This window comes from Psammomys obesus, unplaced genomic scaffold, assembly GCF_907164565.1.
Source record: "Psammomys obesus unplaced genomic scaffold, mPsaObe1.curated_primary_1811, whole genome shotgun sequence".
In the NCBI taxonomy this organism is placed as follows: Eukaryota; Metazoa; Chordata; class Mammalia; order Rodentia; family Muridae; genus Psammomys; species Psammomys obesus.
In genome coordinates, this window is record NW_026585580.1 from 11491522 (window position 1) to 11635700 (window position 144179).

At 41.4% G+C, this 144179-nt stretch overlaps 3 protein-coding genes across 7 annotated transcripts; 1 reads left to right on the plus strand and 2 right to left on the minus strand.

Moving 5' to 3' along the window:
- The first annotated feature begins 16114 nt into the window (after positions 1 to 16114).
- Rab23 (RAB23, member RAS oncogene family) lies at positions 16115 to 40056 on the plus strand. 3 transcript variants are annotated; one of them, XM_055606343.1, is made up of 8 exons: positions 16115 to 16985; positions 18467 to 18557; positions 20253 to 20471; positions 23046 to 23131; positions 31509 to 31665; positions 34230 to 34312; positions 35929 to 36021; positions 36926 to 40056. In XM_055606343.1, the coding sequence occupies exons 3-8, from the start codon at positions 20317 to 20319 to the stop codon at positions 37063 to 37065; spliced, it is 714 nt and encodes a 237-aa protein (XP_055462318.1). In that variant the 5' UTR covers positions 16115 to 16985; positions 18467 to 18557; positions 20253 to 20316; the 3' UTR covers positions 37066 to 40056. The 3 variants fall into 3 exon arrangements, with proteins under 3 accessions (XP_055462318.1, XP_055462324.1, XP_055462334.1); XM_055606349.1 differs by lacking the exon at positions 16115 to 16985 and adding an exon at positions 17048 to 17150; XM_055606359.1 differs by lacking the exon at positions 16115 to 16985 and adding an exon at positions 17048 to 17146.
- A 2753-nt stretch (positions 40057 to 42809) lies between these two features.
- On the minus strand, positions 42810 to 53344 carry Bag2 (BAG cochaperone 2). Its single transcript, XM_055606367.1, has 3 exons — positions 52990 to 53344; positions 44973 to 45082; positions 42810 to 44018 (listed from the first exon to the last, which is right to left on the minus strand). The coding sequence occupies exons 1-3, from the start codon at positions 53100 to 53102 to the stop codon at positions 43609 to 43611; spliced, it is 633 nt and encodes a 210-aa protein (XP_055462342.1). The 5' UTR covers positions 53103 to 53344; the 3' UTR covers positions 42810 to 43608.
- A 3440-nt stretch (positions 53345 to 56784) lies between these two features.
- Znf451 (zinc finger protein 451) lies at positions 56785 to 117623 on the minus strand. 3 transcript variants are annotated; one of them, XM_055606315.1, is made up of 15 exons: positions 117406 to 117623; positions 116797 to 116880; positions 108113 to 108193; positions 88747 to 88872; positions 86446 to 86557; positions 85221 to 85371; positions 84381 to 84507; positions 81492 to 81645; positions 80625 to 80772; positions 77783 to 79368; positions 74633 to 74773; positions 72653 to 72783; positions 71717 to 71903; positions 64902 to 64967; positions 56785 to 57518 (listed from the first exon to the last, which is right to left on the minus strand). In XM_055606315.1, the coding sequence occupies exons 1-15, from the start codon at positions 117424 to 117426 to the stop codon at positions 57472 to 57474; spliced, it is 3162 nt and encodes a 1053-aa protein (XP_055462290.1). In that variant the 5' UTR covers positions 117427 to 117623; the 3' UTR covers positions 56785 to 57471. The 3 variants fall into 3 exon arrangements, with proteins under 3 accessions (XP_055462290.1, XP_055462299.1, XP_055462308.1); XM_055606324.1 differs by lacking the exons at positions 88747 to 88872; positions 108113 to 108193; positions 116797 to 116880; positions 117406 to 117623 and adding an exon at positions 87727 to 87780; XM_055606333.1 differs by lacking the exons at positions 56785 to 57518; positions 64902 to 64967; positions 71717 to 71903; ... (7 more) ...; positions 86446 to 86557; positions 88747 to 88872 and adding an exon at positions 104288 to 106382.
- Between the last annotated feature and the right edge of the window lie 26556 nt (positions 117624 to 144179).

Below are 144179 nucleotides of genomic sequence, written 5' to 3' on the forward strand. Positions count from 1 at the left end.
GTCAGAATACATAGAAAAAGGCCTTCCCGGGCCAAAGAGATGGATCATCAGTTACGAACACACTCTGCTCTTTCACAGGGCCTGTGTTTAGTTCTTGGCACCCACATAGGACCGCTAACAGCCACCTGTCGCCACCCTTGCGCTAGGGCACTGGTTCTCAACTTGTGGGTTACCCTTTCTCGGTGGTCGCCGTATCATTAAAAAAAACACAGACATTTACATTACAATTCATAACAGTAGCAAAATCACAATTATGAAGTAGTAACGAAAATAATTTTATGCCCGGGGTGGGGTGGAGGGTTCACCACAACATGAGGAACTGTGTTAAAGGGTTGCAGCATTATAAAAGTTAAGAACCATTGCTTTAGGGGGTCCCCACTGCCTCTTCTGGCCTCTGAGGGGACATGTATGCATGTAGATGTACACACACGCACACACACACAATTTAAAATAAAATAAAAAATGTTAAGGGGCACATACTGAGTAGGGGAATAATCTATCAGGATGAAGTCACCGTGCGAACACACACATTAAACCCAGGAGCACAATTTCATAAAGCAAGTAAATGTAAATGTAAAATCATCAATTAACCCAACCCAACAACAACAGGTAAACCCAGCGTTTCCATCCCGTCACAAGATAAACCACCCTTATGAATTAGACAGAAAAACTCTTGAAATCAAATGGACCTAAGGCATATATACAGAATAGTCCATCCAAATACTACAGAATACACATTTTCTCAGAAACCTTGAAACTTTCTCTAGAGGAGATGGTAAAATAGAATATAAAATAAGTCTTAACAAACATAGAAGAATTGCAATAACCTATTCTATCTGACATAAACACACGAAGACTAAAGAACACACTATGAGTGGTGAATGAGTCATTGAAGAAATAAAAATGTAAAAAAGTTGTAATCTTGGCATTGAATAAAAATGAAAACACAATATACCAAGCTCTTAGATAAGTGAAAGATGTCATTAGAGGAAAGTTTATAACTATAGAGCCGACATTTAGAAATCAGAGAGTGACTATCGAGCTGGCTCAGAAGAAAAAGGTACTTGTCATCATATCTGAGAATCTGACTTTCATCCATGAAATTCACAGGGAGGGGAAAAAAAAGAATTGACTCCCATAAATCATCCTCCGACTTCTACATACACACTTTGGATCCAACACACACACACACACACACACACACACACACACACACACGGGGGGGGTTCTTTTGTGGTAAATCCACTGGTAGGCTGCCCATGCTCTTATAAATAAATTCCCACCTATGGTTTTGTAGGCAACTCTAATTAAACTTACTGGGACACAAGAGGAGGTGAGAAGAGAGAGGGAAAGGGAGAGAGAATAGTATGGAAACTATCTGGAAAGATGAAAACACCAGCAAGGGTGGAGGGAGAACAAAAGAGGTTACAGAAAAGGGAGTGTCAGCAAAATACACTAAACACACATATGACAGTCCTAGCATGAAACCTAGTACTATGTCTGATTAGCATGTGCTAATAAAACAACAAATACAGGCAAGAATGCAGACAAAAGGACTCCTTATACACTGCTGACAAGGAAACCACTCCAGTACTATGGAAGCCAGTATGGAGGTCTTGCAAAAGGCTGGAAAGAAATCTTCCATATGACCCAGATATACAACTGATGAGTATTTACTTAAAGAACAAGTTAGCGTACCCCAGAGAAATCTGCACGTCAGTATTTATTGTAGCACTATTCACAAGAGCTAAGACACAAAACAAACCCAGCTGTTCAACAGAGAAATAGTTGACAAAAATGTGATGTGTTTGTAGTAGAATTTCTTTCATTCTTAAAAACAATAAATCAATGTCATCTTCAGGAGAACAGGTGCAACTGGAGATAATCATGTTAAGCAAACCAGTCTTAGAAAGACTGGTATGTTCTCATTTGTGGTTCCTAGTTTTTGTAGAGATACATACAGTTGTGTATGTATACATGACATGAAACCAGAAGCAAAACTGTCTAGGATGATAAAGGGACCAATGGGAGAGGGAAGAAGAGAAAAAGAAGAATGGGTTGTAGTGGGAAATAAGTATGGCATATACTTGAATGAAAATGTAAATGTAAAGCAAATGAACAAATTTATTCTTGGGCAATAAACAAGACTATGAATCCATCCAGAGTGACAAAATTTTATTGATTGATTGACTGACTGATTGATTGATTGATGTGTGTGTGTGTTTGTATGCACAAGTGTGGAAGTAAGAGGACAACTTTAAGGTATTGGGTCTCTCCTTCCATCACATGAGGATTGCAGATTGCTCAAAAAAAAAAATACAGGGAGGCCTATCTGCCTGACCCACCTGTACACAGCTAGGGAACTAGGCCAAGTAACTTACAAAGGCAGACCTATCTGAATTACACCTGACTTCTCAAACAGCCAGGAGGGCATGGACACATGTCTTTTAGCCTCTAAGAGGCAACAGATGCCAAACTTGACTACTATACCCAGCAAAACTTTTTAAAAATATTTTATTTATTATTGATACAGTATTCTGCCTGCACTCATGCCTGAATGCCAGAAAAGAGCACTAGGTCACATTTTAGATGGTTATGAGCCACCATGTGGTTGCTGGAAATTGAACTCAGGACCTTTAGGATATATACCCAGTGCTCTTAACCTCTGAGCCATCTCTCCAGCCACCAGCAAAACTCTTAACTACCGTAGATGAAGAAAACAAAATATTCCAATTCAAAACCAAATGCAAATAATATCTATCCACAAATCCAGCCCTACAGAAAATACTAGAAGGAAAACTTCAACCCAAGGAAGTTAACTACATCCACGGAAATAAATAATTCCACACCAGCAAAAAACAAAGAGAAGGGAAGTACACACAAACACACACATACATGCACCCTAACACCAACATCAAAATAACAGGAATTAAGAATCATTGCTCATTAATATATCTCACCATCAATGGACTCAATTCCCCAATAAAAAGACACAAATCCAACCCTACAGAAGAGTGCCAATAGATCCGCATTTATCACCCTACACAAAGCTCAAATTCAAGTAGATCAAAGACCTCAACATAAATCTGGATAAAGTAAACCAATTAGAAAAGAATGTGGGGGAAACCCTGGAACTCATTGGCATGGGAGACAACTTCCTGAACAGAATACCAACAGCTCAGGATCTACTATCAACAATTAATAAATGGGACCACATGAAACTTCTATAAGGCAAAGAACACTGTCAATAAAACAAAATGGCAGCCTAAAGAGTGGGAAAAGATCTTCAACAACTCTACATTCCACATAGGGTTAATATCTCAAATATACAAAAAACTTAAGAAATTAAATGTCAACAAGCAATCCAATTAAAAAAAAATGGGTGTTGGTATAATGTTCTTTTAAAATATATACATCTTACCCTTGTTCATTCAAATGCTGATTTCTCCCCCCCCCACACACCCACTCTTTGGTTTCAATCCGGATATTGCATTGTGATGCTCATTCTAAGCATCCTGTCTCAACTCTTGTGTAAACAGGCCAAAATAAAGTAACTAGACACAATGTTGAGCTGGGAGGAGCCAGAGGACAGGAAAGAGGGGAGGAGCTAGAGGGCAGGAAATCAGTGGGAGGAGAAGAGGTGAGAGGAGAAGGGGTGAGAGAGCTGGAGGAGAGATCTTGGAACAGCATGGAGAGATGGACTGGACCTAATATATCACTAAAAGCAAGTATAATGTGGGGAAATCTAAATGTTAGGAAACTATGAGGGCTTGGAGGTTTAGGAGAGAGTAACTATTGCCCAGCATTGTGTTCTAGGTTAACTAAATAAACCCAGTCTCTGTGTGGTGATTTGGTTATACAGCTGTTTAGGACTAACAGCAAGTGTTACCAGAAGATATATCAATAGTAAATATTAATCACTGCATATAACAAATGGGGTACAGAGATAAACAGAGAATTCTCAACAGAGGAAACTCTAATGACTGAGAAGCCCTGAAAGAAATGTTCAACGACCTTAGTCATCCAGGAGACGCAAATCAAAATGACTCTGAGATTCCATCTTACACCAGTCAGAACGGCTAAAATCAAAAAATCAAGTGACAGCACATGCTTGCAAGGATGTAGAGCAAGGGGATTACTCCATTGCTGGTGGGAGTGCAAACTCGTACAATCACTTTGGAAATCAATCTGGCACTTTCTCAGAAAATAGGGAATAGTTCTACCTCAAGGCCCAGCTATACCATTCCGGAGCATATGCTCAAAAGATGTTCCACCATACCACAAGGAAACTTGCTCAACTATGTTCATAGCAGCTTTACGTGCAATAGCCAGATGTCCCTCAACCAAAAAATGGATAGAAAATTGTGGCACATTTACACAATGGAATACTACTCAGCTATTAGAAATAAGGAAATCATTCAATCTTCAGGCAAATGAATCATTCAGATCTTCAGGAAAAGATCATCCTGAGTGAGGTAACCCAGACCCAGCAAGACTCACATGGTATATAACCATTTATAAGTGGATATTAGCCATATAATACAGGATAACTATACTACAATCCACAGACCCAAAGAAGCCAAGTAACAAGGAGGGCTCAAGGGAGAATACTTGAATCCCACCCAGAAGGGGAAATAGAATGGATGTCAAAAGTGGATGAAGAAAGAGAACTGGGTGGGAGAGGGATCAGATGTGGGGAGACCAGGGCTAGGAGACAAGTGGGCAGAGAGAAAGAAGGAAAATTGAGGAGGGAGGATATCTCTGAGACAAGCTGGAGACCTATGACAGAATAGAATCCTGGAAGGATATGGGGGTGACTCTAACTGAGACTTCTGGTTGCAGGGGACATGGAGACTGAAGGGGCCACCTCCTAGCCAGGTAGGACCTCCAGTGAAGGGAAGGGTACACTAACCTACTGACAAAACCTTCAACCCAAAATCTACCCTGCCTATAGGATATGCAAGGATAAAGATGGAGCAGAGAACAGGGGAAGGGCCAACCAATGACTGGCCCAACCTGAGAACCACCCCAAAGGAGAAAGCCAACCCTGACACTATTAATGATACTCTGCTATGCTTGTTGGCAGGAGCCTAGCATGACTGTCCTCTGAGAGGCTCTGTCAAGCAGCAGAACTAAACAGATGTTGAGACCCACAGGTAAACAGGTGAAGCTAGGAAAGTCTTGTGGAGGAGTGTGAGGAAGGATAGAAGGTCCCAGAGGAAACAAGAACTCCTCAAGAAGACCAACAGTGTCAACTAACCTAGGCCCATAGGGGCTTACAGAGACTGAAGCACCAACCAAAGAGAATGCATGGACTGGACCTCCCCCAACCCCCACCACCACACACACACATACATAGCCCCTGAGTTTACAGATGAAGCATCTTCTAACACCCTTTTCCTAGCCAATGCTCCACAGCTACACAAACCTTGCCCCAGGAACCATGGCCACCTCCCCAGGAGCACAAATATCCCCTACCCCACCCCACAAATGGAACCAGTTTTCCAAAGCTGTTCCCAGGTGTGTTTTTAACTGGACGCTGACTGACAGAGACTCTGTACTGCACTCATTCACACCCAACTAAGCTTCACTCTCTCCACCCCAGCCTGGTGTGCAACAGGCCTGCTACCCCAAGGGAGAAGTGGACACAGAGCAGCATTATTACACAGACCAAGATCAATTCTATCTCATCTACCCCAGCTCAGCTCTAAGAGAGAATTTATGCTGTTTCATCTTTTTTTTTTCTATTTCTTACTGAGGACATTGCCATTTATCTAGTGCTCAAAATATACCAAAAATAATTTGATTCTGAATAAGCATCAATTATAACTCTGTAATTTACTTCACAATACCTTTTACCTCCCTTCAAAGCTTACTAGTTGATGGATAATTCTTAAGCACTTTTTTAAATTCAAAACAATACCCTTGCTATCAAGCAGAGCTTTGAAATCTGACAAGCCCTACAATTCATTCAACACATCTGAACTACGGAAGCAGTGAACGTTTTTATATGATTCGATAAAGTCTCCTTGGATGGGATAGCAGTGAAGGAGGGCTAGCCTGAAAGAGCAAGTTTCCCTGGCTATTTTCATGTGGAACCACCCCCCTGTGGGCAGCACTGTCCCTAGGCTGTTGGGCCTTGGCTGTGTCAGAAAGCTAGCTGAGCATGAACCTGTGAACGAGCCAGAGAGTGAGACAGTGAGCAGTGTCCCTGCATGCTTTACTCTAGCTTCTGTTTCTGCTTGACTTGCTTCCCTGGCTTTCCTCGATGAAGACTGGGACCTGGAAGTGGGAACCAAAGGATTCCTAGTCTCCCCAAGTTGCCATTGGTCAGTGTTTTGTCACAGCAACACAACACAAGCTATTCATCAAAAGAAGAGAACTAGTGAATACCCAGGGGATGCCTAATCAGGAAGTCATACGCAGGGAGGCCACCTGTGACAGCAGGGATCACATGAGGATTGTAAAGGCATACTCCAAACATGACAGGTAAGGGTACCAGCAGGAATCACTCACTAGGTCCCTGTGGCCAGTCGTGAGATGTCTCTCCCTGCTCCTGTTATCTCTGCTCTAGCGATGCCCCGGACATAGGTGTAGACTTATGAAACTAGCTGAGTAAATTATAGCACCCTATTGATCAGTACATGAAGCTCTGTGTTCCTAATGCTATTCCCTCTTCTCTCCACTAGACCAAAAAAAAAAAAAAAAAAAAAAAAAAAAAAAAAAAAAAAAGGATCAGCTGTATTTTACTGGCAACTTCTATCTGCATTCTATCTGCAGTCTCTAGGAACGGGGTATGTTGCTGATAAGAACTGGGCCATACTGGGCCAGGACAGAAGTGTGACTAGACTGTGGTGGGCCACTGATGTTCTCTCTGGTCAGCCTTTCTCTGCTGTGTTGCTAATGTCTTAGGAAATCTAGAGACCAGTCTACATACAGGATCATTATCACTGTTTTCCTCGCCATTTTCTATTAACCTCTGGGAGAAAACAAACTAAATGATCAGCTGCTTTTAACCACAAGATTAAGAAAGTCTACTGGAATAAAGAGTTGATTCCTTGGAAACATAGACCATGGAAACTTTTAATAACCTTTCATTCACCCGTAAATGAGTTACAAAACACATTGGCAATATGTTTCTATGGCACATTTTGTCAACAGCTAAATGGGTCACCTCTGTTGATGACCCATTGTACATGCAGGTGTGAAAAGTATAACCAGCCAAGCTCTTAAGCCCAGGTGATGTTACTATGCTATAATGACCCAATATTCACTCATAAATGGAAGAAAATAACCTAACTGCTAGATCACTTCTTACACAGCTCAGGGAACATAAAGAAAGGGACAGAAAAAAAAAAAAAACTTAAGAGCTGGAGAAAGAGGGGAAGCATAATGGAATTCTGTCCTTTGAATGTAACAACCATTGCCATCTTCATTGCTCCATCTGAATGCTTAGCCATCAGGGAATGCAACTGCTTAGGAAGGATTAAGAGGTGTGGCCTTGTTGATGAGTGCGAGCATGCACAGGTATGGCCTCAGTGGAGAAGATGTACCTTTGAGTTTTAAAAAGCACACACCAGGCCCAGTGTCTCCCTCTGCCTGCTTGCCTGTCTGAATCAGGATTTAAGCTTTCAGTCCCATGCCTGCCTGCTGCCATGCTTCCTGCCATGATGAACATGGGCTGGTCCTCTGAAACTATTAGCAGCCCCCAAGTAAATGCTTTCTTTTATAAGAGTTGTCTTGGTCACAGTGTCTCTTTAGAGCAACAGAACAGTGACTAAGAAACATCCTCATCTGTGGTTTTAGCTATTCTATCCTGCACCTCGCTGCCAGCATGTATTCTTGGGAAATTCTACAGTGTACAAGGTGTGGAATGTTAACTTTAAGGAGACTCTGCCTCTACAGAGGTGGAGACATCTTCATTTATGCTGGGATGAGATGATTCAATGATGTGGTTGTTTGACAATCATAAACTCTCCTGAAAGACCAATACTTTTTTTTTTTTTTTTTTTTTTTTTTTGGTTTACTAAGCTAGACTGTGGTGGGATAACTATTTTTCTCCTCTTTGGTGCTCTGTATGGGATTAGTAGACATTTTTTGTCACATTTCCCCCAGAAAAGTTCACACACAGTTGGCAACCAAGCAGGAACATAATGGACATAATGGACCATGGATGAATCTGGAAGGAATGGCTGCCTTGTCCTGCTACGGGTGAGAACAGGCAAGTGAAGGTAAGCTCTTAGAGCGTAGATCATCTCAAGGGTGATGGCAGTGTGGCCACCCTTCTCCATGTAGCACATGAGGTAGGCTTTCTCGAACCTCATTGTGCATGTCCTTTGTCATGATGCATCTATTTAAACATGTGAAGCTCAAGCATGTACAGGCATAAGATGGAACAAGGGAACAAGAGGACCATATGGGCCAGTTTTTGCTTTGACAACTATAATGGCTATTTGTGGTTGTCAGCTTGACTACATATAGAATTAACTAGCCCCCCTCCAAAAAAAATTCAAAGGGCACAGCACACCTGTGAGAGATTTTTTGCTTAATTTGAAGTAGAAAGATCCATTTCTAATCTGGATCTTTCACGTGGAAAGGAACACTTCTAACCTGGGCCACACATTCTGCTGGGAAGTCTATATCAGGAACTGGAACAAGGTAGCCTGTGCTTTTTGCTTGCTTGACAGGAAAGTTCCTTCCTTCACTATCACTATACCCTACTTCATCGGGATTCCAGTGTGTGCTGACGACCACCTGAGACATCCAGCCTCTCAGACTGAACAATTGCTGAATTCTTGGACCTTTCATTCATAGGCAGCCGTTGTTGGGATACCTGAACCACAGCCTGTAAGTCATTCTAATAAATTCCATCTATATCTATATCTATATCTATATCTATATCTATATCTATATCTATATCTATATCTATATCTATATCTATATCTATATCTATATCTATGTATACATTTACGAGTACATATATATACATATCTATCTCTGTATACATATGCATCATACACACATGTATATGTGTAAGTATATATTATATACACATATGTATACATACAGAGAGAATGAGAAAGTAAGAGATTTATTCTATAAGTTCTGTTTCTCTACAGAACCTGACCAATACAACAACATTGCTCTTTTGTGGATATCCACAATGACTTAGTTAAGGTGACAGCTACTGGCTATTCAGGAAAGATGAGGAAACAATTAACATGACTGTTATATAACATTATATAACCGGTTCTAACAAGATGCCACTTCTGTGTGATTCCCAATAAACACTCTTGAACCCAAGCATGTGCACCTTCTCCTTGAGTGAGTAGAGCCTGTGCTCTGCACATCTTCTTTAAGTTTCCAGCACCTCATGACACTCCATCCCCAACCCCAGAGGCATCAGATGTAAGAAGTTCCCCCACTAAAGTTCACTCAAAGGGCACAGGCTGTCTTACTGACCATACATCCAAAACCAGTCCAAGATGGGTTGGCCTCCTGTCTCTAGTTCCTGGATGTATTTGAAAACATGCTTGAATGGAAACTAACCACAAGAGGAGGTGTTAGTAAAGAGCTGACAGGGAGGAGTGACTTGTTCCATTGGGGTGTGTATGTGACTCACTGTAGGTGGATGACCCAAGTTGCTAAGTGCATTGTTAGGAAAGCAGTACGCATGTAGCTCAAGCCAGGCAGAGTCCTGTGTTGCTAAGCTTTCCTTAGAAGTGGGCAGTTTTCTCCCCTGAGTATGTTGTGTACAGTTCCCCCCTGGGGATGGAGATTGTTTGGGTAATCAAGGACCCTTTCAGGACCAGGTGTAGGAAATGGAAAATCACCAGTGGCTCAGAGACGGTGAGGTCCAGGAAAGCCGGCAGTAGAGCTGGTGAGAACATGACTCTGCTAACTACTGGGGCTGCACAGATCAGAGCAGCAGAAGCCAGTCCTACTGAGCTCCTCAGAAGTGGAGAGATGCTCAAGACACCAGTGACAGCACCCCAAGATGAGGGAGTCAGACTGCTCATGGAGACTGTGCATTGTGGAGGGTTTAAGGTAGTGCCTCCTACCCATCCTGCTATGTCCCCAATGAGTCTTTTCAAGAAAGAGCTGGCATGTGCAATGAAACCCCTTCATGCTACACTGGACCTTGCTAACATTTCTCTTTGGCTGCTGACTCCTATGACCATTGATATGTGATTGGAAGGATATTGTGGATCCCCAGATCTACTTACCCCTCCCAAGAAAGGTTTCACTATGTGAATGATGTAATAACTTCTGAGTGGCTCATGTTTAAGGAAAGCATTTGGAAGAACTATAAAAACAGCAGATAAAGAGTTTAAACATAAAAGACACCCTGAGTCAGCAGGAATGGGTATTCAGAAACCACAAGAATATCTAATGAAAATCCAATGCCAAGGATAGGTACCTCCCTCTGATTTGGGGGTCAGGGAAGCCTCTGAGGCCCCTCAAATAATACATAGGGGTAATGCTGGTGATGATAGGGCAGTAATACCCAGCCTGCACTTCATCCACAGTGAGGAAGGATAATGCCAGTGCTCAGCTCACACTCTCCCTTTAATCCTGAATGCGGGGGGCGAGTAGGTCTTTAAACACAATTGACCTATACTAGAAAAATCTCTCAGCAAAACCCCAAAGATTTGTCTCCAAAGTGATTTTATACCCCGTGTAGCTGACAATCAACCTACACTATCACACACGCCCGGAGACTTGTTTCCATGTTGTTTCTAAATCCCGCCAACTTGAATTTAACCACCACACTTTCTTAAAAGTCAAGAACGTTCTTTCTGAAATGGCAGTATACAGTTACGGTATCTTGCATGAGGCAATTATCAGTTTAAATCTGGTACATTCCTGCCAAGGATTAGAGTAGTGAACATGAGTACACCCCTTTAGACTATTGGTTTCTGTTAAAGTTATTATTTAAAAGGTATTGTATAATATGATTCAAGAACTTGCTACTTGTTATTATTTGGTTTGCCAATATTCTTTAAAGCACAGATTCTGTCATACAAGAGGAAGACAAACAAAAATTTACAAAACCCCAAATTAGAGTGATGTGCATACACACCTGAAAACTCAGGCAATATGTCCTTTGTCCTCTAAGATTTGATATTCCAATTAAGCCACTGACAGATTCTGCCTTAAGATTTTTTAATGGGTTTTCAAGTTTACTTATTAAAATCTCTGCAATCCAAAAATTAAAATCGTTTGAATAAAAGTGACAAGCTGCATTTACCACTAAAATTGCGTTCTACTGCTGCTAAGACATCTTTGACCATTTTAGAATTTACTCTAGATTTCACTCCTTCCGGCCAGGCTCTTCCTCTATGGACTCGGAAGTTCTCCTGTTGCACAGAATATAGATGGTAGAGGCAAGACTAACCTTCACGCTCTGTGGTTCTTGAAGCTAGGAGAGGGCAGCACATTCACTTAACTAGATCATCACTTCTTCCAAAGTTAGCCAGAGGCTCAGGATACAAAAAGAAGGCACTCTTGCATGTTGGAGCCCCTCCTGCTCACAACTCCCCAACTTGTCTCTCCTGTTCCATTGCTCATGGTGAAGGCAGAAGAGCTTTCTCTTGTGATTCTGTCTTCTTCACTTTTGACTGCTCCAGTTTCTCCACCTCAGCCATACTGTGTGTCATACCTGGCAACAGAAAGAGCAGAGACGCTTGTGGACAAGAAGAGCTGGATCAGGGCACAGCTGTGCCAAGCTTGAGGATTCATTAGCATCATGGTTTTCAGCAAGTTCATGGTGGCAAAAGTCCTCTCAGTGGTGTTACTCTGAGGGTCTGACAGAACAGCCTTCGTATGCTTATTGATCATGTGGTTGGATGTCCTCAGTAATGCCCTTTTCTTTCGGATTCCATTCAAATCATAATCCTCTAATTTCCAAGCTAACACCTTCCCAAGTCTCCCTTAAATTAGATCAAAAGTTTCAGTTTTGAACCCTCCATAGGGTATTGTCTCAGCTGCTTTTATAATTTAATTTTTTTTAATTTGTCAAATTTAGGAAAAAAAAAAAAAACACCACAACCAAGACAGCATATAAAAGAAACTATTTAAGAAGGATTATGGTTTCAGACTGTTAAGAGTACATGATAGCAAAGCAAAAGCATGGTGGCAGGAAGAGCTGAGAGTTCACATCTTCCTCTGCAAACAGGAGGCAGAGAAAAGAACTCTGGTAATGGCACTTAGTGTTTTAAAAATTTAAAGCCCACCCCTATGATACACCCACTCCAAAAAGGCCACACCCACTCAACTGGACCACACCTCCTAATTGTTTCCCCCCCCCCCCCCCGAACAGTTTTACCAACTGGGGACCAAGCATTAAACAGATGAACCTATGGGAACCATTCTCATTCAAATCATCCCAGGTCTCCATTCTTATTCTGCCTGAAAATGGGATGCTGTCCCTCACCAATCCTTGATATCAAAACATCAAAATCTTATAAGAAGAAATTGAAGCAAGATAAAAAAAAAAAAAAGAAGAGGGTGAATTAAGGTGACATGGGACAGGAAAACGCTCCCTCACCCTGACTGGCTGAGAATCAACAATATTCCACAAACAAAATTATAAACCTTCTTTACAGTAAAAACATGTCTTAATTTCTTGTGTAAAATAAAATCTGAGGGCTTGTTTTCCAAGTTGCGTTGAACCAGCTTACCTCAGCCCCAAATGAACATAGGACATTAGACCCAGAATGATTCCTAGTCTAGCTATGCTCCACCCCAAACACTGCTAAGCTACCCGACCCCCTCCAGCTTAAACTAGGAGTAAACTAGAAACTTACTAATAGCCAAGCTTGCCTGTAATGGCATGTGCCTCAGAGGTTAGATCTTGTTGAGGAGAGGAGAGATGTGGGAGGAAATGGCAAGTCCTTCATGACCTGTAAGGCTGTACCTTCCTGATTGCTCAGTAAGAGGATGGGAGGGTTATCTGTTTGCATTCAAAACCCTTCTTGGCACTCCATGGTGTACCTGCCATTCTAGGCTCATGCCCAGCCTTGCACATTTGTAATATAAACTCCCACAGTTTTGCTACTATGAGTCTTCAGCGCTCTTACTATGTGAAGTGGAAATTTATGGTTTCCTTGAAGACTGAGTTTTGTCATGTGATGTTTTGCTTCGAGCTGGGCACGTAATGTTTTGCCAGAATGACTTGTGAGAGGGTACATGTTTTGCTGTGAGCTCTCACATGCGAGGGGCATGACTTTAGCCAGCTGAGAACATCCATGGGTGGACTCTGAAGAAAGGACATATATAGACGCCCACACACAATGAAACATTGCTTTTTGGATTGGCATTGTTGCCCTGATCTTCGTGCTTTGACACTTGACTTTGCAGAGAGAAACGTTCAAGAGAGCTTCTCTGGGCAATCCAACTGAGTCTTGCGGCTTTCACTGACTTTGTGTTGCTGTATGGTGTTGGCCTTTGGACTGGACTGCTGGTATCCTGAGGATTGAGTCTGGTAATCTCCTAAGGACCCATGACCCTAATCAGCAGGAAGTAGATAAAAGAGGACTACAGTCCCTTTTCCTACTAATCTCCTACCTAAGGTTTCGGGGGTGGGGAGGGTGTTGGAAGGGAGGTGAAAAATATAAGCCTATAATTATGAAGTAAGGATCATTATTTTTCATACTTATAATCCTGCTGTAGTAGGAATTTCTTGGACCCCGTTGACCTGTGACTGTCTCATCAACCTGTAATGTTGTCCAGCGTACCCGAGCCCACCCTGTGAATTCATTCACAAGAATCAACGAAACCCAAAAGAACCCCCCAAACATGTAAATCAATCCTTTAAATTAAAGGACTACAACTTTAACTTCACTAAGGAATATCAAAACCACATAGTTCTATTCTTATGACACTTAAACAAAAACTTCAAGACTCCTTTTTGGAAAGTCTTTGACTATTCTAGGACATGTAATGACACCATTTTCTTTCATTATTTAATTACTTTTTTACTGTTTTACATAGTCCTGTTTGGCCTGGAACTTGTTATGTAGACCAGCTTGGCCTCAAATTTGAGGCAATCTTTCTGCCTCCACCTCTGCCTCCTTGGAGTGAGAATTACAGGAGTGTGTCACCATGGCTGATAATACTGTTTTAGTCTCTTTTCCTGGTGCTGTGATAAAATACGCTGATAAAAGCAAATAATGGGAGATAAGGTTTATTTCTGGATCACAGTTAAAGGCTACAGTCCAGGTGGCTAAATCAAAGGCAGGAGCTTGAAGCAGCTGGCACATTGTTTCACTACTCGATTCTCTTTCTCTATTTATATAGTTTAGAATTCCAATTGGTTACAGTTTGGGGTATGAGTTGGGGTTTCCTCAGCTCATTAAGGTCATCAAGGTAATCCCTCACAGACGTGCCCAGAGGTGCATTTCCCAGGCAATTCGTTTCTGTCAAGTTGACAATTAACACTGACCGCCACACTACCCTTTCCTTCATCCTCTCTCCAATAATGTCCATCTATATTAAACTTTTTTCTTTGTAAATTCCAATTTACTTCATTAAAAAAAAAAAAAAAGCTAACAACTGCCAACCAAATCCGGGAGCTAAACTTACTGGCGACTTGACATTTATGTCTCAAAAATGATCTTTACTCATAGATAAGTAATCTAATTTTTAAATCTGAAATATTTCATTTAAAAATTACTATATAAACTTTTTTTCTCAGACAGAAAACTAATATGGATGAGAGCAGAGCTTGAGCTGCTGCATAAAGGAAGAATGCTTGGGCGGCTGAAGAAGGCCCTGGGTTTATACAAAGTACAGTTTGAACATTCACAAATACACAATGTTACTAGCAGCAAGACTAATGGAGATTACCTTCCCAGAACCCGGGAAGACCCTTCTTGCAGTCACAGTTCCTTGCACATCATATAACTATTACCTTGACTTACAGCATCTCAATCTTTCCATTTTGTTCTTTATAGTGAAAAATTCCAGGATGTACTATAGTTAATTATGAGGACCAGAGTATGGAGGGGGCCTAGATCTGGGCAGCAGTGAGGGAAGTTAACAGCTAACTACTATGGGCCCAAGCCAAGGTTCCTCTATATTCCTGAATGAAAGTTGAAACTATGACCAATGCCCACAGTATTCTGTTTAAGACAGGCCCGAAGCAAACCAGGTGGTGGTGGCACCTTTGATGACAAATGCCTTTGATCAAAGCCCTCAGAAGAAAGAGGCAGGCAGATAGATCTCTAAGTTCAAGTCCAGCCTAGTCTATAGAGTGAGTTTCAGACAGGCCAGTGTTTCTTAATACAAAGCGAGTTCCAGTACAGCCAAGGCTACACAAAGAAACCCTGTCTCAGAAAACCAGAGGGAAAATAGGCTTGAAGCAACAAGTGGTTCGTATAGATGCTCTTAGCTATGACCAATGTAGATTTTCTTTGTTAAAATTTCATTTTAAAATGCTCTTAACTTGTATGTCCTTGATCTTATCTAATTCTGGTGCTAATTGTGGGGCTCATTCCAGGACCAGGTCTTTTTTTCCATTTGTAACGACATTAGGTCAGAGAACTTTTAGTGTCACGAGTTTTGAGTTAACAGCAGAAATGAACTGAACACTTGGCATGATGGCACAGCCTTTTAATTCCAGCACTAAAGAGGTTGGTCCAGGAGGATGGTGAGTTGAAATTCAGCCTTAGCTGCATGGCATGTATTTGGCCAGCCTCAGATACATAGCCAGACCCTGACTCAAAAACAAACAAACAAACAAACAAACAAACAACAACAGAAACCACCAAAACCAGAAAGGAAGGAGAAATAATGGATTTAACACGCAACTTGCACTTTTGTATCTAGAACTTTATGCTCATCTGTGAGTCCCTGTTATTTTCAGTGTTGTTGCCTGGATTCTTGCATCGCCGTGAGGTGGTCCCACTACACAATTATTGTCATACATCCTTTGGGTTATTTCCTTCTGGCGACCATTAGTACAGACGCAGCTGTGGGTGTTCTGACCCTGGTTTGCCTCCTCATCGTAAGTACAGTTCCTACCAGCTGTGACCAGGGAACTGGTGGGTCACAGGGTACAAACTGTAGCCAGTTGACCTTGTTTTTCAAAGGAGTTGCCTCCAGCACCACAGTCAAATTCCGTTATTTCTCTTGGTATTTTATATCACCTTTTTGTGTGTGTTTCACTTTATTTTGAAGTATGCAGAAGCAGCTGAACAAGTTTATTTCTTTTGAGACAGGATCTGTTGTAGTTTAGGCTGGCCGTAAATTCCTGATCTTCTTGCCGCCATTTTTGCGGGTATTGGGATCACAGACACGTGCAATCTCACTGAGTTTGAACAAGTCTGGACTGCTTTTTTGCAGGACCTTTTCGTTTGCAGATTGATTCTCTGAAACGTTAACCCACCTCAGGCTTTCCTATTTTTGTCCAGTCATACCCTGCAAGCTGTCATGAGTTTTGTTCTTCAGTCAACACATTTTTTGGTCATTCGATGCTACCAGATGCGTCCGTTTGTGGCAGACTTCTGAGGTCCCTGGAAGCCTGACTCCTGTGTTGGGAAACGAGGAGCTCCTTCAGTAGGTTTGCGCAACCTGCTCACCTGGGTCTCCTTGGGTACCAAACCCCAAGTCTCTACAAACCTAAACCGCGCCTTCTCTTGCCAGCGCAGGGCGGGGTCGGGTCAGAGCATGCGCAGACGAGGTGGCGCATGCTCCTCAGTGCGGCGGGCGGGATTCTGGCGCGCCGTCCATCCCCGCTGGAGTGAGGAATAGGTGGCGAGCGGTTCCCTGAACCCGGATACTAATAAAGTTCACTAGAAACCATAATCGTTCTTAAAGAGCGGCGCGGGCGCGAGGCGTCCGCGGGGAGGAGCGGGGCTCGGTGTAGCGGGCTGAGCGGTCCGGGCTCGGTGCGGCAGGCTGTGCGTTCCGGGCTCGGTGCTACGGGTTCCAGGTTCCGGGCTGCGGGCTGCGCGCCGAGGGTTCCGGGCTGCGGGCAGGAGGTGAGTGCGGCGGCTGCGGCCTGCGCGGCCTCGCCCGGCTCGGGGCTGCGGGCTCCCGGGTCCCCGTGGGGACTGCCCGCGCGTGGGCGGCTGGGCAGCTCCGTGCCGTCGACTCCGGCCACGGCTCGCAGAGCTGCCGCCCTGGTTTCCCAGGAGCCCGAGTGTGTGAGAACTTCGCGCGGGCGCGGTCCGCACAGGGCTGCGGGACTGGACTAGAACAATCCCCGTGCTTTTTCTAACGTGCAGGCTTACCCGGCGTCGAAGACGAACCCACTCCCCTTACATTAGCAAGTGACCCATCCTTGGCGTTGCTAACGCGAGGGAATGCATTGGTTGCCAAGTGATTTAAAACTGAGAGGGAAGGCTATTTGTAATTACTGTCAGTTTTAAATTGCTCTCAGAATTGTGCTTTTCTAAGAATATAATTATTTTGATGCATTTTTTTGATTTAATTATTTTGATGCATTTATTTTGATGTGATTTTGAACAGGGTCTCACGATGATGCCTTGGCTGGCCTGGAACTTGCTTTGTCGACAAGCTGGCCTCAAACTCATAGATTCTCTTGCCTCTCCCTCATGAATTCCGGGATGTAGTGGTTTTTACTTTAGTTTCTGAGAATCTGAACAGTAATTCCCAGAGCTACAATCTATTTTTATGTTTTTGTTTAAATTTTATTATTATTATTATTATTATTATTATTATTATTATTATTATTATTATTTTAACTTTCATGTGGTTAAAAACCGTTTGGAGAGTTTTAGATCCATGTAACTACTAGTACAGGCAGGATATAAAACCAGTCCTACTATGTGTTGAAACCTCGTGCTGTCTTTTTATATCAGACCTCTTCTTTTTGATTCCTGGAAATTAATGAGGGTTCCAGAATGTCGTTGAGGTGTAACAGTTTGAGGTGTTAATAACTGTTTTCTTTGATGACTATATATAAAGCGCCTTTGAGATTCAAGATACAATAATGTTGGATCTATCTATCTATCTATCTATCTATCTATCTATCTATCTCCATTATTTTTGAGACAAGGCCCCACACTAGTCTCAAACTTACTCTAGTAGCCAAGGGTAATCTTGAGGTTATGATTCTTCTGCCTCCACCTCCCCGGGATTGGGATTACAGCTATACCACCATGCTAGGTGTGTGTACAGCTAGGCATGGCATCCAGGGCTTTTTGGAGCTACGTAAGCCATGCAAACACTGTACCAATTGAGATACATTATCTGTTCCCAGTTGTTTCCGATATGGATAATTTTTCATATGTATATATATTCCTTAGTGTTGTGTTTATATACGTATTAAATAATTAGGTGGATGTGCCAAATATATATTATCCACCCACTGAAGGACATTTTGGTAGTTTTCAGTTTTAGGTGATTATGAGTTGTTATAGGACTGGAGAGATGGCTCATTTTGTTGTTGACATTATTGTGTTTTGTTTTGTTTTTTTTTTAACTTCACAATTCCTAGGGTGAAGAATTGTTTAGATAGAGAAAAGGAAGTTGACTTGCCAAAACTGAGCCAATGTGAAATCCAGCTGGACGAGCAAGGTCAGATCTTGGTAAGATTGTAGATTATATTGTTATTTTTGCTTTCTGAGATGACAGCTCACTGTGTAGCCAGGAAGTGCAGCTGCCCGCTAGCCTCAGTTGGCTGTGTGAGTGCTGGGATAACGGCATTTGCCACAACACCTGCTAGACTGAGATTTCCTCCTAAGCTTCAGGATAGGGAGATGCTGGCAGTTGAAGACTTGGTTCTCATCCTAGAACATGGAAGTCATACTCTCAGAGCACAGGATTCAAACATTGCCGCCCTGGAAAGTTTTCCTCTGGTTCCAGCACCAGCCGCAGTCCAGAATCACTAGCATAGGCTCATGGATCTAACATTTACTTGATTATAAAATCACACGGGAGAGTGTGTCCATTTGGGCCCTTCAGGGAGCAAATGCCAAGATGGAGTTAGCAGTGCAAGAGGCTTATGGGGGAAGTTCCTGTGACAGCTGAAGAGAAGAGCCTCAAGATTGCAATGCTGTTATCCGAAACCTTCAAAAAGAGGATTTTGAGGAAGGAGCTCCAGCCTGCAGCCACTCTGATGGAGAGTGCAAAGAGGAACGCCACACAGAGCCCAGCTACCCTCCCTCCTTCGTCCTGCCTGCTAGTGTTCCTCTTAGGAAAGTATGAGTCCATTGGTGGATGCCAAAGTGACAGCAGCGCAAGCATCTTTCTGGGGGAGGAGGCTACATTGCAGCCTTTTATGCTTCTTGGTTTATTCTCTCTCTCTTTTTTTTTTTTTTTGTCATGTCAAGCCGACTTTAACCTTGTGGTCATCCTCCTTCCTTTACCTCCCAAGGGCTGCTGGGATTGCAGGTTTGCTCCACCATGGTCAGCTTGTGCTTCTCTTCAGAACTAGATACAAAGGCATCTTCCCTGAAGTTTCTGGTTATGTCTTGTTAGATCTTCACGGGAGACCCACTTTTACAAGTACTTCTAGAAGAGTCTTAGGACTATGCAAGTTTATGAAGCACCCGGGGCAGCTTTGTAGGCTTAGGAATATTCTTGCATTTCAGGTTCAGTCTGTACAGTGATGGACTTCCAAAAAAAGGGAGTTGAAATAGAATAGCCAAATGGACAGGTCATTTTAAGAACTATAGGAAATTGGCTTTCTATACTTTTTAGTGTAAAACATGCATATTTTGTTACTTTGTATGATACACTACAACTGGTCTCAAAGAATTTGTTGGTGTTAGATAATTTGTGCAGCACTCACTGTAATGTGAGCACTGAATCCGTTAACCAAGAGCTCAGTCTGATACATGACTTTACGTTTTTTACACAAAACCTTTCTTTGGGGTACTTTTTCTTAAAAAAAAAAAAAAAAAATCTTTAAGATCGAAAAGCAGTTTTCTCAGGTTTTGTATCTATTAATGCATTTGTGTGGGATTTGTGTTACATAAAATGAATGTTTGTATGTATAGTTGACACATTGCTAGGGTTTTTTGTGTGTATCCTTGTACAACAAACAACCCTGAGAAATGGATATTATTGTCAGGAAACTGAATCTTGGAGAGGCTAAATAATACACTCAGTTCTTCAACTCCAGTGACAAATTTTTGTGTCTGTGATGGGATTGTGTAGATAAGTCTTTAACTTTAAAAGGCGAACAAAGGAGAAGGTGGAATGGGGAGCCTTCGTCTTACAGATTATTGTGATATTACCTGATTGTTTCTTGATAAAAATGATGTTATTTTAAATTATAGGTTTGAGAGAGACGATCTGATCACCTGGAATTAGAGCTGGTCGGAAACTGTTTCTGTTTCAAAAATGTTGGAGGAAGATATGGAAGTGGCCATCAAGATGGTGGTCGTAGGGAATGGAGCAGTTGGAAAGTCAAGTATGATTCAGCGATACTGCAAAGGCATTTTTACAAAAGACTACAAGAAAACCATTGGTGTTGACTTCTTGGAGCGACAGATTCAGTATGTGCTTGGCATTTTATCCTTTGATTCCGATTTGTAAAGTGTGTAAGACTTTACTGGAAAGAGAAATGGCCATGCTGGCCAGGCTGGGCAGCCAGCGGCAGCAGTTAATGCTGTTGGGTTTTTGTTTTGTTCAGTTTTTTAAATGAGGCCTTATGTTGCCCACACTGGCCTTGGCCTTGCTTTGTAACCAAGGATGACCCTCAACAACCCATCCTCTTGCTTCTACCTCCTAGGCACTTGTATTACAGAGCTTCAGCTATTACTCCTGACCCATATGTTTGTATTTTTGAGACAGGTTCTTTAGGTTCTTTTGTAGCCCAAGTTAGCCTCAAACTGCTCTCTTCCTTCTTTAGCCTCCCTAGTACAAAGAAGATAGGTATGTGGCAGCAGGCCACGCCTGAGGTAGTCTTCAGATTTTTGTTTGATTTATTATATGCTTTAATCTTTGGCTCTTGTTTTTTTTTTTTTTTTTTTTTTTTTTTTTCTTTCCTCTAATGTATTTCATTTTCCTCTTTTACTCCTTCCCTTCTCCCTTCTGTATGCTTTATAATTATTAGCAACATCTTTCGGACTTGAAACACAAACTGACCTGACTGGTTTCTACCTGCTGGGTTATTTAGAAGGAAAATTATAGTTGTCTTATAGTTTTCTTCTTAGAGGCTACTTTTGCTTAGGATGCCTCTTTGTTTTTATTTTTATTTTTTTTTGAGGCAGGATCTCACGTATGTAAGTGTGGCCTTGAACTTGCTGTGTAGCAGAGGCTAGCCTTGAATCCTGAGTCTCCTGCCTCCACCTTCTCATTTCTCAGAGTTACATTTAGCTCTGGTGTTTCCCTTAAAAACTGAACAACACTACATAGAACTTAGAGATACTATTATATATCTTTATCCTAAGGAAGACAGGCTTAGGGGTATTAAATTTGCCACAAAAAGGAGCTCCTATTTCAGTAAATCCAGGTGGACTCTAAAACACTTGGGAGTGATGCTTTTTGTCATTAAGCTTTCAAGACTGTTTCAGGCTGTGCCTGACTCACCTGCCCACTTGCAGCAGAGATCTAATGGTGATCACTGGTTCTTCTAATGGTGGTCATTGGTTCTGCTTTGCCTTGGTATGCCTCATGGTACGTCCATGCTTGCCTCCTTAAAACATACTCTAAGTAGACTCTTTTTTTATCTTGATATTTGTATTTTCTACTTGCACCTGAAACAGAATTTAATATTTTAGATATTAATTGATTTTCATTGTTTATAGGTGTTACTTCATTTTTAGTTGTGTGTGTGTTGCGGGGAGGGCACATGAGTCCAAGTGCCTGCAGAGGCCAAACACCAGATCCCCTGCAGCGTGAGTTGCAGGCTCATGAGCCTGGGAGGTGCACATGGGTCCTCGGTAAGAGCAGTCTGTGTCTGCTCTTAACCACTGAGCCATCTCTCCCACCCTTACTCATAGGCTCTTTATTTGCAGGTTCACCTGCTTGCTCAAAGTTATCTGTAACAACAGAGTCACTGCTTCTGTGGCCACTTACTAGACAGGCAGAGGAGAGACACAACATTGTCCAACATGCACTTTCCCAGCTATGGTCATAAGGTGTTTCCCTTCCTGTTTTAGCCCTTCCACAGTAAACACAGCCTTCCTGTTGTGTTCTGTGTAGCCCCACGCTCGTACTGGTGCTGCTGAGTTGGCTGTCTCCCTTGGCCTCAGCTGTAGCGCTGAGGCCCTGTCTGGTGCTTCGAGCGCAGGAAGGCTCTGGGTGCCTTGTGGAGAACACTGTTAGAGAAGAGTTGCTCATGGAGTGTCTGTTGCGGCTGGGCATGAATGCGATGGATTACTATCCGGTAGAAATGCGTAAACAAGGTTAGCTGTTGGTCAGTGAATGGGAAAACACTAGTTCTTTTTTGCTGTGTGGAGACAATGTCTTATAATAGCACAAGTGAAAGATTGGCCTGCCTCAGGCTCCAGTGCTGAAATTGCAGCTGTGTATCATGCTGGCGCTCAGGAGCCTTACCTATCCCCGGGAATAGGGTGGCTCTGCCTTTGCTAATTTAATAGTCACAATAACATTTGAAAGCAGAGGGTGTGGCTCAGTGGCAAAGCACAGGAGGAGCATGCAGAAGTGCTGGGTTTGATCTCTAGCACCACACAGCGAAAATCAATTATATGATGGTGGAGTTCTCTTCCTCTCCCCCTTCTCTTCCTCCTCTTCCTCCTCTTCTTCCTGCAGGTATAGGTTTATGAAGCAAGCTGCTTCCTTCCCTATTCTCATTCCATTGCTATAACACCAAACCCCATTTTAGAATGATGTAGTAAGAGGAGAGAATGATCTGAGCCAAGGGAGTCCTCTTTCCCAGGTCTGCTGACCCTGGAGCCACTGTCTCAGACTGTCACTGTAGAGAAACTGGCAGCAGTGCAGTGTTTCGGCACACTTTTACTACGGGAACATCCCCATCATTTAAAAGGGTTTTGCTTTAACTTTCAGTAAAGTCAGCAGTAGAACTTTCAGACTTTTGGCTTGAAAGTAAAACTGTACATAAATCTTTTTCATTTTGTATGGAATAAATTCATCTCTTGTTTCAGAGTTAATGATGAAGATGTCAGGCTGATGCTATGGGACACTGCAGGTCAAGAGGAATTTGATGCAATTACGAAGGCCTACTATCGAGGTAAAATATGACATTGATTCATTTGGCTAGATAAAGAAACACTGCTGTTTTGGTGTCTTTCTTAGGGTTTCTGTTGCCCCAAGAAAACACCATGACCAAAAGTAACTTTAGGAGAAAGGGGTTTATTTCATCTTTCACTGCATCAGAGGGAAGTCAGGGCAGGAACTCAGAGCAAGAACTGAAGCACCGACGGTGGAGGAATGCTGCTGTGTTTAAGAATAAAGTAGGGCAAGGGCGCAGCCCTTCGTTACAGCGCTAACATGCCCAGAGCCCGGAGTTCAACCCAGAACCAGAAAATAACAGCAATTGCAAATAGAGTGTTGGCCAGCTGTGGTAGCACTAGGGAGGCAGAGCAGGACGATTATGGCAAATTTGAGGCCAGCCTCGTCTATGTAGCGAGTTCCAGGCCAGCCAGGGTTAAATAGGGGGACCTGTCTCAAAAAACAAAACAAAAAAAAACAAAAAAAAACAAAAAAAAAAAGGAAAAGTTTAATTTTTAGAGGATTTTTAAACAGTTCTGGTTCAGTATCCTTCTAAAACTCTTGTAAAGAATCAAAGCTTTGTACTGTAGACAATCAAGTGACACCTATAGGCTGTGGAGACAGAATCAGCCAGACTTACCCATCACTTTCTTTCATGACTTCTTCCAGATAATGCTGGCTTCAGGCTTATTTTCTTCTCTATGAATGTGTAAGATTTGGGTTTTGTTATTTTATTTTTATGCTTTGGTGTTGCTGTGGATTGAAGCCTGGGCTAGGCACATTCTCTTAAGAGTCTCCTGCCTCAGATTCGGAGGTTGAGATTACAGTCTAAGCCACTGGCCCTGGCTACTCTAGTACTTATTAGATAAGCACAGGCCATGCCATTTCTCTGTAAAGTCTGTTCCTCACCAGAACTAAAAACAACTGTAATGTTACTTGCCTTTCAAATGCACTGTTTAAATTACTTTCTAATGTTTCCCTTGGATTGAAAGGCTCTAAATAGCTTTGGATTCTGTAAATTTATCATTTTAGCTTAATATGGTCTGAAGGTTATAAATAGATGCCTGTTAAAAGCTCATCCTAGTAATGTAACTATTTATCCAATTCCGTTAAAATGGCAAGAAGAGTGGGAAATTGCTGGTTATTCAGTTGTTTCAGCTTCTTTTTGTAAATTACAAAGGCCAGCATTTTTTCACAGCACAGGCTGAATTGAGGAAGAAACAGTAGCACCTTTACCTACATTTGACAGGTGCTTTATTTGGCATCTCTCTATGGTTTCTTTGGGGTTCCATTAGGATCACTGAAAACAAAAAAGCAATTTTAAATTGGCTTAAGCCACAAACAAGCTGTATTAATTTGATAAATAGAGAAGTCTGGAAGTAGCATAGCCTTTAGCTGTTAATTTGTCAGATTGTAGCTGGGTGTGGTTTACGCCTTTAATCGAGCACCTAGGAGACAGAGGCAGGCAGATATTTATGAGTTTGAGGCCAGTCTGGTCTACATAATGAGTTCAAGGGCAGCCAGGGCTACAGAGACATAGAGAGATCCTATTTCCAAGAAAAATGGTGTCTACCCTGGATTAAGATTGATACACCCAGTATGTGTTTTTTGGGGTTTTTTTTTTTCCCTCTAGTGTACACATGGCAAGTGTCAGATGTCTTACTTATTTAGTGTGTCCTGTCACTAGGATGCTCATTCCCAGCATCTGACCAAGATGAGACTGAGCTGGCAAAAGAGCACTCTGTAAGAGAAGGGAATGGCCAGGTAGGGTGGCACAGCCGTTAGTCCAAGCACTCAGGAGGCAGAAGCAGGTGGGTCCCTGTGAGTTCTAGGCCAGTGTGGTCTACATGGTGAGTTTCAGGACAGCCAGGGCTGTGTAGAGAGATGCTTTCTCAAAACAAACAAACAAACAAACAAACAAACAAACGAGAGAAAGAGAAAAGAATGCCAGGCAGAGTCATTAAGGAAGAAATCCTGGATCATATCAAATCTATTAGCCTATATGATCTGAGCTACACAGACACACAGACACACACACACACACACACACACACATATTGGTCCTCTGTATCTGATATACTTTTGCATGTGCTATATAATAGGAAATCTATAATCGTAAAGTGAAGGTATCAGGTGGGGAAAGTAGGGGTCCTAACAAACCAAGAAACTCTAATTATGTGTCCCTTTGTCTACATTCACTGATACTTCATAGAACACTTCATTTGAGGTTTGGAGCACTTGAAATAGTCCACTATCCTTTAATTCCAGGCTTTTTTCTGTCCACTTTGACTCCGCACCTTGCTTCATGTAGAGTGGCTAGCTCTTACTTTAAAAGACATTGGTCTGCAGTATCTAAGCTACTGTAACTCTTATTTGCGAATAATAGCCTGATTTGTCCTATTATCTTGATACTGAACTAGTTTCCAGTTTGGGGAAGTAAAGAGAAAGTTACATTACAGAAGAAACTAGGTAACACAAAAATTCATGTCTTTCTAATTTCTTCTCAGCAGAATTGTCTGTTCCCCATGTACCAAATATTTCTGATGAGGGTAGGAATAAGAGATCACACCCGTGAAAAACAGGCATAGCAGAATTTTTCATTTCACACAGAGGGATGTAGAACTCCAGTAGGAGTGATTTTGTGGTAATGTTCATCCACTTCCTGTTGGCAGAATGAGTTTTATTTAGTGTTTTCTAATCGTAGCTAACTGTACCATGAGTTACCTTAAAGATTGACTTAATCAGGGAACATGGGCTCTTACAAACTCCATTTTTTTTTTTAACAGACCCTATTTTTTTTTAAATAAAATTTCCATAGATCATTAGTTCAAACCCTGCATTAAGAAGTTTGGCCATTTCCCCGTAGCTACCTCATAGATTCCAGCTGTATTAGCACAGTTAATATCTGTGCTGGGCTAAAGTGCACACTCCTTCCTACCTAGGCTTTGAGTCCTGGAAAGTTGTCTAGTATTTTTAAACCATTCTTATAATACGTCATTTTCCTTTACAAGCATTTCCCATCTTTTCCCCTTTTCTGCCTTTAAATTCCTTTTTATTTTACGTGTACAAGTGTTTGCCTGCACATCTGTACGTGCGATGCTCATGAAAGCCAGAAGAGGGCACCTGGAACTGGAGTGACAGGTGATTTTTGAGGCCACCAAGTTAGTTCCTATAGATCAGAGATCGTGTGATTTGTAGGCACAGTACTGTAAGATATCCAGGCCACATTTTCTGGGCAAGAGGTCATTGAACAGGTTACACTGCAACAGGAAACACAGGCAGCTTTAGCACAGCAACCATTATGTCTAGGAATTTGATGGGTCTTATTATTTGATGTATCTTATTATTCTCTTATCTATGGCAGCGTGGTAATTGGGTGGACCCAGGTAAAATAGTTTCCTCTGGGGGGAAAAAAATGGAGAGAATTTATTTCAGTGTCTTGAAACTCTAAAATAGAGATACCTAAAAGGGAATTCCCTCAGGCATAAGATTTACAATACAAGTTATACAATCTAAGTCTTTCCCTGGAGTACTGAGAAATTTGAATCTTTTCAAGCGTAAAGACTTGGTTCAAGTGACATGGGAGATTTGGGAAGAAGCAAACACAACACTAGCGTGGCTAAAGAGGGCACAGCATCACCCAAGTCTTCATTATCAACATTATTTTTTATCACTTAAGGAAACATGCTACAGTTTATCTTAAAAGTCTCAGGAAATCTCTAAAAGGGCCCGAGTTAGCATTTTGAGGCCTCTCACTGGCCTTTATTTGATGGTGCAGTAAAGGTGGGGACCATCCAGCCCTTCTGGGGTCCGGATGTGACATCAGGAGGAGTGCTGCGTGTCTGAGGTGGAAATAGGAACCCCGGCTCACCCTGGGGTGCTGCAGCATGAGAAGCAGGTGCAGTGCCTCTTCTTTGGACCCAGAAGCGAGTCTTTGATGTTCTTTTTCTAAGGGTCAAAATTTTAATTCATTCAGTTTTCTATTTCCCAAGAGCTCATAGTGGAAACATTTTGTAACCAATGATGAATTTGTAATTACTTTTTCCATAAGTCCACTGTAATAGCTTCTAATGTCTCCCTTTAACAGATGACTCACTTAGTCCTTCATGCACTTTTGTAGGATACCTAGTGATCGTTTCAGGAGAACTAATGAGAGAGCTTTTGCCAGGGGCAAAGAGAAAGCTTTAACTTTGTCAGTTGGCTCTTACAGTGCCGTTTGTCCACTCAGCCAGTCCAGAGGATTGAATATGCTAAACATCTGTACAATAGGCCATTTTACAGATAGAGTTAAATACTTGTAACAGTAGCGTAAGCACCATAATCTCTGAGCAATTCAGGAACTCCCTAAGGAACACCTATTTATTTATTTATTTATCTTTGGTTTTTTGAGACAGGGTTTCTCTGTGTAGCCTTGGCTGTCCTGGACTTGTTTTTGTAGACCAGGTACTCCCAGAGTACTGGGATCACAGGTGTGTACCACCATTCCTGGCAGAATAATTCTGTATATCAGATTTTTTTTTCCCTACTGGTAGGCAGTGGTTTTCCAGCAAAGGAAAGCTTCAACTAAATGGAAAAGCATACAGATTAGTTCTAAGATACATTTATATCCTTGTATATAGTATACAAGGTATAGTCTAATTGCCAGGCTTCAGATGGTCATTTGGTAAAGAGATGTGTCTTGTATTTGGGACTGATAGACTATCTTAAGTATATTGTGAGCTCCTGTTGGGACAGGCTAACAGAAATACTGTGTGCGCTAGGAGATTGTTTTAGCTGGTGTCCAGTGAACTAATGGATATGTATTCCAGAATTAAATGCCAGTTGGGTGTTTCATGGTGTCATGGGCTTGCCTAAGACGTAATCATAGATGACCATAGGTGCTGAGATCATGGCCCTTCTTTTGATGAGCGCCCTTTTCCTGTCATGGCACCATCTGTTGAGCCTGAAGGAGGAGTTCAGAAATAGAGTGGTCATCATGAACTGGATGGATTCTTTCCCGAGTATGGTTTCATATAGTAAAATCAGATTTAAGAATTTGAGAAAAATATGTGTGACTTTTAAGTATCTCCCCAAGACATTACAATCCACATCTATTGCTCATTCTTGCTCTCGAAGGCAAATGGATACTGGCTGTTGATTCAGCAGGGCGAAAAGGGGCTCTGTAGAGGCCTGACACTGAAAAGCAGGCTGCTTAGAGAAGGTTAGATGACAGGTGTGGGCATTAGGCACTACTGGCTGCTGAGCGTGGCTTCGCGGTGCTCGGAGCTCCTGCGGCTGCACAGACTCTCCTCTCTTCCCTTGACTTCCTTGCTGTACTGGGGTTCTGCAGGGCCTGTGCAAGGGTTAGAAGCCCTTTCCTCAGGATTCCTCTGTGATGGGCTTGGCTCCCATTAGGGCTTCTTTTCTCTAGGGTATCATTTATATTAGGTCAGGGTCTGCTGTTGTCAGCTCAGGCAGGGCCGCTGATTTTATTTGTCTTATGTCTGTTGAGGATTTGCCCATGATTCCAATGGTACTTGTGAAAGAAGGCTGTCCATTTCCTCTTACAGAGATTTTCTGACTCCTTCGTAAGTGGTATGGCGTAGTGGGGTCACTGTCCACCAAGTGTAATATCATCTTTCCCTTTTGGGAAAAGGAGCTATGAGCATTTTGTGTTTCTAGAAAGTCACATCCTGACAGTGGACAGGGACACAAATCACCAGTAGAAGAGTTGATTCCCTGCAGTTTCTCCAACTGAAACTCAACAGGGTTTGTCTTGGAGGCGGCTGTGGGGAGGCTGGAAACTCCATTTAACTCTTACTTTTACCCTGAGGGACAGGTTTTAACATGGAGGGACTCAAAGAGGACGGTAGCTCCAGTGCCAGCAGGGCCTCTCTTCCTCTTGGTTAATAAGTATCTCTATTTCAAGGTATTACTAAGAGAAAAGGAAAAAAAAAAAAAACTCTGGATTCCCCCAGAGCAGCCCTACTCCAGCCTGGTATTCTCTCTCAAGCTCTCTCAGAGGTCTGCTGTCCCCTGCACCAGCTTCAGTTTCATATGGTTTTGAAATGTCCAGGCTATTTTCAGTAGTTATAAGTAGCCTTGTCTCAAGATGGCAGGAGCTAGTAGGTCTGTTTGTCAGGAAGCTTAATGATTTTAATTACAAGCTCATCATCTAGGCAGTGATATCTTTTTCTGCTTATAATATTTCTTGAAAGTTGATCTAAAGTAACAAGCAAGGCCCATGCTGTTATTCCATTTGACGAAAGCAGTTAGATCTTTCAGCTTTTCCATAGGCACAGATTTAACAAGGTATCGTTTTGTCCTCTAAGTCCTGGGGTGGGGGAAGGAAATGGGAGCTTTATTAATGAAAATCTCAAGATACCTCCTGTGAGGTATTGGAAGCCCAGAGGTACTGAAAATAGCACAGGTTGTTGCCGTTTTTCATGGTTTCCCACCATCTCCAAATGGTAAGAGCTTATTACTGAAGACTCCAACTGAGTGTGGATAGAAGGTAGGAAACTCTTCCAGGTAGCTAGCTTTTCTAGGGCTGTGAGGCACTGTGCAGTCTCCTGGAGGAGAAGAGACATCAGTGGTCTCATTTAGCACTGGACCCTGGATGGCACAGTACACAGTCATGCCTGGCAGCATGCACCCACTGGTACAGTAGTGGCCTGACAGTTAAGGGGTGGCCAACTTCTTTCTGATTGACAAGAGGGATGGCATGTCTGGCTCTACAAGCCTGTCAGAAGCCCCTGACTGAGGAGATCCTAAGTCTTTGGTGGGGAAACCTACTGCTGATTTGTTAAACGCTGTGCTCTTAAGTTGCCTTCTGATTGTTTGCACTTCCGTGCATAGGTTTGTGTTGCTCTCAGCCATAGTCGGAAGCTGCTCATGTTCTCAGCAAGTGGCAGTTAATATAGATGTTCACACATGGATAAAGTGCTGAGTAACAGTGTTCAGGTGTGAGTGAGTTGTCTGTGTCAACCCCCTCCCCCATCGGAGGGCAAGGGATGGCAGATGGGAAGAGGGCTGTGTGATACCAACTTCTAGGTGTGGCATGGTTGTGTTACTCAGCTCATGGCAGCTGTACTTGCGTGCTCAAGACCTGTGCTGTAAAGCCACTCAAAATTCCAGCATGGATGAGACAGGAGCTCTGATGCCCCACTCCTGGCAGAGGAGCTATTGCCAATTGGTGGCCTCTGAGGGTGGGAGTCAGTCACTGCCCTTCAGGGTAGGTCACCCTGTCCCAGTGAGATTAAACTAGATTGGTGTCTCTCGCTGTCAGGTGAACTCTGCAGTGGAGACCTGCTTCATGTTGTCTTTCCAGAGATGGGAGCTGATTTTAGGATTTACTTTTGTTACCTCAGGGTTAGTGGTGGTGGTCCTGCTTTTATTGATGTGTTTGTAGGGAGTTTCATGTTCTAACTTACTTTGTTTTCTTACACTGGATGACTCCAGGCTTTTCCTGTGGCTGTGTAGACAGTTTTTGTTGTTAGTTGCCTTTGAAAAGTTCAAGTCTTCTCCTTGAGCCCCAGCCCCAGTAATTTATTTGGGGTATGCTCCTAGAAAGAAGTAGAAGTGGAAGGTTGTTAAGGAAGGGAGAGCTTCATAGCCTGAGGCTACTGTATTGAATTTACATTGAAGGAAACTTGGGTCCAGGCCCTTTAAAGAACATTGGAGAGCCGCCTCAGGAGACTGAAGTATTTACCAGGTCCTCTTGAGAATGCCCTAAGAAACCCAAGGCCCTGCAGAAACAAGAAAACACAAATAAATACAAAAATCCTTTGAGGCACAGAAAGAGGAACCCGCTGTAGGTGGTGGTAAACCGGGCTCTGGAGCTGTCCCACAGGAGGGGCACACGGGAGGGGCTGTGTCCAGCCCAGTGTCTGCCTGGGCCAGTGTCCGCCAGTTGCTTAGTTACTCCCAGGTCACTTCGGCTGTTGCGTCAACATTACATCTTCCTCTGCTCTGACAGTCTTTTGGTCTCTGCCTATTCTATCACCTACCTAATAGCTGGAGGGAGGCTGTTTTCTTTGGTCCTTCCTTTCTCAAACAACAGTGAGCTTTTCTGAGATCTGTGCTGTGAGCAGGTTACAAATCTTGCCATGAGGCTCGTAGCAGAAGCTTGTCATTCCCACTCCCCTGACCTTCCTGCCTCTTAGTTGGAGTTAAGCCGTACTTTGTAATGGTTAGCTAAATGTGTCCAGTTTGAGTTTACTTTGACACTTGAACTGTTCGTTCTTCATACCACCCTGTGCTTCTTAACGTGAGAGTCCATTGAAACAGAAGCAGATTGTTCAGATGTGTGAGCGGTGCTGGTCCAGAGGAGACTCTCCTGAGTACGTGGAAGCTGGCCGTGCCCGCACCCGGTTGCTCTGCTGCCGTGCTAACCGTTTCCTTTTGTGATGTTGCAGGAGCCCAGGCTTGTGTGCTTGTATTTTCTACCACAGACAGGGAATCTTTTGAAGCAATTTCCAGCTGGAGAGAAAAAGTAGTAGCGGAAGTTGGAGATATACCAACTGTGCTGGTACAAAACAAGATTGATCTGCTGGATGATTCCTGTATCAAAAAGTAAGATGACTTAAAATTCTTGCCTCCCTCCCATCTCTCTTTTCTGTCCTCTGTGACTCTCCCCCACTCCCCTTGCTTAAATCTGTATTAAAACGATTTCGTACTGACTTGTTCTGAAATTCTTTCTGTGGTGGAAATAAAGAACTGTGGCCTCATCTGAAAAGAACTTGCAGGGTTGCCACAGGTGACAGTAGGTAGGCTGGTGTGCTTCTCCTGTGCCACGGCACATACATAGACTCCAGCACTCAGAGGCTGAGGTGGGGACTGCCCAGCTTCCAAAAGCAGAGGGGGAGAGCAAAGTGTCTCTAGGTGCTTTAATGTTTGTAGTATGTAGGTTTGTATGGATGGGTTTAGGGAAGTTTGGGTCTATGTTGTTTTGTATATTCAGAACTATTAGCTCAATTAAAAAAAAATTAAGATTTATTTATTTATTTTATGTATATGAGGGCTCTGTCTGCATGAATGCCTGCAGGCCAGAAGACAGTATCAGATCCCATTTTACATAGTTTTAAGATGCCATGTGGTTGCTGGGAATTGAACTCAGGACCTCTGCAAGAGCAGCCAGTAGTCTTAACTGCTGTGCCATCTCTCCAACCCAGTGCAAAAGTACTTGAATGTGTGTACATGAGAGATGAGAAGAGCAAGAAAGAAAGAAAGTACCCTTACATATGAGGTAGGGTCTTTCCATCAATGTGGAGGCTACTCCCAGCCTTTAGTTAGCCTCAGTGATTCTCTTGTCTCCACACCCCAACAGCTCTGGAGTTTCACACCTAGCTTCTTATTATACTTGGTTCTGAGCTCTAGTCCTCACGGTGTTGGGGTCCAGAAGATGCTGAAAGAACGACCCCAGACGCATGCAAGAAACGAAGGTGCTTATTCTGCGGAGATCCAGCATGCTGGGACCACCGCTTCCAAAACATGGCAGCAGCCCCGAGGGGAGTTGACAGTCCTTTTTAAAGCCAGGGAGGGGGATTCCTGCTATGGCTCCTAACCTCAGTTGGGATTGGCTGGTACCCATAGAGGCTACGTGAGTCTGGTCAGGCCTTGGCTCCTGGCTGCAGGACTCTGGTCAGGGCTTAGGGGCTTCTCGGACCAGCAGCTAAGCAACATTGTCCCCTCGACCGGTTGTCCTGGCCAGCCCAGTTCTGTGTTTTTTCCTGCAACTGAAGTTTCTTTTTCTGAGGAACAGAAAACTCAGGCCTGTTCTGTCTAGCAAGAAAATGGAGCCCATCATGAAATTTGGTCAGACGTATTTAGCTAGGCTCTCTCTCTGGTTGTGCAGCGAGCCATCTCTTTTTAACCATGGAGCCATCTCTCCATTTCTTCATATTTTTTAACAGTTAATTACCCAGATTTTTACCTATACGTATTTATTCTTCCTCATTAATAATTTTTTGCTAGCTTTTAACCTCTTGCTTTACTTTTGCCTTTCCTTTCTCTTGCTCTTTCTTGCTTTACCTTTCGAGAGTGTGTCTGGCTGTGGGGCCCAGGCTGGCCGAAAGCTCATTCCTGTCCAGGTGAACGGGGACTCATCCAGCCTCAGCCTTGTTCACACTGGGGCTGTGTTCGTGTCCTGTATGCCTGGTGGAGAGTCCGCTCTAAGATGGCTCACTCAGTTGGAGGTGGCCTTCTTTAGGGCTGTTCGAGTGTTCTCGCTATTCTTACGAAGTGGCAGCCATTTCCTCAAGAGGAACTGCACTGACCTCTATGACCTCTCAGGAATGTTTTAGTGGACCCTGGCTACTGTGGTTACAGGATGGGAAAAGCTACACAGAGAGAGCAAATCAGGAGTCTGGGGGCCACAGGGGGCCATTCTGGAGCAGGGCTACTACAATCCCAGTAAATCTACAGAGTCCTCATGAAACTACAATCTCCTCTTGCCAATGGACACTAATGTATTCATTCACTTTGGCTTTTGGCAATAAGAGTGAAATAAGTCACTCGGGTTAATGAATTTAAGTGGTGTTTAAGATCAGTGTTTTTTTTTTTAAACATGGTCTCATGTATCCCAGACTGGCCCCCAGTTCTTGTAACTGAGGTTGACTCCGAGATGCTGGAATTCACAGGCCAGTATGTTAAGTGAGCACTCTGCCAACTGAGCTATGGTCCCATGCCCACATTAAGATACTCCAAAGTAACGTGTCATTGCTTTGTGACATTATAGAAATTCATTTTGGTCACAATTTGGCAAATGACTGATATTCATCCCATAAGAATAATTAAGCATATTAATTCGTGCTTAGCTAGGTGGGGTGCCTCTCAGAGGCAGAGGCAGGTGAATTGATGTGAGCTCAAGGCCAGCCTGGTCCAGGACAGCCAAGGCTACACAGAGAAACCCTGTCTCAGAAGGAAAAAAAAAAAAGTCATTCTCAAGCATTGAGCACTCAGCTTTCTGTTTCAGCTGATAGGGGAGGGCCAAGCTTCTTCAGGACAGACAGAGCTTCCCTCCCCCGCTGCCCTCCCCCCTCCAGGGTCCTGCATCAGAGACAATTGGAGAGTAACTTGGGAAGATCCTCTCGGCAGGAACCTTACTGCTTTGTTTGTTTGTTTGAATTGATGTGCAGTGAGGAGGCCGAGGCGCTGGCCAAAAGGCTGAAGCTAAGATTCTACAGGACATCTGTGAAGGAAGATCTAAATGTGAATGAAGGTAAATTGCATCTTTACAAACATACTGCAACAAGAAATTTGTGGGTTTTTAAAAAGGCTATTTCTGTTGTGCTTAGAAATTGGATTTCAAAACAATTTGAGAACATTCCATAACATTAATTTTGAAAGTATTCTGCTCCAAGGGTCCTTAATTATTCATTAATATTTTTGATTACTTGTTACTTACTGTCCCAGAAACTCCTGAGATTTTAGTGGGATTTTTTTGGCATTTTTTCCCTTATCTCTTAAAATCTAAGTTATAAGACCAGCAAGATACCCAGCAGTGAAAGTGCTCATCGACAATTTTGACAGTGTGTTCAATCCCTAGAACTCACAGAGTGGGAGGAGAGAGAAAACCAGCTCCCACAGATTTTTCTCTAACCTCCACTTGCTTGTGCCATATACTGAGTAAATAACTGAAAGAAACATTAAAAAGTGGAAGGTGTAAGCATGAATGTCCACATCTGTGTATTTCTCATGCATAACTTTTAGAAGGTGCTAATTGCTTCATTATTCCTCCACTGTAGAGACTCCCATCAGGCAGCAACATTTCTTCAGGATGCTCTAGTTTAAGAAAGTAGGATTGCTGGATGAGGTAGCGCACACCTTTAGTCCCAGCACTCAGACACAAAGGCAGGTGGATCTTTGTGAACTCGAGGCTAGCCTGGTTGTTATAGCAAATTAATAAATGGCTGTTAGACTCTATAATGTTTATTATTAGCGCTGTGATTATCACAGCATTATTATCTAAGCCGAGATCACAAATAATAAGATACAGACACCTGTTAGATTTTATAATCGCCTTATTTATTTAATATCTGCCTTGGTCCAGGCAGACACTCCTACCTACACTGTCTGACTCACCTCACCATCCATCTCCCAGGCCCTGTCCAATGCTGTCCTTAACCATCCTAGCTTCCATCCATAATCTTATAAATACTTGCTTTTATTCTTCATCTGGGCCTTTTCACGCCATTATTGGAGTCCTTCCTCCCGCCCCTACTTGGTTTCTTCTCCAGGCTAAACATCGTGGTGTCCTTCTTCCTTTCCCCTATGATTCTCCCATGTCTCCCATGATTCTCATGATTATTCCATCCTCAAGAGCGCGGGAACCTTAGCCATGCCTACCCCACTCTGCCCTGCCCTGGTATAGGCCATTTAATGAGCTACTCAGGTATAGTATCTTAGGTAGGTTTGCACAGGAACGGGTGTACCCAGGGGCCAGCAACCAGATTGTGAAGGTCAGTAGTTAGCATTACACCACCTTCCAACACCCGGCCTGCAGAGTGGAGGGTGGGCAGGGCCTTGTCTCAGAACAAACAAGGGAAGGTTCAGGTTAGCGATGCCGGGTAATCACCGTGCTTCAAGCTTCTCAGAGGGCAGAGCGCTGCGTGCAGGTCCATGTGGTCTCTTCATGGGTGTGCTTTACCTCGAGGGCTCATTAAGTGCATCACTGCATTTCCAAAGATGCTGCTCAACTTCTCAAAGTTGAATTTTAACATAATCTGATGTAATTTTAATCTGATGTAGTTTTGAATGTATGCAGTAAGTATAAATATTGTAGTGTGGAAATGCGTTTACTTGCATAGTCATTCTGACTATGTGTGTTTACTCTAGTTTTTAAATATTTGGCTGAGAAACACCTACAGAAACTCAAACAGCAAATAACGGAAGATCCAGAACAGACGCATTCAAGTAGTAACAAAATTGGTGAGTGCTTGGGGATCCTCAGCCCATATGTTTGCTTGGCTCTTGCTCTGTTCAGGGTTGTTGTGTTTACTCTCTAATATGTAATGTGCTCATTTAAGACGTCTGAGTTAAAACTGTTAGAAGGATGGCTCCTGGGCTCTGTGACTATCAGTTCTCTTGTTAAAAGGGGCTTGCTCTACTGAGTTTCCACTTCACACAGCAGTGGCCTTCCCCAGCGCCGGGGTTAGCTTCAGTGGCTGCTAGGTAGAGCGCTGTAGGGTACGCACCACCTCCTTCTGCACAGGTCTTCCCTTCTTAGGAACTGTGCAACTAGACCCTCCTTTGAACCATCCAATGGTCTGTGCTCACTCACTTGCGTTGAGTGTGCTGTGTCTTGCTTGGTCATGGTGATAGCAGGACCAGACTGTAAGCTACATAAAATGACCTTGTCTCCAGAATCCATGTCATGTAGTATTACTTACCTGGATATTGTATACCACCGTTTGACTGCAGCTTCTCGTGGGCAGCAACTGGTCTTGGCCTCTGGTTCCTTAGTGTGCCTATGCCCAGAAGTCTGTATGTCTCGATGCTCAGCAGTTCCTAAGTTAGAGGTTCTATTTTGTGCATGGCACATTTCAAAATGGGGGATATAATCGCTTCCTTTCTCACTTGTCATCTACCTGTAGGCCAATCTCATTATGATGTTTAAGCTTCAGGCTACAAAGAGTTCACTGAGATGGGTAGTAGAGGTGCAGAACTGAGTTTAATAGCTGAATTGCTTGCGTAGACTGTTTCTGTTGCACTACAATAAAAAGAGAAAGCAACTGGAGGTACCTGATTATATATCTAATTTTACTAATAAATGTGTATGTGACAGGTGGCTTTGAGGTATATCAGTCATTCTGTTTTTCCCCAATTTGTACAGGTGTCTTTAATACGTCTGTTGGAAGTCACTTGGGTCAGAATTCAAGTTCCCTTAACGGTGGAGATGTCATCAATCTTAGACCTAACAAACAAAGGACCAAGAAAACCAGAAATCCGTTCAGCAGTTGTAGTATTCCCTAAATTGTCCCAGGGAGGAGAAAAGCTGAGTTGCATCGTGCAGTTCGTTGAGAAGGGCACCGCGTCACAGCGTGTCCGAGTGTGCTGGCAGGTCTTGCACCTCGCTCTGAAAGCTGACATTGTATGTTGCTCTGCTGCGCTTCTCAGATGTAGACGGAGCCCTCTGCTGGACTCACGATAGTTTTTTACATTAGACGAAGCTTCTCCTGTTTTTGAAGGGACACCATAGGAAATGTCAAAAACAGGGTTTGCTGAATTTTAAATGCTGAAAACAAAGATGAAATGAGTAAGTAATGTTGGCACCAGTTTTCCTCTTATGGACCAAGGAGAGAGAGCAAGAATCCTTTTTCTGAAACTGGTCGTCTAGCTTTTCTGGGATGTTCAACCTGAATGCTTAAAGAAATACTGGAGGCAAAGCTGGGACTTCTGTGAGCCTGCAGCCGTGTGTGTGTTGTCCGTGGTATTTGTGCAATATCTTCAGTGGGGGTTGCGGGGGTGTGCATGCAGACAGCTGGCTGGAGAGGTGAAGGTCTGTGCCCTAGGAACGGGGGTATAGATTTAAATAGTTCACTCATACAACCATTTCTACATAGTATATGTTTCTGGTCTCACAGGAGAACTTTGAGACATATTTTAGAAAACAAACTTGGACTCATATGTGCCAAAACACTAGCCCTAATTTTTACAGTGCTTTACTATCAGAATTTGTATTTATGGCATCGTTGAAAGGCAGTTTCCTGTCCGACAGTGTAGGTGAAGGGACTGTAACCTCTGAGTGCTCGGCCTCTCCCTCCTGGGAGTTCTTGCAGTCTTCTCTGTGGCCCCTGTAGCGTGGCAAGCTTGTGCTCTTCGTGGTTAGCCACACACCGGGAACACAGAGCCACACGGAAGACTGCAGTGTGTGCACACAGCAGCCACGGGAAGACTGTGCAGTGTGTGCCCACAGAGCCACACGGAAGGCCCTGTGCAGTGTGTGCCCACTCGCGTAGCTCCTGCCTGAGACCAAAGCCTGACCTTCAAAGGTGAACGGAACTGTTTTCAGAGTGTACAAAAGATGCTCCCTGACAAAAGATGCTCTCTGGGCCTGATCCAGGTTACAGATTTTCTGAAGCCTTGCAAGTTTAAAGCATCCTTTTGTTTACACACTTCCTGTAGCATTTTACAATTATTGCTTAAATTTTTCTGTGGCCTTCGGCTTACATGGCACCTTAGCAAGAGCTGTCAGTAAGAATCCTCTGTAAAGAAATGACCCAGAATGTAAATGAAGGTCGAAAGCTTGTGAGTCGGACACTAGCCTGCCAGAAAGAGATAAGTTCATGAATTCTAGTAGAGGCTCTCCATCCTTTATCAGTAATTTCATTTTTAAAATATCACTAGCCTCTTTCCACATTCCTGGTTTTCATGTAACTTCAAAATATAAAAAATAATTTTTCTCGGAAACTGTGCTGTAAAGTAATTTTTTAACTAAAATATATAAATATTTCTTTTGTGCCTTTTTTTTTTTTTAAGTTTTCCCTCATTGTGCCACCTTCATCCTGCCCATGTAGAGAGCATCAAAGTCACGGAGTTACCAGTTGTTAGCACTCCCGTTGCTGGCAGTGTGATAAGAGGGGACCTGGTCCCTAACAGGGTGCCTGCTGTGAGCCATGAATTTTCTTTCTTCAAATACAATCTCTTTAGTTTTTGCACAAAGTATATTTGGTGGCAAATTATCATGATTGTCATTTTTTAATCGGCAAAAATTCATTCCTTATAAAACATTGTAGCTTTCTTCATAGTCCATGGTGACCTGGTACAAAGGTATGGTACTCTGTAAAGCAGCATCTGATGATGACTGTGCTCTCCTTAATATTGGTTACAAGTTTACATGCTTTATCTGTTTTTTATGGAAGTCTTTCTTACACATTTGGATTTTTACTTTGCATTTGCTCTATTTCATACCTAACTGTAAGGTCTAAAATCAGCCACAATATTAACTTATCAAAATATTCACTCCTGAAACCTTCAGCGAGCACATTATTGTTTTCTTCTGGGACTAACTCTTAAGAACTTCAGTATGAAATTCTAGTGATACTCCCATGTGATGCTTACAAGAACCCTGACCAGAACCTGGGCCGTTGTACATTTGGACTCTAGTTAACTTTTTTGCATTGTCACCAGTTTCTAGTGTCAGGCACATTGCTGTGGAATAATTGCCATATCTTAAGAGTTCCTCAGGTTTCTTCTTCTGGCCTCTGCCTATGAAAGACAACCCCTATAAGGCAGTTCAAATAAAAGCAGGTTGAACTGTTTCTTTTTATCCACTCAAAGTACACACTCAAAGTAGTTTTCAAATTAAAGCTAACACTACCACAGAGAGGATGTGGCCCTTTCCCTGCGGGGGGGGGGGGGGCGCTTCACACTTGTGTGGACAGTACTGAGAAGAGCTCAAGAGTGCGGTCCCACTGTGCCTGCCGCTCAGAACTGGGGTCTCTTCAGACTGAGGATAGGGAGTTGGCCACAGAACCTAAAGATGCACCCTGAAGTGCCGTGCCCCCGTCGTCTGAGGTGTTGCTAGCCTTTGCAGCCATTCTGGTGGCTGCCTAAGGGTTTCACAAACGAAACTCACCTGTCATGCGAATGAAGTTATCTGCATACAGGTAAATAAACCCACAGTGGGTCAGAAATGCCCAGGCACCAAGCGCCCAGAGAGCAGAACGAATTTAGCCACAAGACCGTTTGTTACTCCTTTTCTCTTGTCTCTTGAAATATCTATAGTAGGATGTTGATAAATGGTATTTTAAAAATAAAATCTTTGGATCAAAGGAAAATCTTAACCCCTTCTATATTTTTATTACTAATAAATAATGCTTTTGTAAATCTGAATGGGAAACTACTTGTATGTATTCCTACTGGGTGGTACTTAACGCGTTTGGGGTTAATTTAAAAATGTACTACTTGATTAAAATTTCAACAAAGATGAATTCCAATAACGCCCCAAAATAAAACATTTCAAAACTAGAATGGTGTGTGGTGTTTGTGATGGAGGCACCAGGATGGGGAGGAATGCTAAAAGGACCCAGGTGTGGTGGCTGAGCAGAGCCTTCCTTGGCTACACGGTGGGTTCACCAGCATGAGCTTTATTTTTCACAAATAAGTAAATAAATAAGAATAAGCACGCAAACAAGCAGATTCGGCTTCCCTAAAAATATTTCACATTTATCTACTTTGTACACTAATGTGCTCGAAGTCTGGGTGCCTGTTAATTAGTGTAACCTAGTAGCAGCATGCTTTAAATGGCTTTGCTCCAGAAGCGAACTTTTTTTTTTTTTCTGTAATTACTACTAGTCTTTTAAAGAAAGTTATTTTCTTGTTTTGAGGCTTTGGGCCCCAAACGCCATTAATCTATCTTCTGGTGTAAAAGAACCATATAGTTTAATTCACTGTATCAGACACCCCGCTCAGCCAAATCATCACCTTGTGTCTCTAAACAAGAGGGCAGGAGTGCAACCATAAGTGACGCCACCATCCCGAGGCGCCCTCTGCTGGCCAGAAGGTGGTTGGCCACTCACACCATTGCTTCTGCAGGACTGTCTTGTTTCCATTTCATCTCACTTCCTTGTATGAATAAACGAGAACCCACAAGAGTGGAGAACAGCTGACTTTAAACTCATTCATGTCCCAGCTGCTTCTCCAGATTTGCAGCTGTTTTTATTTTGTGTCCTTAGGTACTATGTTGTTCAACTTTTGAAATATCATCATAGAGATGGACTTGAGATGTACAGCATTTGCCAGGCTCAGTCATTTAGAATGACAATGTATGGCATTCAGAGCCTTCTGTGCTTTTCAGTTCACCAAATACTCTGTTGCTTCCAGTGGCTGGTAAATTTTCTCCTACTTTCCAGTTTTAAAGTGGAACTTGAGCTGGAGCTCATTGGTTAAGCACATTGCCTGCTCTCGCTGGTTCGATTCCCAGACCCCACATGGTGGCACACAACTGTTAGTCCTAGGGGATCTAGTGCTCCCCAAAGACACAGGCCTACATTCCAGCAAAATGCTACCATAAAATAATTTTTAAAATGAAATAAAATGGAGCTCTGCAAGAGTTGATCACTTCTCTCTTTTTTTAAGACAGGCCTCACTATGTAGCCCTGACTAGCTTGGAACTCGTTCTGTACACCAGAGCGAGTTTGAACTTGAACTCAGAGGTCTGCATTTTTGCCTCCCAAGGGTTGAGATCCCAAATGCTGAGATTAAAGGCCTGTACCACCACTCATGGGTTGATCACTTATTTAGGGTGAGGTCTAAGCACTCTGATGAGGTACTAGACTGAATTCCATTCTGTACTTTGTGTCCCTGTGCACAATACTCACTTAAAATCTTCTGGGGTCGGGGAGGGTGTTTGTTAATATTTCCTTAGCAACTCTAGTGTAAAACCTGTAGCTGGCTCATGCCATCCCATCTTCCCTCCCCCCTCCATGGAGTCAGGCCTTCGGGGAGCCCCAGCCTTTGCTTCCTGAGTCCTCTAGGACTCCTGCTGTGGCTGAGCAAGGGTTCCCCTCTGTTGCTCTGACACTCAGGCTGGGATTTGTGGCACTCATTTCTGCTGTGAAACAGTCTAGCGTCCTCCCCACTGTGGCCTGAGCCTTCCCTGCTCCTGCTTGACAATCATGGACTCAGAAGCCTAAAGACCAGTCTGCCTTAGTCAGTGAATCTGAGTAGGCTGCTTGCAGCTCCTCTGTAGGTCCTGCTGGCTACCACACTACAGACCCTGCCCTTAAAGGTAAAGGCAGAAAGCAGCTTCACAGAGCTAGTGCAGAGGTGAGTCCTGGGAAGCAGAACTAACAGGAATGGCGGAAGGGCTGTCTCTGTATGTGTGTCACATGAGGTTGAGACAGAAAATCTACTCAGAAGGCCCCCATACCCTGGGTGTGCAGAAGCCGGAGGCACTACAGATCTGTAACCTAAGAGGACTGAAGGTGGTGGTCAGGGTCTCGTCTGTAAGAGGAAATCAGTGACCATCCAAAAACATTCCGTTGTGAAAACTGAGAATGGGGGCTGAGGGGGGCTGGCTCGGAGGCTGCTCTTGGAGAGGAGCAGAGTCCAACTCTCAGCTGTCATCCCAGGCAGCCCTCAGCTGCCTCTTCTGGTCTCTATGGGTATGAGTGCACACACAAATACGCTCACGAGCATGCGTGTGTGCGCACGCGCACGCACACTATAACACATGAGAAAGAAAGAATGCAAAGAATATGAAGGCCATGGAGATAGCCAGAATTCATGATAGACATTCTGAATGGATAAAGAGTGAGCGAATGCGGATAAGGTGGCCATGTCTTCCAAGGGTAGAAAGGAACCAGTGGGGCTGACATTTGAGAACCACTGGTGAAGAACCAGAAAATACCATAACAGTGAGCCTGGGACAGGCATCAAGTCTGCTGGCAGAGAGCTTTGCCTCAGGGGGTGACTGCATTCTACAGAGACTAGCCCAGCATTTCACTACAGGAAGCTCTGCTCAGTAATGTCAGAACCGAGATAATGGTCCAAATGGACCATTGTTTGAAAAAGTCTGCACCCTGATAAAAACTGAGTTTTCGGTGGTTCCTTTCAGAGCAGCTGAGGAGTTAGTGCACCAGCAGCAGCATTTCCTCTTACTCAGAACGTGTTCCCTCGTCAGGGGACGATGACCATGCGGACAGGCTTCTTAGGAAATGAGATAACAGGCTTTGCTTCTAACGGTAGAAAAATAACGTCCGACACTAGCGAGCTGGGTGAAATGGATTCTTTTAATTACTGAAGACAGTACAAACTGATATAACTTACAAAAACTTAGAAACATGTTTCGGGGCCATGAACCCATCGATGGAATTTTACACAGAGGACCAAGAACAGAATAAAGCTCTGTGGACAGAGATCTTGTAGTCATAGCGAGTCGAAACCACCAACTGTCCACGGGAGACGTGACTGGCTAAGCACACCGTGCTCCTGCTGCACACGTGATTTCAAGGCAGGACGTAAAGAAGGCAATCGGCCCGTCCCTGGAGGGAGGCTCCTGCAGCCAGGTGCGTGTGGAGCCTCACAGTACATGAGGGCGGTTTCTTCACATTCTGTCATGCTTCCACACACCTAAAAATATGTCATGAGATGCGTAAAGAAACAGATCCCCCAAAACGGAGAACATGCAGGATGGAGTTCTGATGTGTTTCCTTTTATCCTTCTAGGCACACTGTGTGGTGTGAGCTCACTGCTCCAGGGGCTGGTGCGTCTGTGCTGAGGTCAGGGAAAAAGCAGTGGTACTTTTGCCCCTTTTTAAAATGTCCCCCACACACTCTGTATGCATCTTCAGAAGGTAAATACACAGTGCTGGAGCCCAGTTCAAGACAGGACTACTGTCCGAAACTTCAAAGCAGGTGACTGAAATACTTCTAGTTTTATTGTGTATCTGTAGACACTGGAATACTTCCTCATCTGAAATAATTATCAGTATCAGGTAAGTGGTCATGCCTAACATACAGACCTAGGGATTTAAAATTGTTTTCCTTTCATAAGGGCTCCTGGATTCGAAGACTAGTTGAATTTGCCGTCGGCGGTTTGCAGAGTTTTGGAGCCAGCTCCTTTAGAGTGCTCTAACAGTTTGATGGCCTTGTCAGAGTTGTCAATGTTCCTCAGGAGAGTCTCTAACCGCCTCTTGATTTTCTTCTGGTCTTCCAGAGCGCAGCCGATTACTATGGATTGGAACTTTTGGTCAACCGGCCCAGCCGGCACCTCAGATGAGCACGCGCTGTAGAGTGACATTAAGTGACTCTTGGCATTTCCTAGGTCATCCAGGAACTTACTGACCACCTCGTCTATAATCTTTGTGGCATGCTTTAAGGATTCCTCCTGCTGGGGGTTTCGAATTGTTTCCACGGAGACCTCAACAGTGAGGGTTCGCCCCATCAGACGGTTTGCAGTCAGGTTTAATTCCTCTCTTTCTCCTAAGCACAAAACATCGGTCAGTATGAGACAGAAGCTTACCACATCAACAATGCCAAGGCATGCACTTGAGGCTACCTTCATTTTCTACAGTTACTTCTGTGAGGTTTTTGCTTGTTTGTTTGTTTTTTAAGGTAAAAGACAAACATACTAGAGCATATAAGAATAACTGAGAAAGTGTTGGGTTACAGAGAATGCCTTTCCCTGGAGGCATCGGCTGTCTCACCAGCTATCAACCCCAGTCTGTTTGCCCACACACGGCACAGGCATCTACAGCTAGGAAGGAAATCGGCTGAGAGCAAGCCGAGTTTAGCTAGGCGGATGGCTAGGGATCTGGACAGTGGAGGCTCCATGCTGCACCTGCACGGGTCTGTCAGACCACACCACCAACGTTCAACCAGGAAGTAGCGGTGACAGAGGAGGCCAGTGGGCTCCTCAGAAAGCCTGCCCCCATCCCCTCGCCGGCAGATACGCTCAAGCTGGCCCTGACTGGGACCTCTGCCAGCGACTGGAAGCTGTGGTGGGCCATGAGCTGCGCCAACATTTCAAGATTTACACAAAACCGGCAACAGCTCCTCGCTCTTCCAGCTCCGGAACTCCCCAATTCACTGATCTTTTGCTGCGTGAAGGCTAGGCAGGACCTACTGTGGATGGACAGTTTTGGGGGAGGGGAGTTCAGCTGCTCATCTCCGCGGCTCTCTAGTCCTCGGGCCTCAGGGACCCATTCCTCCAGGGCTAGCCTACTCCTCAGATGACACGGCAGCGCTTTCGCCAGCGTGGGGGTGGAGCGCACACGCCAACAATGACCACCGGCCGCAGACGGACAGGGGCAGCTGTGCCCCAGCTGCCACTGGTGCTGAAATGGGGTGGGCACACCCAAAGCCAGGCAGGCGCTGCCCCGCACTTCTCACGGGCTCCCTAGCCGTGCACGGCGCCCCTCTGCGAACAGCTCTCACCATCACTGATCTGCCTCATGTCCTGGCTGTTCTGGATACTGTGGATCATCTCCAGAAGGATTTCTTTCTCTTGTTCAACAGCAGTAGCAGCATCTCTCAAAGCTTCCACCCTGTGTGAATCGGCAAACAAAATAGTCGGTAGAGGGACAGTGTCCAGCCAATTAATTTTCCTCAGCTGCCTTCTAAGTCAGCTCCAGTCTAAAGGACAGTAAGAAAGCTTTTCAAAAATGCATTCCTTAGTTGCCGGGTGAGGAGACTTTAATCTCTCTGATTTTTTCGGCCAGCCCGATTGACAGAGTGAATTCCAGGCCAGACAGGGCTACACAGAGAAACCCTATCTCTGAAAAATAAATAATAATGATGATGATGATGATGATGATGATGATGATAAATATAAATAAAGTAAAAATAATAAAAGCCATTACTTAAAAAAAAAAATCTTCCAGGGTTGTTGTTGTTTTGTGAAAGGCAGGCTTAGAACTCGCAGCAATCGTCCTGACTAAGTGGTTGGACAGCAAGCATGAGCCTCTCCCTCCCGCTCCTGTTTGCGGAGCTGTTTCCCTTCCTGCGCAGGGCAAGGTTGGAGCCCATGTTCATCTATGTGCACTTGTTCATGAAAAATCCGTATCTGTACATTTGCATTTTGAATTTGTATCTGCTTCTCTCTCTCTCTCCAACGCACTCTTCAAGCCCGTTCTGGGGCATCCGTGCTGCGCTGGGAGTCCTGTGTAGCTCGTCTGACTCTCTTCATCTCACCACTGGCCACTCATGCTCACTTCAGTGACTCGAGCAGGAGTCTGCATTCTCATCACAGTAACTCCTTACTGGCCGGACAGGACAATCGTGTCCCGGAGCTTTCTTCAGGATGGCCCTCATACAGAGCCCCTGACCCCGAGATAAACTCATACTAACTCTATTACCCAGGGTGCCCTTGCTCTGCTGCAGCCCAGCCCCTGGGGTCACCTGCACCTATTAGCCTACCCAGGAAGGAGCCTCGATACACTTTATTGAAGACTGAAAATAGCTACTGTATGTGCCTGAGTGCTGTGGCTGCTGGCAGGTAAGTGCATTACATATGTGACCGCAGGGGACAGAAGAGGGCTTTGAGTCCCCTGGTTATTAGTGCTGGGAGCCAAACCAGATCCTCTACAACAGCTGCCAGTGCTCTTCACCACTGAGCCATCTCTCAGTTCCCTTTTTTATTTTATTTTATTTTATTTTATTTTAGGGACAGGGTTTCACAACATAACATAGGCCGACCTTTCTGCCTCTGATTTCCAAACAATAAGAAGAGGCCCAAATTGATCGTGGCTTTGCCTTGTAGCTTATCCTTTTGAGGTTTTTAACTGCTTTTCTCACATTCTGGTCATAATATTGTCTCATATTTTATTTATAACTTTACCTTTCTGGTAGTTGTTTCTTTAGTCCACTAGAATACACTCTGGCATTAGGCAATAACCGAACAGCCATTTTCCTTAAAATTCTTTGCACCAAATCCTGTGTTAACTATATGAAGTGCATCTTTGAAATCTCTCCAGTTACTGAGTACACATGCTGCCCTCACCCACACATTTTACAGCAGGATGGCCTTTTTACCATGCAATAATTGGTAGAACAGCCTCCACCAAAATCTTCTGTAAAGAAAGTGTAGATATTTATATTCATATAAAATGTATGCATTTCATTTCTCTTTAAAAAATGGGTGAAATTTGACATCTTTTTTTACAATGTAATTTAATTTAAATCTCTTCATTTACTTCAGTTTTATGTATTCTTTATCAGCTTTGAAATACTCTTCATACTAGCCTTATGGGTTGCTGACTGTTCTAGAAACCTTGTGGATATTTTTGCAGATAATTTTAATTACATTTCTACTCAATTATTAGTAGCTTGAGACATGCTGGTTTTTTAGGTTCAGCTTAGAACTGACAACACTGATTGCATTAAATTTTAGCGGTTGACCTATCACTTCTATCATTTCTTCTAAGGTGATGATCATACCATCTGGGAAAAACAATCCTGTTTCTTTTTAATCCAATTGCTTTTTCTTTGTTATATTAACTGATGTCTTTTGTTTCTATTCTAGACAGTGGCAGAGATAGGTTTTTTGCTTTTTCCCAAATTTAAAGGAAAAGCCTCTTTGAGATTTTGGTATAAAATCCTGATTATGGGGCTGATGAAATGGTTCAGTGGTTAAGAACACTGATTGCTCTTCCAGAGGTTCTGAGTTTAGTTCCCAGCAACCACAGAGTGGCTCACAACCATCTGTAATAGAATCTGATTCCCTCTTCTGGTGTGTGTAAAAACAGAGCATTCATACACATTAAACAAATAAATAAATATTAAAAAAAAACTGATTATATCATAGAACACGTCATTCACTACCTCAAAAATACGTGTGTGCGCGCACAGACACACATACACACACATTTGCATGTACAAAACTAGGGTGTTGAATCATGAAAAGCAAAACATCTCACATAGATAAAAGATTTCTGTTTTCAGGTCACGTTTCTTACACATTACAGTGACCACATTTCCAGCTTTTGTAGAGAAACAGTGACAGATAACCCCAGAACCTGAGGCCATGGGCAGGCATTCTAACCCAGATCACCAGTGGAATCGGCCAGGGAAAGAACAATTTCACCAACCTTTTATTAGCACTCCTCAATCCCATGACCTCCCACTCTCCTTCTATCCACATGTCACCCACCTGTCAAATCCCAAAATAGCGGAAAGTAGCTCTTAGGTGTGACCCCTACTGCGTGTCTCTAACAGTCAGCAGAAGCAGGCAAGGATTGCGTGTGCAAATCTGGCTGAAAACAAACAAAGCACCGTAGGCCAGCAGGCCTCTCCCAGAACCATTGTTCTGCAGGAGTGTTCTCATGTTCTCCTGCAGATAGAGGAGCCCAGGAGGTAAGAAAGAGGCCCAGCTGGCACCGATACGAAATGTTTATAATTAGAAACTCTAATTATGACTCCAGTGTTTAGAGAAATGATGCACAGATGCTCAAAGACCAGATTATGTTCTAACACTTGAATGTTGTTCTAAAAAGGGTTCGTTTACAGTAATCAGTTAATGGCGGCGAGTCTGTGGAGTGAATAAAACAGATTAAGAAGGAAACATCCTAAGGGGAAAACACCTCTTATCTGCACAGAAAAGCTACTTTGAGATAGGGATGTAGCCTTTGCCACACAGAATGTGCTGACATTTGTAAAGCCTTGAGTTTGATCTTCAACAGAGAAAGAGACTGATTGATTTGGGGAGGCGAGTTCTGAAAGAGTTCTTTATACATAATAGAAGATGCCAGAATGATATATCTACATATATTTATACATATCTATATATCTATATCTACATAGATATAAATATATTTACATATTTATATATTTATGTATATATCTATACATATCTATATATATTTATACATTTATCATGGGCCTTTCATTTGCTGTGCTTTCTTCCTACAACATTCTTCCTGATACTTAGGATCTTTTAGAAAATTGTTTCCCTCAGGCAGGGACTGTTCACAGCTTCCCCCCTTGTTTCCCTGAAGGAGATTAATACCTCCTGTGGCCCTCAGTCTTAGTCAGGGTTTCTACTGCTGTGATAAATCGCTGTCATCTAAAGTGACCTGGGGAGAAAAGGCTGTATTTCGCTGACTCTTCCCTATCATAGTTCATCACTGCAGGCAGTCTGGGTGCTCAGGCAGGGCAGGAACCTGGAAGCAGGAGCTGATGCAGAGGCACAAGGAATGTCCCTCATGGCTTGCTCCCTCATGGCTTGCTCAGCCTGCCATCCTACAGAACCCAGGAGTGGCAGTGGGGTGGTTTCTTTTACAGGAATCACTAAAAGCCCTAGAGCAGCCATTCTAAACCTGTGGGTCATGACCCCTTTGGGGATCAGACAACCCTTTCCCAGGGGTCATTCATAACATTAGCAAAGTTAGTTATATGGCTGGAGGGTCACCACAACATGAGGAACCGTGTTAAAAGGCGCAGCATCAGGAATGCTGAGAACCACTGCTCTAAGGGCGTTCTTGCTTACAGCTTGATCTTATAAGGCATTCTTGAGAGTCCCTCTTCCCAAATGGCTCTAGCTTGTGTCAAGCATTTACAACTAGCCAGGACAGCACTGTTCATTTGTTTTACTCCCCTCCACCCCACCCCCTTCTTTTTGAGATAGGCTAGCTTGGAACACACTTGAACTTCTGATCCTCCGGCTCCTACCTCCTGAGTGCTGACATAGACACCATGCCTGCTTTATCAGTGCTGGGGCTAGAACCTAGGGTTCATGTGTCCTAAGCCAGGATTTCTCCTTATTTAGCTTGTTTAAATTATATTTGCACTGTTCATCAGCTACTGCTGTAGTTAAGCTTAGTTTGCAGAATTCCGTCTATGTAGCTTTTCCATTAACTCGAGATCAGTGACTGCACCTTCAATAAATACTGCCTGCCTCCCTTTCTATTCATCTCTTAAGAAGCTGGGATAGACATATATAAACACACAGTCTATGTGACAGCTTTTCTCTTGTTGGCAAGGGGCAGTTCTGTGAGGACTGGGGTCCCAGGAACAATTCCATGTGTTACATGTCCATAGTGGGGAAGAACACGTCCTCAGAACACAGCTGACTGGGCAGAGCTTCTAGAAAACTTCACATCACCCTTAGCTGGTTTTGACAAAGACATTGCAGTAAGAATTTTCCTAAGCATAAAACTGGAGTCCCCTCACCCAGGCCTCAAGCATCTCATTAGGGTTAGGGTTAGGGTTAGGGTTAGGGTTAGGGTTAGGGTTAGGGTTAGGGTTAGGGTTAGGGTTAGGGTTAGGGTTAGGGTTAGGGTTAGGGTTAGGGTTAGGGTTAGGGTTAGGGTTAGGGGCAAAGCGCAAGGAGGAGGAGGAGGGCAGGTGCAGACAGTTGTCCCTAAACAGCAGCTCACAAAACTGAAAACTCTGGGGCCTGCACCCATGTGCTGAGTGAGGAGCTAGGGCTGCACACTGAGCCACCAATGATAAAGAGACCTTGGCCATGACCAAACAAAGCAAAGCAGGGGCAGAGTTTAACCTGCTGACTGACAGCACAGGCTAAGAAATTCAGCATGAGTCATGTCTGAAGTCAGTGCGCACTGGTTTCACAGTGGTTATTCTGCACTTACTGTCATGAACACAAGCTCATCTGTTAACAATAAAAACGCGTGGTTTCATCAACAGGGAAACGGCAACCGTTCATCTCTCTGGGTTTATGTGGCAGGAATCTTTCCCAAAACAAGTTCTTAAACTCACAGACCAGGCTCCACGTGAGACCCTGGCACCCCCTGCAATTCCCGAGATTGTCAGGAACTGGTTTTCCCAGTCACCAAAATGCTGCTTTTCATTCACTGTCAGGACTCAGAACCACTCACCAGCACATTAACCTAAGGCAACGCACCTGGTCCTTCAGTCCCTCCCTCACCCCAACAGGGTCCCAGGTATTGAAGGCTGGCCTAGAACTCACTGCATAGCATATCCCAGGATGACTTTGACCTTCTGCTCCTCTTGTCTCTAGGACTTGGATACCGGCATGCACCACCACGTTGGCTTTCTGAAGCCAGACATAAGGCCTAGGGTTCTGGACACGCTAGACAAACATCCTGCAAACTGAGTTCCATCACAGCCTGGCACTCCGCTGCCTAAAGATAAAATGCTCTCCTCTCTCAAGGGGTTTATAAGAGTCAAATTACAGTGTATATGAAAGGAGTTCTTTTAAATTACAGGCTGTTGCTCCAAATTAAATATGGTGTCAAGTTGCTTTGTGAGTCTTGGAACACTGGCACATCCTAAGAAACCAAAGCAGGGGAATGGCTCATTTTCCTGGCCCCTGCTGGCAACGTCATTTCCTGGCTACAAGAACTGGAGAGGAGCACCTCACTCTGCCATCAGTTTTGGGAAATGTGTGAACAACCAGTCTCCCAGGCCAACCCTCATCCTCTCTGCCAATCTCCATAACCCAGCCCTTGAACAGTTTCTTTATCACCCACTAGGTCTTCAGTATTTACTGAATTAATGCTAAATTGATTTTCTGCTCTTTCAGTAAAATCATGTTTGTTCATATGTCAACTGGACAGTTTGAAAATTGATATTCAATACTAGGCCACATGGTGTAGAACTGAGCAGCCGGTCTTTCTGGGTTCTAAGGTGAAGTCCCCTGCTCTTGACTGCAACTTGAAGCGCGTTGTGCATTATCTGAGCTTCAACTTCTCATCTGTCGAATACAGATAATGGTAACTCCCAAAGAGCCATGAGGCCTAGCGTGCAGACAGATGCTAACATGCATTATTTGTAGACTAGAATAATCCCTAAAAAAAGTAATAATAAGTAAGGTATCCAGCCCTGACAAGGGCAGAATCCCCACAGAACTGGTCATGGAAACTAAGAAAGAACTGAATCATCTCTTTAGAGGAAGCCCTTGTCTTTAGAGGAAGGGAAGATGTAATAAAAAATATATTTTGTACTGTAAGGTAGCGTAGCTAATGTTATAAGCTTTTAACAGTTTGTAAAACAGGGCTGAACATTTCAAAGCGTTTCAGTCATCCCAGAGGTCAGTTCACCCTCCAGGACATGAAAGCCTTTGGTGTGGTTTCAGCTTCCTGAGGGAAAAGTGACTTTCACTGTTAACAGAATCCATATATTTTCGTACCTTCTGACACACTTAGTTCTGAGTGTGCATCACATTTTTAAGGAAGAGACAAAACTTAGAGAAATCTATAGTTTTACTGGTAGAAGCCTTGAACCATTAAACACATGCTATCAAACCCTCCCCGTCAGCACAACTGTTAATTAAGTAACTGTTAATTTAGTCGCTATGTGCCCTTGGTCAGAGTCCCTTTGGCATTAGTCAGACATTAATCTGTAACACCACTCAGACTTTCAAAAGGCCCTCAGGAGGGGAGGGAGGGAGGACCCAGCTCACTGGAGTCCTTCCTTCAGGTTTCAGGACAATGACTCAGCTTGAGGAAGAATAACAATTTCCTGAACCCTGTCAGGGGGTTAAAAATCGGAGCAGTTGAGAATATAAGGTCAAAGTTCAGAGCCTACTTCATGGAGGGAAGGACTCCCTTCCCCTCAGACGTCCCTTTTTCTCCTTCCAGCTTAGGGACTGGTAGCTACACAGGAGACTGTGAAAATTTTCTCACCTTCTGGTTCTTTTGTCCTAATAATAATGAATAATGAGTGCCTCGCTTGTACCCAATACTGCTTGTGTTTTTCTGTGCAAACATACTTCCGCGTGTTTGCGGATGAATGGAGGGAGACAGAGACACTCAAGGCTCTTAAGATTTGGGCTCATGTTCTTTGCTTAGGCGGAACCTTGAGAAAACCAAAGAACAAAGTGTTCGCTGGCTCAGGAGACTCGGGGCGACTTGATAAGATTTTCATGGAACAGCACCCGCACACAATCAAAACTTGTGCAACTTTGGAGACTCTAGCGTTTCCGCCGGAATACGTAAGGTCTCCCACTGTGACAGGCGACAAAGTATTCGCAGCATCTGCTGGTATTCAAGACTTAGAAATTGTACTACAAGGCTGACCCGTGCTAGAATCAGGCAGAGTGTGACTCCTGCCTTCCCGGTTTTTCAGGCCTGTCCCTTCTAAGCGCACAACAAATACCGGGGGACTGCGGAGGACATCGCACGTGGTTGGGAGAATGAAGGACGGTATCCAGCACTGCCTGCCCCTCAGGAGTGTAGCTGTGGCTGGCCACGGGAGGGACAGCCCCGAGTCTCCCCGTTACCCTGTGTTCCTGGGAAGTGGTTCGGGGCAGAGAAACTTCCTACGGCGTGTGGGGGGCACACTAAGCCGCTGCCTCCGCCCCCTCCCCCCAGCATTACTGGAACCAAGAAAGTTAAAGGTTGTGGGGGAGCGCGCCGAAGGTTCTGGAAGTTCTGCAGGCCGCGCTCCCGGGTCTGGTGCGGACCGGGGGAGGGAGGGAGGGAGGGGGGGAGGGCTGCCCCGGAGCGCGCCCCCCACGCCGCGCCGCCCTCACCTGAGCTCCAGCTGGTCCAGGCTCTCCAGCAGGCGGCTGGAGCGGTCCGCCATGGACGACGAGCGGCAGAAGCGGCCCTCGTGGGCCTTGGCGCTGATCTTCGCCTGGGCCATGAGCGACGGGGGTCCGCGCGCGTCCGCGGGCAGCAGTGGCGCGGGCCGCACGTCGCCGTCACCGCGGGCGCCGCTGACGCGGACGGCACCGCCCCCCGCCCCCCCCTCCCCGGCCGCAGGGCCAAACAAGGGCAGGCGCGGGAGCAGCCGCCTGCACGCGGGTGGGGACCCGGCCCCGCCGCCCGCCTCCCACCGCGCTGCCGGCCCCCCAACGGCTGCTGCTGCTTCTCCCAGCACCCACGATTCACAGCAAGGACAGAGTCCGTGCGGCCCGTGACGTGGGCAGAAAAGGTCTCCTGGGGAGCATTAGACAACTGAGCACGCCCCAAGGGCTGTCTCTACTAGCCCGACCTGTCCGGTTACCAGGCCGGCTCCGGAGAGCACAGGGAAAACCTGGACAACGCTGTGCTCCAAATAAGGAGAAGCCAAGTGCATTTATGCTGTCTCGCCTTTTCACCGAAAGGATTATTACCTTCACGCCCAACTTACTTCAACCCTCTGTGAATGTTCAACAGGCTCCTATGTCAGAATCTGTAGAGGTCAGTAAGGGATGGAGTAGGGTTGAAGTATGTATTTGTGTATGTAAAGTTGTGTTTTGCACAGAAAGCAGGAAACTTAGTGCATTTACAGCCTTTGCGAAAACTCAGAGCCGAAGTCATTAAGATTACTGGACAGAGACAAGGCCCCTAGGTACCGCTGGCTAGCCCAAACATTTTTAAAAAGTAGTGGAACTTCGGTGGATTATCTGACTTCATTAAACACTGCCATTTCACGACACAAACGTGAAATCTGAACATGTTGCGAACGTCTTGAAGATCTAAACTTGGGCAGGTCTCAGGTCTTAGGCCAGCTCTTCAGAGGCCAACAACAGGATTGTGTCGCTTGGGTCGGAGTGAATGGAGGCAAGGCTGGGTAGCTCTGGCAAGCGCTATCTCAAAATTAAAAAAAAAAAAAAAAAGGGGGGGGGGGGGGCTGCAGACATATCTGTGTGGTACAGCACCTGCCTGTGTCCTAGGTTAGCAAGCAGGACAGATGCGGTGGGATTAGGTGTGGCCCGCTGGAAGTGTATCATTGTGGCAGGTTTCAAAACACTCAGTCTATAAGACTCAAATCTATTCCTAGAGTCTCTCTGCCTTCTGCTTGGGTTTTATTTTTATTTTTCAAGACAGGGTTTTCTCCGTGTAGCCCTGGCTGTCCTGGAACTCACTCTGTAGACCAGGCTGACGTCGAACTCCGAGAGCCACTGGCCTCCTGAGTGCTGGGTGCCACCACTGCTGTCTTGCTTAGGTTTGAGGTTTGGTGAGTGCTCAGAACCTGTCTTTGCTGCTATCACGGACTAAGACCCTCTGGAACTAAGCCCGATGAAATGCTTTCTTTTCTAAGTTTCCTTGGTCCTGGTGTTTTATCACAGCAATGAGAAAGTAACTAAAGTAGCAGTCATCTTCAAGTACCTGTCTAAAGTTGTGTCACATGTTGAGTATGCAGAGGCGTTGCCACAGACTAATCTGCTACATGTCTGCTCCTGTCTGAAGATATGTCTACTCTACAAGCAGACCTACAGGGTAAAAATACCCTGAGCAGCTGGGAGCTCAGAGACTGAACCAACGAGCATGCATGGGCTGGGCCTAGACCCCTACACATATGCAGCACATGTGCAGCGTGGTCGTCACGTGGGTCCCCTGACAATGGGGGTAGAGGATGTCTCTGACACTGTGGCCTGCCTTTGGATCCCTTCCTCCTAGCTGGGCTGCCTTGTCAGGCCTCAATGGGAGAGGAAGTGCTTAGTCCTGCTGCTTGATTGCTTCCTGTGCCAGGATGAGTTGGTACCCATGGGGGGCGTGTGTGAGGGTGGGACCGGGAGGAAGCAGGGAGTTGCAATCATACTATAAAGTGATTAAATTTAAGTAAATGGAAAATGTATCTACTCTTTACTTCGTAAATGATGACCTTAAACTGAACATGCTTCGGATTGGGCTGGCTCCTATATGAATATGGACAGGCTCCCTGAATAAAGTCCCCCATGCTTCCAAGGTTTGTGGACAACTTTGCTTTGGTAATGGTTCCTGTGCTCCAACTGTCTGGTGCAGGTTGCAAATCTTTTGTTGTGCTTCATTTGGTTTCATGGTACCCATGTGGTCACTGGGAATTGAACTCTGGACCTTGGGAAGAGCAGCCAGTGCCCTTAACCTCTGAGCCATCTCTACAGCCCTCACCTGGACCCTTTCACGCTGGATCCATTTGATTAGTCAGTCCCAGTTCTACCTTCAGAATGCATCATGACTTGTCCAATCCCACCATCACCTGGTCAGTCTTCACCTGATGACTGCAGAGCCCCATCCACTCTCTCGGGCCCTACCCTGCCTCTCCTGTGTGCCCTCATTACAGTATGCAAACCCAGTAGACTGTGACATAAACTTCCAAAGCCCTGTAGCAGCTCAGCATGGAGCAGACAAAAACACAGTTTCTTTCACGTGTGTGCAATTTTTGCAAAATTATAAAGCAAACCACAAGTCAGGGACCACCTTGCGTGTTTTTTGTATGGCTTGTTCCTTCACCTTCTTTGAATCTTTGCTTAGGTTCTCTTACCAGATGTCAAGAACACCATCTGAGCTGAGCACAGCTGGTGTACATCTATAACCAGGAAGCAGAAGGCTGAAGCAAGAGGACCTCTTGCTTCAACTGTGAGGTCAACTGTGAGGGCTACCTTTTATAGTCTTGTTTGATGCTTTGGGATGCACAGTGACACCATCTTAAAAACAAAAAAAGGAAGCCACAGTCTGGTTGATTTTGCAATATGAATAACAAATTCTCAAGTTACAATATCTATTTAAAAGAAAGAATCTAAGTAGGGCTTGGCATGTTAGCAAAGCCCCAAAAGGCCAATTCTCAGAAAGCTGGGAGAAGAGTGAGAGCTGGAGCCATTCTGGCTTACTAGCTCCTCCAGGATAGCTGAGGAAAAAAAAAGAAAAATGCTTTTAAAGCAGCATCTGGGATCGAAGCTTTGCCCTCATGTATCCTAGGCAAGGATGTTATCAACAATATATACCGAACTCAAAATGTGACATCAAGAAAAAATGATTTCTAGTATGGATCGAAAAGGCCAGAAATTCTATTCCATACTAAACTCCATATCCACTGTTGAACAGAAAGGAAAAATTCAAGCCACATCTTCCTGTCTTAACCAAAAAGTAAAGCTTCTTACTTAGAAATCTGTTATTTGGTCTTTTGAGGCATGGCCTCACCATAGGATGATCGTGCTGCCTCAGACTTCTGAGTGCTGGAATCACAGGTATATCCAGCTGGAGAAATATTCTTAACACTGTCCAATTACATCTCAACATTTTTCTATGACATTTCTTCCCAAATAACATGAAAGATACACATCAAGATAACATTCGATTCTTATTGTTCCACTGATGTAAATTTTTACTCACAATGGAGCTTCAACTAGTAAGAACTAAATATGTTATATCAGATGCAACTCAAAGAATAACTAAAATAAAGACAGTCCACATGAAACTGAATCTTTTAAGAGTCAATGATTACTCCTGAGTAGACTAGACCTTTAACATTATTTCTTGAAAAGTATATATATGAAAATTAGAAAACAATTTAAAATGTTTTCATGAATACATAAAAAGACTAATATTAAAATAAGTTGAATTCTATGTATATGCTTTAATATTCCAAGTCATACAGAAGGCTGAAAGGGATAGTAAGTTTCATTTTAGTTGTTTTGAAGATGTTTTTATTGTAGCTATGTGCAACTCTAGTCAGAGCAAGTATACAGCTGCGTGATAACACACAGAACCTCGATGGCTTTTCATGTGTGTCTATGATCAGTTTCCACTACCCTCTTCCAATAATCATAAATAACAATCTCAAAGGTATATGATACATTAGGCTCACATAACACAACGTTTCTGAAAAAAACTGGGTCATGACACCTTTTATTTTTATTTTTCATTCCTAAAAAAAATAATATAGAGCCATTTATACAGTACAAATAAGCTAAAGAAGTAATACTACAGGGAAAACATACAACAATCAAGAGCTTTACACGTTTTTTCCTTTAAAAAAATGATTTTAACCTAAATACATGAATTCTAAGTTAGCTGGAAAACTGTGACACCATTATTAGAATATGATTTATGTTTCCATTGGCATGTATTTTTTTCCTTTCAATCATTTTTAACCAACAGCACAAAAAACACAGCAAATACGAGATTCTGAACATAGGAAAGAATTAAACATATTTTTAGATACATTTATCCTAGCAGATTTCTGGTCTCCTTTAGAAAACAAAGTCAAGAGTTCATTTTCCTGAGTCTCTTCAAGGCCACTTGATGTTGTGTGGTAATATCGTTTATCACATTTCCTCAAGACTTCTTCTAATAGCTTCTTCTAATTCCACATCTGTATTAAAAAAACAGAATTTTCAAACAGGGCAGGTAACTAATTATGTGCTGTCTGTGACAGGTTTATTCGCATTTCTTTCTAAGAAGCAGAGTCAGAGAGGGCAGACTTGCCATGCAGTGGAGAACCCGAATATGGGCAAGTCAACGTTACACCCACACTGTGTATGCCATGTGTAAGGTACCTCTAGTCAGTGATAGAGAAGCTCGGCAGACTTTAGTAGCACTGACATGTTACTTTAACAGCAAACAAATACTGTTTCTGTCCTAAACCATTCAAGATGATACATCTCAGAAGTGGGAACAGTGGGCTGGTGGGGTGCCTCAGGGGAAAAAGGCACTGGCAACCAAGCCTGATGACCAGAGTTCAACTTCCTGGACCCACATGGTAGAAGGAGAAGCCACTGCCCCAAACTCCTCTGGTCTCCACATGCACACATTCAGTGGCACACAAATACACAATAAAGAAAATGCAACTTTACAGAAATAGAGTCCAGGTATGGTGGCATAAGCCTTTAATACCAGCACTTGATAAGGAGAAACAGGTGGAGCTCTGTGAGACCAGCAGCAAGGGATATGACAGTGAGATGCCCCTCATCTGGTGATGGGGGTGGGGCACACAAGGACAAAGAAAGAGGCTGTAAAAATAGAGCTATGGAGGACCAGCGTGGTCTACAAAGCAAGGCTCAGGCTACAGTGAAATTTTGTCTCAAAAAACAAAAGAAAAGGAAGCAGGGGTGGAGAGGGAGGGGATAAAGGGAGATAATGAGGCAAAGAGGGAAGACAGAAACAGCAAGGCAACACTATGAAATGATTATACGTCAATAAAGCTCAGGGGAAATTAGCTTAGTTTTGGAATACCATAGCACTTCAAAGGATAGAACAGTAGGATGGCCAGAGCTTGGAATTTGAGATCAACCTGAATAGTGCAGTGCAGTCCTGTCAGAAACAAACCAACAGGGTGAAGAGATGGCTCTGTGGTTAGGAGTTCTTGTTGCTCTTTCACAGGACATCATGATTCTCAGTAGCAACATGATGGCTCACAACCATCTGTAACTCCAGTTCTAGGGTCTCTGATGCTCTCTTCTGACTTCCAAGAGCATGAGGAATATACGTGGTACATATAGATAAAATAAATTTACAAAACAAAACAAATCAAAAAACTGAGATAGACCACATAGTACCATTCAATGACAAAAAGGCTAATCAAAGTCAGAGTAGAGGAAAACATTTGCCACATATAAAATTAGTGCTTATGTGGGAGAAAAAAGATCCTTAACCCATAAATTTCAAGTTGACCCTGTAGAAAAAGATATTTGAAAGGGCATCAGGAAAGATGATACTTATCTAGTTAGCAAACATTACTCATTGAGAGGGAGGGGTGACATGCCTAGGAAGCATGAGGCCCTGGGTCTTTATCTAGTACTACAGCACAATACAAAACAAGATAACCACACACACACCAAGATGAGACACTGTCCCCCCCCCCCAATCCCTTTCATGATTGCTCAGTAAGGCTGAGAACAACAGAAACAGGACGTGTTATTACAATTAGTAACAACTGACACCACCACACTGGAAAACGATTTAGTATTATGTCAAGTTCAACCTCAGCAAGTCCTGTCCTAGGTACATATTTCCAGAAATAAGAAATACAGACCAAGAATAATGTATGGCACAAGAAAGAATATTGTCAAAATATACAAAGAAATGTCTATGATGTGATATATATACAAAATATTACACACTTTAAAAATAAACTAAAATAACATGATAAAATTCAGTGATGCTTTAAAGCATTGCTGATTCACTAACCCTAGCCAAGAGTGGTGGCAAAGCCCTACAAAGCCTTCCAGCATTCAAAAGGCTCAAGCAGAGGATCTTTTATGTTTGAGAACAGCCTAGCCTATAGAACGAGACATCATCTCAACCACTCAAAACACAGTAAAAGAAACAGCAAAAGTACATACAAATAAACCATCATCTATAATGAGATTACATGAATTAAATTTAGCAACTAAAAAGATGAAACCAGCTGGGCACACATGTTCATGCCTGTATCCCCAGCACTCAGGATGCTGAGGGGGGAGACTTGTCCTGAGTTTGTGGGCATCCTGAGCCATGCAATGATACTTAAGCCAGCCTGGGCTATACAGTCTCTTCCCCACCCCTCCTCTCTTGTTTTCGTTTTTCTTTCTTTTTTTAATATTAATTACAGTTTATTCACTTTGTACCCCAGCTGTAGCCCCCTACCTCATTGTCTCCCAATCCCACCCTCCTTCCCTCATCTCCTCCCATGCCCCTCTCCAAGTCCACTGACAGGGGAAGTCATCCTCCCCTTCCATCTGACCCTAGCTTATCAGGTCTCATCAGGACTGGCTGCATTGTCTTTCTCTGTGGCCTGGTAAGGCTGCTCCCCCCCTCAGGGGGAGGTAATCAAAGAGACAGCCACTGAGTTCATGTCAGAGACAGTCCCTGTTCCCCTTACTAGGAAACCTACTTGGAGACTGAGCTGCCATGGGCTACATCTGTGCAGGGGTTCTAGGTTATCTCCATGCATGGTCCTTGGTTGGAGTACAAGTCTCAGAAAAGACCCCTGGGGCCAGATTTTTTGGTTCTGTTCCTCTCTTTGTGGAGCTCCTGTCCTCTCCAGGTCTTTCTATCTTTCCCCTTCTTTCATAAGATTCCCTGCACTCTGCCCAAAGTTTGGTTAATAGTCTCAGCATGTGCTTTGATACACTTCTGGGTAGTCTTTCAGAGGCCCTCTGTGGTAGGCTCCTGTCCTGTTTCCTGTTTTCTCCTTCTTCCAATGTCCATCCCGCTTGTCTTTCTGAGTAAGGATTGATCATCTTACCCAGGGTCCTCCTTCTTGCTTAGCTTTTTTAGGTGTACAGATTTCAGTATGTTTATCCTATAATATGTGTCTAATATCCACTTGTTTTGGTTTTTCAAGATAGGGTTTCTCTGTATAGCCTTGACTATACTCAACTCACTTTGTCGATCAGCCTGGCCTTGAACTCATAGAGAGCTACCTGCCTCCTGAGTTCTGGGACTAAAGGCGTGTGCTACCATGCCCAGCCAGAGTTTCTTAATATGACTTTTAATAAAATAAAAAATTTAAAAGGCAAGAAGCCAACTATATGGTTCAACTTCCAATATTAGTGAACCAAATCCATCTTAAGTCCTGCAAGGCAGTGGAGAGCCTTGAAAAGGTAGAAACAAGATGAAAGTTGATCCCTGAGAGAAGTGCATTGCACAGGGTTAATTTTACAGCTTTCTGTTTTGCCTTTCTAATCCATATATATGAGACAGCTAGACTCAGGGACTGAAGAGATGGCTCAGCAGTTAAAAGCACTGGCTGCTCTTCCAGAGGAGCCAGGTTTGATTCCCAGTACCTACATGTCCAGTTCCAGGAGAGGTGAAACACTCTTCTAGCCTCCATAGGCACCAGGCATGCACATGGTACACAGAAATAAATGCAGGCAAAACACTAATATACATAAAACAACAAAAAAATTAACAATTATTAAAAAGATGACTAGACTCCAATCTGATGGTCACACACTTAGTGCTTTGAAGAATCACCAGAAAGGTTTTGGTCTGCCAGAAAAGCTAGAGCTTGTAGAATGGGAGTGGAAAGGAAGAAGAACAGCAAAACCAGAAAGCAACAAAAGTAGGATCCTCTGTAGCTAAAAAGTCCTAGACAGAGGCAGAGTTCCTAAAGTGAGATGGTTTGGTGGGCATGGTGGGTTTGGGGACTTACCACTTGATGGCCTGAGTTTTGACTCCTGGAGTCCACAGGGTTGGAAAGAACTGATTCCAGCAAGGCACCCTCTGACTACCACATGCATGCGGTGATGAATTCCCACCCCCAACACACACACACACACACACGCACACACACACACAGTCAGAGCAAACCAACAGGGAAACCTGAAGGACGTAAGAAAATATATGTGCTGCTTATGGGATAGGGATAAAGGAAAGATGAAGAAGAAGACAGCACTGTGGGATCTTTCCTGTCCCTCCTCATTGCCCTTGCTCTGACTGTAGTAGTCTTAAGTAGACAGCAGCCTCTGTTCTAAATGTGGGACCCTGGGCTCAGATCTCAGAATGAGCACAGCAGACCTTATAGGTCACTACTGGTCTCTTTAATCTATGGCTACCAGTCAGTCATCTATTTCCCTAACTTAGCACCCTCTTGAACTACAACAACAACAAAAAGCAAAAAGTAGCATGCGTTGCAGGGATGAGGGCTGGGGAGGGAGGGAGGGGTTGGGGGGGCAGAGTGGTGCTATAAGTCGGACAAAATAACCCATCATAGATTGGAGCAAAATATGGGTTTTTGCTCAATCAACATTAAACCCTGGGAGGAGAACTCAGGAAAAGGATCTCTGCAGAGTTAGGGCACCCCAAAGTGCCTGGTGTAAGGAATTAGAAAGCCATGCAAGCCTGGACAGGAGGACAGCTTAGAAACCACATGAGGAGATTTCACCACTAACTCAGCTACAGGCTGGACACAAGCTTGTAGGGATTCTAGCACAGAGCAAACTGCAAAGACAGGGAGAGGTGGGCTTTGTTTTAGCTCCTGGATTTAAGGACGAGCTGTCAAAACTAGCCAAAAAGACCTCAATAATCACAATAAGGAATACAGTTCTTCCAAAACTAGTTTATAAAAATTAAGTGAATAACTGCCTAGCCTCTCGATAAGAATACAAGAGGTAGAACTTGATTTCCAGGGTTATCACTGTAACATCTCAGTATCACTTCAACAGCAAAAGGAATCTAAATAAGAAAGTTTGAAGGTAACAGACCTGCCTAGTATTATATCACCTCTAACGCAGGCAACCGGGATCCAGTGTTTGTATGTGTCACCACCAGGTTATGTGTCTTCCAGTTCCCTTGATGGAGTACACAAATAGTTTATAAGATTGCTAACTGGTCTGGATGGTCAGAGTTTGACACCGCTTCACTGAAATAACTATCACAGGAGAAAACAGCTCACTCCTACACAGCAAAAGCCACAAGCAAATTTATCCTGCCTTTTGTCACCATTTGTCAAACATTTACAGTGTTGGGAAAGAGAAGAGACATAAACAAGAGGATTCCTGAACTTTTCTGAGTTCCTCTCAAGCAGGTTGGGCAAATTATCCAGTAGCAAGAATCTACTAGTGGATCTAATGCACATTTAAGTTCTTACTAATAACTTCATCTATTCAACAACAATCATTTAATGCTCAAACTGCTAGGTTCTGATGAAGGAAAGAAATAAGCATGATCTTAACTTATCAAGGACCTCTGTCGAGATGAGAATGGTGACAAAACTATTTCAAGTGTACTTGGTATGGTACAGCCACAGCTTTCTACAAAGGGTAGCCATAGCTTTGTCCAAAAACCAGAGAACTTAGCTGTATATGTGGTGTAAGCCTGGAATCTTAGCTACTAGGGAGGCTGAGGCAAGAGGATTATGAGTTCAAGGCTGCTTAATCAGTACACAAGACCTCATTTCAGCAAAACAAAACAAAACCAGAAAATCAACCAGAAATGACATTCGAGTTGCTTATTATATAGTGCAGCAGTTCTCAGTCTGTGGGGTCACGACCCTTTTGGGGGTCAAATGACCCTTTCACAGGTCACCTAAGAATACTCAAAAACACAAATATTTACATCATGATTCATAACAGTAGCAAAATTACAGTTGTGAAGTAGCAATGAAAATAATGTTATGGTTTGAGGGTCACCATAACATGAGGAACTGTATTAAAGGATTGCAGAGTTAAGGAAGGTTCATAACGACTGGTGTACAGAAAAAAAAGAAAAAACAACAAAACAGCCGATTAGAGGAAAATGGAAGGAGATCAGATCCGTTCCTTGGCAGGAACACTATGGGTTAAATACTTACAGAAGGCATCATCAGGAAAGAAACAAATCACACTGTCATTACCCTTTGATTTTCTAGGAAGGGACATCACGCTGGCATTTCAAATTAACTACTGAAAAGCTTAGGGATCCTCTTTTGGATTCTGACTTGTTAAGAGTTTTGAGAAAGGATCTCATGTATCCCAGACTAGCTTCTAAATCACTAGATAGCCAAGGATGACCTGAAGTGTCTGACTCTCCTGTCTCTGTTTACCTGGTGACAGACTATGAACATGTGTTGCCAGCCCTACTCTTCTGTGGCACACTGGGCAAGCACTTTACCAACTGAACTACGCCCTACCATGTTATCTGGTAATTTTTTACCCCAAACTAAGAACGATAGAAACATTCAACCTCCTAACTATAAAATGCACTGCAAAAATAACAAAATGGGGAGGGTTCTGAAATATAGCCAGTTGCACACAATGCAGAATTACCAGGGTAGCCTGAAACTCACAAAACCCAAGAATCCAACATGTGGGGAGTTAAAATTTATAATTTTCCAGGAATTAGTCATAGGTTTTTAAATAAAGGCTGCAAATTCTGATTTACCACTCAATGGTGTTTATCTTTCAGTAGTCTCCACAAGCATCTTGGCTGGTATCTTTTGTTTAAACTCAACTAAAGTCTCTTCTCTGCCTAACTCATCATTACGTGACTGCTAAGCACACAGTTAGACCTCCAGACCCTGTTGGGAAAGCCTGTTGAACAAGCCATTTGGTTCTCATTAGGTTGTAGATTTTCTGCCAACTTCATTATACTATGACTTGGCTATAAGAGAAAAAGATGACAGTTCAAGCTTATTAAAAAGAAAAAAAGAAACAATTCTACCGCCAAACTCAAGTTTCCAAGCTCCCCCCAGCACACAGCTACAGTATGCTCTTGGCTGATTACATGCACAGGATGTACTTCAATGGGGCCGTTCTGTCTACATGTTTAGCCACATTTCCTCTCCTACTTCCCAGTCTCCATATTCCTACCTCAGGGCCTACAATGCTATAATGCAGTGTGAATGAATACCACGATTTTCCTCCTGTTAACAGATACTCTTTCACCTTCATCAGGGCAACCTCTAAGATCTACTCAGTATTTTCTAAGATCTACTCAGTATTTTTCCCTGATCATTACAAAATGTAGTCTATTATGAAAAAGTTTTAAAAAATGGTTACACAAGAAATAACATAATGCCTAGTCATACAAACATTTCCCTAGGCTATGGGATGAAAAAGATTTTCATTGAAGGAGGAGGAAAAGTGTGCTCATAACACTTTATTTGCAAACTAGGTACTGGACTGGATTTGGCCAAATGGCCACAATGTGCTACTGTGATCTGGCTTCTACAAGTAAGTTTATTCTTAAATCATCATGTAAGGAAAACATTTTAAAAAAGGAATATTGAAGGAAGGCATAAGAAATGAAAGACGACAACAGCACACACTCAAGTGTGGCAAGGATGAGCTCTTACCCTCTGTGGACCTGAGCTCCTCTACTGGAGTGCTTTTCACACCGGTGCTGTCATCACTGTCACACTCTGTAAGAGATAAATGCAAATACATTTCTGAAAAACTTGTGTCTTACATTTCATATTTGCCTCCAAACTCACAGCAACTCTCCTGCCCCAGGCATGAACCATCACGTGTAGCTGAACAATAATTTTTCAAAGACTTCTCATACCGAGCTTATTTCCTAGTGCCCATCACTGGCCCAGCAGGGCTTGCTGTTAATGCTTACCTAGTGATACCAAAAGCTGACGAAGTCTCATATACTCTCAAATCAGAGGCACTCATCTCTACAGAGGCAACAAAAAGCCTTAGTTGACAACGGCAACACATGGCACAAACTTACCCAATGCCATACAGGCCTTCACAATGAACCTCAAGTTTCTATAAACTGCTATGGTTGACTAGGTATTGAAAAAAAAAATCAGTTCAGGTATAATCAAAGACCTTGTTATTTTTTTAGCTAATAACTTTCAATCAAAAAATAAATGAACACACATCAGCACATCCACATCCAATTATACATAAGAAGACATACACACAAATATATCATAGAGACTGAATCAAACTCAAAAAAATTAAATGTAAGTTTTACTTGCTTCTGCAAAAACATGAAAAAACACTAAAAATTAAAAGGTCACAATTGTCCATGAGTAAAAATTAAATTTTGTATTTCATTATATGCTTTTATTACACAAATTTATTTCCTTTTTTTAAGCAAACTGCTTCAACTATTTCAAGTGCTGTCTTAGAGAAACATTTTATTTAGTTTTAAAAACAGAGCTCAGCCTATAGAGTCTAAACATTAAAACCAAAGAGGAAAAGACCAGGTAAGATAGCTTAGCTGCTAAATGTATGTGCCACCAAGCCTGACTACTTGAGTTTGATTCCTAGGACCACCTACAAGAGGAGCGTCAACTCCTGAATGTTGTTGTGACTTCCATAAATGTAAATGTATAAACAAATAAATGCAATAAGGTCCATTTTAAAAGAGAACAAAGGGAGAGAAAAAAATAAAACCAATAAACAAAAAACTACAAAAGAATAAAAAAGAAAATTTCAACAGGTTTCTGTTCCTACAGAGTAAAGTCTAGATCAGCCAAAAGAACATGTCTAAACCCACCCCAGCACTTCACCTTTTGGTGGAAGTGCCAAAAAATTAGATCTGTCAGTTTGAATAATGTGCGGCATAAATGCCAAGACTTACAACAGGTTCTTTTGCCTTAACCAACCATCCACACAACTAAGAAAACTGTACTATAAAGACTAGGGAAGCAACAAGCAGACCAGCCTCTTGACTTGACTCAAAAATTGTTTACCATGATGCTTGCTCTACCGGTGATGATGCCGCCTCAACTGTCCACATGTTCACAGCACAGGTGAGGTTTTTAATAAACACTTTCTCAAAAACTTAAAATTTTTATTTTATGTGATTGGTGTTTTGCCTGCAAGTGTGTCTGTGTGAGGATATCAGGTCTCCTGGAACTGGAGTTTCAGACAGTAGTAAGCCACCACATGGGTGCTGGGAATCAAACCCTGAGTCCTTTGAAAAGCAGTCCGTGCTCTCAACCACTATCTCTCCTGCCCCTAAATACACTTTTTAAGATGGATTTAAAAGTCTGTATAACTTTGGTTGTACAGACACAAGTTATACTCTTGTAACTTGTAACAAGTTGTGTAACAAGTTCAATCTTACTCACTTAAAGTAAAGCTACAACCAAATGCATACGGCAAAGTCTTAGGTCCATAGAGCAGGCTATTTACAAAGTATCTGGTAGCAATTAGCTGTGGCAAACTCTTTCTCATTGCTTCTCATTCTCAAGAGAGGACCCTGGTCTCAACACAGAGAAGTAAGGTGGGTGGACAGCCGGCCAGGGTTGCCACTGTACTTCTTAGAGCTGTGGACTATGTACAAATACATACAATCTGAGGGGCTTGGAAGGTAGCTAAGAAAATAGCTCAACACAGACCTTAGGGCATTTACAACATGGGCTGCTCTCCTTGCCTGTGTTCAGCATCAAGTCACTTTATTTTCTGAGATAGCAGAACTCTTACAACTAATTTCTATCTTCTGACAAAAATAAACAAATAAAAACTTATAAACATTGCTCCAAAAAGAAAAAAAATCTGATATATACTTTTATATAAAATGCAGCATCATTGCTGGGTGGTAATGGCGCATGCTTTTAATCCAAGAGGCAAACTCATAGATCTCTATGAGTTTAAGGGCAGCCTGGTCTACAGAGTGAGTTCCCAGACAGCCAAGGCTACACAGCTACACAGAGAAACCCTGTCTCAAAAAGCCAAAAAAAAAAAAAACAAAACCAAAAAGCAGCAGAATTGCTCTACAGCAGAATTTATCTCTTAAATTAAATTTTATTTTATTTTTCTCTTAATTTAAATTCTTAAAGCACATGGCTACAGCCAATAACTTAATATTTCAAGTGAGGGTAAGTAGTGGGTGTGTGGGGAACCTTTACGTCATGGAATATGGCTTGTACCAAAGAAAGTCTAACCCATAGCATACTGATGAAAAGTAGAGGCCACAGGTAAATAATTTAAGCTTTCTAAAGCTCTTTTTCCTTGCCTCTAAAGATTTATAATCCAATAATCTAACTCATAGCATACAAAAGAGGTTGAAAAATATCAGAAGTTATTTATATGTATCTAAATTCTAAATGTTTAAACAAGTTGACTGTAAAACTATACCTTATTAGTTGTAAAATAGTATACCCTCAATAAAAGCTAGGTTACTGAAAACTTTGGTGACAAGAGTCACACTCATCTCTGAAACATGAAACCTGCATTAAAGATTTCTGAATAAAATGTAAAAGGGCTAAGGTGGGCATATGTGGCACCTCTGTTCAGGATTAGTAGGAAAATTTGACTACAATATGCTACTAAATTCTGTTGTTACTGTTTTAACTGTCTGAGCAAAGGTCTCCTCAGTTAGCCTGGGTCAGCCATTAATTTATAGGTCTCTTGTCTCAGTCTCTGAGTTACGGATGAACCACTTCAGGCTCCTTGGTGTTTTTAAGAAAGAATGTAACAGAAAATAGAACTGATGAAAGATACGGCTGCCATGCAAAATGGTCAATTAGGGCAAACTGCTCTATATTTTCATGTCTCTAAAAGAATTTATGGGTGTAGTGGTGTACGCCTTTAATCCCAACACTCAAGGAGGCAGAGGGAGGCAGATCTTGTGACTTCCAGGTCAGCCTGGTTTACAAAGTTTGAGTCCAGGACAGCCAAGGCTACACAGAGAAACCCAGTCTCAAAAAACTCAGTAATAATAATAATAATAATAATAATAATAATAATAATTTACATACATACTATATAGAGATAAAAATCAAATAAGGCAAAAACTACGATATAACCAAATTAAATTTAAAGGCTCGCCTTGCCTGAAAAGTAAATGGTTTTCAAAGACCTAGAAGAAGAAAACTACTGGTAAAGCTACCTGCTCCAGCTCCCTCCCCCCCCCCCCCACACACACCAGCAGAAAATTATTTAGGGCCAAGTGACTAGACATGAATATATGGAACCAGCAACTCCAAATATCTCTATTTTTACTGAGCTAAATATTTTCTGAAAACTTTCCAATTAGCTGAAGAACTAACAACAGCCCAACTCTCCAAGTATTTGTGCCACTATTCAAACGTTGTTTCTGATTATGCAAAAACTCTGATCTAATAAATACCATGTTCGACCTTGACGATGTCAAGTTTCTAAAAAGTTAGAAAGAATGAGACTCAGATTTCTATTGTGAGAGAATGTCCCACTACGCTCCCTACAGAATAAGCCTCCGCAGGGCTAGAGGGGGCACTGACTGCGCTAACTGCTTCAAGGCCCAGCAACCGCGACAGAAGACAAAAGCACTTCTGTGTCCTAAAAATAAGTTCTGCTTGCTGGCTAGTGCCTCACATGGGGACAAATCTGAAATGCTCATGTAATACTGTGCATTCACGTTTGAGAAAGCTCTCAACAGATCCTCAAATTCTCAAAGTTCTACTGAATGCCCCCTATCACCAAAACTATAGTCTTAAGAAAAGGCCAGGGATGGAGAGATGGCTCAGTGGTTAAGAGCACTGCCTGCTCTTCCAAAGGACCCGGGTTCAATTCCCAGCACCCATGTGGAAGCTCATGTCTGTAACACCAATTCCAAGGGATCTGACACCTTCACACTAATGACATAAAATTAAATTGAAAGAAGAAAAAGGAAGGAAGGAAGAAAAAGAAAAAGAAAAAGGCCATGAAATCCACAGACAGAACACCCCTCCTACAACAGCTATTACTGCCAACAGCTCCTCAGGCATGGGTAGGACTGCATGCCTGCCTCCCCTTCCCAGGCTGGGGCTTTGGTCTGGCTTGAGCTTGTATAGGCACTGTGCATCTGTCACACAGCAGCTGAGAGTTCATAACTGCAGCTGCCCTGTTTCACGTGGAAGACAGTTTCTTTACAGTTATCCATCATCTCTCACTCTGACTCTCTTTCTGCTCCCTCTTCTGTAATGATCCCTTTTATTACTTTAAAAACACAGTAGCTTGGAATATCTGCCTTTTATGGCAGGACTAATAAAAAAATATTTTATTAGATGCTCGATTTTCTGAGCATCTAACGTGCTTTATATACTGTTAGATATATTTATAAAAATCACCAATTATTATAACCTTCAGAAAAAAAATGCTGAGTAACCTTTCTCAGCTCACTCAGCTAGGAAGCCACAAAGTTAGCCTTCAGTCAAAGCTACGCCCTTCCTTCTGTGGGCACAGTTTTTGCATTTCACAAAGTTTTTCTCTCTCTCAAAGCAGTGAGTTCCAGTGACTTCTGAGATCAAGCGATGAGGAAAAGGACCATCGAAAGTATGAGAGCATTCATGAGGCACGCTCATCAACCTTTCTTACCCAACCCACTGCATACACCAAACAACAGCAACACAGACAGATCTACAACAGGTCTCCCATCCTAAATCCTACAAGAAACAGTCACAAACTACAGCATGAGAGAAAAAAAACAAAAAACAAAAAACAAAAAAAAAACAAACAAAAAAACCCCCAGGATGTTGACCTAGTGTGGCACAGACAAAAATGCAGGTTGCTGAGGATAGGAGTAATGACAAAAAGGAACAGCGGTTTTTGTTTTGATTTGGTTTTGTTTTTAAAAGAAGCCCCAGATAGGAAAATTAAGTGAATAAAAGTCACAGACTAGGAAGATAATATTGAGAACTACAGCACAGTATAAATACGACAAAGTTCACTTTCCTTTATAACGGTCTATCAATACTGTTACTGTGACTTGTTGTGTACACATCAGCCAAAGGTGGCTGTGACCTCCCAAGTCTCGTTGGCTCAGCCTCAGGAGTAGACCGCAGCCATGAACCACCACACTCAGCTTCATCACTATTTCAAAAAGTACAGCTGAGTGCTACGCACAGTGGCACAGACCTTCATTCCCTGCACTTCACAGGTGGAGGCAAGAGATCTGGAGCTCAAAGCCAACTAGGGACATGAGAGACCACTTTAAAAATCAAAACTAAAAAAAGGGTTAAATAAAACCATAATTTGCACAATCATTTGATCCACTGTAACTGCTGATTAGAGTAACAATCTTCATTATGAATTTTCACTAAAAATATAGTTTCAAAATGATTACAGGAATATAGAGGCAAAGTTAGAAAATGCTAAGCCATACAATAACACTACCAAGAAGTAGCCAGTTTTCTTTCATTGAGGCCTTCACCAGAAACTTCAAATCTTTTTTCTTTTTTTATTTGAGACAAGTCTCATGTATCTCATTATTAGGGCCATTTTGGGATTAATTTTAGAAACTCTGTAACCCAAACCCAAGCTGTCCTGGACTCATAGCTATCCTCCTGCTTTAGTCTCTAAACTACTGGAAACACAGTGTGAATCACCACAGCTGTCTATTAAAACATTTAAATAATATTCTTGTGTTCTCTTCTTTCATATTTATGTCAGAAATTAGGAAAAACAAAACTTAAAAATTCTTATAACTACTTTCTTTTTAAAATACTGTGCGGTGAAATGGAACATCAGTATTCTTAACCATGGACAAACTCACAAAGGTGGATAGAAAACTGCCAGCCATAGCAATGAAGTACGAGGAACCCTCTCCTCCCAAAGACTTAGAGCTCGTCAGCATTTCGCTGTCATGCTCAGTTTTTCATGGCTCTTCTAGGTATTGCTGTATTTTTGCCTTCTGGTTTTAACACCTTGTTTTCTAACAACGCTGGATGCATTCAGGTGGCAGACTATGCTCTGCTTGCTAAATACCTGAAGATAAATTTGCAATTTAAAAAACAAAGATCTGAATTCGAGCTTTAAGACATTAATATATATTTTATACATGTGGATATTGATCTTCTCTGTTAGAATTTATAAAAGGCTGTGGGAAATTACAGTAAATTACCCTCATTCTGAAATACTAAAGTGAAAGCAATAATGCCAGGCATGATGGCATAGGCCTATACATTCAGCACTTGGGAGGAAAAGACAGAAGGGTTAGGAATTCAAGGCTAGCCTCTCTTACATCAGCCTTTCCCAGAGAGAAGTTCAAGGCTGGCCTGGGCTATAGGAGATGCTGCTCAAACAAACGAGAATGTTAAGTATATAAGAAAGGACAAATAAGATAGATGGCTGAAAGCACAAAGGTTTAGGAGGCAGACAACAGTGCACTAGCAGACAGCAGTTTATTGGTTTTCTCAGCAGTGGAACCTCTTCCTCTTTGGCGGTCTGCACTGTGACGGCAGCTGCATACCTTTGGTAGTATCAGATATGCTATTTAACAAGGCACACATCATGTCGCCCTCTAAATGGTGAGGGTTTAGTATATGAGCTGGCCTCTGAGTCTTCTTAAATTGATTCTCTAGCTCCAGAAAACCTTGATCTCCCGAGAGGATGGTGAAAGGAATTTGCTTGGGCAGTTGTTCATCTAGACGGCCAGCCTAAGTTGGAACAAATGGCATAGGTTGTTAAAAATCTGCAAGTTTCAAATCAAATAACACCTATTTCACAATGAGCACATATTTATGAAAGTGAAACATATCTATGTTTCAGCCAAATGACATGTACAAAGGAGGAACCTGTATGACAGGGGGACCTAAAAGGCCACCTAACTCAAGGAAAAGGCAAATAAACCCTCAGAGGGAAAACGTACAGAAAGTTAATTGTACAGAAGGTTAGTTGACTCAAAGGAAGAAGGAATCTCTTAAGGCTGATGAGCAAGTGACACATTTCCAAAAGCATTCATTCACATTATCTGAATGACAGTAAAATGTCCAAGCAGAGGACTTAGTATGAGGTGAGCCCTGGCTCAGTAGCTTTGCTGGGTGACTGGCAGAGGCCAATGAAAATGCAAATGCTATCTGGTGCAACAGTGATTCATACAGCACCTCTCAGCTTCAGATATTAAAATGTGAAAGTATATTAGTACACAGCAAGTACAAAATCGTCTTGAATAATTTCATAAAGAACTAAAAGTCTCTCTATAGAGATGAAGATCTACTAGAGGAATGACACAAACAGTAAATACATGTGTGGTGGGTCCTCGCCAGACCATCTAGCAGAAAGGAGACCCTGATGAAGAAAGTTTTATATAAACTCAGCACTGAATAATGATCTATGCTGTCATTGCAGAAAAAAATACAAATGGATCCTAGATTAACGCCAGGTTTTTAATAAAACACCTACTTACATGCATACATATGGCAAAATCAGCAGCATCTTTTCTTTTACTACAGCGAGGATGAAGAAAGAAACATCCAATCCTGTTCAAGTAATTATAGACCTTACAGCTGACTGGAGGCTTCCAATTTGTGTTTCCTCCTATTAATTTTAGAAAAAATACAAATGATAATCAAGTAGGGAGAGACAATACTGATAACTTTATTGACATAAATATAACCTACATTTTTCTTCTTGAAAGTACTAAATTACAATGTGAGAACTGGTCTGAAGACATAACCGAGTATTAGAGTGTATACCTAGAATGCACAAAGCCTTGAGTCTGACCTTCAGCACCATGTAAAACAAGGTGGTGCACACTCATGAGGGTGGAGTCAGGATGACTAGGCTTTCAGGGCAAGCCTCAGCTACGGAGCAGGTTTGAGGCCAGCCTGAAGCTGTATGAGATGCTGTCTCAGCCCCATTAGTGGCATCACCACCTTGTCGCTTTACAACTGTGGGAATGGAGACCGACTTCCTTTCATCTGCCTACACAAGTAAAAGTTGATGGGGTGACGGCTGGAGAGATATCTCCATGGCTAAGAGCATTGGTTGCTCTTCCAGAGGACTGGGGTTCGAGTCCCAGCACCCACAGGTAGCTCACAAATGTCTGTAACTCTAGTTCCAGGGAATCTGACACCCTCTTTTGTTCTCCATGAGAACTATCAAGTGGTGTGCAGACATACAAATAAGCCTAACATCCATACACATAAAAAATAACTTTTCTTGAAAGTTTATATGGATAGAGAGCACAGTAAGAAACAAAACAATGTTAACATTCTTCAAATGGTATCATTGTACACAAATTCAAATTTTGGTGGGTTTTACAAATTATGCCAAAGTCAGTAGATGAGAAACAATGTGTAAGCATTTACAGTATTTCTGTTTATACTCATAGATTAGTGCTGCTCTTACTCTCTCGATCTTCCTCAGACAGGCTTCTTTTGTGTAAGCAAAAGTTAAATCAGAGATTCTTGACTAGTCAAAATGCTGAGATAACGGACGGGACCGCTGAGTGCTCAACCCTTATTCCTCCCACACCCAGGAAACACAATGCAAGTGGGACAGAAAGAACAGGAGGCAGTGGGTAGAGGCATGTCTTCTGGAGTGGCTCGGCCACCGCAACTGAGAACTCGCAGAAGCTGGGATGACCTGCACAGTGCGGCTCGTCAACTTCCAAAATTAACTGTTGAAGGAGTTCATGGTTGCTGGCGGCAGTCACTGGCTTTTGTAGTGTGGCCACTGTTAAACTGATCATGCTCCACTAAGTAACCTCCCACCCACACTTATGTCAGCAAAAACCACAGACATGAGAATAGGAAGAGCACACTTTTCATAGAAGGGGTTCAGCGGGAGTAGAAGTGAAATATGAGATGGAAAAGAGGGTGAAAATGACTACATACACACACACAAGAATTTTTAAAAATTAAAAAGTATAGCAATCAGCAAAACTAGACTTAATAAAACACTGGACTAGCTAATTTATCCAAATTAATGTTTCTGTCTTTAATGGCAATCCTTACCTTTGTAAGTTATTTCCTCTGAAAACGAACAATAATAGATACTCACTACACTAAACTTTAGTAAATCAAAGAATTCTTTCAAAAAAAAAAAAAAAAAGACTTCTTTCCCATCAGTCTGACCAGTGGTTTATAGAAGTACTTAGTGAAGTGATTCCTCATAAACAGCAACAACAACGGGAAAATCTAGGGCCAGCCATCCAGACAGCTCAGTGGGTAAGGTGCTTGCCACCAAGACTGACGACCTTGGAACCCACATTAATATAGGAAGAGCACTGTGCTCCCACACATTGTCCTCTGACCTTGTATAAGTAAAATAAATGTAAATACACAGCAATAATACTCAAGCAATGCTTTCATACTCTACTCAGGAAGCTCAAAGGAACCTTTTCAAATGAATCATTCTCTAATGCTTTCCTTCTTAACCATACCTTGAAAGCCCCAAATAAACGTTCCTTGATTAAGATGTCCAGGTAGATGACCAAAAAAGTTCGACCAGTTATCAAAATCTACAAAGACTATATGAGTCATGGTTCGCAGGTAGTCCACATCTGGAAGCTCAACTTCCTCCTCTAAGAACGACAAAACATTAACATGAATTCAGTAAGAATCGTTCATAAATTTCCCAATTCCTCAAGTCTAATGTTAATTGTTCTTATTATTCATCTCTACTGACCTTTTCAAGAAAAGGTTTTTGGTTTTTCGAGATGGGTTTTCTCTGTGTAACAGCTCTGCCTGTCCTGGTTTTGCTCTGTAGACCAGGCTGGCCTGGAAGTCACAGAGATCCACCTGCCTCTGTCTCCCTAAGTGCTGGGATTACAGATGTGTGCCACCATGGCTGGCTTTACATAGCAGTTTATACTTAAACCAGGTAATATTTAGGACAGTTCACACTTGATCATATCCTTCTTAATCTATCTTCCCTTGACTGTAAGGCCTTTGTTTTCGTTTTGATTTGAGACAGGATCTTACTTAGCCCAGAATGGACTCAAACTCACTATGGTAACAAGGTTGGACTTGGACTTTGGTTGTTCTGCTTTCATTCTCCAAGTGCTGAGACTACAGCATGCACTACCACAACTGGCTAAGGCTTCTTTTTAAAGAGTCATTTGTGTTAGAAATTCAAATTTTAAGACTAAGTAGAATTTCACTATCCACAAATATTCAGTATGTATGAAAAGATTCATGAACTTACATCAACAACCATATAAAATGACCTAGTAGAATAACAATGCAGAGTAGCTACAGCCAAATGAGGTCCTAATATTCCAACTAGGAAGGCTCAAAGGAACATGTAAAATGAATACAGCAAAAGAATTTGCTTTTCTTAATCTAGATTGATTTATTAGTAGCAGTCTGGTTTGAGGATTAAACACCCAAAAGAGCATTACTGAGGTAAATTTAGAGCCTGACCCCACAGGTGGCAACAGAAGTTAATACCTACTTCCTGGTTCTCTAAGATTCTCCTTTACCCTAACCCCCTTTTCAAGCTATCCCACCATGGCAACGCCTTATAGCTTCCAATGGTCTTCATGCAATCCTCGGAATATTTTTAAATGAGAAGTTTCTACTAAGACTAACAGAGGTCCTTCAATGTGTTACTACTGTCCTCTCCTACTTACAAGCCAGGTCACATCTCTGTGTTTCAGAAATTAGATTTAGATGCTACGGTTATCTTCTGTCAAACCCAGACAAACATACATTGCCTAAAAGCAATGAGAAGAACAAAAGAAAGCACAAGAGAACATCAAATGGTACAGATATCATTTTACTCTTTTGGAACTAGAATTAGACCATGAAAGATTGAATGCTTTTTTTACTGACAACCCAGAACTAAGTATCAAGACCTATGTGTACTAGAGAGCAAACCTGTGAAAAGCCAATGGTCTACCGCTAGGTGTGGTGGTGTATGCCTGCAGTGAGATAGTACGCAGGCTGAGACGGGGAGGGTCGCTGAGCCCGAGAGTACGAGAAACAGTCTGAATAACAGTGTGGGACATCACTGTCAAAAATTAAGTCAACGGTGAGTAATGAAAGTGTAACCGGAGTCCCAGTTTGCCACCCTCAGCTGCTGGGCCTACACACATGCTGCCAGCCACTTCCGAGCCTAGGCCACCTCTTGGCCAAAGTGGCTGTGTGTCCCCAGGAGGGGCTGAGGCAAGGTGCTCTAACCTAGATAAATGTCTTGTCCAGTGAGTTCTGCAGCAGGGCAAACTAAGGTGCTTCTTTGTTCCTAGCTGATACCGGGAGACTCTACGAATGGGCCCACTGCAGAGGGCTTTGCAGGCCCCTTCTTCTCTCACTACAGAGGCCTTAGACCAGGTGGACAGGTTGTGACAAATGTTGAAAACTACTACTTGAAATATTGCTAAAGTGCTACTTTACAAATAAACATTTAAAAAATAAACATGAACCATAGAAATTTTATTCTATCAGCCAAAAATTTGTATCTACGTTAACTTTTACAGTTCACCAAGCTAATATTTAAGTTACAGACTTAAATATTATTAAATATTATTGTATCTAGCTCAAAATAATTAAACTTTTAAATAAATGACTATTCTGTACACTTAATTCAATCATATGGATAGAAAGGTCAAAGGAAGTATAAAGGAAGGAGTTCACCTCTCAACTCTCCACGCTCATTTCTAGCTACTACTTTTAGCTCTACTTCTAGTCACCATTTTAGTTATTTATTACAAAGTTCTGTTACAAAGTAACCTTAAATTACACTTACGATTTCTCATATTTAAATAATAAGGGCACACCGAGCATAATAGGGCATGACTGTAATGGTAGTACTTAGGAGGCAGAAGAGCTGGCACAATTCCTAAATCATCCAACTACACAGCAAGGTCCAGGGCATCTGAGGCTAGTGTGTGAGAACCGGTCTTAAAACACAAAGCCAAAGTAAATAAAAATTTAAGTTTCTTAATAATTAATTTTTAATCTATGTGCATCGGTATTTTGCCTGCATATATGTTTGTGTGAAGGTGTTGGGTCCCCTGAAACTGGAGTGAGCTGCCAAGTGAGTGCTGAGAACTGAACCAGGATCCTCTGGAAGAGCAGTCAGTGTTCCTAACCACTGAGCTATCACTCTAGCCCCATTTTTTTTTAATTTAAAAAAACAAACAAATATGAACAAGGCCAAAGAAACACGAAAGAAATTCATCTAGGGCTGGTGATGTAGCACAGTGATATAGCAATTGCTTAGCACGTATATGCTAAACACAACACACAAAGACTCACATATACACACACATACACATTCACACACAAAGGGAAGAACATTTTGCTTTTAAATGAACTCTCATTTTTTAAGAAAAATATGATTTTAAGGTTCAGAACTACCAAATCTTTTAGAAAGAGTAGCACCATTTCTCAAAACTCTCACTTCTTTCTTAAGCAAGAGAACTGTGTTATTTCAAGAGAACATAAGCACAACTCCCTGAAATGCACACTGGCTGCAGTCATCAGCAGATCCTTCTGACTGCGTATCACTCAGCTTTTACTGTGGGTACTCATACCAGTGAGTACCCAGTGTGAGTGTGTGAAACCTGCCCCAGTCTGGAAAGCCATACCTATATTCTGGCAGCTTATGTCATGCTCAGCTCCTTTCTCCACATCCGAATGTTTCTGATAGTTAGTCTGTTTCAGTTTTTTCTCGGTATGTGAGACACTGGCAGCAAACTTGAATGTGCTCCCTCTGTCAGGTCCGCCGGGAGCCGCACTGGGTTTCTGGATGGCCCCGTGCTTTTTGTGGAAGTGCTGCTGAGCACTCTCGGTGTTATGGAACGCCTTGGTGCAGGTGCCACACATGATCACATGCTGCGGTTCCTCATCACTTCCTTCTCTACTGTGCACCTGGTGGACGTGAGCATTAATGTCGGCTAAATTCTGTGCTGTCGCTAAACATGAACTGCAGCGAAACCACAGTTTACCTTTCTCTAGCATGATTTGAAGACATCTATCGTAATCTTCCTTTCTGTTGACTTTACAGATGTAACTCTCATGACAACCACAGCTTAACAAATTACTGGTCTCTATTATTTTAAAATCATCCTCAGTTTTAATGGAGGTTTTAGTTTTTTCTGATACAAACACATAATCCATGCTGTGGTGCTCCTTATAATGACTCAGAAATGCTTCTTCCTTATTAAAAGTAAGATCACAAAGCCCACAGAAGTACTTAATCTTGATGTCATTGTCATGCTCGTCTTGGCAGTGTCGGTACAATGTTTCTATCTTATGAAATGTCTTCCTGCAATGGGTGCAGCTGTATCTATGAAACTGGTGGCTTGTCAGGGACATGCAGTGTTGCTTTACACATTCCTGGGAGTCAAACATCTCTTCACAAATTCGGCACTGCCACCTGCCCCTTGGTGGACTGTTTGTCAGGCAATGGTCTGCAGTAATGGGTGAAGGTGGTTTGTTTGTGTTCAAATGACTCACCACAGAAGAGGATGGCGAGGCCTTGTCTTCTACTTCATCCATCTCATAAAAATATCTATGCCCATTATGAAGCTCAGTAACATGTGCCATAATGGCATCTTTCTTTATTAACTCCTTTTTGCATGTCCGACACCAAAATAGAAAGTTATTTAAATGTGCCCCTCCATGAAACCGGCTCATATGCAAACGCATGACTCCTGAATCTTCACAAACCTTTCCACAGACTACACACTTGTAACACATTGTATTTGCTGAGAAGACATGCTTTTCCACTGCATCTTCACTTGGAAAGCGCCGACTGCATTCACAGAACCAGGCTGTAACTGTTGAACTCTGTCTCTGCACACAACATGTACCTCCTCCACGGCTTTCCACTCCGAAATTCATCTTCTTTTTTGGAATGACACAATCCTCTGCGCTGGACTCTTTAATAGACATAATTCGTTTAAGTGATGAAATTTTTGGTTGACTGAATAAATGCAAATCACAAGGAGTTTTACTCCCTTCACTGATATGGCAATAAAGTAAGACTGCCTCTTCCACTGAATTAGCAAGAATAATTTTGTGTCCTGAATTTTTGTGACTTTGGGTGCTGGTTTCATCCACAAAGACCTGGTTGCAATCTGAACAATAACCTCTTACTATGAATTCTTCTGCAACCTGAGTAATGCTTTTCTCAGCTATAGCTACAGGTCCAGCATTTTGACAACGAACCCTAATTTGGATTAAAAAAAAAAAAGTATAAGTTTTCTGTTTTATGTGACAAGAATTTTAAAATAATATATAAGCATTAAAAGATACTTTTTCAATAATGCAGTTACTCTACCATCTTAAAATACTTTTATATTGCTTCTATTTTATCTTCATAGTCCATATACAAGGGGTTAAAAGTAAAATCAGAAGATTAAAAACATTAAGGCAAACTTTAGAAAATCTCAGTATCAAATTCACGGTAAGAGACCCTGAAGCAAATTAGATTCACAAGGTAATTAAAATATGTGAATAAATATTGTAAAATTCTAAACAATATTCTACTTGGTTTTTTTTTTTGTTTGTTTGTTTTGTTTTGTTTTTTTCTGGTTTCATTGTGGGTTTTTGTTTGTTTGTTTGAGACAGGATTTCTCTGCGTAGCCTTGGCTCTCCTGGACTCTTTGTAGACCAGGTTGGCCTCAAACTCAGAGAATCCACCTGCTTCTGCCTCTGCCTCTATGCTGGGATTATAGACATGCAGCACCATGCCCAGCTCATTATAGGTTTTTTAAGTGATTAATTTAAATTTACTTAACTATATTTATTTATTTAACATGTATGTGTGTTCTGTCTACATTATCTGATTACTTGTGTGCCTGGTGTTCTCAGAGGCATGTGACCCCTGTGAATGTAGTTACAGACAATTGTGAAGTGCCATGTGGGTGCTGGGCTTTCTGGGCTTTATAATATATAATCATCATCATCATCATCATCATCATCATCATCATCATCATCATCATGATCCCTAAGGCCATCTCTCCAGCCTTGTTTTTGTTTTGTTCCCCCTCTGAATAGAATTTCACCAGGTAACCAAGGCTGGCTTGAATTTGTGATCCTTCTTCCTCAGCCTCCCAGTGCTCAGCATGCACCATAGCTCCCAGCACTATTTGTTAAGAATTGATTAACTTATGTCAGGAATGTTGTATCCACATTTGCTTTTCTGCTAAGGACCAAGACTCATTAAGAACTTCGAAGTGGTAAGTTGGGCCGTCCGGGAATGCTGATTCACATGTGAGAACCCCTGGCCTTTTGGCTCTCCTTCTGCATGCCCACGCTTCCCAACCACCCTTCTCCCCACACCTCTCATTTCTCTCCTTATGCCAGATCTGTACAGCCTTGTTTTAAAGGAAAGACATGGGATAGAAAATACTTGCTGAAGCTTTCCACTACTGAAGAACTCAGCAGGACCTCCTTACAGCGTAAGACTAGACCTGTACAAACCTGAAATGGGCAGTGAGCTCCATGTGGGAACGCAGAGTCTGGTGGCAGGCCACACACTTAACTTGAAATGGAACATCTTTACACAGAGAAACCAAAAGTTTCTTTGCAAAAGATGGAAATGAGATTGGATGTGCTGTTCCCTTATCATCTGAAAGACAAATAAACTATAAATTAATAAATTACAAAGTAATTTGAACAGATAGTAACAACCTTTTTCTTCTTTCCCTTTCTACATATCAGTTACATAAAAGACAGTTATGTAGTAAAAATGTATGGGAGACAGCCTGGTCTACAAAGTGAGTCCAGGCAGCCAGAGCTACACAAAGAAACCTTGTCTAGGAAAAAAAGAAAAAGAAAAAAAAAAAAAAAAAAAAAAACAACCCAAAAATGTAAGAGAGACCTTTTTGACTTAAATACAAAGAGTGCCTTATACTCACTAAAAGGAGTCTTAAATACAGAGGAAAATCCAATTTCCCAGACCCCCCAAGGTGTAACAAAACCACTGTCCCGAATATGAATATGTGCTTTCTTCCCAATTTTCTCTTCATCCCTCAAATAGGTAAGACATAGCTGGGTAGTGGTGGCACATGCCTTTAATCCCAGCACTCAGGAGGAAGAGGCGGACAGATCATTGTGAGTTTGAGGCCAGACAGGACTACAAAGTAATACCCTGTCTAAGAAAAAGGAAGAGAGGGTTAAAACATACAGATACAGATATTTTTGAAAAATTAGAATTTAAAGAAAACATTTCATTTTTATGGTTCTAAACTGATCAAGCATAGCTAACACAGAAAAATATTCTGAAAGGTATAAATGTGCAAAGATGCAATTCATTTAAATAATTTTAACAGTAATATATTAACATACCACCCAGTTTAAAACTCTGATGGAAATGATTCTTTGAAGACATATGCTTCAAACACTCATCCTTGGTGCTAAACAGAAGAAAGCAATGAGGACAAGCAAAACATTGAATAATCTGAGGAAGAAGGCTTTTGCTATGTCCATCAGCTGCAGCTACCTAAAATAAAAGGGAAAACTACATCACAACTAAAATCAGCATATAAATTAACACAGTAAAAAAAGTAACTTTAAAATTTCCAATTTATTACTTGGAAAATTTCATACCAACATTACAACTAAAATCAATATTCAATAAATTTTTTAAAATTCACTTTAAAACTTCTAATTTTATTTACTTGGAAAATTTCATACCAATTTTTTACTTTTCTGAGGATGAATTATGTAACTTTTACCATAAGCAAGACACTATAGGTAAAATATAACTTTACCCTCAAATTCAATTACGGACATCTTTCTTTTACACTAAAGAATATTTATATATATTTATCATTTCTGATATACAGTCACTTTCTAATGTTTGTTTATCCTCTGTACCCTGGATTTACTTAACTGATGACTATCAATACATACTCCTCATTAACCTTCTTTGTTTAATTATTTACAAACATACAGAGAAATCTATAAATGAAAATGTTACTGCTTTATCAAATGCCATCATAAATTTTTATTAGCTCTTTCATTCCATAATAAATAACAGCAATTTCCAAAAATCTCTTGGCATCCCTTGACTCCATACTTCTTACTGGCTGCAAACCAGTCAATGGTGAAGATCTGTTCTGATTTAGTCAACCATTCATTCTCATTTTCAGTGGTTTGAGCAAGTTCCCTGCACCACCACACACTATAAATAACGATATGAAAACCCTTACAAATATGCCCCTATTTGTTCTCATTATTATTTGGAGTAGCTCTAAATAGCAAGAGGTCACGTGTATTTGAATACTAAAAGGTACTATATGATTGCTTTTCAAAAAGGCTCTATCAATGTCTGTGTCCTCTAGCACTGAATGAACCTGGCAACAATAGGGAATAGGGACCTTTTTTTATTTTTCTCAATCAAGCAAGTTTATACCATTACTGTTTTAATTTGCATTCCCTGCCTACAATTAAGTTTGAACATGTAATCACACATTTTCTGGGTAATCTGGATGTTGTTCCAAGAACTTCTCACTCATATCCTTTAGAATTGTTTTCAGTTGATTTAAAAAAACAAAGATTTATTTATTTATTATTTCACAGTGTTCTGCCTACATGTGTGCCTGCACGCCAGAAGAGGCACCAAATCTCACTATAGATGGTTATGAGCCACCATGTAGTTACTGGGAATTGACCTTTGGGAGAATAGCCAGTGAGTGCTCTTAACTCTGAGCCATCTCTCCAGCTTTATTTTCTCCTTCCTTAACAGTACTTTATTACTGGAATTACTTCCTTTACTCATTCTTTATTGTGGAACTATTTCCCCAAACATATATTAATGTTTGCTCATGGTCACTTTAAATGTTTTGGATAGTCAAGAGTTTTGTTTTCTGAGACAGAGTCCCATACATTGCTTATCTCAAACTCCCAAGGACTCAAGAAATTTTCTTGCTTTGGTCTCCCAAAACTGATGGAGAGCACACAGGTAAGCACTACCATGTCTGCCTAACCAGGTTTTGTAGCATCTAAGTTTCCAAACTGATTTAGAGGCCCCTCTACCCTAAAATTAAATTAAAAAATGTATGTTTGCATGAATAGGTATGTGTGCTTGTTGTAAATTTACCTTCCTATTGATCATCCTTAAAGTAATAATCTTAAATATGTTCTTAAATGTGCTACTGGTAGAACCAGGAACTTAACAAGTATATAGTGCTTACAAGACACAAAAGGATAGGAAATTCACATCTATACTGAGAGCATGTCAAGAGCACACTAGGGTTCTGAAAAGGTTTAGGTGAACCATCCTTATAGCCCCATGGGGCATCATTTTCACTGTTTCGGTTATCACACTGCTACCACCATCTCATAAACAAGTTCATAAGCAGATCCAAAATAAAAACTGTCAAAAGGATTTGCTCAAGAGAATCAAAGTGAAATTCAAATCAAAGTGAAATTTTATTATACTGTATCTACTACAAAAGAATGGCATTACTTGCAGAAACATCTGAAAACTGGAAGGAGTAGGAACTAGTCTACCCAGTAAGTTAAGCTGGAAAATGTCCCTTTTATTGTATTTCTGGTACATTAAAATAGCATACCATATAAGGAAGCGCTATGGCTCACTGGGTAAAGGTGCTTTGCCACACAAATCATGAGGCACAAGTTTGAGCTCTGGAAGCCACATAAAGTTGAAAGGAGAGAACCAATCGAATTTGAGGGCTAGAGAAACTGCTCAGTGGATAAGAGAATGCATTGCTCTTGCAGAGAACCCAAGTTCATTCCCAGAACCAACACTGAGCAGCTCACAACCACCTGTAGCTCTAGCTCTAAGGATCCAACAGCTTCTTTTTTCTGACTTCTGTGAGCACGTGCACAAATATGCATGGTGTGTGTGCACACATGAGTGTGTGTGTATGCGTGTGTGTGTGTGTGTGTGTGCAGATGCTCAAAAAAAGTTTTTAAAGAGTAATATGTAACTTCGTGTCATATGATCAAAATCATATGTTTTGCATGTTGAGTAAGGTAATTTCAAATATCAATACCATAGAAGAGTTTATCTCTAGGAGTGCTGGAGTTTAGCTATTAAGTGTCCACAATAACTTAAGTGCTCCAAGTCATTTTATTTTTCAATATTCAAAGTTTTTACCCTTATGTGCACCATTAGTGATTGCAAGATTATGAGCAACATGGAAAAAAAGCTATACCAACTCCGTGGTCATCTAGACAAAGAGTATCTACTCATAGTACATGCTTTACCTTAGCAAGAAGGTGATCTCTATACTGCTGTTGAGTAACAAAATGTTCATAGCATACCACACATACAAAGGAATTGGCGAGAGCTCCACGTAATGTAATTGTTGGATCACATGGGGAGTGATCAAACCTACACAATCAAGGGAAGTAACATCAGAAAGATCCATTTTGCAGGAGATAAGCCACTTTGCTTTGCTTTGTTAAGCTTGTGAGGTTGACCTACAGGAACACACAGACACAGGAAGCCTTTTCTATTTCTACTTGAGACATCTGTGAAGAAAAATGGCTAGAAGCCCAAACTCTCAATTCTCCATCTTTCAGCTATCTGAAAAGGAGACAACAACAACAACAACAAAAAAAACCCTCTGCTTTCTCATGATCTACTAGAAAGAAACTCAGCAAGTCAGTAAACTGGGCCACAGCAGAGCATTTAATTATAAATTTTGGCTTATAGTAGATACTTTGGGGTGCTGTATTAGATTATGTGAGATAGACAAATTATCTGTAAATGTTCTACCTCCTGCAATTTATATTTACAGGCTGGATTTCTTTACAACTATTTCAACTGCACCAAAATACTAGAAAGCAATCTTACTTTCTAAAAAACATAAATGTAAATTACAAATAGCATACCAAAATAGCACAAAACAAATTGAGTTTCAAATATTAAGCTAAAACCATACTGGTAAAGGGATATCACACTTCTTTTAACAAAACCATTTTGAGAACTATTTGCACACAAAAAAAGACCCTGGATTGGATCCCTCACACTACAGAAAACAAAAAAACCTCCACCCCTAGATGACTAACCTTTGATGTCTACATTCAGAGCATTCCACTTACCTTTTCAAATGCCCCAAAAGAAGGTGGCCATTGTCAAATTCCTTGTTACAGTTCATTATAGGACACAAAATTGGCTTCTCAGACCGCCACATTCTGCCTCCCCTTCGGAATGAATTTCTTGCTCCAGAATTAACTGCATTTGTTTTGAGTCCTAAATCATTATAACATAAATTCTTAGTTACCATTTCAGATAGCGGTGTATCAGACTAATCATCAAAATAATGAGCAAACAAAGGAAACTGAACACAGCATCAAGCAGATGCTCTACTTATGATTAGGTGTTCACAATCTTTCTTCGAAAACAATTTTAAAGGAAATAGTTACTGGGACACACATTCACGTAAACACAATTAAAGCTCCCTCACTTATATGAATTGATTCTCTCCCTTGAATTCTTATTTTCCCTTTAATCTAAACTGTCCAAATAACTAAATTGTTGAAGTAAATTTTATCAATTACCCTGTGGTAGGACAGACATGAAAAGTTGGGTTCTTCTACTAGCTCCTGAAAATTCCAGATTACTCACCTGGAGAAAAACTGTTTCACGTTGGGCCTTCCAGGAAACTCAAAGCAAGCAACAACAAAAAAGGCTAGCCAAGCTTTAAAACAGTCTAGATCTAACTTTAAACTGGTACATGTCCCTCCAGAGACTACTTTATACAACATCTAATAACTACCTAAAGCACTCAGGGGCCACAGGAAGTTAGCAGCAAAGCAGGCCACTGTGAAACAGGCTGTTTGTAGAGTGGTAGTAATATAACTAAAACTAAAAGTGCGTGTGTGTGTGTATGTGTGTGTGTGTGTGTGTGTGTGTGTGTGTGTGTGTGTGTGTGCGTGCACACATGCACATCACATGGAGGCCATCCAGCTTGGGTGTCCTGTAAGTGTTGTTTCTTAGGTACTGTCCACCTTTGTGGAAGCAAGATCTCTCCAGTGCCTGAATTTACAAAGTAGGCTAGGCCGGCTGGCCAGTGAGCCTCAGGGATTCTCCTGCCTTTGTATCCACAGCACTGGGGTTACAAATACATGCTACCATGTCTGGTATCTTTGATGTGGACTCCAGGGATCTCTGAGGTTCTTGATGCTTGCACCTGACTACTGTTCCACCCATAACACTAAATTCCAATACCGTCTATGCTCACTAGCAATGGAATCAAATCCACACACTTTCTACCTTAAGGCTTCCAAGAAGCTCGGGGAACTGAAATGTGATCTCAATGAATACCTGACATTTTTAGCCACTGGTCCACACACTGTCTTGCTGCTTCTGTTTCTGAATGTCCTTGAATAAATTCCAATTCTTGTAAACCATGAGCGTGCTGAAAATCAATTTTTTCCTAAAGATAATAAGAAAAAAAATTCATTGACTTATGGTGATTACTGTTTCTTGGGTAAAAGATTTTGATACATCAATGATCAGAAAATATTGACTACTCTTTATCCCAAGAACTCCATATCTAGAAATCTATACCAAAGATTATATATGTCAAAATAAAGTCTTATGTACTACACTAAGATGCTGAGCCTACATTTACTTGCTCAAAGTTTGCTACATACTTACATCTCCAATAATAGGGAGGTAGGCAAATTACAGCACATTTGATGCAAGTCAATAAAAAAATGACCAAACATTTTTCATGCTGAGAGCCTAATCTGTAGGTCACCAAATAGTGTTAAATAATGAGGACAAAATAAAGGAGCCATATCAAATTACATAAACTATATCTGAAAAGGTTATCAAAAAGGCTAAAAACCGTATTTAGGCAAAATTAAGGCAATATTGTAATGGAAATATAAAGACTGTTTCCATCTTTAAAATTTTAGATATTTTCAAATTTTCTATAGTTTAATATACAAAAGACCTTAGTAAGTACTTGAATGAAAAACATTAGTTTTAGACACTCAGTAGCATATACTAAATAATGGTACAAAATGTCTGTTACCATCTACCCCGAGAACTGGCATGCGTTTTCAGAATGGAGCGAACAGCAAACATACTTAGCTTTGCTCATTGTGTAGTCTCCACTATTACCTCACCCCCTGCTGCAGCATCAGAGCAGCCACGCAGTATGTGAACAAACACAGCAGCATCCAATAAAGCCTTATTCACAAAACCCATGTACAAAAAGTACATTACAACCCTTGGAAAAAAGTATATGTATTTAGTTCTTTCTATCCACATTTCATATGACCAAATGCTTATCAAATTTTTCTAAGAAAATTGCTTCTATATGGACATGTATTAACTTTCCTCTTATTTTCTAAACAATACAATGCAACAACTATTACATAGTATTAGGAATGAGAATTAACCAGAGTCAGGAACCCTGGATTGTTCAGGATCTAGAGAATAACACATGACCTCTTTAGGCATGTATTGAGATTTTCCATTAGGGTGTACAGGACAGTTTTATGTCAACTTGACATAAGCTAGAGTCATCAGCGAGGAAGGAGCCTCAATTGAAAAAATTGCCTCCATAAGATCCAGATGTAAGGATTTTCTTACCTAGAGATTGATGGAAGAGGCTGCATCTCTTTGTGGGTGGGGCCACCCTTGGGCTGGTGGTCCTGGGTTCTATAAGAAAGCAGGCTGAGCAAGCCATGGGGAGCAAGCCATAAGCAGGACTCCTCTACGCTCTCTGCATCAGCTCCTGCCTCCAGGTTTGTCCCTGACCTCCTTTGACACTGAACATCAACATGAAAGTGTGAGCCAAATATACCCTTTCCTCTCTAATTTGTTTTGGTCATGGTGTTTTGTTGCAGCAATAGAAACCCTAAGACAAAGGGTTAAGTGAAGTGAAAAAAATTGACCAAGATTTTAATCTAAAGACAATTTATAAAATATTGTTCCAAAGTACAGCCATAAAGAATTCTCAAAAATGTTGACATGTACATATTTAAATTTTTTTATGGTCAAACAGGCATAGAAATACTGGCTTTAATATAAACATTTTAAAGAATCATTCATATAAAATTTCCAAAGCCCTAATATACTAATGTGATTTTTTTTCAAAACACAAAGCAAATTATCCCAACTTCACAAGCCACCAGTTTCTTACTAACTAATCATTACAATAAAATCTTCTTTAGTAATAAGAGTAGGGGCTAGAGGGTGACTCAGTGAGTTATGTGCGACCTAAGCAGGAGGACCTAAATTCAATCCCTAGGACCCACATAAAAAACAGCCACCATGGCATGTGCTTATAATCCCCGAGCTGGGAAGGCAGGCAGCTGGGACACACTGCCTAGGTAGCATAGCCTAATCTGTGAGCTTCAGGCCAACGACAGACCTTGTCTTAAAACACAAGGTAGATGACTCCTATGTTCAGCACAGGCACGCACATGCACACATATGAATTATAAAACGCCAGCCAATTCACAAACACCAAAAATAATTAGAAGACATTTTCTGTATGTTTTTAAATAGAATAATCACTCACTAGAATTCTTCAAAAATTCTGTTTTCTACCTCTTTCTTATAAATAATTCTATGTATTAATAAATTCCAATTAAAATAAATACACACCCTGAATGCCCTGTTCTTCTCTTCTTTTTGTTGTTTTTCCACTTCAACATGGCGGGCGAGGCGAGCCAATGTTAAAGCAACTTTATCCTTCTGGTGGTCTATATAGTCTTTGCGTTTAAAATTCTCCTACAGTACAAACAAAAATAATTTTCATTCCATTTAATACAAATTAAATTAGCCAATAAGCATTCACTTACCAAACAGCCACTGTATTCAAGAACCATTTACTTGTTATTTTAAAAATCTTGCTGTGTATGGGTGGGTGGGGGGCGTAGGTATATAGGTCTGCCTTTGTCTCCTTAGTATATCTTGTATTTTATTGTGATATTTTGTGACTGATATGCTAACAGAAGAGAAAAATATAATCAAATAAGACAATTAAGGTGTTGGACATATTGCAAACAGCGCTGGCTGTTTTCCAGAGGACTTGGTTTGATTCCCATTACCACATGGTAGCTCACTGACTGTAACTCCAGTTCCAGGGAATCTGATGCCCTCTTCTGACCTCCAAAGACATCAGGAATGATATATGCAGGCAAAACAAGCATACACATAAAGTAAAAACAAAAGGCATTCATACACTCATACAAATAAGCCACTCAAAGCTATAAATGGAGAGGGGAGAGAACACACACCAGTAATAAACAAAAAGTAAGACAAAAGAAAACCAACAAATAAATATTTTTTTTTAAAAGGGATTACTAAATATGGTATTAAGGCAACTATGAAGGCTAATGGGATGGCTCAGTGGGTAAATGCTCTTGGTAACAAGCTTGACAACCTAAACTTACCTAGAAACCACAATGGTAGAAACAGAGAACACTCTCACACAGTTGTCCTCTAACCTCTACACATGTACCAGATCATAAACACACTCATTAGGCACACATGCACACAAAATAAGTACATGTAAGATTTTTAGAAAATTGAAGACAAGATCCAATTATATGTTATTTATAAGAAATGTTCCTTTAAATATAGTTACACAAAAGGAAAGAAAGAAGCATATCATTTGCTAAGAGCTAGGGATTTTAGCAGTGGTAGAGTGCTTTCCTAGTATGCACAAGGCCCTCAGTTCAATCCCCAGAGGCAGAGGAAGGTGGGCAGAAAGACAGTAAGAGGGAAGAGAGACTTGCTAACCCAGAGGTCAGAGGCTGACTTCAGAAGTCTAAATTGCTTTCCACCTTTTTTTAAAAAACAACTTCATATGGATTATAGAGCATACTATGATCACAGTTACCCTACCCTCTCTCTTCATCCCACCAACCAGTCTTTTCCTCTCCTCCACACTCCTTCTGATCCCAATTACTCTCCCTCCTACTTTCTTATCCTGTTTGTTTGTGACTCACTGGGTCTTATTTTCTTCTAAAAAATACAATAAGAAACCCTAGCTACCAATTTTGGGAGTAGATGAGAGACTCCGGGAACTTGGGGAAAAGCCTAGTAAATGAATCAACATACACTGTGACTTTGAAACTTTTGCCAGTTTTGAAATCAGAAATTTAAAAGTGAAAACATATTTTAAGTATTTTCTCTTTAACTGAGGGGAAAAAAAGTATATGAGGCAGATTTAATAGTTACATGGCATTATTTTTGTTGCTGTTATTTATCATGAATCTTTGAGGGTCAGAAGAGCATGGCATGCCACAACGGTAAAGCACTTGCCCAACCAGAATCACAAAACAAAACAAGACAAGCTGCTAATAAAAGCCAGGCATGAGTGATATTGCAACTCTCTCAAAAATGCCAAATCCCACTACTAGGAGTACACAGTGAGGAACAGCCACTAGCCCTCACTGTCTTCTGTGGTTCCAGGAGAACACTAGCACCATAAAACACTGCTTAGAAAGTTTACCCAGAGATCACAGGAAACCCTATTTTGCACAGCAGCATAGCAGGTAATCCAAAAAAAAAAAAAAAAAAAAATCAAAAGAACCTAGATACAAATTTTAAGTTACCAGAATACCAGGGGGAAAACTCTACATTACCATGTTAACAACTGTGGTGGTTTAATCATCACTGTCAACTTGAATGGATTTAGAATCACAAATACACCCCAGTTTGTCTATAATGGTGTTTCCAGTAAAGAGTAGTCAGTCATTTCCCAAGCCCTGAGGATGCAATGACAGCATGCAAAGTCATGTTCCTGCCATGACTTTGCTGCCACAATCCACAGAGCATTCAAACTGTGAGCCAAATAAGTCTTTCCTTTCTTAAAGTTCTTTTTACCAAGTACTCTGTTATAGCAATGAGAAAAGCAATAGAATCCAACTTCAGAAAAAAAAAAAAGTATCAAAGTGAGGAACTGAGCAGAAGTGAACAAATTTCAGGACAGCTAGGAGTTCTTAAATGTTTCCTAAAATACTAAGTTGGCCACAATTCTTAGGACTGGAACTGTTTGGCATTCACGAAACCCGAAACGCTGCTGTGGGTAGGAGCATGTTTTGTGCATTGTGTATTCAAATGCTGATTTCTGTATCTAGAGATCTGGTTGCAGTCAGAGCTGAACAGCCAATAGTTGGGAGAACAGGATAAGGTAGGACTTGAGATCCCAGGTGGAGAGCAGGGAGAGAAGGTTGTCATGAGAGAGTCACCATCAAGGCAGGGGAGACTAAGATGACAGGTACCTGGCCACGATTGGCAGGTTAGAATAGCTGAGTATCATCTCCCCTGTGCCTGAAACATCTCCATGTCATTATTTGAGAGCTAAGACAGGCATGTAGAAAAGTCTCTACTTTTTTATTTTTACAATTGTATTTAATACAAAGTCACAGAATAAAATTGTAGAACTTCCCATACACTCAGGCTTGATTTGCCATTGGCTTTTGCTTGGGTTGTAATTTATGTTCTTGGATCTTTTCTAAGATCAGGTGTTCAGCTATGTAACTTACCACGTTCATAGTAAACTAGCTCTGAATCCACATAAGAATAATAGGTTTTACATTTTATTTGGAACATTAGCAGGACCATCCACCTTTAAGTATTCACCTGGTCACTTTGGACTAACTTCTGTAAGATACATAGTAAAATTAAAGAATCCATGTGGACAATAAATGATAAGGTTTTGTGGCGGGGTGAGAGCAACACAAGAAACTCTTACGGAAAATTCTGGTGAGGAGTCTATTTAAACACAAGCAGAAAAGTAAGCAACAATATACCTAGGTACTAGGGATTAAATCAAGGGCCTTATGTGTTAGGCAAATGCTCTATCATCTAAGCAATATCCAACCCCTCATTCTTTATTCTATTTTGAGTTACAGTCTCACTATGTTGCCCAGGCTGGCCTCAAACTTTAAATTTTTCTACATTAGCCTCCTGAGAAATGAGGTTGCAGGCATGTACCACCACACCTGGCTTATCTGTCTGTATTTTGACCACTGGTTATTTCATATCCAGAACTGAACAGAATTACAAAGACAGTACAAAGCAAAGAGACACTATGAAATTCTTAGACTTCTTTACATTTTGTTGCTTCTAAGAGGATCTCCTGTAGGCTAGGCTATCTTCAATTTAGGTCAGGGATGACCCTAGATTCCTGATTTATCTGCCTCCACTTGTCAAGTGCTTGGATTTCATATATGAGCTATCATACCTGGCTAACTTCTTAATTTTTTTTAAACTTGAGGTTAAATATGTACCGAAGTATTCTAGGTATCCTAGAAATGGCAATCAAATTCAAGACACTAGTTAAATCCACTATTCATGTCAATGAAATCTAAGCAGAGGAAGATGGCAGGATAACTCAATCTAAAGAACACATGTACTTCAGGGATAAAGGCAGGAAGACCTAGAATCCAAGGCCAGTTTTGGCTATACAGTGAGTCTGAGCCAGTACAGGCTATGCTAAGACCCCATGGAAGAGCCTAGAGATGGTGGTCCATGCCTTCAATCCCAGCACTCAGGAGACAGAAGTAGACAAGATCTCTAATTTCAAGGCCAGCTGGTCTCCAAATAAGTTCCAGGATAACCAGGGCTACAAAGAAAAACCCTGTCTTGAAAAAAAAACCAAAGAGCCCATGGTGGAAGTATGATTGATTCAAAAGCACAAGTCTCTGATTCACTCACCAGCACCAAAACCAACAAAGAGTTTATCCTTCATGTAGCTCTGCAAATCTACAAGCATGGTGTAACTTGGGGAGGAAAGATATTTTATGAAATCTAGATTTAAAATTTTAGCCTTGTGACAAACTACACTATCCTTTTTGTTGCAGATCAATAATCATTTTATCAGAAACCAGTTCAGATTATAAACTTAAATTCTGAATTCTAAATGTAAGAGATTAATAATTACCTCCAATGAAAATTCTACCATTTTGACACAAATTTCACTAACAGGTTTACAGAATTTAAGGTACAAGGATTCCATGGAAAGTATCAGAATCCAACATTGCTAGATATTATGATCTGCTGTATAAACTGTGCAATAAAATAATCATTAAATAGGCAAGACAATGACCTGACATAAACCCTAGTAGTCAATAAAGTGATGCTAAATTACATTACAATATCAATATCTTTCTTTCCGATCACATACACATATGTGAAAATAATCCCATATGGTAAAATCCAGAAAGTGTAAATCAAAATGTTTGTAGTGGTTATATCTGTTTCGTGAGTCCCTTTCTTACCTACTTTGTAATTTTCCTATAAAAAGTACATGTAATAACATTAATAAACCTATTAATGATCAAAAGTAAATGAAATCAGAATGTTAAGGCTTTTAATCTTTTGTTGTCTGTAAATATCCTTGAGGCAAAATGGTTGGATTACAATTTCCAAGTCCAACAGAAGCATATGAACTGAGTCTAAGTGTAGCAGTGCACATGTCCAAGCTACTTGAGGAGCGGTGAGGCATTTGCTTCAGATTGTACATGGGCTATCAGCTTAGGCAATACAGTAGGTGTATAAAAAACTAGGATAAGTGATTTATAGACAGAAGGCTTAGTGGCTACTGTTGAGAAAATATTTTTCACAGCTTTGAAACCAAGTACCACTGTCATTTTAAAACAAAAAACTAGTTGGCTAAAACCAATTAGTATAATTTTTGTTTACTTATATATGTGCCTTTCTAGAATCTGGTTTGTTTTTAGAGACTGGTTCCCACTATGTTCCACATGTTAAGTCTCCAACTCCTGGGCTCCAGGACAAACTTCTTTGAGCTTCCCAAGTTGGGGAGACAACTCTGAAACCCATGCCCAGCTCACATGTGCTTTCTGAGATCATCAAAGCACATGAACTTTGTATTTTAAATATTAAAAGCACATATAACCAAAGCTTTTTTTGATGATTCCTTATTTTTATGTGCACTGGTGTTTTGCTTCCATATATTTTGTATGAGGGCATCAGATCCTCTGCAACTGGAGTTGCAGAATTTTAAACCACCATGTGGGTGCTGGGAATTGAACCAGGGTCCTCTGAGCCACCTCTCCAGCCCCCACATAACCAAAGTAAAAGCTAATTTTTAAAAATATTTCCTTATCTGACTTAGAGCCCACTTTCTTGTGTAACAGAAAGCTTGCCCAATTATAAAGGTAGATCACTTCATAAATGTGTTTAAAAGGAAGCCGATTACAACCCCCCAAAGAAATTCTTAGTAAAAGTTAAACTTCTACCTGACTAATCTAGATTTTCATCAACCCCACCTCTCTATTTTTGGAGAGTCTCATTTTGTGTGGTTCAGGATTACACCAGACATTCCTCTGCTTGCACTTCCCAAATACTAAGATTTAGGTGTGAGCTACCATGACTGGTTTTTGTTTTTGAGGCAAGTGAGGAGGGTTGTTTCCAGGTGTACACCACCACACCCTGCTCAGAGATTCTTTCAACTTACTTCCCATCAAACTTTCACCAAAAGTTGAACCCAACTGCCCCTCTTCCCCCGTAACTAGCTAAATCAGTTATTCAGGAATATTTGCCAAGATTTATTCTAGAAACAAATGTTGAAAACCATGGGGCTTTATGAATGAAATCACAAATACTAAGTTAAATTATATTTCCTACAGAATCACCTTAATTGAATCATGACTAAACTATATCCATGCCCCAGTTAAAGTGATAATGTAATTACTTAACTCTGTAAGATGGAACAACTACTCTATGGACTTAACAGAATAAAAGTTTTAAAAAACATTCTGTAAAAACATCTTCCGAAGAAGTGCTCAGCAACCCACTTTCCTACCTTACTCATCAAAGGCACTTTCTACCTCCTAACAAAGCTACTAAAAATAAATATTTTTAGGCTATAGGAGGTTGAGTAGAAAAGGAGAAGGGAAGAGACAACTGTAAAAGCATTATACACTAACCATTTGACTAGCACATGTGGCAGTCATGGGAAGAACTCCTAAAACAAGTGAAACAGTACATTAACAAATTCAAAGCCTTCTGTCACTACCATCCCAAAGCTATAAGGTTGGCCTGCAATTTGTAATCCCAAAGTTCTGGGGACCAGAAGCCCCCATTGCCCAATTTATGATTCAAGCCTCATCCCAAAAAAACAGTTTGAAAGGCAGCAAGTTTTCTCAAGAATTTTATATCAAATACAGATAAAGCAGGAGATGAACACAATGCAGTACAATATACATTCACCACCCCAGCAATAATTGTGAAACGAAGAATCCCTCTTTTTTACAGAGCCATCTCCTTCCCACTCCAGTTTATTGTTCACAAATACAAAGTACACAGATTAGCAAAAAGCAAACATGCAGATATACCCTATTCTGTACTTTATACCACTAAGAAAGCTGGAACCACCAAATCTGTTCATCAATAAGATTCTACCTGTCATGTCTTTTGAGTAAACTATTATCTTTCTATTTTTTTTCTAATGACAGATCCTCAAGCACAGGAAACACATACTTGCAATGCTCACAGAATTTATACAACTTTGGAATTTTAGAAGGAATTTCTAACTATCTTTGATTATGTAAAATTGTGATAAAGGAGAGTTTAACCCTGAGTGCCACTGTGATGCCTCAGACAGAGAAAAAGCAAGGAAGAGGAGGAAATGAGCCACGGAGAAGAGAGAGCGAAGGAAGAGTATGCAGGACTAGGCTCAGTGGCTCATACTGGTGATTCCCACTCAAGAGGCTGAAGCAGAAGGACCACTGCAGATGTGAGGTTAGCCTGGGCTACAGAGTGGACCCTGTCTCATAAAGTTAAGAGGACTTGGAATGTATGAACTGGTAAGGTACTTGCCTACCATGAGCAAAGCCCTGGGTTAACACAGAATAAACCAAGCATGGTTCCTCATGTCTTATTAACTTAGCACTCAAGAGGTGGAGGTAGGGAAATAAAAAATTCTAGCTCATCCTAAGCTATACAGTGAATTCAAAGCCAGCCTGGGCTACATGAGGTCCTGGTCCAGAAAATGATGATGATGATGGAGGAGGAGGAAGATAAAGAGAAGACGACGAGGAAGAGAGAGGGAGGAGGTGGTGAAAAAAAAAAAATCCACAGAGGTTGATAAATAGTGGTTGGGGCTACTGGAATTACCAATAGCACCAGGTTTAGAGTTCCTACAAAACACCTACAGATGTATATTACAACATTCTTAGAAATTTTCATTTTCTCCAAGTCTAGCTGGAAATTTCCTCAATCAGCACTAAGAGGTATTAGCCACATTTAGCTGCTCTGAAGAAGGTGTGCTGGCTCAAAGAACCCTATGCAGCTGTAGCCATATTGTCTTCAGTGCTCTCACTAGTCCTGAATTGTTTAAGCTGCCCCAGACCAGAAATGCAACACTAAGGTCTTTCTCTAAGTTTACACTGTTTTAGATGTCCATAAGCAAAGTGTAAGACAATTTCAGGGAAGGGCCACACACACAACACTTTGAGTTATAAGAACCAGCACATTTTCATGCATAATTTAACCCTTTCTGCAGTTTAACTTCATTTCTGCCCCTAAAGGCTGCCCTTACAATTCTGAAGCCAGACACACTTCATGGCTGTTTTTCCAGCAGATTACACTAACATCCTCAAAGCTCAGCTTGAGCCAGTTGGTAGAAAAGCTTTTTACCTCTCTAGCTGGCCTTTTCATTCCAACATCACCACAGACATATTCTGAATTAAGTAGTTACTACAGTGTACTGGCATTTGGCTTGCTCAAGAGTACCTGGATCACTTGGTTTTTAAGACAGGGTCCCATGTAAGAATGTACTCCATAACCAGTCCCTCAGTATACCCATACCTTTTCTCAGTCCTTGCTTACACACAGTGGGTACTGAAGGGTGACTACTGGTATGCTGCCCATGCCCAGTGGATTACCCCATACATGTACAAATGGGCAGCACAAAATGAAGGCAGAGGGATTTTTTTTTTTTAAAGCCAATAAATTGGGAGAGAGATATGTTTAGGGAGGCCCAGAAAAGTAGAAGGGAGTAGTGGTAAATTGGATCAAGATACATGGTATACTTGTATGAAATCTTCAAAAACTAAAAAAGTATTCATTCATTTATACCCAGTATCATCCCATTCATAGGAAATCTAAGAATGTAGAACATCAAAATTAGTTATAAAATTAAATCTGCATTGGATTTTAGTGTTTTTCAAAGTATTTCTAGCAATCACTATTTATTTACTTATTTATTTGGCAAGATCTTTTTATGTAGCGTTGGCTGTCCCAGGTAGACCAGTCTAGTTTGTCTTCTGCCTTCCCAGTGCTGTGCATCCATGCCCAGTTAGTATGTAAACTGAGGCTGAGACAGTAGGTAACTTGCTAACACTGAATTCCACTTATTTTTTCATTAAACAAAAATGGTACAAAAACAGAACGCAGTAAGAATTATGACTGCAACGATCAGTGCTGCAAGTAAATGGACTATGAGTACATGTTAAAGAGAAGCTGTGAACACTGTTAAGAATAACCTTAGTTCAGAACAAGGGCACTAATGAAGAATGAGGCAGTCTGTGGCTCATCTGGCAAGTGAAATAACTCAAAACTAGTGCTAAGTAACAAGAGTACATGTACAGCCATAAACAGGAAACATTTGTCCATCAAAGACACGGCAGCCCAACCTGAGCGAGTCTGCATCAAAGTGGAGGTGCACCACTTGAACAAATCACTTAATGTCCACATCTGCAGAGAGATGAAGGTCTAGCTAAAGAATGCTTAGTGCATACAGGATACACATTCTCTCCTTGCCTTTCTTCCCAGACAGGAAGCTGACAACTAAACAATCAATATGAAGGTGATCTAAATGTTCACAATACACAGAACCATTACAGGTCATTAAAGAAATATTAACACACGCGCAAACAATTCTGTGCTAAGAATCTGAATGAGGCTATTTACATATTAGCTGTATTTTACTTAAGATAATAAAGAATAGGCTGCATTACAAACAGGAAAACTGCCACAACAAAAGGGATGTTTTGTTACTATTGATTTTCCACTTTTTCTTGAAACAGGGTTTCACTATGTAGCCTTGGCTGGCCTGGAACTGGCCATGTAAAACAGGCTGCCCACTCATAGAGATCTGCCTGCATCTGCCTCCAGAATGCTGGGAAATAAAGGTATGGGCTACCACACCTAACTGGCAATAAGATGTTTTTTTTCAAACAAGACTCAGAATCCCAGCACTTGAAGCAGAAGAAATGCTACAAGTTCAAAGCTAGTCTGGGCTATACAATAAGACCCTGTGTGAAAATACACCACCTATCCCATACACAAAGCAACAAAAATTAACACACCCTGTGCCTTAAAGACTTGGGGTAATCTTATTCCATCATTGTTCAGTTGCCTCACTGAGAAATAAAGGGTCCACAGCATGATAGTTACTTAGCACATAAACTGCATTATAAATCCAAAGACAAATCATAGACAAAAGTGGGAGTTCTGTGGCCCTTCAAATTGAATGTGGTGATAAGTCACTCTTACAGATAATGAAAGAAAACAAAATGCACAGGATATAATTCATGGGGAAAGGAGCATATAAAAAGCTACCCTTGTAAAAGGGCTAAAAGAACCTCTAATAGCAATATGAGGCATTTACGGTCAAGGTTGAAGCTTTAAAAAATATCAAATATACAACATTTACTTTTACTTATACCAAAGAGTCAAGGATACAGACACACTATAATACTTAAAAACAAAATCTGCGGTCTTCAAAGTTCTAAGAGAAACCTGAGAACTCTGACCTCAAAAAAAAATCCAATATACCATCTGCAATAGTTCCCTCAATAAAACTAGTAAAGCCCTTAAAACCCAAAGATTGGTTAATTTTAAGATACAATATATCAGAGCTATACTATAACTTAATCTCATGGTGACAAATTTAACCACTAACAATATATACAGAATGCATCTATGAAAAATAGACAATGGCTCACTCCTGTAATCCCAGTACATGGAAAAGTGAGGTGAAATTGTCTTGAATTCGGAGCCAACCTAGACTATAGAGACATTATATCAAAAAACAAGACCAACAACAAAAATACACCTGAACTCAAAAAATGCCATTAAACAAGATATTAAAAATAAATTGAAAGTTATTAGTCAAGGAGCACTCAGAAACTGGACTAGCTACTAGATTTTTTTTTTTTTTTCTTTCTGAGCCAGGGTCTCATGTGAACCATGAGGCCCATGAATTCAATATTTAGCTAAGACCTTGAACTGATCCTTCTGTGCCTACATCCTAAGTACTGTGTTTACAGACATACACCACCATTCCTGGTTTATGCAGGACTGGGGTTTGAGCCCACAGCTAACTGCCCATTAGGCAAGTAATATACCCACTGAGCCTCCCAAACCCTCTATTTTTTTTTTTAACGATTTTTAGGGAAAACTAAATACATTTGTATCATAAACGCTTACAACAAACAAACAAATTCAATATACAAATTCACATCAAAAGCTTGGCTAGTAAGACATAATGCTTCACTTATGATTCCAACACTAGGAAAGTAAAATATGATTAGGGGGTGGCGGGGGAGGAAAAAGAGGGGGATGATGGGAAAGAGAGGGGGGGAAAGTTGAGCAAGCAAGCAAAGATGAGGTGGGAAATGGCTCAACAGAAAAAATACTTCCCACATAAATATGAGGACCCAAGTGCCCCAGTTAAATGTTGGGCAAAGTGGCATGCACCTGTGATCCAGTATGAGGAGGGGTGGGGTAGGAATCTTCTGGACCTCACTGGCTAGCCAGTCTAGCCAACCCTGTGAAATCATGTTTCAGTAAAAGATATATCCTGTCTTAAACAAAGAAACAAAAATGTGCAAAGTAAATGAGGAAGTGAATAAGGAAGACACCTGGCATTAACCTCTGGTCACCACATGCTGTGTTCACACACCATACACAGTCATATACCTCACGCACACACAGAACATTTCTGTTAAGTATTTAATAGTACAATTAAAAATATCAGAGAGATTGAGGGAAAACCAGACTTTCTTTAGAAAGAGGTTCTGGGGAAAGACAGACCAATATCAAAAACCCTCACCAAGAGGACATGACTAAAAGTCCAGCATGCTGCCACATTCTTCAAGTCCTTGCCTCCAGACAGGAAAATCATGTTTGGGGCAGCTACCTAAAGACCCTCTCAAGACACAACTGAATTGTGATGACCTCTACATCCCACAGAAAGAGAGCACAAACTCCAGTAGTAAGATCTCAATGTTCTAAGCATTACAAAAGTGCATTATAATAAAATCAAATAAATAATGACACCGGAGTACAAAAATGGGACTCCACTAACAAGAGAGAAAGAATTTAATAAAACAGCATTCTCATCAATCATTCAGGAAGGGAAACTCCATACATTTTAATAGTTTATAAAACTTGTTAAATATGAAAAAAGTTTTGCATTCAATACAGTAATCAACATTTATTTACTGGTAACTTCCTCCTTTAAATTTTAAGTGAAAAGAACTGACTAGTTTGTATGTCCACTAAAAACCATATAGAACCAATCTGACCAACTGAATGACATGCATAAGATGTATCCACACTGACAATTAGTTATTGGTCTAGCCACCAACACTAAGTACATATGGGTAAATTTCAAAAACAGGAACTAGACAGTGCAAGACTGGGGCAAAATATGCCTCACATTAAAGGAAAAGGTTTTTTTGTTATTGCAATCATCTACTTCTATAAAGATCTAACCCATAATTTCAAGCCTTCAGCAGAATCCCAATAAGCTTAAAAATGATGAATGTGCCACTAACCTCTATGTTCACCCTTATCAGTGTCCAATTTTATAGTGAGAGGGAATTCTGGACTTCATCTTTTCAACCTCCTTGCTAACCATACCTGAGAGGTATATATTATCCTGGATGTATCAGGCCCTTAAGGACATTATCAATCAGGTCACTTAGGTATAATGTAGCAAAGTAGCCTGAAAGAGTATATGCTGCCCTCAAAATGGCATCTTGAAGGCTAAGTAAATAAATGCAATTATACTGATAAAGAAGCTGCCAGTTTAAAAGGGGGAAAAAGTAATTATACTGATAAGGAAGCTGCCACAGACTACTACTTATAAATATAGAGTGTCATTAACTTTACTGTTTTGATGTCCTTGCTTCTTCTATCTCAGTAAACACATACATTTAGCAAATATAAGTTGTGTTACTATGGCTATGAACAAGGTTAGATATGAGACAGATGACTCAATCAGAAAATCTAGAACGTGCAAAGAAAAAAAGAGCTACATTATGTCTAGAAAACAGAACCAATCACTAAAACCTAAGAAGAACTTCTGTGACATTAAATAGGGAAATTTATTCTATAACCTTCTGAAATTAACAGAAGAAAACAATAGCATTCAGAAGGAGTACATTTAAATAGTGCAATTGTACAGATAATAAACTAATAAAAAATCACTGTACAGAAGTCACATAAATACCACATCAAAGGTTGGGTCTTAAACATAAGAGTGAAATTTAAAAAGGCACTTTATATAACAATAAATGGAAATAGTATTTCTCTATACATAGTAACTACAAAAAAATCTTATTATTTCCAAATACATCTTATCTCTAGTCAAGAAATGACATTTTGAATGAAAAGATCACTAAAAACATCCTTTTTGAGAAAATCAAATCTTACACTTCTAACTATTCCAAGGTGTCTTAAAAAAAGTGGTATTTCACTCAGAAGTCATCGTACAGGAAATTCTGTACATGGCAGACACAATCTAAACATTTATCTGGTTAGATCTAAATGTTATCTTCTACTGGGGCTGTCTACTGGGGTTGTCTCAACTGGACCAAGTACCAACTTTTATTCTTATTACACTACCATCATCATTCAAGTATGCCAGATTAAGGACATAAGCAGGTGAAGAATACTGGAATAGTATTCTTTCTGAGTCAAGTGTTCCCACCCTACCACACTCTGTCCACAAATGACTCAACTGCCAAATTCTTCTATTAGGTGTCTGTTTGATCACCAATTTGGTAATTTCCTGATACTTTTCACTTTCAGAAAAACTGAATTCTTTGGAGTTATCAGTTAGTGGTCAAGCTATGTTACTTTTACTTCATTAATGAACAACAAAAACATCTCAGACAAGAGTAGTGCTGTCTTAAAAATATTTAAGAGCTGTACAATAATGTCAAAATTATTAAAGTGCTAAATTTTATGTGCTTTTGTTGTTGTTTACTATCATTTAAAGCAGGGACTGGTACAAATAAATTAGGTGGAAGTGCCAAACAGTTTCTAAGAATACATCTTCAAGCACTATTTTTGTTTTGTTTTTGAACAACAAGAATATCTCACAAATCATGTCATTTGTAATATCTAATTCAGGGCAAGTTGGAAAAAGAACAATTAGAAGCAGCCTGAACTAATCAGAAATACCGCACAAAGCTATGTGCAACTTTTTCCCAGTAAAGTCTGGGTGGCTACTCATTTCACAGAAGAAAAATACACTGCTACAGTTACGGACTTAAGTCTACTCCTTTGTACAGCATTCATTATACACTACAAAAGTTATATTTTTCTAGAGTTCTTCTGAGAGACATTTTAGAGAGCCCTGGAACAAACCTAAGCAAGCCAAAATAAAATTTTGTGGACAGCACAGAAAAATAAGGTAAATATTAACATATAATTCAGTTAAATTTGCTAAATGATCTTGATAAATAAGTTCAAGTTTAGTCTACAAATAAAGCAAATAGGACCAATACAGTACCCTAAAATTATCTGACAAAGTAACTTCCTCCAAGTTGGGAAATTCGTGCCTTCAATCTGTATGGCACAAATTAGAAGCAGCCTGGCCTGGTGGCACATGCCTTTATTTCCAACACTCAGGAGGCAGAGAGCAAGCACATCTCTATGGGTCCAAGGCCAGCCTGGTCTACATAGCAACCTCCAGCCCTGCTAGCTCTATGTAGTGAGACCCTGTCTCAAAAACAAACAACGAGAAATACAAATTAAGTAGGGTGATGAATATGGGTATGAAAGTAGGAAAAGTTTTCTAATAAATTACAAAAAGGTAAGCATCACAAATATTGCCAATCATAAAAAACAGAAACCAATAAACCCTTAAGACAGTGCTATATTCCATTAATAGAATACCAAAGACATTTTGATTAAGCAGATTAAAAATTAAAAAAACAAACTAACAAACAAAAACCCTGATGTTTGAACAACCAAAAGGTCACAGAATTATATTTGTGAAAAAACAAACAAACAAAAAAACTACACACACACAAAACAGTTTTTGGTTGCCAAGTTACATTGGGTAAAGTGTTCAGACCGCCTCAAACTTGACATTTTCTCTACTTAAGTCATGTTGTGAAGACAAGGACAGAGGGCCTGGTATATCATACAGCCATTGCCTTGAGATTAAAGAGATGATACTGCGGGACATTAATATAACTGAGGTATCTGCTGCCAGCTCCAGAAAGGTGGAGAGTTATTATTGGGAGCAAAATGTAAGTCATCTCAGAGTGAGTCCAACTGGATTACATGACAAATTAACCCAAGAACATGTCACTGAAGTTTTAATTCCAGCCTTTCAAGAACCCAATAAAAATATCCAGAAACAGCTGTGTATCTTGAAAACACCCAGTCACATTTTACATCTCAAGGATTTCTCAACGAAGTCTAAACTAATAGCATCCCTCTTTATTTCAAGAGAGACCAGATTGTCAGGCATGTTTGGAATTCTTGCTCTTAAAGAGTTCAGATTTGCATGCCTGGATGACGGCAATGATATCCTGTATTTCCAGGGTCATGGTGATGCATTTGTCTACTGTATTGAGAACGTAATGCACTATCAAGCTCAAAAAAAAAACCCAACTGCTTAGAAGATAGGTTTATGAAGGCCATATCTCATAGAAAGGCCCACATTAGAGACACTTCAATGCCTGAGTCCCATAGATGGTTGATATGAGAGCTTGGTGAGCCAAAGACTATTAGGTTTGATGTCAATAAGCGCTATCTCACATGCAGAGTTATGGGTAGTTATGGTATGGTAACCCATCATAGCCAGGATGAAGACAGCTTAACTTTTCTACAGTGATGTTATAGGAAGGAAAATATTTTTCCACATTGAATCCAAAAGTAGACCTGTAACATTTAGTCATCCCAGTTACAAGCAAACTGGATTTGGCAAAACTTTTAATGAATTTCAGCAGACACATAGCTTCATGGCTAATTCTGAAGTCTCACAGAGCTTGATAATAGAATGAACTATGGTGAGCTGATCATCTTAACATAGGGACTGTAACAGATTTATCGTTTTTTGATGAGCCATCAAGTTGAAGCCTGAAGTTCCAGAAGCATCGATGTCCTAAAAATGAAAGTTTTTACACTTCAGTCTTAGTAAAGACTGATCTAGTAGCAAATTGTTTCCAGATCCAAAAATCTGCTAGTACTCAGTTTACCAACAAGATTTTCCTGAGGCACGAATCTACATATTTTCTTTTAATTCCAGAAGATTCAGATTCCTGAGTACCATTCTCTGGACTTATTTTGGACCAAAAATAATGAGTAAACCTCTGTCCAACACTCTTTAGAGCAAAGTCTCCATTTGTCCAATAAAGCTTAAGTCTTTTTTATATATACTTCATTCTAAAAGTCTAGAACTCTAACATCAGCTGTGATTATTCCAGACATGCACTCATTTTTGAGATGACCTCCAACCTAGAGAAGAACAGGTAAACTAGGATTTTGGAAGGCTAATCTACTAAACATCTAGAGTATTAATTTTTATACCCATGTCGTTCTGGAGAGTCTCCCTTTTTTCTGTATCTATAGGGGTGATTCCGGGGTTTGTACCAATCCCCTTTGGAGTACCCTCTGTTGTGATAATGTGCTTTCTGATCATGACTATAAAAGTATCGATGCTGAGTATAGTATTTATTGTGATCCTTATATTCACTTTCTTTAATACTATTGTCTTCTGCAACAATAGCATTCACATCTTGTCCAAAAAGAGAAGTGCCATCAAAGGGCAAGTGTAAGATCTTCTCCTGGGTTTTCTTAGTGAGAGATGTAAGTCGGAGCCAGGCCTGTCTTCTGTAGTCTACTGCCATGGCCATAACTCTGACTACAGAGTCCATTATGTCCCTAGTGGTACAGAGCTGCCAAAGTCCTGCATCCATGCCATCAGATATTATACATCTTGCTTTTCCACGATCAAACTCTGGGTCATGAACCAGATCTTCCATGTCTTCCCAGAGTTTACGTTGATACTGAGTCATATAGGCCATGTAGCTAGCAGCTCGAGCTGCAATGGAAGCAGCATGGTAGAACCTACAACCCATGACCTCCATTTCTTTTGAGGTAGAGTCTAAAGGAGATGTTGTGTTTCCTCTTTTGCTATGTTCTAATACATCTATAATGGGTCCCTCAGCTGGTGGATTTGGCTGGAAAGGAGATGAGTCCTTGGCCACAGGATATACCCTGTGCCCCATGAAGGAAGAGGGATGGCAATCAGCAGGGTCTTTAAAAACTTCAGTGGTGGCAATTCTCAAAAGTGGATGCAATGGAGGAACCAAACGTTTTTTAGAGGTCATCCAATCAGGCTTCCCCTCACAGGATTCAGCTTCAGACTGTAATGTCACCCTTTTTATAACACCTCTTTGTTCCATTCTCTTCAAAAGACCCGTGAAACTAGACTGCATGGGGTCGGGTGGCTGTCCTTTATCATCAGCTGATGGAGATTTGCAATCAGACTCTTCTTCAACTGTAGATAAACTGTCCTCCTTAGAGGTGGAGATATCCCAAGAAACTGATGAGTTTTCACTTGGCCTAGAATGATGAAATCTAAAACAACTCCTGGACTGCAGATCACGTATGACTCGGGACATCTCAGCCACTTGTGTCTGGAGATAAAGGATGGCATCCTGTCCATTCTGTGAAACTGAAGACATCGCCATAGGTAAATCCTCTTTGACCTCAGAAAAAGCCAAAGACTCTTGGGGGACCAGAAGTGATGATGAAGGCAGAGTCTGATAATTTTGTGATTTATGTGTCTCTGTTTCAGATATATTAATATCTGAATTACTTTGATCATTTTTCTGGGTCTCCAATGGGTTCTCAACAGAAGAAGGTTGAGAAACTATTCTTTGTGGACTGTTGGCACAACTCCCAGAGGAGGAACTGCTGTCTCCAATGGGAAGAGGAACACTGCAGCTAGAGCACATTTCTGGGCGATGGTTCTCAGAGGATGGCACCTTAGATTCAGGCATTCTCTGGGTTATCCACATGAACAAGAAAACCAAGGAAGAAAAAAAATATGCTTTAATATGTTAACTTTCAAGTGCAGAGATGCATGTCCAGTAAGTAGAATTCAAACTTTATATTATTATACATAATGACAGAAACAATCCACTATAGATCGGCAAAAGATAACAGAAGTCAAATGTACACGATTCATTAGCCTCAACCCCAGAAAAACTACAGGCATCAATGTTGGACTCTATGAAAAGAAAAAAAAAATCATGATTAAAAATAAGATCATTTGGGGGCTGGGGAGATGGTTCAGAATGTAAAGTGCTTGTCGCGCAAATCTAAGGACCTGGCGTTTAGATCCCCACTACCCAAATAAAAGCTAGGCACACTATTGCAAATCTGTAAGTCTAGCATTGGAGGGGTAGACACAGGCAGATCCCAAATTCACTGGCCAGACAGCTTAGTCATCAGTGAGCTTCAGATTCATTAAGAGCTCCTCAAAAATAAAATAGTAAGTAGAGACCAAGTGAAGATTTCAGCCTGGTGTCAGCCTCTGGCCTTCACATGCTCACCTGTGCATACACTCGCATGCATCCACACAAACATGTACACACATATGCGCCACACAAATAAACCTCAGTTCAAAGCAGTACTACCCTACTCTGCTACATGATCCCAAACTGCAGTGAAATGCTGTGGTGAGGTTACTGGAATAACAAAGGAAAAACAAACAAACAAACAAACAAACCCTACTCAATAGTAAAGGGCACCAACTGGAAGATAATGATGGCAGAGAAAACTTGAACAAAGTCCTACTGAAATGGAAAAAAAAAAAAAAACAAAAAAACAAAAAAGCAAAAACAAAACCTCCCACAATTTAGGCCATTTAAAAACTGTTATTAACTCTCATTGAATAATCTTCCAGTTGTACTGCTTTACAGTTTGCAGTTTTAAGAAACTTACATTTTTGTTACTTTATTTCATCTTCACAACAACCCTGTTAAGTAAGACTACTTCACATTTGAATTGCAAATTAAAATAAAGCAACATACCCCTATGACTAAGACAAAGTGAGGGTACGTCTCAAGCTGAGGCATTTTGATCATATATCCACGTCTCAAGTCCCCACATCTTATAACAAGAAGTTTCCTAGCCACCATAAAGCAAGAGCCAGGAATTCTCTAATCCATTAAGAAAAAGTTTATTAGCAGAAATTTGGGCTAAGTCAGCAACAAATAAATGGAAGCCAACACTGCCATGAAGGGCTCAAGGAATTCAACTCTCAGTATGAAAGTCTGAAAATGAGGAGAGAAAAGGCTAAAAGGAGAGAGGACTGGACTCATTTATCAGCTATAAGTTTCCACATTCCATTTCCTAAAGGATCTTCCCACACTCTTTTTCCCAAGATAAATTTTCTGTGGCCACATACTTCAAAAAGTAAAGAATTCAATTCTATAGGCACCAGATGAGAGCTACAGAAAAGAAAGCGGGGTAAGCAAAAAGCTTGTAGTTTTTATTGTATTTCCCTTTATCAGTTATTATTCTACAGTTTATATTTCCCTGCAAAATGTAAGTTAAGAACTGCTATAGGCAAATACTCCTTGAACTACCTATGCTGTCCTGTCCTGTGAGAAATGAGCATTCTTTAGAGACCTATGACCTTAAACAGTGTTACTGCTTCAGAACAAAACAAACAAAACAAACTGATACAAGTGAAAAAGATGAAATCAAATGTAATGAATGTACTTACATCGCTATGAGAGGTACTAGGCTCTTCATCGTCACTGCTGACCAGATCAATATATTCAAGAACAGGTCTTAATGGTCCTTCCTATAAAAGAAATTGAGGAAAGTTATATCATGAACATCATCTAAACCAGTATTTTAAACAATATTATTTTGTTGGGATTGGATCTGAAAAGAAAGACATACAAGTTGCAGGAAAACAACAACAAACAAAAGTACTATTCAGAGTATATACCTTTTTTTGAAAAGTTGACTAGTCAGGCATGGTGATACATACTTTTAGTGCTAAGCAGTTTAGGTGCCGAGTGAGACAGGAAGAGTACAAGTTCAAGACCAGCTAGGCTATTGCACAGCAAGTACTGGACTACCCTGACTTACAAAATGAGATACAATCTTGAAAAGAAAAAGAAAAAAAGAAGAGACCTAAAAGTTAAGAGCCTGAACCCCTAGGGACACAGATACTATGACCCAGTGCATTTCAGCAAGGATGAGTTTCAACAGTTTATTAAGACATCTAAGTTTGTGAATACCACAGTACATATAGCTCAAAACATGGAGATCTTTAACCAATATTTTAGCTTCAATTCCAAAATTTAAGAGAGTAAAACATCAAACCCAGATTCTTCTCCGATCCTCTTCCTAGTCTTAGTTCAGGCTTAAAAGCTCAGTATCATTTTATAGGCAAAAGGACATTAGTAAATAACATTATGACAGTAAATAACATTAATATAGGAATTTCACAGAAGAATATGAAACCTGGGAAAGAAAGATAATTATAACTAAAGAGAACACAGCCATAATAATGTACAATGAATACTGGTGATAATAAGAAGAGTGAGAATCTGGGCACAATGGAAAAAAAATCAGTTGAGGGACCTTATCCCAAAGAACCAAAACAAACAAAAAACATAATCACGGAATCAAAGACGCTCAAGTGACTAGAAATATACTAATGCCAACATTGCACAAAGCACTAGTGGTATAAAAAAGTGTCTGGCCAACCACCAGACATGCAGGCCTGCAACATAGGGATATGAACATTTGTGAGTGAGATGTGAGAGTTGCCCATCCCCAGCGTGCAGAAAACTACTAAACTCTCAACTAACCAAAATGATCACAGACCAATGAAAAGTCATCAGTACTGCATGTTGGCAGAAACAATGTGCAACAAGACTACATAGTAAATTTACTGATGCTTGAAAAAGAAAAACTAAAAGAAGCAGTAAACATATAAACCATACAGCAAAAAAGGCAAAAAGAGAGCAAAGTAAAAGCCAAACCGAAGCAAACAAACCCCTCCAAAATCTAAGGTATGACTAGTAGGTGTGTGTGTTGTCAGCACTGGGGGATAGCAGAGAAGTTCAAAGCCAGGCTGAGCTACAAAGTGGGAACCTGCCTCAGAATTTTAGAAACAAAAAGGGGGCTGGGAGTACAGGAGAAAACACCATTGATACAGAGCTTTCTCAGAATGAAAGATGCTTGCTAGAGACAGGAGGTCATCTAGTTCATGATTCTCTTCTTCCAGATTGTCTGTTTCTCTCCTAGGTCTTCACAATCAGAAATTACCATCCTGAATAGTGAGGCAGACATCAAAACAAAACCAGTGAGCAAAACTCTCAAACCATGAAATGTAATAAAGGAACCAAGATTTCTGCGCAAGCAATTAAGGTGGAAGGTCAAGAGGAAAAAGAAATCACGTAGTACAAATCATGTAGTCAGCACAGCCACATGTATCATCTACTGTAAGACTAAAGCCTACCCTTGGTACTGACACTGTCCAATCACACTGTCAACAAGGAAGCAGAAAAGATGAAGAGGTAACTGCTTTTACTACTGGTATAATCACCAAAGTTTGGACTCTGCAAACCATGTTACTTAGGAACTTGTTATTTTTTATTATCAAATTTTACTATGTTGGTTTGTTTCTAACATAGAGTCTATGTAGCCTGGGCTGGGCTGGCCTGGCACATATTTATGCAGCCCATTCCGGCTTCAAATTTACAGTCCTCCTGAGCCTACCAAGAATGGGGATCACAGGTATAGCTGTATGTCATAAGGCCTTGCTTTTAGGAACTTAGTATTATACACAGAAATAGTGAATCAACAAAATCTTCCAGGTAAACAGAAATAGGGAGGCAGAAGCAGAATTTCCATAAACTGAGTAATGAGAACAGAAGTTGGTCTTGGTATACACCTGTAATCCCAGCACTGGAGAGGCAGGATAGTTGTTTTAAGCTAGGAGAGCTACAATATTTAGGGAACTGCTGGCCAGCTGGACACTACAGAACAATCTCAAGGGAAACAAGCAAATAAACAAACAAAACCCACTAAAACCAAACTGGGCATGAGCAGTGCAGGCTTGTAACATAGGACAGCTGCTAAAGTTCAAGGCTAGGACTGAAGAGCAGCTTGCCAAAGACTAGCGGTGCAGCCTGGTGGTACATGCACAGGGCCCTAGGGCCAACCCCAGTACTAGGGGAACTGTTAAGTGTGGTGTGTACACCTATTATCCCAGCATTCAGGAGGCAGAGGCAAGTTTCCAGGACCAGCCGAGACGAAACGCTGGCTCAAATATAAAGAATTAAATGATTTTTTAAATGTAGCTCACTACATAGGAGGGCTAGAAATGAGAACAGATAAAGCAAGACTACCAGAAGTTTACTACTGAATTGTTTCACTAATATGCAACTGCTGTTGAATTATAAAGGTGAATCTTGTATGATTTATAGTAATTAAGACAAAATAATGAAAAACAACTAGGACAAAAGAAAACAAAACATAGAGGAAAAAAGTTTACTGACTTACAAGAGATAGACTAAATCCAAGAGAAGAACTGGATGTTTGATTGTTACTTGACAGGGCTGAGAAGACCCAACCCCACTGTGAGCAGCACCACCCGTGGGCTGGTAAAGGGGTACTTCTCCCTCTGCTCCCTGCCTGTGAACACATGGCAGCTGCTTCTCCATTCCTGCCACAATGTTTTTTCTTCTCTACTGTGGACTATGAGCAAACGAATTTGTTTCTTGTCAAATATCTGACCACAGCAATGAGAAAAGCAATTAATACACAGAAAAGAAGAGTAATTATAAGCATGCCAAAGAAAATGACTTACGTACAAGTAGAGTACACTTTAACTAGTTTTTACTGCAGTTGTGGAATAATTAGCAGTAATTCTCCTGCCTCAGCTTCCTGAGTGCCAATTACATAGGGAACATACACAGGGTATATACCACCATACCCTGGCTTGCTTTTGTTTTAAGATAGGATCTCACATCCTACCATGCCTAGGTTGACCAGGAATTCCCTGTTCATTGCTTATACAATAACAAAGCTCAATTTCCCCAGTGCTTGGATTTCACCAAGACCAACTTACCTTTCATCTTAAAACTGTTTGCCACACTGAATTTGTACTCCACTTAGTCTATCCCTAATTGATACAATTTATTGAGCCCCATACCAGGTCCTGTGCTAAGCTTTCCAATTATACCATCCAACTTCTTCACCTGCTTTACGGAGAGTCTTAATTACTTAAATCACCCTATTTTTTAGATAATAAAACTGAATTACACAGACATACTAGGCTGTGTGGTTACTATAATTCAGAGGTACTTCAAAGTATAAGCCAAATTTTAAAAAATTGTTGCTTATTACCTATTATTAACTTTCCAAGTTAACACATTCCTTCAGTCAAAGGACAAAAAAAATAACAAAAAAAAAAAAAAAAAAAAACCACTATTGCCTGTATTATGAGTATTTCATAATGTTACCCAATCTGCTGCTAATTCCCCAAGAAGTAATGTTCAGGATACAAATATATTTATAATGACTACACATGTCTGTATTAAGTACAAATGCACGCCCTTCAATTACAGGGCATTTTATCTAAACTTGTACTACTACTAGTAAATCAGTCTTATCTCCTCCTGTACCAATAACAAAGAATGCAACTCAAAATTTACATTACAATGTCATTACAATTTAGCAGCAGAGGCTCATGCAGAACACATTTAGAAACACAGAATATTTAAAACTTAGAATGAAAATCACCAACCTTTCTATTTAGGAAAAGATATATACATTAAAATACCACCCGCAAGTGTTTTACTTAAAAAAAAAAAAAAAAAAAAAAAAAAAAAGGTTAGGGCCGTAGATGACTTCTGCAGTCTTGCTTAGTTCAAAACTTTCAAATGGTTTCCAACTGCCTACTTTTTGGTTAAATATACCACATTCAAGATCTGTGTCACATGGCCCATCTTTCTCCCACATTTAAAACTAAAGAAAATTAAAAACAAGTCTATCTCCAAAATTACCCATACTGCTGTTTTTCCATTTCACACCTTTCTTTCTTTTTCTATTCTGAATGCCATTTTAAACATTCACATCTGAGGATAGCACTCGACTAACACATGGAGGTCCTAAAGTCAATCCCTACCACAAGAAAAATCAATACAAGTAACCTACTATTAGAGCAAACTAATAAACTACAGTCTTATAATTTCTGTGTGTGTTGCATGTGAACGCTATGAATGTGCAGGTGTGAATATACATACATATGCTGCTAAAGTCAGGAGACACCTTCCACCTGTGCTGAGGCAGGGTCTCTCTTGTTTTTGCGACCGCACAGGTTCCTCTACTCTGGTTGGCTGTGAACTTGGGATTACACACTTGCTTGCTTATTTCTCTTTCTTTTCTTCTCTCTCTCTTTATTTGAGGTAGGATTTCTCTGTGTAGCCCTGGCTGCCCTGCAACTCATTCTGTAGACCAAACCTCAGAGATCCACATGCCTCTGCCTCTCACATGCTGGAATTGTGGGTTCCACAGATAGACTTCTGGTCAAATGCTTTCACTCACAAAGCCATTTCCCAGCACCATTTTAATTAACTAATTAATTAATTTATTTATGTACTCTTTGCTTTCTATTAAAAAAAATCTATTGGAGCCATTTTCTTCTATCACGCTGCTAAAACACTAAACACTAGTAACAGTAAGATATATTTCAACCAAATATAGCTAAAATAGGTCTAACATTTACGAACAAATGGCTTTGCACATTATAAAGCTTCAATACTGTTTTACTTAATGAGTGATTTATAGATAGTCTAAAAAACCTAATCAAAAGATGCTTTTGGTCAACTTGAGAGATAGCTCAAAGGTTAAAAACTTATACTGCTCTTCCAGGGAACCCACAGTTCAGTTCCCAGCACCCATAGTGATGACTTAATACCTTCTGTTAACTCCAGCTCCCAGAGTACAAACACACTTTTTTCTGTACCTATACACATGACAAACAATTTTACACACACACACATAAATAAGTATATTATTTTTTTAATGATGCTTTCTGCATGCATCCTTTCTGCTGAAGCAAGAAGTATTAATATTCAACCTGGTTGCTCAGGTTATTTATGAAATGTTTTGAAATTCTGAATGCCTTACGTTGTTATGAAGATGATAGGTTCCCACAAGTTTGTATGCTTTTATAGCTAAAGTGGCACTGTAAGCAATCCTGTCAGCAATTACTTAGCTCAAAAATTTTTGAAAGTTAAAAAATTGTAATAAAAGATGTTCCATCTCAGAAGAAAACATGAGACATAAGTTGAATTAAGGTGCATATTACTAAACAGAAAATGTAATTAAAAGGCAGAAACAAAGTTCTTATCAGTGCTATGTCATTCTTCCTTGATCTAGGCACTGTCCTAATCTGCTTTCCTGTTGCTATAATAAATCAACTTGGAGAGGAAAGGGTTTAATTCATCTTATACTTCCAGGTCACAGCCCAGTTCTGAATGAAGTCAGGCAGAAACCTCAAGTCAGGCAGGATCCGAGAAGGAATGCTGCTTCCGGACCCTTGCCTAAGAGGTCTCTCTGGCTCTCACACTGGTAGTTTTTTTTATGCTGCCTAGAGACAAAACACTCAAGAGTGGGCTGGGCCTTCTACATTAATCAGCAATCAAGAGAATGGCCCCCTAGACCTGTCCACAGGCCAGTCCAATCTAGGCAATGCCCCAAATGAGGCTCCTTCCTTCTAGGTGACTCTAGTTTACAGTACTGTCTTCTGGTAAAAAAGACCTTCTTTCTTCTTCCCAGAGTCTCTTTCTCCCTACCAGAAGTCCCACCTTTCACTTCCTGCTGTCACTACTGGCACTTTATTCTACAAAAAGCCACATTCCAGTCTAAACCAATCAGTTTCAGGACAACACCCAATCCATCGCTTTAGACTGATTACCCTGTGGCTGAGAGAAGGGCAATACCTCCTTTAAAACAGAATTACCTCAGAAAATCACCTTTAGGGCAGGTGAGGAAGGACAAGCATTTACATATAGAAAGCTGGTAATGGGTTATTAAGAGGACCATACCAAATACTCTGCCAGCGCTTAGCTCTCTAGTCATTAGAAACAATGTGTGGAGGAAGGTTAAATGTATTGCCCTGAAAGGACTGGAGACACAGCTCAGCACTTAAGAGCACTTCTTGCTCTTGCAGAGAACCTAGACTTTGTTCCCAAAAACCATCTGGTGGTTCCATTGTGGCTCACAATCATCCAGAACTCTAGTTTTGGGAGGTCAGAGGTCCTCTTCTGGTCTCTGCAGGCACAGGCAAGCATGTGGTACTACACATGCATACACACACAAAGGACGGTACAGACACAAAATAATATATCTTTAAAAAATTTTAACTTATTACCTTGGCAAATATCAAGGGCACCTATGAATTTTGTATTTTCCTGCATATTTCAACAGAAGTTAAACAAAAGGATTCATTTTTACATTTCAGTATCTGTATTACTCCTTTCTTTCAGCATGTTGTGTTTGGCTTCAGCCTACATTTGTGAGACACTGAAAGTCTCCAGTCCAATGGTAGTTTACTCTTGTACAACTGTTATACATACACGTATAACATAATTTTGTTATAAATTATAAGCTAATAATCAGAACCAAGCAAATGAAGAAGTTATATTGTAGCTTGTATCTGAAAAGCTCAGGCAAAAAACTGGTTTTCATCTTTTCTAGATAAAACTACCAGAGGAACAGAATTGTGTTACAAAGAGCTCAAGTTTCTGTCTGTGGATACTTTGGCTGTAGCACAGTAGCAGTAATTTATTTATTTATTTATTTTTTAAATAGGGTTTCACTACATAGCACAGAGCAGATCTAGAACTTCCCAAGTAAGCAGCTTTCCAATTCAGGATCCTTCTCTCATGGCCTCCCCAGTGCTAGGATTCTAAATGTATCTTAAAATAAAAGCTATCACTAATTATCATTTAAATGACAGTACTTATACACATAGACCAAGTTTTATAGATTATACATTCTTTAGTCTTGATGCAAAGATAGAAGTACCTTTATATTTAAAATAAAATTTAAATACATCTTTTAAAACTCAGATCAACAACCACCTGAATTAATTAGTAACAAACTACAATGGTATTTTATTTCACAAGATGTAAGAAATAAAATTTTCCTTTTTGAGCCTTACTCTGCATATTCTATCAGTTTCTCAAAGGTCCATATTTTATAATGAAGATTGACTCCTATATTTGCATTTGTATTCTATTTACAAATATACTGTGATTCAGGAACAATCCAAAATATTTTTAAAGAGTCATAAAAACCTTTAACACATCATGTATGTTGGAGGGGAGTAGTTTTAATTACCAACATCCTTTCTCCAAAATCCTTCAATATATTAGGAAGAAAGGGACAAGACACAATGTATCCCCAAACCTCACTTTTAGATCCTCAAAGTTTAAAATGAGAAGGATACAGTGCAATGGGAAAATTGCCAAGGAAACAGCCTTATGAAGGGCTCCCCTCACAGCCCACTAAAACACCACAATGGACTGCCCACTGTGGCTCTGGGATCAGGAGGGTGTTCTTTGGTAACCACTATTCTACATTTAGCCAAAACTTCCACACAGACGAATCAGATGAACAATAAGGAACTGCACAGCTTTAATGCCAAACTCCACTAGCTACAGCATTTCAGGAGAGCTATACAGAGCAGGGATGTTCTCTGGCTAGCTAATACTTCAAGAAGAACCAAGGCACAAATTTAGCCACTATAGGTGAAACTCACCCAGAGCTGTTTGCCTCCCCCCCCAACCATCACTTTATGAAGTGCTAGGAGATCCCAGAATACAATATCCTGCATTGTATTCCTAAGTGACAATACCTAGGCTCCAGGCTGAATTCCTGATTCAACAGATCTGGAGGGGTGCCCAGGAATCTGCCTGCTCACAACACTGGAAAATGACTGGCCCCAAAGGAATAAACTTAGAAAAACATAGCAATGCTCCAGGTGATGCAGGACTCTTCATTGTGACCCACCACTGTACTGTGCTGTAACAAGATGACCTTAACTATCAGAAGAGACAGCACACTAAGATGCTGTGCCCTGTGTGTCTACATGTATGTACATATGCAATTCAAGATCTGGGAGGTGTCATTAAGTGCATAGCGGTTCATTAGGACACCCACTTTGTGAGGCTTGCTGCAACTGCTCAGATGGTCTCTTCAGGTAAACATCCAGGTATCCCTTCATGTAAAAGTCCCCTGCTGCAGTCTGTGGCAGCTATTCGACATTCACAACTATCTGTTGACTGATGAATGCCTACCTGGTGAGGTTTAATCACACAATGGCTTACCATACTCTTTCACTCCAGAAAACCGCGACTGTCATTTGCTACTTACACTAACAAACTGAATGTCATCTTCGTTTTCATCCGTTGTTGACTCAGATGCCTCAGGCTCAGCTGGTGGGACAGATTCTATTATCTATAAACAAAAGCCAAAACACGCTTATCTACCCGGTCACACGCTCGTAGGAAATTTTTCCCAAAAGGAATGGGTGAAGACAAAAGCCCCTGAGAGAAACCGCACGATCACGCGCAAATCCGGCTCACAGAAATGCATGGAGGAGGCCGGTTTTGCTAAGGCATCTTGATGCTGCAGAGACCTAGCCTCCCAGGCGAGCTGCCACGATTCCCCTCCCCGCCTCCTCCCCCAGGTGCAGGGATGCGGGCTCTAAACCTCCAGGCTCAGGGATCCGGGCTACAAACACAAGGCCAGCCTGCCTCTAATCCTCTCTCGCCCTCAAGGCTGCGGCCGCTGCAGCTAGGGCGGCCGGGGGCTGGGGGCGGCCGGACCGCCATTGTTGAGGGCTCCACGCAGACGTGCTCCCGGCCTGGAGGCCCAGCAGTGGCCCGAGGCCGCGGGCAGGCTGAGGCCCGAGGCTGGGAAGACAAACCCTTCGGGGTCGGGCTCGGCGGAGCCGCCAAGGCCCGGGCCGCCGCCACTCACCTCCGGCCCTGGGTCTCCCATTTCTCCCACGGCCTGTCAGCACCACGCTCCCACCGCCGCCGCCGCCGCCGCCGCTGCTGTTCCCGACGCCGCCGTCACGACTTCCCTCTCGGCCCGCGCCGCGCGACCCGCCCTGCGTGAGCGCCCACGCAGCTGACGCCTCAGGCCGCGGGGACGCTGAGCCACCGGACCCCGAGCGCGGCCTCGCGGCCGCTAGCTTCCCACACCGCTTTGTACGCCCGCCGCCTTCCGTCCGCCCCGCGAGGGATCCTGGGAGTTGTAGTTTCCAGCGGCCTCGGGGCTGCCGACCGCGTGGCAGGGAAAGCTGGCGAGGACGTGGAGCTCGGCGCTCAACTACAGCTCCGGATGATCGGGGAGGAGATAGTTTTGAGTCTACGTACACTCTCGTTCAGCTTCTGCCTTTGACTTGAGAAACACTGACAGGGAAAGAGCTGCGCTGGCTGCAAGAGGGGTAGATGAAAAAAAAAAAAATGGAGGACTTTTTCCTCCCAATTACATCTTGGCAAGGGTGGCAGGTGCAAGAGCCTATATGGCGTTTCTGAGAGGTCATAAATTCTTGCTATAGTCTCTCAAAGTAGCTTCCTGTTGTCCACAGGTCTCCAGAAGGCCCATGGTTCCTGTAAACTAAAAGAAGCATTACTGATTAGATCCCGGCGGTCTTTCGTGTCTCTGCCTTGGTCTTTTCAGCCTTGGCTGAATTGATTGGTTAATTACTTGGAGAGTGGGACACAGGCATAAGCAAAAGGGTAACCCTTTCAGACCTTTATTGGTCATAACCGCTATGAAAGCAAAGCTCGGTAATCTTTGTTTGGGGCCAGAAGGATGGTGACTGCAACTAATTTGTTTCCTTTTCTTCCGTTCTTACTTTTTCTTTCCTTTTTTGCATTGAGGTGTAGGATGGGTGGGTTTTGGGGAAGTCCAAGATGTGAGGCACTTTCGAGCTATTCAACTTCTTTTGTGACTTCTCTCTCCCAGGGCCAGCAAGTACTGAATCTTGCTAAAGGGCCAGAGGGAGGAGAAAGGTTTGTAAAGCTGGAGTCCAGGTTCACTAGAAAGGGAAAAGCAGTCAAAGCCTGACTACTTTTCATCATGAAATCCTAGAACAGTGGTATAATACTGTACCTTTTAAACATATTCTCAGGCCCTATAAAATACAACCAAACTTCTAAAAATAAAAGTTGACTCATGCATGAGTCAAAACAACTATGGCATCTAATTTTTTGTTCAAATAATGACTTAAAACAAAAAGCCTTTTTTAAAAAAATGTAAATAGTGGTAAGATTTTTAATAAGAATTTAAGAATTAAGTCTGTGGTGCCTGATGTTATCTCTCTGTATACAAAAATACCATCTAATTGCCTATGCCTATAGAAATTATTGTTTAATAGTTTATCTCTGCATTACAACAAAGTACTGTACAATGTCTGTTGCTTTCTAATATGTTTGAGATTTATACAGACCAACTGACAACCAAAGATGCATTCTATGCATTTTTCAAAACCTATATTAAATATTTAATATTAAATTAAATATTTCTAAACTCAAGTGTATAGACGAGACTGTAAGAAGATAAGTCCAATGGACCATTTAATTGGTTTCTGGTAGAAATCGGTGGGTAAAACTCAAGGAAAACAAAGAGTTTATGACAAGAGCAGGAAAATGCTCATACTACTGTAAATGCATTATAAATTTTAGAATAGATGGCAATGTCCCTTGAGGGGCATTCTTTTCATATCTTCTCAAAACTTAAATATAACTTCTGTTATTCTCAAAACATGTTATATTACATGATAACTCAATTCTGTATGAACACAGTCTTAAAAAAACAAATACTCATATCAAATATAATCCTCATTTTCTGCAACTTGGTCACATGACCTTAGCTTTTAGAACAACCACAGCAAGCCTTTCACTAGGTCTTGGCTACTTTCCTGGACCCATACCTTCATCCCTGAAGTGTCTATGCCCTTTTTCATTCTGTGTGGATAAAGTTGTAGTTTCCCACTGACACAAAGTAGCACCGAAAGACATTTCCTGAGAGGATCTACCGCACTCCAGAAATAATCTTTTTTGCCTCCGTTGTGGAGAGGCAATCCAATTTCCCCTTAGTAATCTGGATCAGTCACTACTCCTAACACTGTTATTCTTTTCTTAGCCTGTTGGTTCACGGGCAACACAAACCCAAAGTAGTGGCCAGGGGCAAGTCTGAGCTTCCAGTTTAGTGGAATGTTTGTTGTGACTCCTGGCAGGAATTATCTTCATCTGGAACCAAAACTTCTAGGCTAGCAGAATTTTTTGTTGGTGTTATTTTGTTTTTTGGTTTTTGAGACAGAGTTTCTCTGTGTAGCCTTGGCCGTACTGGACTCACTTTGTAGACCAGGCTGGCCTTGGACTCACAGAGATCCACCTGCCTCTACCTCCCAGAGTGCTAGGATTACAGTTGTGGATCATTGCACCTGGCTTAGGCCAGCAGAACTTAAGGTTTGGGGACAGAAAGCAAAAATTTTCCTAGTTGGTCACTAGGATGATAGTGAGTGAGCTATTCCTTTTTCCACCCCTGATTCCTGGATCCATGGATCCTGGCTATGGGAGAAACCAGACCATATATTGGACGCTGATTCAAAGCATATATCCTCTTCTGGAGAACCCTGCTCCAGCCCTCAAAGCTGCTGTGGTACTGTAACTGTGTCCTCAAAAGGCCATCACAAAGTTACTAAAGCTGATTATCTTGATTAACTGTCTTGTAGGTCTTTCACTGTTTCCCATCCCTCAGCTAAAGAAGGTCAGGATGAGATTCCTGACTAGTGGTTAGTTGAGGTCTTATTTATAATATTATTATTTTATTCATTAATTTGTTTCTTTTATATTTTTCAACTTTGTAGAATATAGATTTTTAAAGTAAAGCCTCATCATTCTCTGAATTTTCTTGCTGTCTTAATTACATTTCCTTGAAATGCTTCTTTTCTATCCTTTTACTGTAAGGTAGTGTCTGTTACTGATGGTGAGGTTTGTTTCATCTTTTACTCTAACATAGTGTCTATTATTGATGGTGAGGTGTGTTTCTTGGAGGCTCCAAAAGGATAGATTCCGTTTTCTAACCCAAGCTATTAGATGTGTGTCTTAATTGGGTAATTGAGACCATTAATAGTGAGAGTAGTTACCAAGAAGTACATATTAATTACTGATTATCTTAGTGAATAAATACCAGAGCCAGGAGAGAGGTGAGGTGGGGGACTGGGGGAGTCGGGGAGGGAGTGAGTGGAGCTCCAGGAAAGGAGGAGGCTGCTACCCCCAGCCCCCTGCTGCTCCTTGTTGCTGTTGATAGAGTTTGATGAGAAGTTGGAGATACCTGCAACAAAGATTGGACTTGCCCCAAGGAACCCAACAACCCTTACCAGCAGGAAGTAGCCAAGAACTATAACCCTTTTCCCACTAACCTTCCTCTCCTACCTGATGTTGGGGTGATGGAAGGGATAAGGGTTGGGAGGTAGAGGTATAAGAAACATCAATAAAATGGATTTGCAAAAAATTTCCTGGATTTTTTCATTTTGAATTTTATTTATTTGACTCTTCTTTAAAGATTCTGTATCTTTATTAAAATCTATCTTCATATCTTGAATTGTTTCTTTATTTCATTCAACTGTATACTTGTGGTCTACATCCTGAAAATCATGCAAAATCATTTTTAAGTTTTTTCTTTTTTTAAATATAACTGCTATTTTGAAATCACTGTCTTGTAAAACAACTAAGTTGCTTTTCTCATGAAACATTACAATGAATTATGAGTTCCTGGAGGAACATATTGTCTTGGTTATTCTTGTCCTTTGTGTTTTTTGCTATATGACCTAAACAAATAGAGTTCGGTCATAGGTGGTATGCACTGGTATGGCTACCCAGTCTCATCTGAGTAGACGTTTGTATCTTTGTTGCTGTTATTTGTCAATTGGATGTCCAGCTGAATGGTGGTTAATATTTACTCTTCGGGAAAGTCTGTGTTGATGTGTGAATTGGATTTCAGAGGTGGTCTCCGATCAGCTAAAGATAGGTGTAAATTCTGAGTCCAGGCACAAGCTTTCTGTCATTAGAAGTCTGTGGAGGGCTCCCTGGTTTCTGCAAAATAGTCCCTGGGTGACAGAGGCTGGTGTCACAATGGGAGTTGGTAGTGATCATTGGAGGTGGGGCATAGGACACCATAATCCTCAGATAAATGTTGGTAGCATGAAAATCAGGCTGGGAGCTCCTAGCTAGGCTTGGAAACACAGGATGCCATGTTCTCTCCTGGTGTCCTGGTGAATGTAAGGGCTGGTGAGTGGATGTACTGGCTCTAGGAGTCCCTTCCTAGCATCTGGCTCACAGGTCCTTACACAGTCCCCAGGCAGTAGGACAGTGGCTGGGTGAGCAAACAGCATTGAGGGGGGATCTCAGGTCCCTTGGTAGTGTGGCAGGTGGGAAGACTGGTGGGTAAGCAGGCAGACTGGTAGTGTGGCGGGTGGGAAGATGGGTGGGTGAGCAGGCAGACTGGCTCTTTGCAGCTTCCTATTGGAGGTCAGGTTCACAGGTATCTTAAGGCCCCGGAAACAGTGTGGAGGGTGGCAAACCTTGCTACTTTTATATCAGTGTACTGAATTTTGACTTTAGGAATTTAAGTAAGATTTTATTATATATATATGTATGTATGTATGTATATACATTTCTGTGTATATGTGTATGTATATAATCTTTAGCTTCATTTTCCACAAATCTTTTATTACTTATTTGGACTTTCTGCAATGTTCTTAAGCATCCTTATTTGGCCTTCATCTTTTTTTTTTTTTTTCTATTTCGGAAAAGCCTAATCATTTAACCCTAGGATAAAACCTTATTTTGCCACACATAATTCCTACTTTAAAAAGTCTTTCATTGTAACATTCCTCACCAAATATATCCTTATACTTAAATTTCATATTTTTCTCCTATTTGCTATTTCCCTTTTATTTCCTTCCTTCATATCATGACAAAATAACTTTACAAATTTATCAAATTGTTTAAAATAAGATGGAGTCCAAATTATATTTGTAACTACATAACAAAATTAAGATCACCTTGTAACTAATAATTATGTCTGTTGCTAGTCCACTCAGATTTTAGTTTTGCTTGGATTTCTTCAAAAAGCTTTTCTACAGATTTTTCACTTGGTTTCTCATGACTTTGGGAGTTACAGAATGTAACATTCCTGCAAGAGCTGAACAAGATTACAAACCTTCCAGCAACCTTGAATAGTAAAACCATATCGGTCTAGGCAAAAGCAGAAGAGAGATAAAGCACACAGAGAGCCAAAAATCTGTACATGCTAACCCTGTAACCACAGTTTAAGACACAAAAGACGGCTGTTCAAAAGAAAGGCTGGGAGAGAGAGTAAATCATTTACTTTTGCTGAGGAGGATCAGAGGGGAGAAAAGAGAGTGTGTGGAGTACAGCAGACTGGACAAGATGCTGTTCGGGCCAGAGTTGACAAGTTGGGCCCAGAACATCTGTACTTGAAAGAGGTCAGACATGAAGAAGGGGACCTTCTGGAGTCTCCATAAGACCAGGCTGCACTTTATTTCATTCCCCAAATAATTTTCAACTTTTTAAAAATTTTATTTTTAACTCCACCTTTTTCCATTCTTCCCCCTAATCCCTCCTCTATACCTGCACCCCATTCACCCCCACACACACTTTGAGATGATGGTATATTTCTTATTGCTACATGTATAGCCAAATAAAGAAATACAGCCTGTTGAGTTCATTTAGTGTTGCTCGTGTGTGTATATGAACGTAGGGCTGACCACTTGGAACTGGATAATGAATTACGGGGCTCGTCTTTGCAGAAAACTATTTGCCCTGCTCTCAGCGTTCCTGAATTGGATGTAGCTCTTTTTCTGTGGGTGGGGTTCTATGAGATTTTCCCTTCCATGTTAGCCTATTGGTGTTATAATTTTTCACATCTTGTTTAGGCAGTCATATTGTTGGTGTGCTTTTGGTGAAGCTTCCCTGTCATTTAAATGGATACAATCTCACGGTTTCTTGGATTTCTGTCTCTTAAAACGCTCTGCCCTCTCTTCCACGATGTGCCTCAACCTTGGGTGCAGGAGTTGTGTTGTGGATGTACTAGTTCGGACTGGCCAATGCAAGATCACTTGTCCTATGCATTTTTGACAAGCTGGGTATTTTTTTTCCTGTAATGTTTTCATCTGTTGCAAAGACAACCTTTTTGATTAGGAGTGTGAGCTACACTTACGGGTTTAACTACGGATATAAGGATAAATGTTTAGAATGCAGCTGTGAATTTTGCTGGTTTAGTAAAGTGTCCGTAATAGGTTCTTTTCTAAGATCTATGACCTCAGTTGTCCCATGTAGTTGACTAGGTTTCCAGTCTTAGGCATTATTTCCCTACTGTTGAACTGGCCTTAAGCTTAATTGGACACTATTAGTTGTTCATTTATAGACACGCCACTATTAGTGTGATAATTGGGTTATTATGTCATACTGGACATTTTCTAGTTCAAAGCCACTGCAATTGTGTAGGACTATTGGTTGCTTCCCTCCCTTGAAAGCTTGCATGGCAGCTTCTGGTACTATGAAAGTTAATCCTAAAGTAGACACTTACAAGTCAGATCTAACTTGGGTCCTCTGGATCTTGTGTCTGTGGAGTGGCCATTTCCACAGTACTAATTCCACAAATCAATGAGTGTGGGGTGCCTTTCCGTTTTCTAATGTCTTTTTCTCTTCAGAGATTATTTTAAAAAATGAAGTCATCATATGTAAATGTACTTGTATGTAAATGGTTACTGTGGCACTATTCACAACCATCAAATTGAGTGCCCATCAACAGGTGAGTGTAGGAAGTGTGGCACATATTAAAGGGGAGCATTATTCATCCATGAACAACAATGAAATCATGCCATTTGCAAAGAAGTGGATGAAACTATAAATCATGGTGCAGAAAAACAAGTGAGACAGGTTTTCACTCCTAGGTGACAGCCAGAACAAAAAAGTTGCAATGAATTAACTTTGTAGAGGCACTAATATGAAGAAGTCGAAGGACATGGAGAAGTGGAAAAAGAGGATGAGATAAGGAAGTGGTTGGAAGGAGGCTATGCTAAAAGCCGAATTTATGCAAGAAGCATTACAATAAAATGTGTTTTAATATGAACAATATGTGTTTACCGCTCTAAAGGCGATGAGACTGGGAAAAATGAGGGAGACTAAAGTCTTATCCAATATCCAACAGTATTTAGAGAATCAGACAATTTATACTCTGAGGGTTAAGAAGAGTCACATGAATAAGGTTCTCATGAGTTCAAGCTGTATACAATCACAAGGACAAGCTACACATGGCAAAAACATGTTTTTCCAGAGAGGAATAGAAAGGATAGTTTTAACATTTAATTGAATAACAGCAGCAAGCAATAATCAGTAACCTGAAGTAAACTCACTCTATCTGCTACACCTGGAAAGCGCATGGAAACAGATTCTAAGAACAATTCTGTGTTTTGAAGAAGCTGAGGTCACAGGTGGTTGAGAGCATTTGGGGCTCTTGTAGATGACCTGGGTTTGGATTCAAGAATACCCATGGTGGTTTATAACCATCTGTAACTCCAGGTTCAGAAGATTTGACGTTCTCTTGTGACCTCCACAGACACCAGGCATGTACACGGTACATATATATACATGCAAAGCAACACTAAAAAACACACAAAATGAAATAAATAAATCTATTTTTTAATTATTAAGAATCATATACCTAAAACCAGGCACGGTAACACATGCCACCAACTCAGCATTTGGAGATGAAGGTGGGAAGATAATTAGTTCAAAGCCAGCCTCAGATTCATCATGAATCTGAGCCAGCCTGGGTCACTTGAGACTCCATTGAAAGCAAACAAACAGTGAAGATGACAACAAAAATTACACATCTGACAAAACTACCTTCAGGAATTACAGGGAAATTAATATTTTCTCATGGAGACAAAAGTACAACTTATTACCAGCATGATTCTAATTAACCATGTCAGCCACATGTTTGTAAGTACAGGAAGTAGAGGCCAGAAGAAGGTACCAGATGCCTGGAGCTGGAGTTACAGGAAGTTGTGAGCTGTGATGTAGGCACTGGGAACCCCACTCCCAGAGGATGAGGAAGTGTTCTCAACCATTGAGCATCTCTCCAGCTCCATAATTTCAATGACAGCTTAATGCATAGTTTCCTTCTGAACTAACGTGGGAATCAATTGATAACATGTATGACCAACGCACATATATGCATGTAACATGTACCGATGTACTATACGCAGTGTATCTGCCAATAGTAGTAAAATGACAATAACACTGTAGGAAAGGCAATAAAACAATATGAGTAGCAGTTCTTTATACAACTGGAAATAGGCTACTAAAAAGCTAAAGATGATTCATTTGGCAAATCATATAGCAAACATTTTAAAAATAAAAGAGCAAAGGAAAGTATTAAATTAAAATGTTACATTAGAAAAATTCTGAGAATAAAAAGGAAGAAAGACAAACAGAAATGAAGAACAAAGACATGACACATCCATAAAGAGCAACAGCAAAAACAACAACAACAAAAAGCCCAGGTGTAAGCCTGACGATAGGGACAATAACAGTAAATGTATCAGTCATATGTACCAGTCACGTCAGAAAAGGGCAGAAGTAATTCAAGAAATACTTTGAGATGAATGAGAAGATACAGTGCATCATAATAGCTGGCAGCTGAAAGAGACAGATGGACCTTTCTATCCATAACTGCCTCCATCTCAGAGTATGAAGCAGTGCATGTATGACCTGGCTTCAGCTGGCCTCCCTGCAACACACGTGTTCCAAAACATCAGCGCACATGGATATTTTCTTAGCTAAAATATCGTTGAAGAAATACAAAGGACCTCAAATCAACTCTTAGAAGAAGAAGGGCAAACCTGAAGTAAACAGAGAGAGAACTGAGAAGCGGAGCAGGAGTATAGGGGAGCAGTAAAGAAATACTAATGACGACCACGTTGTCATGTCAGGGTGACAGCACCTGAGGCCGTCATGTGGCAAGTGCTTCTTTCACCTCTCGTCACAGGCTTCTTTTCGCAACAGGTGGAGGCTCTCCCTGCAGACACAGAGATCTGCAAATGGTGACGCGCATAGGCTAAGTGACCGTGCGCTGCGCAACCCCAGCTGACGCAGCTGCAGATCAGCCCCTGCACCAAGGCTCAGGTAAAACCATGCTGGTGTGAAGGCCGTGAGGGGTGGAGGACCAGGACGCCTGCTGCTGGATAGCGTCTTCTCGACACGACAGAAAAACCACACCCGTCAAATTATAAGGCAAGCCGACATGCCGATGTGATCGGGAGAAATCCCACAGGTCTCACTGTTACATGAAGAGCCAGGGGCAGTCAACGCTAAGAAAGCGAGAATCTGAATAAGCTTCAGAGGCCACATAGGTTATCCAGTCTCGAAGGGGTCATCCCTACACACGAAATGGAGTCTGTAGGTTGTGTGTGTGTGTTAACAATATGCATTAAAGACTATGAGTTTCAGAGGGAGTGGGAAGCATCATGGGAGTAGTTGGAGGAGGGAGGGAAAGGGAAAATGATGTAGAGCCTATTGTAAAGTTCTCAATAAAATAAACAAAAATTTAAAAATCAATAAATAGGAAAACCTTTAACTAGACTGGTCACGAGACAGGAGACTCAGACTACCAGATCAGAAAGAAACAAGGCTCATTTACATCACCCTTGCCAAAATAATTATTAAAGTAAACGTAATAAGCAGTTGTACACAAATAAATTAAATTAGATAAAATGGGAAAATTCATAGAAAGCCAAGGACTACCATAAATGATGGGAGGAAAAGAGTTCTGAGGAAGATGGTGGACTACAAGCTTCTTTAGTGTGACTCTGAGAAGTGTCAGCATAACAAAGGAGAGACTATATTCTGAGAAGGAAGATCATCAGAGATCAAGAGAGAGGTGACGGCATAGCCACCCCCACAAAGACTCATGAAGAGGAGACAAAGAAAGCTGGCAAGTATCTTTCAACCCCAAACCCTACTCCCCTGAGAAAGGGGACCAAAAACAGCAGCGGTTTGATAAGCCAGGCGGCCTTGGTGACAACAGACAGGAATTCCTAGCCCTATTAGGGACCCATGGTTTTCGAAAGACTTAACTCCAGCGTGTGGGTTTGTTCTCAAGATACCCACTTGTTACTCCTCAGATCAGATCCTATAGCCAGGAAGCTTTTGAGAGAAAGCCTATTGTTGGAGACTAGGTTATTCTGGGAAACTGAAAACAGGGAACAATCAAGCCAGGGAAACTGAGGACTTTTGCCACAATGTCTGGAAGGAGGGCAGCCACAAGGGGCGGTGGTGAGAGACAGGGTCTTGCTCACCACAGACTTGCTGAGAAGAACTCGCACTGTGGAGGGTATGTAGGTCGGGGCCCTGTCTCTGGGTCGAGCAGTGAGCTTGTGGCCAGTGAACTGCTTGCAATCTGGAGCTGCCTCCCTACTGTCTCTTTCTAGAAAGACTAAGAAATGTAATTACTCAAACTTTGCAGCCTCTCACTCTCTCTAGAGTGGCTTTCTACTGGGCAGGCTCTGAACAGACAGATGTGTGGGCGGAGTGGCTAGTTTCCATGCTTCTTCCCACAGAAAATCAGTGTGGTTTGCTTTCTCCACTCCCTGGTCCACTGAAGAAACACCTCTTTGCTTTGGACACCTGCTGATCTTAGCACATCTAGAGTGAGTGCAAACCTTCCCGGCCCACAGGTGTCAGGGCTCTCTCATGCCAGTTTCCCATATGCAAAGAACAGAGGCTTGACACTAGCACTACACTCTTGATGGGTCCAGCTGGTTCAGCCTGCGCATAGCACCAACTTACAGACTGCAAACGAAGAGAAACCAAACTGTCCCGTCTCCACAGACCTGGCAGGTTCTAATATCAGAGGCCCAGAGAAACGCTTCTTAATCTGAAAAGTATAACAGAGTTTCCAAGGTTTAGGCAAATAAATGTATATCCAACACAGAAAACATTTAGAACCTTAAGATTTAATTAGAAAAACATTCCTCAGTGTTCTGCTATTGATTAACACACTAAGAATAGAACAGGGTAACTATACCAAAAGCTACAAAGAAGTGCCATGTCCCTCACAAAGACATAATACTATATTTCTCAGCAGAAACATCTCAAGGCCAACAGAGTATGAGCAGACGAACCTCAAACCCTAAAACAAAATAATTGGCAACTATGTTTCCTGTATACAGCAAAATGATCCTTCACAAATAAAAGGGAAATATAACTCCCACAATAAGCACAAAATGAATCCATTTACGAGCACAAGGTCACGACTGCAGAAGATCCGCCAAGGAATACCACACGTGAAAGGACAGAAGTGGTGGGGGAAAGAGTGGTGCAAACTGGAAGGCAAAGATAAACAATGGAGAATTAAGGGGGAATCACATTTTAACCCACATTTTAAAGCAAAAGTTGTATACGTCGGTATGCAACTTTCAATAATGAACATGACTGCAAACACTCTTAACAATCAAAAGATGCAACTGGCACAGGTGGGATGGGAGACGGCTTAGCAGAAAAGAGCACTTGGGCATCGTGAAGATGATCACTGGGAAGCTTGTGGCCATGACGGATGAGCATCCAATCTTCCCCACCGAAGTCCTGAGCATGCTGAGCCAGCTCTGAGCTCTCCATGAGGTCCCCTGCGGGTCAAGGAATTTCAGATCCTGACACCTGACAGGCCTTTTGGAGTTCTAGACAAGGCTTCGTTTTGAACATCTCTTACACCCTCGCCCTGCAGCAATACGATGGCCCAGCAAGGTTGCTCAGTACGTAAGACATCTGCTGCTAAGCAGGCTGACCTGAGTGTGATTCCTGGACTCGGGAGGAGAGAACCGTCTCCCCAAAGTCTTCTTGTCCTGCACAAAATAATTAGATGAATGTAACCAATTTAAAAACCATTCTGAATAAGACCCTTGTAAACAAAATTCAACAACACGTTAAGAAGATAATACACTATAATCAAGTTGGTCTCAATCTAGGGATGCAGTGATATTGGACCACAGGGAAGTCAATAATCGTATTTCACTTTAAAATAGAAATATGAACAAAAATGAAATTATTATCTCAAAAGATGCAGAAAAGTCCCAGACAAAGTTCAACACCTCCTCCCCCCCCACCCCGAAGAAGCTAGGACTAGAAGGCTCAGACCTCAACATACTAAAAAACATTTCTGACAAGCGTATAGTTAATGTTTTCTCATTTTCCTAAATAGAAAAACCAGAAAGCATTTCCTCTAACAAAAAGAATGAGGCAGGAAGTACATGAATTCTCAGCCAGAGCAACCAAGACACGAGGCATTTAAAAATGGATAACAGTGGGAAGGAGGAAGAAATAAAATCAGCCCTATTTAAAGAAAGCACAATCCTATACTTACAAGGCATGAAAGACTCCGTCAGAAAATGGCAAAAAAAGACAGCCACTACCGTAGTCAAAAGCAGCTTTAGCTGAATAGCTTCCAGCTGAGGGAATGAGAAAAAGCTGCTTCCAGAGGCAGGCCCCCTGGACCTGGGCAGCACTAGAGTCCAGGCGAGCCGTAGCCCTCCCAAATCTAATGAATCATAATCCAGCTGCAGGTTTTGGAGAGGTGGTGAGTGGGACTGCAGTGGAGAGGAATTCCGTCATTTCACCCTTCGAAACCCAGAGGGGAGTGGTCAAGTGGCATACTGGGGGAGAGTCCACGGTTAAAAACTGAGCCATTCAGTGAACAGCTTCACGCCCATGCCCATGTGAGTGGTCCTGGTTAAAGTCGGTGCATCAAGAAGCAGAACCGAAACGACCTGAGTGTGGAATTGGGACTTGGTCTGAGGGAGGATAGTTGGTGGAGTTAGTTGGAGGGTGAGCGAGGGTAAAGTGTAACCAGAATGCATTATGTACATATATGAAACTGTAAACGAATAAATCAGTTTTGAGAGATGAGCTATGCTGGGGGACTCAGAACCAGAAACAACTTTATGTGTCAGGGAGCCTCCCTGTGGAGGGCAGGAGGGCTGGACTCTGACGAACCAGAGTCCGTTCAGCAAGAGGCTCATCTCAGGCAGTGACGTGCACAGGGAAAGACAGCCTGTTCCATGTTGCCAGGAACAGGTCTGGGGCAGAGTATCACTCTCAAGTTTGATAATTTTGGGCCTGAGGTCAGTCCTTGGTAGCTCAAACTCTAGAGCCATCTAGCCGTTGTCTCCTGCTCTAAAGACTGCCTAGTAACCACAGCTGCATCCCTCCAGCAGGGGGACCAATAGTCATGAAGTGCTCTGGTTTGCTCTCAGTTGCTGTGATAAGCACCACCACGACCGACAGCACCTTGGCGAGGAAAGGGTTTATTTCATTTTACAACCCTGAGGTCACAACCCGCAGGGAGTCAGAGCAGAAGCCCAAGGCAGGAACCCAAAGCAGAAACGGAAGCAGAGGCTATGCAAGAATGCTGCCGTGTGCCGCTCACTCCCCATGCTTGCTCAGCTTGCTTGCTTATACAATTCAGGATTACCTGCCCAGGACTGGCACTATCCACAGTGGGCAGGGCCCCCTCACATCAATAACGAATCAAGAAAATGCCACACAGACATGCCTACGGTCCAATCTAACAGAAGCAATTCCTCAGTTGTTGTTCCCTCTTCTATGAAACTCTTGTTTGTGTCAAGCCAACAAAAACCAACCAACCAACCAACCAACCTAGGAAGTCTTAAAAGTACAAACACAGATTCTCTGCCTATACCAGCTGTGCTGAACCTCATGACCCCTTTGCGCATCAACTGACCCTTTCACAGGGGTCATCTAAGACCATTGAAAAACTCAGATACATACATTACAACTCACAACAGTAACAAAGTTACAGTTATGAAGTAGCAATGAAAATAATTTAACAGTTGGGAGTCACCTCAACATGAGGAACTGTGTTAAAGGGTTGAAGCATTAGGAAGGATGAGAACCACTAGCCCACACAGATCTTAGTGTTGGGTTGTTTCCCATTCCCTCAATCCATTTGGGAGACACCTCCAAGATAGAACATGAGAACAATTTGGGACCTCTCCAAGAGGGTGAGGGGACCTGTGCTTGTAAAGCCGAGTGTAAGTAGCAGAGGCGTTTGGTAGTAAGAGGAGGAAAGATTCCAAAGTGAAGGCAATTCTGGCAGATGCTGGACCTTTCACAGTACAGACTCAGCAACAGCATAAACCATGGGGAAGGTAAGTATCACAAATGACCAACATACCCTACTCCCTTCATGTATGGAACTGGCAGTCTCCAGTTTTGAAGGCTCCAGAAAGAACCTACTCTAATATCATCCTTTCCAATCGTTCATCTGTCCATCCATCTTTTCTTCCTTTCTTTCTATTGTTCATTGCTTCTTTCACCCTATAATTCACTGATGATTTCAAAAGTCCACAGGCAAAATCCTTTTTAAAAGACTTGAAAGAGAGTAAAAACAATCAAGTGAGGTCATTAGAGGACCTTTAAGAGAAAGTCAGAAACAGAGAAAAAAATAGACACAAAAAAGGATATATATGGATGAAAAAGGCAGCAATACCAAAGAAAAGTGGAACAACTGTGGGAGAAAAAAAAAAACAGAAATACTGGAAACGGGGCTGGAGATATATAGAGATGTAGCTTAGTTGGTAGAGTACACACACAAAGCCCAGCTTTGGTGCCTAGCCAGCAGCACGCAAACCTGGCATGGCAGCGCACGCCTGTAATCCCAGCATGTAGGATGCGGATGTGGTAGGATCAGAAGTTCAAGGTCGTCCTCGGATACATAGAAAGTTCATAGACAGCTGGGATGTGCGAAAACTTGTCTGAAACTTTAAAAATCAATAGGAAGTTTGGGAACAAAAAGCTCAGTGAATCAATATTTGATAGAGTGTAAACAGGTGCCCCGAACCAATCAGAGGGAGGGATGCCAGGGGTAGAAGACACGGCTGAAGAACAATTCATTCACTCAATGATGCCAAAAGACATTAAGGGCCAGGAAAATGTCTCTGTCAGTAAAGCGCCTGCTATGCACGTGAGGACCTGAGAACCCCTGTAAAAATGTCCCCTTCAGCAGTGTGCGTTAGTAAGCTCAGCTCTGGGGGCAGAGTCAGGCTGATCCTTTGAGCTCTCTGCCCAACTAGCTTAGACAATCATCAAGCTCTGGGTGAAGCAAGAGCTGCTGTTACAAAAAAATAAATAAAGTGGACAGCAATTAATGAATAAATCCAACAATGACCTCTGGCTTCCTCATGTGTTCCTATACACCCACATACATGTGCACACATATGTTCATCATGGATGCACAAACATGAATACATTTTTAAGAAGGTTTTTTTTTAAAGGCCAAAAAATCATGACCATAATGTTCAAGAGCCCTGATATGCTGAATAATCCAAACTTAATCATTTCCGGAAGAGAAGGAACTGAAAATTAAAGGATCTACTTGAGACATAAAGAATCTACTCAATGAAATTATGATAGAAAGTTTCCCAAATTTAGGGCATCGGCTGATGACTCTGTCAGCAAAGAGCAGCTGAACAAGCATGGAGATGTGGGATCAGACTTCTAGCACTCACAAGGCTAAGCAATGGCAGCACACACAGTACTGGGGAGGCAGAGATAGCCAGGCAGTGTAGCTCAACCAATGAACTTCAGTTTGCTGAGAGAGACTGCCTCAGAGACTAAGATGTAAAGTGATTGCGGCAGACACCACCTATAATCTCTCCACACACACACACACACACACACACACACACACACACACACACACACGTCATTAGGCCCAAAGCTTTTACCTGATCATCTTTACCTTTCACTGGTGAATGGGACTGCTGTTGCTGTCATATTCTTTCTCTGGGCTTCCAATGTGGACAGAAGACCAATGGCTCTCCGGAAACCCTCCAGGCTTTTGGCGCCAGATTGGGAATATTGAGACATTCAGCCTCTTAGTCAGGGCTTCACTGCTGTGACCAAGGCAACTCTTGTAAAAGAAAACATTTAATTGGGGCTGGCTTACAATTTCAGAGGCTCAGTCCATTATCGACATGACGTGAAGCATGGCGGCACACAGGCAGACATGGTGCTGGAGAAGGAGCTGAGAGCTCTACATCTTCATCTATAGGCAGCAAAGAGGAGAGTGTGTCTCACACTTGGCAGAGCTTGAACATAGGAGACCTCAAAGCCTATCCCGCAGTGGCATACTTCCTCCAAAAGGCCACACCTCCGAAAAGTGCCTCCACATGGGCCAAGCATTCAAATACGTCAGTCTATGGGGGCCATACCTAGTCAAACCACCACACAAACCTAATGGACTGAGTAGAAATGGTTCTCAGCACCTTCAATGGGAACAGAGCAATGTTCAACACCTAGTTCATTTAATAAACTTCACAACACAACACTGAGCAGTTATTACTCCATTCTTAACCCTTTAAGCTAGTCTGGCTTCCTTCCAGTGTACATCCCAGAGATACTTGCGCTTTATGGCTTCCTTGTTCGACTGAATCTCTGCTGATGTTTCCTGGACCTCTTCCCAAGGCTGAATCCTTATTTCCTCCTCTAACTCCTCCTCCCCTCCGGATGGGAGGAAGTCCAGCCCTATTCTTTGCCCTGCTCAGGGATTGGCTGTAAACTGCTTTATTGGCATACCAGTGGACAATTGTGTTGGGAAGCCAAGTTGAGACGGGAGATTCTCAGAACAGGATTACAACCAGATATGGGGGGTGGGGTACAGAAATCAGCATTTGAATTACACAAAAACTGTATGCCTAAATGCATGGCAGAATGACATAATTTCTTTCAACCTCGGATGCATCTTCTAACATATCACCACAGGCCAGTGGCAGGCTGGGGAGAAAACGTTCCATATTTGAACCTTCCGGAATAGTTCAGGTCCAGCAGTAGATGCTTTTCTTTGCTCCCCGATGGAAAAACTCCCAGGAAAGATTTCACCACGTACTCTTTCATCTCACGCATACTCAGAGTCATTATGGTACAATAATCAAACAAAGACACAGAACAGGAAAATATAAGAGAAGTGAATGCTGTCAGCTTATTGCGAAGTATCTTCTGCCAGCAAACGCAAACACTGTCATAGTCTGGAAAGCCAGTAAATAGCAATGGCATGTCTAAGAAGCGGCCATAAGTCCTAGAAAATCAAGTCAGCTAAAAATGGGTGCGGAAGAGAAAGCTGGGAAAGACTCCCGGGTACGCTGCTTCCAGCTGACTGAGGGCTGCTGCGCAGTGATCAGTGCGCCTCTGAGCAGCGCACGCGCATTATCTTTTGCTTGCGCTGTTTCTTCACGCCCCTGTGCAGAGGGGAATCAGCAATAGCAGATGCCTGTAGCTCCTTTTGATGCCACCGGCGGTTTCTCAGCCTTCTCTTTCTCAGAGGCAGGCTTTTCATGTCCAGTCTGGCCTCAGATGATCTTGAACTTCTGATCCCATCTTCACCTTCTGAATGTAGGATTGTAGGCTCACACCACATTGCACCATTTTAGGCAGTGCTTGGGGCTGGGCCATGTCTGTACAAACGTTAGACAGCCCCTCTAATTCTTATTGTTCATGACATATTTTCCCCCTAAGAGTTGGTACAGACCATTTGTTTTATCAGATGTTCTTCGGTTTGAATGTCAGTGTTTCTTCATGATATGATGGCGTTGAAGTTATGACCCTGTTCAGAATATGAGTCCTTGTAAAAGGCTCAGTGGGAATCACTTCATCTTCCACCCAGTAACTTGTTTCTAAGCAACATTTCCCATTAAATGGAAAAAAGGATCCTCTTAGAGTCGGTTTAAGGACTGTGACAAGGGAGGCTGTACAAGATTATAATATGTCACTTGTAATACTTTCCTATGCCAAAAGTAAGCAAAGAACTGCTCGAAAAAATTCGTTTACACAAGCTAGCTAAAGAGAGTCCAGGACGGCCAAGGCTTACCAGAGAAACCCTGCCTTGAAAAAGCCATAAATAAATAGATAGATAGATAAGTAGATAAATAAATAGGAATCAATACTGATAATAGATAAATTCATAAGCAACAGAGACACAATGATTGTTTAGTATATGGAGACATTCCTGAAAGTGTAGGAAGAATGGTAGAGTTAAAATATTACTATTGGTGTTCTGTTCAGGAAGTTGTCTCCTGTGCCAATGAGTTCTAGGCTCTTCCCCACTTTTTCTTCTTACCGATTTAGAGTATCTACTTTAATGTTGAGGTCTTTGATCCACTTGGACTTTAGTTTTGTGCAGGGTGATAAATATGGATCTATTTTCATATTTCTGCATGGAGACATCCAGTTGGACCAGCACCATTTGTTGAAGATGCTGTCTTTTTTCCATTGAATGGTTTTGGCTTCTTTGTCAAAAATCAAGTATTCATAGGTGTGTGAGTTTATTTCTGGGTGTTCTATTCAGTTCCATTGATCCTCCTTTCTGTTTCTATGCCAATACCCTATGGTTTTTATTACTATTGCTCTGTAGTACAACTTGAGATCAGGGATGGAGATACCTCCAGATGATCTGTTGTTGTACAGGATCGTTTTGGAGATTCTGGGTTTTTTGTTTCTCCATATGAAGGTGAGAATCTTTCTTTCAAGGTCTGTAAAGAACTGAGTTGGTATTTTGATGGGAATTGTGTGGAATCTGTAGATTGCTTTTGGCAGGATGGCCATTTTCACAATGTTAATTCTACCAATCCATGAGCATGGGAGATCTTTCCATCTTGGCTCTAAAAGCGACAAAACAATCAATAAATGGGACCTCATGAAACTGAAAATCTTCTGTAAAGCAAAAGACACTGTCATCAGAACAAAATGACAGCCTACAGACTAGGAAAGGATCTTCACCAATCCTATATCTGACAGAGAGCTGATATCCAGCATATATAAAGAACTAAAGAAGTTAAAAAGCAATAAATCAAGTAATCCACTTAAAAAATGGGGTACGGAGCTAAACAGAGAATTGACTGTAGAGGAATATAAAATGGCAGAGAAACACTTAAAGAGATGCTCAACATCCTTAGCCATCAGGGAGATGCAAATCAAAACGACCCTGAGATTTCACCTTACACCCATCAGAATGGCTAAGATGAATAACTCAAGTGACAACACATGCTGGAGAGGTGGTGGAGAAAGAGGAAATTTCCTCCATTGCTGGGGAATGTAAACTGGTACAACCACTTTGGAAGTCAATCTGGCACTTTTCAGACAATTAGGAATAGTGCTTCCTCAAGATCTAGGTATACCACTCCTAGGCATATAGCCAAAATTTGCTCAAGTACACAAGGACATTTGCTTAACCATATTTGTAGCAGCTTTATCTGCAATAGCCAGAACCTGGAAACAACCCAGATGTCCCTCAATGGAGGAATGGATACAGAAATTGTGATATTTTTATACAATGGAATATTACTCAGCAATCAAAAACAAGGAAATCATGAAATTTGCAGGCAAATGGTGGGATCTAGAAAAGATCATTCTGAGTGAGCTATCCCAGAAGGAGAAAGACACACATGGTATATACTCACTCATATAGTCCTATAAAATATGATAAACATAATGAAATCTATATACCTAAAGAAGATAAACAAGAAAGAGGACCCGGAGTAAGATGATCAATACTCACTTAGAAAGACAAATGGGAGGTTCATTGGATGTAGGAGAAAACAAGTAACAGGACGAGAGCCTACCTCAGAGGGCCCCTGAAAGACTCTAGCTAGCAGTGTATCAAAGCAGATGCTAAGACTCATAACCAAACCTTCGGCAGAGTGCAGGGAATCATATGAAAGAAGGGGGAGTTTGTATGACATGGAAAGGATAGGAGCTCCACAAGGATCAAATATATCTGGGCACAGGGTCTTTTCTGAGACTGACACTCCAGCAAAGATCATGTATGGATATAACCTAGAACCTCTGCTCAAATGAAACCCGTGGTAGCTCAGTAACCAATTGGTTTCCCATAGTAAGGGGAACAGGGACTATTTCTGTCAGGAACTCAATGGCAGGCTCCTTGACCTCCCTAACCCCCAAGGGAGGAAATGTTCTGCTAGGCCACAGAGGAGGACTTTGCAGCCAGTCCTGAAGATACCTGATAAACCAGGGTCAGATGAAAGGGGAGGAGGTCCTCCCCAATCAGTGGAGTTGGACAGGGGCAGGGAGGAGATGAGGGAGAGAGGGGTTGGGAGGGAATAAAGGAGTGGGATGCAGCTGGGATACAGAGTTAATAAAATGTAACTAATAATAAAAAAATTATTTAAAAAAATAAAAAATATTACTATTTTCAAGACACAATGATAAAGATTTATAAAAGCTACTATTCACTAGAGAATACTAAATCCTGAAGGGTACAGGTTTGATGAAGAAGGGGTACCCAAAACAAATTTTTAGTAAGGGAAAGTGAAAACCCTACACTGCAAAGGGTGGGAAGAAAGCTGGCCATGACCGACTGGTGAGAAGACTTACTGTTACCTGACGAATGGACACCTGCAGACGGGCTTCATAGCAGCGGAAGCTCACTTGAGCAGCATTTCCTACAATTCCTGTTTGTTCACTTATATTTGTTTTGCAGTGCTGAGGTGTGGCCCCGGGGCCTGGAATACGGTACCTGAGATTCCACAAATCCTCTCCATCCTACAGCACAATTCAAGGCAAGGGGACCTTTCTTTGCACACATTCCCTGTGCCAACTACGGTGTACAGCCATTCACACCATGTAATATAGTCTTGGTTCTGGACATCAGAATTCTAATTAATTCCTAAATCTAATGATCACACATTGATCTCCCAATCTTCGAATTTTGTAATACTTATCTCATTTTTTCCCCTTCAGCTAAGTTTTTCTTGGCTGTATGTATTTTAATCTTATCTTTCTATATATTTGTACTTTTTTAGTTTTATGGTATTGTAGCTAAAACCCAGGGCCTTAGGCACAGTAGGCAAGTACTCTACTACTGAGTTACTGTCCTAACCCTAGGTTTTTTATTTTGTTTTGTTTTTGTTTGTTTGTTTGAGACAGGATTTCTCTGTGTACCCTTGGCTATCCTGGACTCGATTTGTAGATCAGGCTAGCCTCAAACTCACAGCCATTCCAGTGCTGGGATTAAATGCGTGTGCCACCATGCGTGGTTGTTTCCTAAGTTTTTTTGTACGTATTTCTTTTGGAGAATTTTTATTTTAAAGTAAAATATAATTACACCACCCCTTCCTTTTCCTTTCCCTAACCTCCTATGTCACAGTCCTCCCTCTCAAAATCCAGCCTACTTTTCTTTAAATTGGTGTGTGCATGTGTGTGCACACACATGCCTAAATATATGAATGAAATATGCTCCGTCCATTTCGTCTTACGTGTATGCATACGATTTCAGTGCTGACAAGCTGGAAGTGGATAACCAATTATGGGGCTGTTCTCGTTGGTTTTGTCAACTTGACATAAACCTAGATATTACTGGGAAGAGAGAATCTTAATTGAGAAGACGCCTTCATATATGGGTCTATAGGCAAATCTATAGCACAATTCCTTGATTATTGGTTGATGGGCTTAGGTTTAGCCTTCATGGCTTCTGCTTCAGTTCCTGCCCTGACTTCCTAGGATGCTGGACTGTCACTGGTCTAGACGCAGTGAAACCTGGGAGAATGGAACCGATAAAAGAGGCAGGCCCATGCAATCACCAGCTTCATTCAGAGCATCAGGCAATTCATACTCTGAAGGCTCAGAAGAGTCACATAAGTAAAGTTCTCGTGAGCTCAAGCTGTATACAATCACAAGTACAAGCTGCATGTGGCAAAAAACATGTTTTTCCAGAGAGGCGTAGAAAGGATAGTTTAAACCTCCTATTGAATAATGGCAGCAAGCAATAATCAGTAACCTGAAGTAAACTCATTCCTATCTGCTACACTTGGGAGGAGCATGAAAACACTTTCCAAGAACAATTCTGTATTTTGAAGAAGCTGAGGTCACAAGAGTCTTATTTTCTTGGAGTGTTCTCATAAGCACTCAGAATTCTAACACAATTCCATTCCTGGAATTCTCCTCATATGACTCCATTCCTGGACCATATTCCAACATCTGTACTTTTTTATTTTTTAAACACAGGATATCCAGAATGGTTTTGATTTGAGATGTAAATAAAACTAATTGTCATTTTATGTATGACTAGCCTATAAGCAATCAAATTATAAAAAATTAATAATATTGAAACAGTGAAAGCATTATATGTAATATTTGGCCATCTAGAACACAGATCTAAACTATGCCCAGTACTGGTTACTATATCTATATATCTCTTTATCTATCATCTATCTATCTATCTATCTATCTATCTATCTATCTATCTATCTATCTATCTTCACTATATTTGTATATATTAGCTTGAAGAGAGACCCATATGATTGGTAGTTCTGGTATTTTGTGAAATGCAAGCCTATACTTGTCTGACGTAGGAATATAAATGTTATGGTATCCAATGCAAATAGGAAGTGATTTAAATCCCAAGGAAAAATGGAATGTAGTCCCTTCTCCAGAAGAATGAATGAGTCTATCATGGTCCCAAGGTCCAGTCATAAACAACAGTCTAACTAGTAAGGATAGTAGGAGCTGGATCTAATCAGTCTACAGGTTGAAGCAAAGAAGGGTGAAGAAGACAAGACAAACACATGAGCTCAGAGGTAATCACCAAACATGTTCAGGCCAATGCAGATAGCGTTGCCTAACTGAGATTCTCAGGGGACATACAGCTTTGTTGGTTCTGTACAGCAACTTCTCCCTTGGTGTACAGGGCCTTCACTTGGTCCCAGGTACATAGACTTGACTTCTGATGTTATGGTCAGCATCTCTTGTCTGTTAGCTGAAGGTTTGCTGTCTTCCTGCTGCTTTTGGCTGTCTCCTCACCTTCCGCCATTATCCTTGATGGCCCCTGCTGCAGGAACTGAAGAGGAAGTTTCAGAGAATCAATCTGAAATGACAGACACACGCCCCTTCCCAACTTTCTTTGGTCAACTGGGCTTCCAAATCTCTAATTCTTTAAACCATACAGGCCTGTCTAAAGGCAGTTCCGAATGTTCTGTAGAGAAATAGTTTTGAGCTCTTGAACATATATCACTTTGAGCCAAATTTTAAAAATTTAGAGCAAATAAGAAAAATAAAAATATCCTTTGGTGCTCCCTCTTTTTTATTTTTTATAATTGTTTTAATGCCCTATGTGCTCTTTCAATTATGCTCTGGCCTTGAGGATTATAAGTAATGCCAGTACTTTGATTTTTTTTTTTTTTTTGAGACAGGGTTTCTCTGTATAGCCTTGGTTGTCCTGGAACTCACTCTGTGGATCAGGCTTGGTCTCAAACTCACAGAGATCCTCTTGCCTCTGCCTCCCTGAGTGGTGGGATTATAGGCACCAACACTCCTGGCTGCTTGTAATATGATTAATATTCTATTCTTTACAGAAAATCTTATTTTTTTTTACAGTATCAGGTTTTATAGAAGTAGATACTCCCAATAACAGCAAATGTTTGTATAAGAGAGAAGCACGTGGCAGAGGCATTCTCTGAGGATTGAGGTACTGACCAAAGAAATTTAGAAAATGTATCAGTGCAAAGGTGCAGGTATAACATCCAAGACACGAGGGCAAAGTGAGTGGCATCCAGTCACCATGACTGATGAGTGTTTTTACTTCTGGGATTAACCCCAGCTACCTGACTGTGAGAGTATAAGGGAGCACAAGGAAGACAGTTCTGCACAATTTGTCTCGCTTGTCTCGGGGGACGTGGTATTGTTCATGAAGTCTATTAGCATTAGTGTGTAGGTGTTGCTGTTCCTGTTCTAGAGAAGTAAATACAGGTCGGGTTAATGCACCAGCTTGCTTATTTCCTTCTCAGTTAAACCAGAGAGGTTCGAGTGTGCATGAGTATGAGAACTAAACAAAGGGTGTGTTTAACCAGATGTCTTAGTTCCCGTAGTGATGGGAGCATGACAGAAGGTGAAGAAAAAAAAAATTAAAGCAGTTTCAACTCCTACAACATAATACTCCTACAACATAAGCAGAACCTGAGGACATATTTAATGGTTTGTGAATTAGCTATAATAGATGAATCAAAACAGCCAGTTCCACCTGCTGGGCAGAGGAAAAAAACTAACAGTAGATTAATGACTATCTAGACCATGAAGCCCTCCTGTACTCTTAGAGGAACCATTGATAAAAATAAGTATTTGCCTGTGGAACGAGAGAAAGCTGGATGATTCTATGATCACAAATTCAGTTTGTAGGAGAAAATCCCATACCTTACCAGCTAGACAATGATCTCCTACCCTTCCATAGTCATCTGCAAATGAAATTTGAAAGTCCATAGAGTTCTGTAACACTCCTAGAAAACTGTCTGTCAGTTAAGCATTATACAATAGAACAAGGATCAAATCCATATAATTGTTGGCATCGGGTCCTCCCCTGATTTACTGAGCAAGAAGAGTAAGGTAAGCAGTTAGTATTTTCCAGCCCTTATGGTGTAAAGAGATCTCTTCCAAAATTTATCCTCTAGTGGAGAAAATAAGTAAATTTAAAGGCAGTGAAGGATTTACACAACATACAAATGTCTTTTAGTCTGGATTCAAATTGCTGTAGTCCTTTTCTTGCCACTCCAGATAGTATGTAGAGATAATCCATTGCCATCTCTGCTAGAGTTTTAAATAGACTGGTTAGTACGTAAGTAGGTTCTCCTAAAGTAATAATTTCTAATAGTCATTAATAATTTCTAAAAGTCATTAAGTGGTTTTAAAATTGTCTGGTCCAATGAACACTTTTTTTGGCGTAGTTTAACGTTTGTTGTGGTAACTGGTTGTTCCAAGTATTGCAGTGTCTGATCTTTGTACCTTTTCAGGTACAATTATCAACCCATTCTTATGTAGCATATTCCGAGTCATGCTGCATATGGACTGTAGCTCTTCTTCGGAGTTGGCTAACAGGATATCATCTATATAATGAACAGCATAGATAAGCAGGAGGGAAAGCCAGCCTCGCAGGCTCTAAAACCTTCCCTACCTAGTATTAACACATAGTGGGGCAGTTTGTCAGACCTTGAGGTAATTCAGTCTGTTGACACTGAAGCTGAGGGGCTCTTTATGTTTGAGTGAGAGAACAGAAAAGGTGAAAACACACCTCATCATCAGGGTGAATATGTGTACTATGAAAGCAATGTTTCAAATTAAAAACTATTAAAGGCCAATCCAGGAATGGCTGTGGGCATAGCTAAGCCACACTGTAAAGCTCCCATTAGCCACATGGTAGCGCCGGCATTCTGTAAGTCAATCAACAATCTCCACTTACCGGATTTCTTTTTAATTACAAAAACAGGAGAATTCTAGGGAGAAAAAGAGGATTCTCTGTGCCCTTTCTCCAATTGTTTTTCACCAGCTGATGAAGAGCCTGTAACTTTCTTTAGAAAGGGACCACTGAGGTGTCCACACAGGCTTACTAGATTTCCATGCAATTTTTATAGGTGGTATATTTTTCCATGGCCCAATCTATGTTTATGATTTTTATCCTTGTGGGACTGTAGTTTCAACCATCCCTTGAAAATCTTTTCCTTTTTTTGATATCCCATTCTTTTCATAGCAATTGCGCTTGTGAAGCACAGGTAGCATTAGAAGGGGGAATACAGATCTCCAAAATGGTCCCTTCCTCAGAGATTGACCAGAACATAAGGCTTCAAAATCACATTATGCATTGTAATTTAGTAGCTCTTTGTTTAATCTCTTTAGAGCTTGGTTTCCAGCCCTATTAGGGTTGAACTGCCCTCCATAACATGCCATTATTCTATGGTTATAACAGAAACATTAGCTCAGCTCCAGAATCCGTTTTTCCAGCAAATGTTTTTTTCCTCTTATATTTAAATCCAAAAATTGTTGATCCTTCTTCTTCAATAAGGTGCTTAAAGCTACAGTGTGATCCATATTGCCAGGTCCTCCCTCCTGAGGTGCATTGTTCTGTGAAGGGACTGTGTAAGGCAGTAATAATGACACTAACTTTTTCTCCTGGTTTAAATTGTTGATCAGTGGGCACTGTGGTTATGACTGTAACTTCCCCTATATAATCTCCACCAATGACTCCTGTATGAACTACGATTTCTTAGGTAAACTACTGTGAGCCAATGAAAGCACCCACTGTCCCAGGCCGTCTACGTCCCCACCTCCCGTGTGTAATTCAACAGGATATTGAAGAGGTAAAATGGCAACATCTTTAGGACTGGGGATATCAATAGCAGCACTTCCTTGAGTAGCAGCTTGTAAAGAAAGAATAGATTGAGTACAATCTGGACCTGGCACAAACGTTATTGTTTCTGGATTTAAACCCCCTAATTTTGTGGGTCCTGTGGGTTGGGTGGGGAGAGGTCCAATTCCCTGCTGTTGACTGATATGGTTGCTAGGCAATGTATTGCTGTCCTTATCATATTTAGATCAGCATTCCTTAGCCCAGTGTTTTCCCTTTTCGTACTTAGAGAATACGCCAAGAGCTCCTTGATTCTGAGCACTTATTTGTTGTAAGGAACTTACATTTGGCCAGGTTGGCTGCAACTGAAACATTTTGCTGACATCTGTCTTTGAACAACGTGTTTCTATAGCAGCTGATTTTGTTCTGTTTGTAGATCCCCACATTCCTATATAACTTCAGAAAACCCATAACATTTCCTGTCTCTCTCTGAGGTCTGATTATTCCTTGGCAATCTT

Bases quoted from the DNA above. Each gene is read 5' to 3' on its own strand.
- Bag2 (XM_055606367.1), bottom strand. From the start codon at position 53,102: ATGGCCCAGGCGAAGATCAGCGCCAAGGCCCACGAGGGCCGCTTCTGC. The intron at 45,083-52,989 runs GTGAGGGCGGCG...CGATTCACACAG, and splicing joins CTGGACCAGCTGGAGCTCAG to GGTGGAAGCTTTGAGAGATG. The intron at 44,019-44,972 runs GTGAGAGCTGTT...TTTTGTGCTTAG, and splicing joins CATGAGGCAGATCAGTGATG to GAGAAAGAGAGGAATTAAAC.
- Znf451 (XM_055606315.1), bottom strand. From the start codon at position 117,426: ATGGGAGACCCAGGGCCGGAG. The intron at 86,558-88,746 runs GTGTGTATTTAT...TATTATCTTTAG, and splicing joins AGAAGAACAGGGCATTCAGG to GAAAAAATTGATTTTCAGCA. The intron at 84,508-85,220 runs GTAAGTGGAATG...TTGATTGTGTAG, and splicing joins CTTTTGGGGCATTTGAAAAG to GTTTGATCACTCCCCATGTG.
- Rab23 (XM_055606343.1), top strand. From the start codon at position 20,317: ATGTTGGAGGAAGATATGGAAGTGGCCATCAAGATGGTGGTCGTAGGG. The intron at 31,666-34,229 runs GTAAGATGACTT...ATTGATGTGCAG, and splicing joins GATGATTCCTGTATCAAAAA to TGAGGAGGCCGAGGCGCTGG. The intron at 36,022-36,925 runs GTGAGTGCTTGG...CAATTTGTACAG, and splicing joins TTCAAGTAGTAACAAAATTG to GTGTCTTTAATACGTCTGTT.